Source organism: Cricetulus griseus (assembly GCF_003668045.3).
Source record: "Cricetulus griseus strain 17A/GY chromosome 1 unlocalized genomic scaffold, alternate assembly CriGri-PICRH-1.0 chr1_1, whole genome shotgun sequence".
NCBI classification, from domain to species: domain Eukaryota; kingdom Metazoa; phylum Chordata; class Mammalia; order Rodentia; family Cricetidae; genus Cricetulus; species Cricetulus griseus.
In genome coordinates this window covers 105,612,618-105,756,452 of record NW_023276807.1, presented here as the reverse complement: position 1 = coordinate 105,756,452, position 143,835 = coordinate 105,612,618, and the positions used below count along the sequence as shown (strand labels likewise).

Below are 143,835 nucleotides of genomic sequence, written 5' to 3'. Positions count from 1 at the left end.
GCAAAGGGGGGAGGGGTGGATAGTTAGACCATCAGGCATTCATTAGTGGGGGTGGGAGGAATAGTTAGACCAGCAGGCATTAGCAAAGGTCTAGTGTTTTCTATTCATGTGTAGCTGGATGGAAGCTGACCCCTGGTACCTCCCACCCCCATCCCACCTCCACTGTTTTTTTGTTTGTTTGTTTGTTTGTTTGTTTTTTGTTTTATTTAATTCTTTTTGGTTTCTCAAGACAGGGTTTCCTGTATGTTTGTTTGTTTTTCAAGACAGGGTTTCTCTGTGTAGCTTTGTACACTAGGCTGGCCTCAAACTCACAGAGATCCACCTGCCTCTGCCTCCCAAATTCTGGGATTAAAGGTGTGCACCACCACTGGCCAGCTCACGACAAGGTTTCTCTGTGTAATATCCCTGGCTGTCCTGGAACTCACTTTGTAGACCAGGCTGGCCTCAAACTCAGAGATTCGCCTGCCTCTGCCTCATGAGTGCTGGTATTAAAGATGTGAGACACCACTGATCAGCTGACTCCTGTCACTTTTAAAAATGAACCAGAAGCTGGGCGTTGGTGGCACACGCCTTTAATCCCAGCACTCAGGAAGCAGAGGCAGGTGGATCTCTGTGAGTTCGAGACCAGACTGGTCTACAAAGCTAGTCCCAGGACAGCCTCCAAAGCCACAGAGAAACCCTGTCTCAAAAAAAAACAAAAAACAAAACAAAACAAAAATGAGCCAGAAGATATTATTTCTAAGAGATGCACACTTGCAATCCCAGAACTGGGAAGGTGGGATTAAAGATTAGCAGATTCCTTTGGCTCCATGGTCAGCCAGCTTAGTTTACTCAGTGATCTCCATGCCAATGAGAGATCTTGTTTTTGTTTGTTTGTTTGTTTTGTTTTTTTGTTTTTGTTTTTTTAAATGGTGCCAGGTGGTGGTGGCACAAGCCTTTAATCCCAGCACTCAGGAGGTAGAGGCAGAAAGGTCTCTATGAGTTCAAGGCCAGCCTGGTGTACAGAACGAGTGCCAAGCTCCAAAACTACACAGAGAAACCCTGTCTCAAAAAACAAAAACAAAAAGAGGGGTGAGGGACTAGAGCAATGGTTCAGTAGTTAAGAGCACACACTGCCCTTGCAGAGGACTGGGGTTCAGATCCCAGAACCTAAAAGTTTGTTCACAACCATCTGTAATGCTAGTTCCAGGGTATCCAACACTCTCTTCTGACCTCTGCAGACACACATGTGGTACACATACATACAGACAGACAAAACATTCATACCCATAAAATAAATACATCTTTTTTAAAAATCTGATGACATCTGTCACACACACACACACACACACACACACACACACACACACACACACCACATGCAAACAAAAATAAATAGGGGCCAGTAAGACAACTTAGCAAGTAAAAACCCCTGCTCCCACACCTGATAACATATGCTCAATCTTCAGGACCCATAGGGGCAGGACTGTGAGAATGTGTATCTATGGGGGCATGGCTGAGTAGGAATATGTACATGTCCATGGGGCACAAGATTGAGGGCCACAGGTTGAGGGGGTCTTGCTGAACATCAAGGCAAGGGTCAGGGACACCAAGTTGAGTCTAGTTGGTGAGGTTTTATAAAGATGGCAATCAGGCTGGGCTATCACTCAGTTAGTAGAGCACTTGGCTAGCATGTCCTCTGGATTTGACCTCCAGTACCACTACAGACAAGGACAACCTGGGCTAAAAATGGAGGGAGAAAGAGGAGAGAAGAAGGCAACTTACTGACTTGTACAGGGTTCTAAGTTGCCCACAGGTGGACTCTGGTTAATTGGAAAGAGGCATCCATACCCAGCAGAAGCCATCCTTCATTTCCCTATCAGTGTTAAACACTCAGTTTCCAGAGACCTCCTTGTTGCATGACTTTAATATGAGACTGTCAGTGTACTAGGTTTGGAAAAGGCAGCTCTGATGACATGACATGTGTGTGTGTGTGCCCAAGCGCTTATGTACATGCTATGTAAGCACCCTACAGCTGAGCTATGCCCAAACTTTCTTATAATTTTAATTTTGAAGACAGGCTGGCCTTAAATTTGTATTCCAACTGCTTCTGCCTTCCAAACAGCTGTGAATACAGGTCTGTACCACCAGGCCATCTGATTAAGTGTTCTTACACAATGTGGCCCTGAATGCAAACTTTGTGGTCATATTTATTGCTGAGGGCTTTTTTTTTTTTCCCTTGGGGGGGTGTGGTGTTTTGTTTTGTTCTGTTTTTGTTCATTTGCTTGGTGGTTTGTGTGTGTGTGTGTGTGTGTGTGTGTGTGTGTGCGTGTGTTGTGGGGTATTCACCAAACAAGACTGCTAGGACATGGGTCTAAGCCAATAGAAAGTCTTTATTAGCCGGCCTCTGACTACGCTGAGTGCTCAGAATCCCAGTGTAGCCTTGAGCCTTTCTCAGGGTTGGTGTTTTGTTTTGTTTTTCAGCACTAAAAGTATCTCCTGGGTTGACATACTTCAATTAACAAGAACAATTAGCCAGAAGCAGAACTATAGAAGCCAAAAGCAAGGTTAGTACATTTAGAGACTTTCTTTGCATTTTGGCAGGTGGTATGTCTATGTGATGAGTTTTACAGACTGAATGGCACTTCCATCATGGAGTCAGTTGTGTTAAAGCCTGGAGGCCTACTTATATATGTGAGTTACACTTATATATGTGAGTGTGCATAGGGTGTTTCCTCAAATGTTCACTTGTTATCCACATTACTGAATGAAAACAAGAAATGAAAAAGGAAGGACATGACTGCCCCTAGGTATGGTAGAGGTGAAGGCTTATTATAGATATGAGGGAGAGCATAGCCAGAGGCAGGGACATCTGAGAGAGTCCAGAGTGCACATGACCCATGAGAGGAGAGGTGGGAAGGGAGACGTGACAGCCAGGAGACTAGGATACCAAAAGGCCAGGTATAGAGTAAAAAGAATTGGGGAGGGTAAGAAAGGATTGGCATAGCCCAAATGGCTGGATTATATAGGGAAGATCCACAGGAGAGGGGCAGCCCAGCCCCTGGGCTGGAGAATTCAGGGTAGGGAGCAGGGTATGCCAGCCAGAAGGACCCTGTAACAGGCAGGGACTGAGGAATGCAGGGAGAACCTGGTGGTCACGTGTGCTTTGATATGTTAAATAGGCACCCCAGTTAGCCTATTTACCCCTATTGTCCTGGGTTTGAGCCTAATACTCTATGTGTGTAGTGCATGATGCCAAATATGAGTGTAGGGCTGCATGTGCTCAGATGCACACATGTGGGAGCCAAAGGAGGCCACCCAGTGTCTTCCACTCTTTCTTGACACCTTATTTATTTTGAGACAGGGTCTTCACCTGAACCTAAAAGCTCACTGTTTGACTAGACCAGTTTAGCCAGCGAGCTCCCATGATCTGCTTGTTTCTGCCCTGTGGGTGTGGGTGGGTGGGGGGGCACGTGGGATTACAGGCACAGTGACTACATGCATAATGGGTCCTAGGGATTTGAACTCATGTTCCCTTGCTTCGTAGCAAGTATTCTTGCGCACTAATCCATCTCCCTAGCCTTTTTACCTTATTATCCAAGACAGGGTCTCTCCCTGAACCTGGAACTTATCTATCTGGCTATGCTGGCCAGCCAGTGAGCCCTAGGGATCATCTTGTCTTCTCCCAGGAGTGGGGTTATAAGTATGTGCTGCTGCACCTGGTGTTGAAATTTATTTAAAACACCTTGAAGAGAAGTCACACCATACAACTAGGCTCACATAGGAGGTTTATTTGAAGAGGAGAGAGAAGGGGCGGGGTGGGGGGCAGGTCCCTGGGGACAAGAGGGAGGGAGGCAGGTAAGGAGGGAGAGAGAGGGGGGTGGGGGGAGGGAGAGGGAGAGAGAGGATGTGGACAAGGCCCACCTTTTAAAAGGGAACATAGTGAATGAGCTCTTAGTGGCTGCAGCTGAGGACATACCCTGTAAGGACCCCAAAGGCAGGCCAGTACAGATGCCTGAATCCTAACACCTGGCTTTTTATATGTGTGCTGGGTGTATAATCTGATGACATGACTGCCCCATGGTATGGCTAAGGAGAAGGTATGAGAGAGAGAGAACAGCCAGAGGCATCTGGAAGAGTTCAGAGCAGAGGGAGAAAGAAGTAGACTGAAAATGGCCAGAAGACTGGACATGGCCAGGGCTATCTGTGAGAGAAGGAAGAATAACAGGGATAGAGAAAACACAGTGAGAGAAGCAGGAGCAGAGCATAGAGAAGGAACATAGGAGAATGAGGTGCTGTGGGGAGGAAAGTCCCTGAGCTGGGGGAAGTTTAGGGTAGAAGAGGAGCTGAGAATGGCTGGGTGCTAGCATGGGCTTTGAAATATTTAACAAGTACTTGTAATATTGGAGGAGCCTGGAGGCCAGCATGTCCTTTGACATACTGATATGCACCACAGGTAGTCCTATGTCCCTTCTGCTAGAGGTAAAGGAAAGATCCCTTTTGGCAGATGGGAACCAGTTTCACAAGCTTCTGAGGAATGCTGGCTTTTAACCAATCTCCAGAAATCCTATAGTCCAGGTTGAGCTAATTTCTAGATGTCTGGACTGCCCTTTGGAGTTTCCTTTGGACTTAACACTAGGGATCTGAACTCAGGGCCTCATGTTTGCATAAGAAGCACTTTGTCAGCTGAACTGCCTCCCCAGACCCCATTTCACTGTTTTTAAATTCTGAAAACCCAACTTTGTGCTTTGATCTTTATTATTATTTTTATTATTTACATTTATTTATTGCAAGTGTGTGAAGCAGGTGTTAAAGTGCCATGGCATCCGTGGTGAGGTCAGAGGACAACTTTCAGTAGTCAGTTTTTGCCTTGCACCATGTAGGTTCCAAGGATTTCTCCCAGATCAGCAGGCAACTCCACCAGCTGCACTGTCTCACCAGCCCCTGATGTATTTTTTTCAAAGCTGCTTGCTGGAATTTGAGAACAGACTTCTGTGGGCAAGAAGACAGAACTTGTTATGGATGGAGACGTAACTAGAGAAGACTGAGAGGGTCTGGGAAAGTCTTAGATGTTAAGAGGGGTGGGCAGGAATTGGGAGATTCTGGGAGATGGCATTTTCAAAGGTCGAAAGCAGCATTTTTGTTTTGTTTTGCTCTGTTTTCCACAAATAAAATTTTCTTAGCATGATAAGTGGCACACACATGTGACCGGGTAACTACCTGGTGAGTTACCTGAGGTGGAGAGGTGTAGAAGTTAGGTAAAAGACAGATGGGGAGCTGGGACTGGGAGAAAGGAGTTGAAAATTACTGATCAAGCCTGGTCCTGTTTGAACAGCTAAGCAAGCTATTGTAAAACCTCAGCTCCAGCTTTCACAATAGGCCTTGATTTAAAAAGAAAAAAAAAAAATGTCTTAACCTTAGGACAGCCAGGAGCTCAATCCAGGACCTGAGCAGTCTCCAGGGAGTCACAAATGAGATAAGCAAGAAAACTGAAGCTGTGTCAGTGGTCATTATGCCTCCCAATGGTCAGAATGTCCCTTTGTGGTTAATCGTCCTTGAGGCTACAGACCCGTTGTTCCCTCTGAATCAGAAGTAAAGGCTCTGGGGCATTTTCCCACACAGACACTAGCCAGGAACTGCAACCTCAGATGAACTCAGCTTCATTGTAATATCATTTATTGTGTGTTTTTTTTTCCCCCTCTCTCCTTTGTGAGCTTTGCTAGAGAATTATGGGGAAAAAATACCCTAAAAGGAAAATACTTCTGGTCCACTATGATTTGTGAGGGACAAAAAGATCACCTTACATCATGAATATGCCATCTACCTAAAAAATATTTATAAAAACTTCTTTAAAATTCAAAATGCAGAACCCATTGGGCTGCTAGCCCACCTGGGAGAGCCCACTCCAGTCTCTTTGGAATGCTTGGCTTGCTTTGATAGATAAAGGGCCTGTGTCTCTCAATGGAATTCTTTCCTTTGAGTGGACAAGAACCACAAGGGGCCCACACAATAGGTACATGTACTGCTGACTTTAGGCTAAACTTCCCTGATGGAGCACAGGGGCTCTGGTGGGCTGGGGAAGGAAGGGTGGAGCTAGGTTCAGTGGGGATGGTGGGGATGACATTTTCCAGGCTAAGGTTTCAGCACCGGCTTTACCAGGATTGAGGACAGAGAGCACTGATGTGTTCTGATGATGTTCTTTTTCTTGAGGAACTAATGGCAAGCTGCTTTTGGAATCTCCACACAAATGATCAAAGCCATTGCCAGGAAAGTGAGGCACATAATTTTTCCCCCAAAACAATAGGTCTCCTTGTTTGTGATCTTTGTTGACTGGTTTAGGAGGTAGTTATGGGCCTGGAGTAGGAAGGAGCATTGATTGCTTGAGTGCAGAGGGGGAAACACAGATCTCAGAGTGTGACAGCCCTCCTGAAAACGTTTGGCATCTGAAAATCATTCAGTCATGTGCTGTGACCAGAGAACTCCAAGGGAGAGAAAGTTTCTCCAGAGAGTTCTCCCAGGTGATCCAGTGGGTTGATGGGTCTGTTAAGCCCATGATTACAGTGCAGAGGTCTTTAAGCCCATGGTCATGGTGCAGATCTACAGATAAAGAAAAGATACTTAGTCAGGGAACAGATGCTTGTATAGCTGGATGGACACTTGGAAGGTGCTTGGCCATAGACAGGTTGGGCTGGAGGTGTAGCTCAGTTGTGTGGCATGCTTACCTTCTGTGTGTGGAGCCCTGGGTTTGATCCCCAGAAACACATAAAATGGGTGTGAAGGTGTACACCTGTAACCCCATCACTTGGGAGGTGGGAACAAGAGTTCAGGGTTGTCCTCTGCCAGTTTAGGAACTTCAAGGCCAGCCTAGGCTATATAAGATATGAGTCCCAGTCTCAAAACAAACAACTCCTGGGTGAAGGAAGAAGAAAAAGATTGTGCCAGTGAGTACAGCAAAGAACTCGAGGGGCTCTGAGGGAGGAAGGGAAGGGAACAGAGGCTGCAGTTTATGTAGAATGGTCAGGTGACGTGTCTAATGCAGTGAAGGTAGATGTGTGGAGAACATGTCAAGGTAAAAAAGTGTTCCAGGCAGGTGGGCCAACCTGAGTTAGCATGAGACCTAGGTCAGTATGGGATATCAAGGTCATAGGGGGCAGTCTCTGGAAGGTGAGTGACCTAGACAGCAGATGGGGACACTCTGAGGAGCCTTAGCTGGACAGAGTAAGAAGGGCGCAGGGAGAGCTATGATGCACAGCAGAGGTCACAGACTGTCCAAGGAAGGTGTTGCTGAGACCCCAGGGACCTAGGAGGCCTGAGCACATGTTTAGAGTGGCCCTCTTATCCCTTATACAGGGCCACTTTAGAAAATGAAAAGTGGCCTTGTGAGTAATTCCTATGGGACTGACTTCTAGGGAGCAAAGCTGTGGAAACCCTGTGTCTTTTCAGTATTTGGGGATGGCACTTAGGGGGAGCAATGGGGGAAAGTTTCAGACTAGCTGACTCAGCTCTAGGATAGAGCAGGAGCCCAGGAGACAGTGAAGGACAGGCCAAAGTCCAGATGGTCTGAGAAGCTAGACAATGAGTTAGATAAATAATCACACTGAGTGATAAAGAAGGTGTGTGGAAGGCAAGGATAGGTGATGATGGGAAAAGTTCTCCAATGACTTGGCAGAAATCTGAATGTCAACTTATGGACCTCTGTTCCTCTCGTTGACTTCTTATACTCTGGGATACACCTGGAAGTACAGTAGCATCCCTGGAGCCAAGTGATGTATTGGTGTGTTTGTTCTTGATGGATTTATCTGCATATTTGATAGAAAAAATAATTTCTAGTTTTTAAAATGAGTACCAAGGGCCAAGGAAGTCTTGCCCAGTGGGGGATGCAGCTGGCTCTGCCCAACCTCTAGGGAAGTGCCATCAGAAGCTAAAGTGCAGCCGAGGCCTGGACAGATTTAAGTCCAGTTTCTGGGTTCTGAGTTTAGGGCCTGCCACTCTGCATTTCTGGCTGGACAAGGTCTCAAACCTCTGAAGTAAAGGATGATCTGAAAACCTTCAGGAAGCCAGCAGTAGTGTCTCAGGCCTTTAATCCCAGCACTTGGGAGGCACAGGCAGGCAGATCTTAGTGAGTTTTGAGGCCAGCCTGGCCTACAAAGTGTGTTTCAGGACAGCCAGGCCTGTTACACAGAGAAACCCTGTCTTGAAAAAAAAGAAAAGAAAGGCAGGCAGAAAGGACAGAAGAGAGAGGGGGGAGAGGGAGAGGGAGAGAGAGAGGAAGGAAGCAAGAAAGAGCCTTCAGGAATTAGAGTGAGGAGCAGACATGGAGGACCAAGAACTCAGCAGCACTTGTATTGGTGGAGGTGGGCGTGGTGGGTGATGATGAGAGGTTATTGCTGTGAGTGGTTGGTCGGAGGTGAGCAGACCTCTGACCTGCCTGCCTCTGCTGCCCTATAACCATAATATGGACAGAACAACTTAAAGGAGGAAGAATGCATTCTGACTGAGAGGTGATAGGGCTTCATGCCATCTTGTGGGGAGGGGCAGTGATCTGAATAGAATAGCCCCCATAAGCTCAGATGTTTGAATGCTTGTTCACAGTCCGTGGAAGTGTTTGGGAAGAGTTAGGAAGTCTGGTCTTTTTGGGAGGAGGTGTGTCACTGGGGATGGGCTCTGAGGCTTCAAAAGCCCACACCATCCCCAGTAAGCTTTTTCTCTCTGCATCATGGCTGTGGCTCAGATGTGTGCTCTCAGCTACAACTCCAGTGCTGTGACTGCCTGCCTGCTGCCATGAGCCTTGCTGTGATGGTCTTGGAGACTCTAACCCTCTGCAACGGTGAGCTTTCTTTTACAAATTGCTTTGGTCATGGTGTTTTGTCATGGCAACAGAAAACTAACTAAGACAAGGGTAGTGGCCATGTTTGTGTTAAGGGGAAGTGTGCGATAAAGTTTGTGACATTAAGAGTGAAGCTGCCTTTTCTGTTGCTCCAGTGTGAATTCCTCCCTCGGCTTCTTTCTGGTGGTGTTGATCTCGGTACAGTTAAGGGCGTTGGTGGCACACACCTTTAATCCCAGCACTCGGGAGGCAGAGGCAGGCGGATCTCTGTGAGTTCGAGACCAGCCTGGTCTACAAGAGCTAGTTCCAGGGCATCCTCCAAAGCCACAGAGAAACTCTGTCTCAAAAAAAAAAAAAAAAAAAAAAAAAAAAAGAAGAAGAACCCTTCTCAGTAGCTTTCCTCTCCTTTGCACACCTCTCTTGGCCAACACTGTGTTCTACTGAATGTTTTTTTATCTTTCTCTGTACTCTTGCTCACATTTCCCACTGTGAACCTGGCTGAACGCAGCCACCCACCAACCACCATGTCAGGGCCTGGATGCTGAGCTGTTTAGAAATTTCCTCTGCCAAATTAGATACTCTGTTACTTTTGAATTCAGGGCACAGACTAAATATAGACTGATTCCATGGTGGAAGGTCACATGAGCGATCTCTTGTCCACTTCCAAACAGACTACTTTTTCCCATGGAAAACCTCATGAACGTTCCTCTCTGAATTTCTGTTGGCCTTCTGCTCTTCCACACTCCCAGCCCAGAAAGGTCCACTGAGCTCTTCTGACAGCATCCAAAGGCTTCTATAGCTTCAAACTCTTCCAGATTTCCTAAGAATCATGTGGTCAGGCTTATTCAAAGCAATGACACTACCCTTGGAACCAATTTTCTGCTTTTGCATCTATCTGTGTGGCAATAAAACATGGTAGAAATAACATGAGGAAGGAAAAATTTTCTTTCTCGACACAGGGCTTCTCTGTGTAACCTTGACTGTCCTGGAACTTGATCTGTGGACCAGGCTGGCCTTAAACTCAGAGATTCCCCCTACCTCTGCCTCCCAAGTGCTGGGATTAAAGACATATGCCATCACTGCCCAACTTAAGAATTTATTTTTTTATAAATTTTATTTTGAAAAGCCTTACAAATAAACATGTATTTTGGCTCACCGTTTCATAGGGCCTTAGTCCATCATGGCAGGGTTTGTGATAGCAGAGTATGTGTCAGAAAGGAAACAGGGAGGTCAGGCTACAGCCTTCAAGGCCTGCCACTAGCAACTCACCTCTACCAGCTAGATCTCACCTCCTAAAGACTCCATAGCCTTTCAAAACAGCACCACCCACTGAGGAGCAAACTGAGGAATGAGCATTCAAAACATCAGCCCACTGGGGCTAGAGAGGTAGCTAAGCAGCTAAGAACATGGGCTGCTCTTCCAGAGGACCGGGGTCTGATTTCCAGCACCCACATGGAGATTTACAACTGTCTGTAATTCCAGTCCTAGGGGATCTGGTGCCTTCTTCTGCATTCTGCAGGCACCAGGCACACATGTGGTTATCAAGACCATACCCAGTCCTGTGCCAGGCCTAAGCCTCCCTCTGAATCCCACAAAGTTCTAAGTGGCCTAGCTTTCTTTGGATCAGTGGACTCGAGCCTTCCCTCCTTTCTCAGAAGCCACAGCCAGAAGTACAGCCGTAAGAATCTTCAGTTCTACATATCCCTCCAAGACATTCTAGTCAAGGCTCATGTGCCCCTTCCCACTCCCTACTTTCTCTTGACACGGAGTTCTGTACTCTGAGGACCAAGGTGTCCCCAGCCCTGCTTGGGATCCCCGGACACAGCCTCGTGTCTCTTCATGCGGACCAGGATTGTCCCACTAACCTTTCCATTGACCCCCAATCCTTTTCCTGGCATGATCTTTAAAAACAAAACTATTCATTTATTCATATGTGTTTATTTACATGTGTGACTATATCAGTATGTGTGCATGTGTGAGCACACACAGACGGTAGAAGAAAGCGTAGGGTGTCTGACTGTATCACTCTTCATCTATTTGAGCCAATGTGTCTCCATGAGCCTGGGACTTATATTTTCTGGGCCAAACTAGAATTCAGCAAGCACCAGTGTTTCTCCTGCCTCAGCCTTCCTCAGAGCTGGGGTTACAGGCATGTACAGGACACCCAGCTTGTTATATAGATGCTGAGATCTCAACTCTGGTTCTCATCATTGCACAAGGACTCTTAATGGCTAAGTTCTCTCTCCAGCCCCTCCTTTCCAATCTTGTGTACCCAGGTTCTTTGTGGGATAATAGTGGGCTCGTGAATCATGTCCTATGTGCCCTTTCTATAGAGTACTGCTAGGAAAGTGTTCCAAAAAAGCTGGAGCAGGCCCTCAAATAGGCTGTCTGCCTGCCTACTTGGCCCCAGGCAGCCCTCTGTGGACAATTGATAGCTCACTGTCAGCCCCAAGCTCCATGCTGGCAGATACAGTTGACAACCTAAGGAAGATCTCACTGTTGAGGCAGCTCACTGCTTTGCATCTTAGGCTGAGTCTGTCATGTTTTGCTTCTTCCTGCCCAAATGCAGTCTTGTTGGCAGCTGCACCCCTCCTCCTAACCCAATGCTCAGAACCTGGGCAGTGGTCTTCTCAAGATGGGCAGTGTTGTCACTCTCTGTATGCTGAGATGAATAGAGGCATAACCACTCCTCTTCTCTCTTTACCAAGACAGTGGTCCATGAGAAGGGATTGTGTTCTTGTCTTGGGATGCTGCCAGCCCACCTCCTTAGACATTTCATACTTAGTCAAAGAACGGAGCGCTGAATACATGCTGGCTGCCAGCCAGTCAGAGGGAGGGCAGCAGCCCTGGGCTTCTCTTTCCACAGTCTGCCTCTGGCCCTGGCGTAGGTGGGAGGAGGTAAAGGGCAGATTAAATTACAGCCCTGGCTTCTGCATCTGTGGGCTGAGCCACCATAGGAGAGGACCTGACCTTCGGGAATCGCCACATGTTTTAGTTAGGGTTTGTATTGCTGTGATTGAACACCACAGTCAAAAGCAGCTTAGGAAGAAAAGCATTTATTTCACCTTACAACCCTCAGGTCACAGTCTATCACTGAGGGAAGTCAGGGCAGGAACTGAAGCAGAGGCTATGGAAGAACAATTCTGACTGGCTTTCTCCCTGTGGCTTGGTCAGCCTGCGTTCTTATAGATCACAGAACCATCTGTCTAAGGATGGCACATCCACAGTGGCCTAGGCCCTCCCATATCAATCACTAATTAAGAAGATGCCCCACAGGCCAATCTTACTGAGGCTTTTTTTTTTTTTAACCTTTTGGTCAGTTGTGGTTCTCTCTTCTTAGATAACTCTAGCTTGTGTCAAGCTGACATAAACCTAGCTAGCACACTTCCATTGTATCCATAACATGGATACAGCCTGTCCCTACCTGTGTCTCCAGGCTGGTGGGAGAACTGCTGTTAAGAAACACCTTTCCTGTAAGGAACTGGATAGCAGATGTTTAATGGGCTGTGTCCCAGCTTTGCAGCCTGGGAAGTAGATTCCTGCAGCTCCCCTCATTTGAAGGAGTGGAGAAGAAAACACACAGGCATTCTAGCCCTCTGGTGCTCTCTCTCTCTCTCTCTCTCTCTCTCTCTCTCTCTCTCTCTCTCTCTCTCTGTGTGTGTGTGTGTGTGTGTGTGTGTGTGTGTGTGTGTGTGAAACCACATCTGCACTAACAGAGCAGAAGTCTCCACCTAGCCAACATTCCCACCATCGGGAAGATGAGAAACAGGGCACACATCAAGGCAACCTGTGGCTCGACATGGCAGGAACGGTAGTATAATGGACACAACAGCAGTGGCTTTTAAACATTTACTCCTGCCGGGCGTTGGTTGTGCATGCCTTAATCCCAGCACTCGGGAGGCAGAGGCAGGCGGATCTCTGTGAGTTCGAGGCCAGCCTGGTCTCCAGAGCTAGTGCCAGAATAGGCTCCAAAGCTACACAGAGAAACCCTGTCTCAAAAAACAAACAAACAAAAAAAAAACAACAACAAAAAATTTACTCCAATGGGTCTGAACAACTCATCACACTCTATGGAGAGCTCTATGAGATGGAAAGAAAGGCCTCTTTCAGTGGCCTGGGTGCTCCCAAACCATTGCTCTCAAAACAACATCTTAGCTCTAGAGTGCTTGAGGGTCATACATACAGGATAGGAATGAGGAGAGAGAGAAGTAAGCTATTGGACATGTGAGGTATTTATGCCCTGTCTGGGAGTGAGTGGAGATCTTTTAGGATCTCGGTGCTTCCTCTTTTCATTTCTTTCATGGCTTGAATTTTTCAGTAGATGTCTTTAAGCATTGAAGTGGGGAAGAGGTATCTAGGGCAATAACCATGTATTACAGTTGCGGACAAAACATTTCTCAGTGACCAATGTGTCTACTTGCAGAGCTCACCAGGATCTGACCCAAAGGCTGAGACAACGAAGACAGAGATGCTGACCTCTCCCCACCCCAGTCACAGTAGATGGCTGTGGCTGAGTAAAGAGTCAGTGCTAAAGGCAGAAGCAGAAGAAACATAGGCAACAGTTGCCTTTACACTAGAGGAGTGCCATCTGTTGAAGAGCTGGCGGGCGAGGCCTCACTGTGCTGTCTAGCTGCAAGACTGTCAAATTTAGTGACCTTTGCTCCAACTAAGAACCAATGAAGCTGGAAGGCTGATTAGGGGCTTTCCTCTGTACAGAGGCCACATTCCTTCTCATCTAACTGCAGAGAGTTCCTCTAGCCTGTCTAGGCAGCAGAGTGACCAGGATGCTGGCCTTTCATTCTGCCCCAATTGCCCAAGGCTCCAGGAAAAATGGTATTGAAAATCTCCACAACCCATACCCCTGTCCTGTGAACCCTCCAAGCCCTGCTCCCCAGCTTCCCCATGTGCTTCTGAGAGTCACCAAGATGTCGAGCATGGCAGGGGCTACTGAGTACAAATGGGGTTGAGATGTAAGCTGCTCATCTGGATCACAAAGGCTGTCCTGCCCTTCACCATTCCTTCTCAGACACTTCTCAAGTTGACCTTCTAAATGCTGCCACCTTCTGACACCTTCTGGGGAGGTCCTGTTATGATTAATTGGTGACTCCAAGGGGCCACATGGCACAGTGTGGCCCCCTCAGGGGCAGGCTGCAGAAAGGATCACAATCATGCCTTCCATAGTTGACCAAATGGGGAGGGGCACAGCTATTTACCATCCCACCTTGTGTTGGTGTGAGGCCAGCCTTATAAAGGTCCAGGGACCTCCATCTAGAGCATTTACCTTTGGCTATACCAGTCCTGAGAGCAAGGCAGACCCACACCACCACCATGACAGACCTGGAAACAGCCATCGGCCCAATCATCAAAGTCATCAACAGGTATGAGGTCAATGACAACAACAATTGGAGAATGAAGAAGGGGAAGCTGAAGATGCTGATGGAGAAGGAGCTCCCAGATCTCCTGAAGGTAAGGCCAGGCAGTCAGTAAGATGAGAGCCTGGGAGGCAGAAAGAACAAAGGCCAGACCCATTATCTGTGATCCACAGTGACAGAGGAGGAGGAAGCAGACTCTGAGAGGTGTAAGCACAGTTGAGGAATGGCCCCATAACTCCCACTGAATCCAGAGGGCATGCTCAGAGGGAGCCTTGGAACATACAGAAGAGCCCCAAGGCATTTGTGAGTTTTTCCCTGTAAGGACAGGACTCTAGCATAAGACAGAGAGTGGGATGTAGCTGGAGTTTCTTTCCAGCCTGGTTCTGCAGCAAATTAGCCCCAAATAAACACATAAAAACTTATATTAATTTGTAAACTATTGGCCAATGGCTAGGGCTTCTTACTGGCTAGCTCTCTCTTAATCATTAACTCTTAATTACTAGTGTATGTATTTCTACATGGCCTTATCTTACCAGAGAACACCTGGCACATCCTATCTTCCAGGCCTCTACATGGAGTCTCTTCCTGGCTTCTCTTCCCACACCTCTCCCAGAATTCTCCTCATCTGGTAGCCTTCCTATTCTTCCTGCCTGGCTATGGGCTAATCAGTGTTTTATTCATCAACCAATAAGAGAAACCTACACACAGAAGAACATCCCCCATCAGTAGGAACCAGGATAATCCCTGAGGTCGTCTGCCTGACCCTCAGAGCTATTTTTCTCCAGGACTTCAGCCTTCTAAAATGTTCCTCCTTCCATCCCAGGTCCCCTTGTGGCCTGGTATTAGTGGAACCAACACCAATAAGGACTAGTGAGGCCTGTACCTGGCTGCTCCAGCCCCCCACCCCCACCTCCCACACTTCACCCCTGCCGGCAGCAGCCTCCCTTGAGCTCAATGCTCAGGCAGGACCCCAGAGTCAGGAGCCTCCCAAGAGGCCAGGAACCAGCCTGCTTTTGCTGTGGGTGGCCCATGGTGATCTAAGCAGTCTCCCTCCCTCCATCCTCCCCTTAGTCTCTTTGATCTTCTCTATCCCCATTTCTCTTTTTTCACCCCCTTATTCTCCACCACTCTGCCCTCCTGCCATCAGATCCACATGGATGCTGGCAACTGAAGATGAAAGTTAGAATGTTCATCCCCAAGTGTCACTCAGAGTCACCCAGCACCCCACAACATTGTGTGTAAATAGGAATACAGTGAGGACATATTTTTACAATAAAATCCAGCTGTTTTTACTAGAAATGTGTTTGTAAATGACAGAAAAATACAGACTTGTGGAGAAAAGAAATGAGACATCTTGAATACAGACTTTTTTCTTTTCTTTCCCTCAAACAAACATGGTTGTTAGCAAAATTCTGATTAATATGAAAGTTGCTATTGTTTGGGGGTTAACATAATGGTGTGGATTCTCTATTCTGGGGCTTTCTGAGGACAGCCAACCCATTGCTGACTTGTGCATGGGGCATGGGATGTTCTGGGGATTATCAAAGTTTGGGAAATTAATATTCAGTTTGTGTGTGTGTGTGTGTGTGTGTGTGTGTGTGTGTGTGTGTGTGTGGCATACAGCACAAGTGTACACGTGTGTATGCACATCCCCCATCACATAGGTGTACATGCTTTTGGAGGTCAGAGGTCAACCTTAGACATACTTCCTCAGGAGCTGCCACCTTGAGTGTTTTTATGGTTATTTTTATTTTTTTGACAATGTCATACACGTATTTTTGTTTGTTTGTTTTTTGAGACACGGTCTCTGTGCAGCTTTGGAGCCTGTCCTGGAACTTACTCTGTAGACCAGGCTGGCCTTGAACTTACAGAGATCTGCCTGTCTCTGCCTCCTGAATGCTGGAATTAAAGGCGTGCACCATCAACGCCGGCCATCACACATGTAGTTTGGTCATTTTCACACCCCCATTACCCTCCCTTATTCATCTCTCCCTCCCACTGAGCCCTCTTCCAACAATTCCTGCTTCCATGTCTTTTCTGATTTGTGTGTGTGACCCCGTGAGTTTAATTAGGATTGTTTGCACAATCGCTGGGAGGTTATTTACCGGAAATGGGCAACTTGCCAGTGGCTACATAGCTGAAGAACTAGTGTCCCTGCTCCCAGCACTGTTGACTGCCAGGAGTTCCTCAGACAAAGGTGGACCTCATGAGCCTCTCTCCTCTCCATGGTGGAATGCAGATGGACCCCATCTTGTGCAGGTGTTATACAAGTGACCACAGCCCCTACAAGTTTGTAAATGTAACAGCCACATCAGCTTTTAACAGCACCCCTTCCCATCCTCCAGCTCTTAAACCCCCTCATTTCTGTGATAGTCACTGAACTTTCAAAGAAGGGAGTGGTATAAATGTTCCATTAGGGCTCGGCACACAACAGTCACTTACCCTCAGCATTTTGGCCAATTATGTGTCTCTGCATTGACCTTTGCCATTGCAGGCAGAAGCTTCTCTGCTCAAGGCTAAGGCTCAAGGCTCAACACTCCTTAGCCTGATTGTTGGCTTCTCAAGACACCCTTCCTCTTCCCTCCCTCCCTCCCTTCCTTCCTTCCTTCCTTCCTTCCTTCCTTCCTTCCTTCCTTCCTTCCTTCCGTCCTTCCTTCCTTTGACAAGGTCATTGACCTGGAACTCACCAATTAAGCTAGACTGGCTAGCCAGCAAGCCCCAAGGATTCATTTGTCTCCACCTGCCTGGTGCTGGGATTACAAGCACATACCACCCATTTCAGCATTTTTATGTGGGTTCTGGGGATCAAACCCGGATCCTACAGCAAGCACTTTATGAACTGAGCCACCAGGTACAGGGATTCTGATGTGTGTGGGGTGTCTAGGTGGCTGGGTGTGTCCCACTATCTTTGATTGTCAAATTTGCAGCATCCCCTTACTTAACCATTCTGACCTGCTATAATTAACACCTACTTCCATGCACACAGCCTCAGCTTAGCGGGTGGTCTGAACTCACACTTTCTAAAACAGCCACAGGAATGTAAAATGTTTCAGTCTTCAGCTGAGTTACTAACCCCCAGCCCCCACCCCTGCCATGCTGATGCTCAGATTTGCCCTCTCTCTGTGAAGATGGTGCATTAGTCCTAACTGTCATGTGAGCAGGCTTTCAGAAACTGTACCAGACTTGCCCTCTCCAAAAAAAAAAAAAAAAAAAAAAGACCTGGGAGTGCTGGAGCAGAGAAGAGTGGAGTCTCTATGCAGGTCCCTTGGACTCTCTGGGCCTATTAGTCTTCATCACTAACAAACACAGGGAGGCAGAACCCTTGCCTTATAATCATGAGGCCTGCAGGCTCCCGTTAAGCAGATAACCCAGTCAAAAGCACAGGAGGGGCTGGGGAGAGGACTCAGTTGGTAAAGAGCTTGCCATCCAGGCATGTGATCTTAATTGAGATCCCTGGCACCTACATAAAAGCTAGGTATGAGAGCCTGGGAGATGGATTAGCAGTTAATGTTAGTTGATGTCCTGCCATGCCACCCAGAGCATCTCACAGCCTGTATATACCTGTGTATCTTTGTGTGGACAAAGCATGACTGGCTCCACAGCTGGACTGGCATGTGGTCCACTCATGGGTGCCTTTTCCCTTCCCTTCTGACACTGGGGCTGGAGCTGTCTGAGGCCCATTGCATCCCTGTTGCTGACTCTGGCCCCTCTCTCCTCTAGACTGGGAGTGGTGCAGAAGGTCTGAACAAAGTACTTAAGGAAATAGACACCAACAGAGATGCCCTGGTGGACTTCAGTGAGTTCATTATGGCTGTGCTCATCTCTGCCTGTCACTGTCACTTCTTGAGAGAGGAAGCCAAGTGATTCAGGAGGGTGCTGAATGCTGCCTGAGAGGATAGATTCCTCACAGAGTCCCCAGGAGGACCTTGGCAGTGGGATCATCAGCTTCCAGAAAGCTCTTGCTGGGCTGATCTTTAACCAGTGTCCCTCTGGTTAAAATGCTTATGAAATGCTAATAGGCCCAGGGAACCCAGACATTTCCTTTAAACCCTGAAGTCTTTGCCCAACAAAGAGACATCTCACTGGGAGGACCCAGCTGGGCAAACCTGTAGACATCTGTATCATAGTCACATTCTGCTGGACATATGGTCCTGGCTCTGCAGAGTTATTACCATGGCTAAGTATTGGTGCACTGGCCCCATGGTCCCTTGAGATGTTTGTCACTGATGTTTCTCATAGTAATAGTTTTTAAGAAAGGCCTGACACACCCAGTGGCAGACTGAGAAGCTATGCATTACAAGTGGGGATGAGAACTACCAATGAACCACTATCCCCACTCGTGTCAGTGTCATGACATTGTCTTTAGGATGCAAAGAGTGACCCAGGTGAAGTCATGGAGAAGTCACTGGTGACTTTGTCTGGTTTCAGGATTTTTCCCATCCTCTGGATACCCAGCATATAACACCTAAGTGTTCTGAAGGAATTCTGAACTTCAAGAGGGCGTGATGTGTGGGCTACCCCTTTACGGAGGAGATGCAGACATATCTGTAATAGGGATAATCTTGGGTTGGGTGCACACATCTCAAGATGCATGGGAGGTGATGTTAACATGACAGGCTGGCAGCCGGGCGTTGGTGGCGCACGCCTTTAATCCCAGCACTCAGCCAGCCTGGTCTCCAGAGCAAGTGCCAGGATAGGCTCCAAGCTACACAGAGAAACCCTGTCTCGAAAAACCAAAAAAAAAAAAAAAAAAAAAAACATGACAGGCTGGAACATAAAGGATGCATCACAGCTGAGACTGTTTTCTCTTTTTTCTTGCTGCTTAACAAGTCAGTCACCATGCTCCGGGTGACAGTCTCTCAGCTTGTTAGTTTTGGAGGGAGGTGAAGCCTAAGAAGCTGCTGCAAGCATCAGAGCCCCCACTGTCTAGCCTTACTGAGATCTGAGGTGTGGACACCTCACCTGGGTCCCCCAGACTCTTCTCTCACCCTAGATAAGGGCTTCAGCAATTGATGCAGGCCATGTGAAGTGTTTTGTAGCAAACTTCGGGATACCTCAAGCTGTGCAGCTCTGAACTCAGCTCTCAGAGAAGTCTTTTGGAACTAGGTCACTGAGGGTGGACTTCTATGCTTTCCAACCAAGACCTAGTGGGGTATAGCATGGAAACTTCAGTGTGCCACCTCTGTAAGCATCCTTTTATGGCAGGACTTTCTTATTGGACTTCCTTTGGACCACCAGCCACCAAATAATGACACGAAGACTTATTATTAATTATGAATGCTTGGCTTTAGCTTAGGCTTGTTCCCAATTAGCTCTTATAGCTTACATTAACCCATTCTTATTACTCTACATTCTACCGTGTGGTTCTTTACCTCTCCCCCATTCTATATGTCAGACTCCTTTGTCTGGCTGATGAATTCCTGCCTCTCTTCTTCCCAGAGTTCCTCTTTCTCCGAAGAAGTCCCACCTATTCTCTCCTGCCTTGCTATTGGCCATTCAGCTCTTTATCAAACCAATCAGGTGCCTTAGGCAGGTGAGGTAAAGCATAGACACATTTTCACACAGTATGATCAAATATCCCCCAACATCTTTCTCCAACTTCTCTAATTGGGCCTGGTAACTCCTACCCTCTCCTCTTCCTCTTTTTCTTAAGACAGTCATATATACATCTGGCTGGCCTCAAACTCATTATGTATCTTAGGACAACCTTGAACTTCTGATCCTCTGGCCTCCATGTCAAGGGCTGAGATTACAGGTGTGCTTTACTTAATGTGATACTGAGGATGGAACGTCAGGCCAGCACTCAACTGAACCATATCCCTTGCCCTTGTGTCAATCTTTCTGTTTCCACCACAGGATGGATTCTGACCGATGCCCTACTTTGGGGGTGTTTTTCTAGAGATAAGGCTCTCATGACTTCATGGTTGCCCTAGCAATTCTCGACTCACTGTGACTCCTCTTCTGCTCTGACAGTGGACATTGTGTCTGGTTTCCCCTGCTCTAAGAGACCTGTGGCTCTCCACCACCTTACTATAAAGCCTGCTGGGATGCAGACACACACTGTGCCTCCAGGGTGAGGACCACAACCTCCTCTTTGGAGTTCACACCTTCCTGAGTGTGAAGTAAGAGCCACATTTAAAGAGCACACGACCCCCCTCCAATACAGCATTAATATATTCACGAGATCATGCCTGATTGATTACCTTCCACCATCTTCACTCTATGCTAGGTGTCATAGTTTGAATGAGAATGACCCTCATAGGCTCATAGATTTCGATGCTTTGTACTCAGTTGTGGAACTGCTTGGGAAGGATTAGAAGATGTGGCCTTGTTGGAGGAAGTAAATCACCAGGGGGCTGGGTTTCAAAACCCCACACTATTCCCAGTGGCTGTCTGTCTCTCTCCATCTCCTATTTTTGTATGTAAGCTCTCAGCTACTGCTCCAGCATGTTGCCTTGTCTTCCCTGCCATGATGGACTCTATCCTTCTTGAACTGAAGATGGAAATAAGCCCTTTGTTCCTTAAGTTGTTTTTGTCAGGGTCAGGGTCAGGGTATTTTTATCACAACAACAACACAACAAAGTAACTGAAACAAAAATAAAAGAAACAGACTCCCCAGAGGCAGGCGGATCTCTGTGAGTTCGAGACCAGCCTGGTCTACAAGAGCTAGTTCCAGGACAGCCTCCAAAGCCACAGAGAAACCCTGTCTCAAAAAACCAAAAAAAAAAAAAAAAAAAAAAAAAAAAAGAAAGAAAGAAAGAAAAGAAATAGACTCCCATGGTAAGAGCAAAGGCTTCACAATATGGTTACTCTTTTCTCCTCTGTGGTATTAAGCACTGTGGGGCACTTGTGTCTTCACATATTGCTGTTGATGTAAACTAGTGATCTCCCATTTTAGTCAGTGGGCTGTAGTTTGTTACTATTATTTTGTTGTCTTTGCTTTTTGATGATCAAATTGTTACTGAACTAACAAGCAAGAGGTCACTTAAGCTGTATGCTCTTGGTCCATGCCCAACATTCTTTGACGTACTCTCCTTGTTCTACTCCTAGAGCAGGTCATTTCTCTAAGCAGCCCTGAGTTCCTTTAGTGGAAAGTGGTATCTAAAAGCCAAGGTCTTATGGGTAGGTATGCTTCTAGTTCTTCTCAATGGACAGAACTAAGGGACATTGTAGCTATATACGTAGGATTCTATGCACACCCAGAATTCTATATCCATTACATATATTGAATTCCAAAAAATTACCATTGAGACCTCCATCCTAAACAATGTCACAGAGTTCATTCTATATGATCATGTCCCTTTGCCCTTTACCCTGCTCAGACTCTGGACCCCCTAAAGTCTTTCCCTGAAAACACATCTTCTTCATCTCCCAAGTGGTGATTTGTAAGGCTTCCCTCTTCAGTTACTACTCTCATCTTCCTGGTTCAAGCAGTACCATGATGTTGACCCATGTGTGGACACTGTCCATGCGTTACTAGGTTTGACACCTAGAATATCTCTGAGAACTGGCTTCCCTCTCAACCTGAGCTGATTTCCCAGGGAGGATTTCCATTCTATACCATAAACTCTCTCCACTGAATACACTATTTACACTGGGGACACTCTCCCCATCCTGCTCATAGGGACTCTGAGACATGTAGGGATTGCTCTCTACTCCACTTGGACTCTGGACCCTGATCTGGATACCAAGCCCCACAGCTTCTCATCAGGATACCTTAGACTAATTACCGTGTATGAAAAGGGAGTATAGCTAGTCTGCCTTTTTCATGGAATTTATATTTGAAGATTGTCTTAGTTTGCTTCCTGTTGTTTTGATAAAATAAAATGACAAAGCAACTCCAGGGAAAAAAAGGTTTATTTGGCTCAACAGTTACAGGTACAGTCCATCATGAAGTCTAAGTGGTAGGAGTGGGAAGCAGAGCCATATCAAATCCAGTCAAGAGCAGAGACCAGTGAATTAATGCATGTTTGCATATACACAGCTCAATTTCTCTGTTCTCATACATTCCAGGATTCCCTGCCTAGGGAATGGTACTTCCAACAGGTGGCAAATCTTCCTACCTCAACTAATGTAATTAAGACAATCCCTCATAGGCCAACTTGATCTAAACAATCCTGAGACTCTCTTCCCTGGTGATTCAAGTTTACGTCAAGCTGACACCACTTATTGAAGTGTGAGCCTTCAGGGTGCTGGAGAGATGGTTCAGCATTTAAGAGAGCTCTTTTAGAAGTCCTGAGTTCATTTCCCAGCAACCACATGGTACCTCACAACCATCTATAGTGGGATCTGATGCCCTTTTCTGGCATGAAGGCGCACATGCAGATAGAGTAGAGTACTCACACATAAAATAAATAAATTTAAAAAAATAAAGCAGAACCAACTGGGACATTTTGTCTTTTTGAGTGTTTTGTCTATTTAGCTGGTGTTACTTCACTTACTTAACTGTATAAAGAGGTCTTCTTGGTTCTAATGCCATGAGAAAATAAAAGCATCTAACATAGAATGATTTTTTTGAGACAGGGTCTCATTATGTAGCACTTAATGTCCTGATTCTCTCTCTCTCTCTCTCTCTCTCTCTCTCTCTCTCTCTCTCTCTCTCAAGTGCTACAATTAAAGATGCATGCCACCATGACCAGAAGACAAAAGGAATTTCTTAAGACCAGCAGGGGAATGAAAGTCCAGTTTACTCAAGATGATCTGCTAACAGGATTGTGGTAACATTGAAAGCTGAGAGCCTGTTAGATAGTTAAATGCTAGAAGCTTGAGGCAGCTGAAAACAAGGTGATGAATCCAAGGTACAGGCAGACTCCACACACCTTGGTGACAGACTGAAGCGGGGAGGTGCTGAGGAGGGGAATTGTCAAGAACAAAATGTTTGCATTGGTTGCTTACAATTAAATTTAATTTTCAAAAGCTGGGCACAGTGGCACATATGTGTGACATTGCTGCTGTAGACAAGCAGGCCTCTGGAGCTTGCTGGCCATCCAGTCTAGCCAATCAGTAAACCATGGATTCAGGAAGAGACTGTGTCTCAAAAAGTAAGGTGAAGCTGGTTGGATAGTTTAGATAGCAAATGCACCTGCTACACAGAGCCTGATGACCTAAGTTGCATCCCCAGGACACACATGGCAGACAGAGAGAACTAATTGGGTATGTTGTCCTCAGACCTCTACACTTGTGCCTTGACACATAAAAGCTCACACAAATAAATATGCAATTAAATCTTAAAATATAAGATGGAGAATGATAGAGGAACATACCTAATGCGAATCTCTGTCCTCCACACACCTGTTCATAGGCACACATACTTACATGCAAGTACACACATATGCTACACACACACACACACACTCAGACACACATTTACTTTTCATGCCCTATTGCCATTTGATTGTCCTGAGTATTTAGCACCAACCATTTGTCAGCCACATGCTGGTCTATGTTCTTGGAATTCAGCAGTGAACAACGTCCCTCTCCAGAGGCCGATAATCTACAGAGAGAAGCAAGATGATTTTTAAATTGCATTTTAAGTATTAGTAAGAAAAATAGAGAGAGTAAGGGAGGCTGGCAGTGCTGCTGGATCACAGTGGAATGGGAAGATGTGGGAAGATTTAAAACCTGGAGTGATGAGTTAGTGTTTCCAGAAGAAACAGAACTTAGTGGTCAGGCCAGTCGTTGCCAGCCAGTGCAGATGAAGGCAGTGGAATCTGCTGGGTCTTTTGGAAGACAGCGTAAGATCTCAGATTTCAGAGAAAGGGGAGTTTTGGAATGACAGGACAGACTAATGGCTTCCAAAGCTGCTGACAAAGCCAAACCAGTGGCAAGGTGACTTGGCAGTTGCTTAGATTCTACAGATACATGATCATTTATGAAATGAAGATGAGCCAAGTGAGAAATACACACGAAACCATGCATGTCTCTAAATTCCATTTCATCAAGCAAGGACTATAACAGTCTCACTATAATGTTCTGCCCAGGAGCCCAAGGAGAAGAATGACTCAGAAGGGACTGGAGAGATGGCTCAGTGGTTAAGGGTGCTTGCTGTTCTTCCAGAGGACCCACATCGGGTGGCTTAGAGCCTTCTGTGGTTCCAGCTCCAGGGGATTCATTATCCTTTTCTGACATCCATGGGGACCTGTTCACATGTAACAAACACACAGATACACACATAAAAAATTTCAGGCTAGTCAGTGGTGGTACACGCCTTTAATCCCAGCACTTGGGAGACAGAGGCAAGCAGATTTCTGAGTTTGAGGCCTGGCTGGCCTACAGAGCAGGACCCAGGACAGGTTCCAAAGCTACACTGAGAAACCCTCTCTTGATAAATAAATAAATAAATAAATAAATAGTAAAAGAATGATTCAGAAGGCTTAAGCTCTCAAAACAATGTTATGATGAATCCTGGGGTACTGAAAAAATTAAAAAAGTGACTTATGTGTGAACGGTTATTCATCTATACCAATTATCAGCTAACCCAGGGAGGTAGGCATGTCTTTCTATAGCATGCATATGTGTGCATGTCTGTTTATGTTCTCAGCTTTCTTTTTTTGACGATTTATTTCAGGTCTGGAAAGATGGCTTGGTGGTTACAAGCACTTGTTCTTGCAGAGGACCCAGCTTTGACTTCCAGAACCTACATGGTAGCCCACAACTGTCTGTAACTCTAGTTCCAGGGGATCCAATGCCCTCTTCTGAGCTCTGCAGTCACTAGGCATAACATGGTACACAGACAACATGCAGACAAAACAGCCATACATAGAAAAAATGTTTTTAAGATTTGTTTTTTGTTGTTGTTATTTTGTTTTTTCGAGACAGGGTTTCCCTTTGGAGCCTATCCTGGCACTTGCTCTGGAGACCAGGCTGTCCTCGAACTCACAGAGATCCACCTGCCTCTGCCTCCTGAGTGCTAGGATTAAAGGCATGTGCCACTAACGCCTGGTCCTTAAGATTTGTTTTTATTGTCTATGTATGGGTATTTTGCCTAAAAGTGTGTCTATGAGCAATATGTGTGCCTGGTGCTATTGGAAGCCCGAAGAGGGCATAAGATCCCTTGGAACTGAAATTATAGGCAATTATAAGCTATATGATGTGGGTATGAGAAATTGAACCCAGATCTTCTGCAAGAGCAACAAGTGCTCTTAACCACAGAGTTGCCTCTACAGTCCCTGTGTAGTCAGTTTTTAAAAGTGTGGATAGTGCATATGCTGGGTAGTCAGTCTTAGTCAACTTGACACACAAACTAGAGTTATCTGAAAGGAGGAAACCTCAACTGAGAAAATGTCTCTATAAGATCTGTCTGTAAGGTATTTTCTTAACTAGTGATTGATGCGTGGATGGCCCAGCCCACTGTGGGTGGTGCCATCCCTGGGCAGGTGGTCCTGTGTTCTATAAGAAAGCAAGCTGAGATGGGTGGTGGTGGCACACATTTTTAATCCCAGCACTCGGGAGGCAGAGGCAGGCAGAGCTCTGTGAGTTCCAGGCCAGCCTGATCTACATAGTGAGTTCCAGGACAGGCTTCAAAGCTGCAGAGAAACCCTATCTTGAAAGCCAACCAAACCAAACCAAACAAAACAAAAAAGCGGCACCCCTCCATGGCCCCTGTATCATCTCTTGTCTTCAGGTTCCTGCCCTCTTTGAGTTCCTGTCCTGACTTACTTTGATGATGAATAGTGATATGACAGTGTAAGCTGAATAAACCCTTTTCTCCCCAACTTGCTTTTTGGTCGTGGTGTTTTGTTGCAGCAATAGTAACCCTAACTAAGACAGTTCCCTGTCTTACATTCTTCCACTAACCCCTAAACTGAAGTTGAATAAGCTTTGGGAACTATAGGCATGATCACCACTTCCCAGATAATCAGAAATTGTCAATAATCTCAGCAGTACCTGTCCACTGAAGAACACAAAGCCAGGAACACGAGGCCAGGGAGCAAGGCAGAGATCATGAGGCGGGGAACAGCCACATTGTGTGATTTCATTTTGCACATAAACCCTAAAGGTGTGTCCATGTTTGTTGTAAGCATATATTTTCTCTTATAAAATTGTATTGTTGTTTTTGTTATTGTTGTCTTGGCTTTTTTTTGTTTGTTTTTTTGAGACAGGGTTTCTCTGTGTAGTTTTGGAGCCTATCCTGGCACTCGCTCTGGAGACCAGGCTGGCCTTGAACTCACAGAGATCCACCTGCCTCTGCCTCCCAAGTAAAATTGTGTTTATCAGCAGGCAGTAGTGGTGCATGCCTTTAATCCCAACTCTCAGGAGGCAGAGACAAGCACTCTGTGAGTTTGAGGCCAGCCTGGTCCACAAAGTGAGCTCCAGGACAGCCACGTAGTTACACAGAGAGATCTTGACTTGAGGAAAGAAAGAAAACAAGAAAGGAAGGAAGGAAGGATGGAAGGAAGGAAGGAAAGAAGGAAGGAAGGAAGGAAGGAGAGGATATATATAATAAAGTATTTATGTTAAATGAATTGTATTTATCAGTTCTAGAAACCAAAGCCTGCTTGTTTGGCTATGACTGTGAGCAAAACTCTAGAGTGAAGAGACCTCACTGAAGTTCAGGCCTTTGACAATGAATGAATTCCTTAATGAAGACCTTCATTTCCGTGTCTCCCAGAATGCCTCTCCCTCTGTAAATTGCAACCCTAGCCATCTCCCAGACTGAACTAGGGGTTTTCACTCAGACTGTTGCTTCCTACCCTTCTGATGCCTTCACTGTTTCCCCTTTCAGGGTCTGTACTTAACATTCAAGGTCCAGCAACATCACTGTTGCTCTGAAAAGCATCCTGATGCCCCTGTGCAGCTGTGACTCCCTCATCTGGCTCTTGAGATACACCATATCATTCCTAGTTTTCATTTCTCTCCACACCTCTGGTCAATCCATGTCTTGCCTTTACTAGTGCATTAACAGGACATGCACCACACCATATCAGACAGTGTCACCGTCAAAAGGCAAGGGTTTGGGTTAGTGGAAGGCCTGAAGCTTGTTCTGCCACCCTGTTGCCATGGCTCCAGAAACTATTGTCCCCCACAGTACTTACTGGGAGCCTTGCAAGCTACACAAAGTTCATTCTGCTTGACATTGAGGACTCAAGGGAGAACATCACTTTTTTAATGATTCACTTATGACTTGTTTATTAACAACCACAGGGACTTCGGTTCTTTGAACAAAAAGTCCATTATTATTTTTTAAAAAAAATATTATTATGTTCTATGTGTTACGCGTGTGTGCCAGTGAGTGTATTCCACTTGTACAGGAGCCCATAAAGGCCAGAAGACAGCATCTAGTGCCCTAGAGCTGGAGTTATAGGCAGTTGTGAGCTGCCTGATATGGGTGATGGGAACCAAGCTCAGGTCCTTGGAGAAAACAGCCTGTGCTTTTAACCACTAAGCCACCTCTCCATTTCCATCATTTATATATTTTCAACTAAATAAACAAAAGACAAAAAACAAAAACACCATTTTAAAAAGTAGAAACAAAACCCAGCTTCCTAGATGAACACTCAGTTAGTGTTTGGTTTTGACCTTGAATACCTGTCAGAGCTGCTGCCTGGGCCCTGATAATGTTTCCCATTTTCTTCAGAATCTCTGTCCATCATCTCTGATGCTCTTCTCTGAAGCCCCTGTAATAGTGAGTGCTTTATGACTGTCATGTGCAGTTCTTGCTTTCTATTCAAGCCTCATTATCATATGGTATCAGACAGATTTTTAAAAATTAACCTGAGGTTACACAACACACATCAGACAATGTGCCACAACATAGCTCTTTTGTCTCACAGAGGAGCTGAAGTTCCAAAGCACAGACAAAGCCATCCCATTTTCTGAATTTTCCAGTTTGTTTAAAGGAATCTTATCCACATGGTCTTCACCAGCTACCGTCCAGTCTAGTCATGCCTAGAACTATACCAACACCAGTAGATTTTGACCACAATTCACAGACTGCAAGGTGCCAGAAAAGGATCAGGTTACACAGATAACAACAAAATACAGCCATGTTTCACTCTTCAAAACACAGCAGAGTGATGAATATGTCTGCTGTAAAACAACTTCCTCTAATGAAAGATATCTTTGAAACCCAAATGTATTGAGGATCCACATTTGATTCAAAGTCACCATGCAGACATCATAAGTAACAGTTGCAAAACCACACAGCAGAACATAATGCTAGTTCCAATAGGATGGTCACCCAAAGTATACCTGCCTAAGCATAGCATGTTGGAAAACTGAAAGAAAACCTAGACCACTCAGCAAAACAGAGGAGAGTGTGAATGTAGGAAAGAGAAACAAGCAAGCATAAAGGCAGAGAGAAGCTCTTATTAATGCTTTCCAGATGTTTCTAGAAGGCAAGTATGTCAGAAGACCCTGGACTAAGAAAGTAGCATTCCCAGAAGTGGTTAAATTTCCCTTTTTTAATCTCTGGATTTGAAAGGCTGACTATTCATGGTGTGCATGACAAGTTCCTCCCAGCTGTGGTTTAGGTTCACAGGGAGGGAATTGGGTCACCTGCTACAGATGGACTGACATGGTGAAGAACTGAAAAAGCTTGTAGCTTTCTCTATTTTGTTACTCAAAGTTGTTTTTGTTTTTCTCTAATTCCCAATTCCCAGTGAGGAAAGAGGTCATGTAAACTGTACCCAGGAAGAGTATGTGTTGAACACCTGTTTCCATCACCTTGTCTTTTGCGCTATGCGTGTGAGTGCCTGCCTGTGTATGAGTGAGTCAACAGTAAATAGCCCAAGTCTTTCTCAATTGCTGCCCATTTTCTCACCTGCTACCTTAGGACTGTCTTCAGATGACAGTGTTGAAGGATAAGACCATAAGTTTCCTAGAAATCTACCAGGCTGCATGGAAATGCCATCTTGGATGTTTCTAAGAATTTTAGGGACTTTACTCCTATCTTGTGTTTTTCCCTGGCAACACCTTGATGGAATCCATGCCTTGGAGCTATTATTTCTTTTGTAAAAGGCTGAGATGAACACATCATTAGGATGACTTTGTGCTCCACCTTCCTTGCTTTTGCTTACAGTTTATTTTACTATTATTGGTAAAGGAAAAGAAGCAGGCAGGAACCTTGCATGGGTGCTGGTGGGTCCTATACAATGAATGGATACGGGAGCCTATGTAAGAAAGCTGTGAACTATGGGTGGGGCAGAGTGCATAATGTTCTTCCCACAAGATGGCCTTCTAGGAAGAATTACATCAACTATAATAAGTGAATACATTGGAAAGAAAGGACATGAACGGAATGCCCTGATAATGTCCACATTATCTATGTGGGAAAGGAAAATACCTGGGAGGAATATTCTTAGTTCTTTTTACAAGACCAAAGATGATAATGACACCAGCATGTTTCCTTGCTGTGTACTTGTACTTGCTTAAGCTAATTATAAATGTCACCTCATGTTTTGCTTGCTGTAGTATTAAAAATGAGAAGGGCTTTGCACTACTCTTGAGCTCAAATGCCTGGAGTCTCCTGACTCCTCAAGCAGGTCTTTGGAATATCATACCATCTGCAGAGACTTAGCCTCGATGGCTGCAGGGCAGGTGGACAGACAGAGGTAATCTGGCTATGAGGATACACAAGAAGGTCCCGTGGACATTTTTTAGATCTATTTAATTGTATTCCTCTTACACTATCACCTATCAATTTACCATTATCTACCTACCAATCATTTATTGGTTTGTTGGTTCATTTGTTTGTTCAAGACAGGGTCTCACTATTCTGCCCTGGCTGGCCTGAAACTGGCCAGACTGGCCTTGAACTCAGAGTTCTGGGATTAAAGGCACATGACACGACTGGCCTAATCTATTTATTATCTATCTGTCATCTACCTATAGTCTACCTATCATCTAACCGCCATCCTTTTTGAATTATAAACACGTGGGAAAAGAACCAGCACACATGAACGAGCAGGCAAGGCACAAGGAAGTTGGTTGGGCGGGGTCAGGAGATTAGCGGGCTGGTAAGAGCATGACGCATTCAAGCAGCGCCGGAAGCAGAGAACGCGGGGCCGTGACGTGCCGCTTAGCGCCGGAAGCGGCTGAGCGGGCCATGGAGGACGGACCCGCGGGCGGAAACCTCCCCCGAGAGGCCTCGACTGAGGAGGCTGAGCCGCTGGGTGCTACGTGGAGCGGGGACAGCGGCCACGTATCGCAGAGCCAAAGCAGCGCGTCAGGGCCGTGGGAGGATGATGGCTCTGAGGACGCGCCGGGCCGCGACCTGCCGCTGCTGCGCCGCGCTGCCTTGGGTTACGCCTCCAGCCTGCTGCCGGCCACGGGGCCACGGCCCGAGGTGGAGGCTCTGGACGCCAGCCTGGAAGACCTGCTGGCCAGGGTGGATGAGTTCGTGGGCATGCTGGACATGATTCGCGGAGACTCGTCCCACGTGGTGAGCGAGGGCGTGCCGCGGATTCACGCCAAAGCCGCGGAGATGAGACGCATCTACGGCAGGATCGACAAGCTCGAGGCGTTCGTGAGGATGATCGGCTGCAGCGTGGCCAGGATGGAGGAGCAGGTCACCAAGGCCGAGGCCGAGCTGGGGACCTTCCCTCGAGCCTTCCGGAGGCTGTTGCACACCATCAGCGTCCCCGCTCTCTTCAGGTCCGCACCTTCCGGGCCCCAGCGTTCCGCCTACGAGCCGCCGGTCCTGTTCCGGACCGAGGACCACTTCCCTGGCTGCGATGACAGACAGCAGCTCTGATCCCGCACCTTTACCGCAGGAGGACTCCAGTAAGACTCTTGTTCCGAATGTTAAGAGATCCTGCTAAACTGGTGTATATGATGTCGGAATGTGAACTGTTAAAAGTTTATTTTCTGCAAACGACTTGACATCGTCAATATTCGATGTCGAGAGTGTAGATCCCTGTGTCTTCCAGTTTTGATCCGAAAGTTGTTTGATGGGGGGGCTGGGGAAGCCAACTGATTAATTTATCTGTGCAATATGGCAGAGCTGTTATTTTTATGGTCTTTATTACAGTTAACAGTGTTACCTTGTTAAGATTTATATATTTATATGATCAAAAGTGACCAAGAAATTAAAGCTGTATTCTTAAATCCTAACAGTGAAGTGATTCAGTTTTCTGTAGCCTTCTAGGATAGATGGTAGATTATTTAGTATCATATTCAACTTTACAGATTGTAGGCCAAAGGAAATAAGATAGTTTCTCAAGACAGCCAAACTGGGTGTTTGTTGCAGCAAGTTTTGAAGTTGTATTTGATAATATGATTCAAAGGCTTAGCTTATCACAGCAAGCATATTAATGTATGGTTATCAGTGTTCAATTGATAGCACATCAATTAAAATGTTAAATTTCATTGAAGGAGATTTCCTTCTGAAAATTATTTAACATATTTCTTGTTTTGTTTGCAAATAAGCCTGTCGTTCATGTTATTAGTAGTGGAGTAAGGAAAGGCAGTTTCCTTCTTCAAAAGCTGGTGTGAAAAAACCAGCCTTGCTACTGTTTTCACTGCTCTGCTTTCTCCCTGGGTCCCATGGGAGTAGGAGGAGGGATTTGTTCTTTCACTTTGGGGATACAGAATGCTTGAAGGTCTCTTACCAACAAACTACTATTCCCTAAGTTGGTTCTCTCAGGTAGTACCCTCAAGTAAGCCCTTAGCTGGGTGTATTGCTGTCAGCGAGGGTAAGTAAAATCAGTAATGGAGTCAGGTGTGATGGCACACATTGCAATCCCAGCACTCGGGACTCAGGTAGGAAGCGCACAGGTACCAGAATAGCCTGGACTATATAGTAAGTTTCAAGTCATCTTAGATAGCCAAGAAGACCATGTATCAGAAAATAAATGACTTTTAATCCCAGAACTCGGGCAGAGGCAGGCAGATCGCTATTAGTCTGAGGCCAGCCTGATCTACATAGAGAGTTCAAGAACAGCCAGGGCTACATAAAGAGAACCTGTCTCAGAAAACAAATAAACTTGATAATGTAATCTCATTTTTGGCTTTTCGTGGACCTTCTGTGTTGTATGGTGACATTTATTCATTTGGCTTGTGGTTCAAATCAAAGAACATGTAAGTTTAGGAACTGTAGGTCAAACCAGTGGCCTACATTTACTGTTCAGAATCTAGTGGGTGCTATTACACATATATTTCTACTACAGTCACTGAATGTGAAAATAGAGTTCCAGGCCAACCCGTGCTAAAGAATAGCACCCTGTCTCAAAAACACCAAGAAAAGATTGCTTCCATAGGGGCTATGTCGATGGCTCTGCAGCATGGTCAGTTCCCCCACCCACTTCATTTTTGTGAGAGCTCACAATTCCTGAAGCCCCAGCTCCACAGGATCTAATGCCCTCCTCCAGCCTCTGAGGTCACCTGAAATCAAATGCACAAACCCACACTCAGGCACAGAATTACAGAGGATTGCAAATAAATCTGTTTTTAAAGACTGTTTATCCGAGGAAGTGATGGCACATGCCTTTAATCCTAGTGGGAAGCAGTTCAAGGCCAGCCTAATTCACAAAGCAAATTCCACAACAGCAAGGGCTGTGCAGAAAAACCCTGTCTTGAGAAATAACAAAAGATTGTTTATATATTTCTAGGGGAAAAAATGAATTTTAAACATTCTTCAAGATAGCATAGTAAATAGAACAAAGTATGAAAATATTTAAAATATGAAATTTAGTATCTATACAATAAACTCTTAAATTCCAGAATGCACAAATTAAGTGTTCTATAAAGTAATGCATCGATTATGTTACTTATATATTCACTTAGAAAACCATAAGCTAGGCTGAGAAAAAAGTTATAAGCTCTAGGGAAAGAGACTCGACGTTTTAAAGCTCATCATAAAGTCTTCAGATAGTACATGCAGAAGTCCTGGTTCCATGCAGAAGTCTTGGTTCCAATGATAACATGCATACTTCCTGTGAACCTTATTTCTAATGCATGCAGGTGCCTGGAATTCCAGTTAGTGGGTGCTTCTGGGGTTTCTAATAGAGACCTGTGACCCTCGTACTTAGTGTGAGGAGTTTCTGGCTTGCATGGTACAGGATATTAGATGAAGGTCATTTGCCTGTGCCTCAGAAATGGAGGTTGCAGCCAAATGTGACTAATACCTGTAATCCCAGCAAAAACAAAAGGAATATAGGTGCTCCCATACTGCTTGGCAGTGCTGCCTTCAGGCCTCTTGGCTCCCTCTTCCAACTATCTGACACTCCAGGAACCGCTGGATCTGAAAACTGTTTCTTCTACTTCTTCCCAAGTTAGTAACATGTAGAAAAGCCTTTGTAGCCCATTTATTAAATATAGGCCAGGTGCCGGGCATTGGTGGTGTAGGCCTTTAATCCCAGCACTCGGGAGGCAGAGGCAGGTGGATCTCTGTGAGTTCAAGGCCAGCCTGGTCTCCAGAGCGAGTGCCAGGATAGGCTCCAAAGCTACACAGAGAAACCCTGTCTCAAAAAAAACAATAAATAAATAAATAAATAAATAAATAAATAAATAAATAAAGGCCAGGGGCTGGAGAGATGCTCGGTGATTAAGAGCATTGGCTGCTGTTCCAGAGGACACCAGTTCAATTCCCAGCAACCATGTGGAGGCTCACAACTGTCTGTAACTCCAGTTTGGAGGGCATCAGGCCTGCACATGGTAAGCAGACATACTCATGCACATAAAATAAAACATAAGTAAGACTTACAGCTCTTTTCAGCAGCTGGGGTCTGGAGCACACCCACTTAGTATAAATGGACAGGACTAGCACAGCTTGGGATGGGCAAACTACAAGTCACCCTTGGATCAGTCTACTTTGCTTGCAAAAGCATAACTGCTAAGATTACTGGATATATATATATATATATATATATATATATATATATATATATATATATATTTCAACACTAAGGGGCCAGCAATTCTGCCCAAAAGGCCAGTTGGGCAAGGTTTTAAAATCATAGGCATATGGTCCCATGGCTACTCACCTGCTCTTATAGAGCAGAAATAGCTGGAAACCATGTGTAAACCACTGTGCGTGGCGGTATGCCAATAAAACAGTTGTTCCTGAGACATAAGAGATACAAAATGGCTGAGGAGATGCCTGTGGGCAATGTGCTGGCTATGCAGGCATGATGACCTCAGTCTACCTCTCCAGCTGGGCATAAAATATGGCCATGGTGTTGTGCATCTGTAACTCCAGCACTGAGAGTCAGAGACAAGTAGATCCCAGGAGATCTCTGGCCAGCCATTCTAGGTAAACAGCTCTAGGGTCAGTGAGAAACACACACACACACACACACACACACACACACACACACACACACACACACAGACACACACAGTGGGAGTTAAAACTGCACAATAGGAAAATTCTAATAATGGGAAGGTACAGGGTCAGTTCCTAAGGATGTTTTCCTTGCTGTTCAAGGTGAACAAGATGAAAGAGGGGTCAGGATGTCTGGCGGGGACTGCAGGTCTTATGAGACCTAGTCACAAAAAAATTGGAGTCCCACTATGGGGTTCTACCTGACTAGTGACTGACTTTCTGAACTTGGTTACAGCACTATCTTCTGAGTTCTGTTCTGAAAGAGGTCTGCTGTTAACAGAGAAAGCAGGGGCATCAAGTTGTCACTGGATTGCCTCCAGTGCACCCCATAGCCCACAGGCATCACGAGCAGCTCAGTAGCCCTGGGTGGTCTCTGGCTTCTTTTTCCTTGCTCTCCATATTGTACACACAAGCTGGGGTGAGGGGGGTTAAAAGCTGAGTCTGGCCGGGAGATGGCTCTGTTTATAAAGCGCTTGCTCTGTATGCACTAGCACCTGAGTTTGAAAAGCCAGGCATGGTGTTGTGCACTTGTAATCCCAAAACCAGGAGACAGAGGCAGGAGGATCCCTGGAACTGGCTTGTTAGCCAGCCTAGCCAAATGGGTGAGCTATGAGAAACTCCATGGCAAAAGAAACAAAAACAAAGTGCACAGTGTCTCGAGAAATGACACGCAAAGCTGTCTTCTGTCCTTTCCATGCATAGTCACACACATGCACACATATGCACACACACACACACACACACACACACACACACACACCCCAACCACACCCCCACAAAACTCTGAGACAGATACAGTGACCTTTACCCAATGCTCTTGTTAGTTCATGTGGGCACTAGAATAAAACCAGAAATCTGTTGTAAGCTGCCGGTTCCCATAGGACCCAACCCCAACCCCACAACCCCACAACAACCTTCTTACATCCTGTTGGGGAACGGCCCAGAGTGCCCTGTATATCAGTGGCTGTGGCATTCACCTGTGCCTCACCACCTGCAGGCATGACCACGTGGATACCCACTCAATGGGTCCTGCTTAGCTTGCCTGGATTCTCAGCAGTAGCAAGGTGCTAGGAACATTTAGATGTCTGTCAAATGACTGACAGTCAGCCTGGCTCAGTGAGTGAGCTACACCATAGCTAGGTACGGTATCAAAACAGAAAAGCAAATAAAGTTATGTTTGCCACACAAGGGCCAAGAACACACAGAGAAAATATGTAATTCCTGACCCAAGAACACAAGAACAAGGCAGACAGGTAGCAGAGACTGTGTGCCAGTTTAGTACAAACCATGCTCCAAGACTACACTGGTTAAACACAGCACATGTATTTCTAGGGGAACCATGTGGGCTTTGTTCCTAACACCACCAGGCATAACAGCAGGACATGTGTAGAATTCACGTTTTCTAAGACCTTAAACGTGCTAAGAGGCTGTAAAGTCAAGAACATTTTCAAAGTGGCCTAAACCATTAATCCATCAATGGAGAGTGAAAGCATTCCTTTTAGGCTTTTCCTCGATAAAAGAGGGAGGACATCCTTCTGGTGAAAGCCGGCTGGGGAAAGCGAGAAAAAAAAAAAAAAAAAAAAAAAAAAAAAAAAAGTGGTTATATAAATAAGACATTTACTCAAGACCATCTGGCTGCAGGACAGATCCTTCCCACCAGAGGGCGCAATAGGCGCAGGAAGACGCGAAAAGAGCGAATCTAGCCACAGCCTTAAGGAATTCAAAGTTCACACTGTCCAATATTCGGAGACGGACTCAGACCCAAAACTCGGACCTCCATGATAGACGCACAGAGTACAAATACAAAATGAACCAAAGCCAAGGCGCAATGTCTGTTCCACTTCCTGTAGTGGGGTATGAGGAGAAGGCTGCGTGCTAATATTTGGGAATAACCGTCTGGTGGGCACCATGATCGCCACGCCGCTCACCCTGTGCTATCTTCGTAGCTCTGACCTCCCCCGAAGAGAAGCGTGGCCATTTATTTACTTATTTATTGTCTTCTGGTTAAAGGAAGGGCTTGAACTTTGTCCCCTTTGTCCATTCTGAGCCAGTGGCACTTGGGGTTGAGCCCATTAAAGCAAGCACTATCGATGTACTGGGAATGAACAGAGGGGGCAGTAGGGACCAGGAGGCAGCTGACAGGGAGGTCGAGCCGGTGCCTGGCACCTGCAAGACTCTTGGTCCCTATTATGTGTTCTGGCCTCGGCTTTGGAGGCATCTCCTTCCAATCTTTTTTGTGTTCTTGGGTTATAGCCATGTCTTGCCAGCCTGATGTGTGTACATGCCTTAGAGGAGCTCTTACCCTCTTAACCCTCCTATATCAGCCCAGTTCCCCTATTCTTCCTCTCTGCCACACTGTACCAGTCAGAGCTCCCCAGAGAGGCCTAGCCAAGAAGACATACACATAGCTTTATAGGAAGAGATTCTTGGAGAATTGGCTCTTGTGGTTGCAGGGGCTGAGAAGGCCCCAGCAGGCCATCTGTAGGCTGTGGGTGGCTTTGCCCAAGTCCAATGCACCAGGGCAGCAGAAGGTGGGTGAGCACAGAGAGTCTGTCTCTATTCTGAATGGGGCATAGAGCCCAGGGAAGGGGGCATCTTATCTGGCAGGAGCAGAGTGCCCAGTGTTGGTCTAGGATAGTCCAGGATGGACAGGGCCATTGGCAAGTGGTGTTGCCTGTGCTGAGCTTAAAACAAGGGCCAGAAGACATCCAGAATATGACAGGAGGCAGAGCTCAAGAAGCAGCACATTGAAAGGCCCTGAGGTGTCCACAAGAGTAACATGCTGCCTCACCATCAGGTTTTGTTTACTTATTTTTGTTTTTCTTCTCCTCCTCCTTCCCACCCCTGGGTCTCCTGTAACCCAGGTTGGCAGCAAAACCTTCCTCTGTAGGCAAGAATGACCAGATCCTCTACGTCCTTGGTGTGCCCTGGAATTACAGGCATGTACCACCATGTCAGCTTCTATCAGGTGTTTTTGGTTTCTGTTTTGTTTTGAGACATGGTTTCTCTGTGTAACCCTGGTTGTCCTGAAACTCACTGTGTAGACCAGGCTGGAACTCACTGAGATGTGCCTGCCTCTACCTCCCAAGTGCTAGTATTAAAGGCATTCTCTCTCTCTCTCTCTTTCTCTCTCTCTCTCTCTCTCTCTCTCTCTCTCTCTCTCTCTCTCTCTCTCTCTCTCTCTCTCTCTCTCTCTCCAGTGAAGACAGGAGGACTCAGGCACTGAGACTGAAATAGTTTCCACATAGGGGACTCAGCATCCCAGTCATTTATCATGCCTGGTGTAAGGACTCAGGCATTATGCTGGCCTGCCCCTGTCAGAATGCACTCAGGCAGTACCCTGGTCAGCCCAGGTTCCATGACTACTAGTCTGCATGCAGGTGCAAAGGACCCTTTAAAAGAGAGACACACTTCAGCTCTTTTTCCAGCTCCTCTCTTTCCCGCTGTTCCCCTGGGGCAGACAGGACTTTTCCCTCTTCTCTTCTATCCTCTCTCTATCTCTCCATCTCTATGTCTCTTTACAGAGGATCAAAGACAGAGAAGGGGAGGAGAGGGGAGAAGGATACAGGGAGAGGGAGAGATCAGAAAGTCTTCCTATTCCAGGTAAGAGACATGTATGTGCCCCCTTGTGTAGAGACACATTCCTGAGCATGAAGAAAAGAAGAAGAGGAAAAGGAGCCCCGCCCAGGTCGGGGTGGATGCAAAGCACCTGTGTTCAGGTCCCTCAGCCTGTCCTGTCTGTAAAGTCTGTCTTGTGGGGATTTTGACCAGGAGAACCAGGTGAGGAGTCACGGAGCTTATCTGAGCTGCAGGGTCCCTGCCCCTCACTAGCACCAATGGCAGCTGTTACCCCGAACTACCAATTTGTCATGAGCCTCAGCAGAGCCTGCCTGGTCCCTTAGAAGCCCTGGCCTTGAGCTCAGGACATGCTACCTGTGGCCACGAGGGGGCGGTGTGGCGTAGCATTGCCCTGCAAAGTGTCTTAAGCCGATTATTCCGTTCCCTGGACCTCAGTTTCCTCCTCTGGAGATAGTGATGGAGAATCCATGAGTTCAATGGACCTATGAGCGTCTCCTGAGGTCCTGGCGAGCCCCACCCTGTGCCGGGATCAGAGATCATTTACGTGGATGGCTAAAATTGGGTCAGTGTTCATGACCAGCCATTGCAGTCCCGTCACTCCATTCCTTGGAGATGCGCCTCTAGAGGGCTATATGCTGAGAGAAAGCTCCAACCAGCTCCCAGGAAGGGCTGTGGGGAGAGGCCAGAGGAGGAGCTGAGTCCCCTGATGGACAGCCTGGTCCCTGCAATGAGGACTGAACAAGGCCTAGCTTCTCCAGCCCCGGCAGTGTAGTCCCACCCAATTCCAGAGCCCCAGAATCTTCATAAACAGCTGTTTGGCCATACAAGCTTGAGTGATGTTCTCCATAGCCAATGTGATAAGAGTACTGACATACACCACACCCACACCACACCCACATTACAGCATGAACCAGACCTGGGCTCAAGCAGGTCTAAGCTCCATGGCCCATCTGCCATTTGCCAGCCATGAAACTGGTCACGTGTCTGCTGTTCTTTGACCACCAGTTCATCTCTGTAGGAGGGGCTCCCTCAGCCACCTCCAGGACTTATAGAGGAGCTGTCCTCTTCATGGCCAGGGCACTGAGCCTAAATGGCTGTTTTCATTGGCCACTGGTTTCTTTTGTCTGTATCCTGGAGTGGGAGGCAGAGGCAAGAAACCTGGGAGCTGCATCCCCTAGCAACCAGTCTACCTGTAAACTTTGTTTGCCACCAGTGTACTCCGGGACCACCAGGGCCAGAAGCCTGTCAAAGGCTTCAGATAGATGGCAGGTATGCTCACTCTCTGTTCATGCCAAGCTGGGCCTCCCTTCATAAAGACCTGGTTCTTGTTGGCTGCTCTCCTGGCTCCAGAGCCAAGCTCAGTGATCTATTCTAAGCAGTCTGCTGTCCCTGGGCACACTCAGGCCTTCTGTTTGCCCACGGCCAGCCTGTGAAACTCTCATAATGTAGCCTTGTTCTCCTCACCACACAGCGGCTGGCTGCTCAGAGACTGCCCAAGGAGGAGGCTGTGCCAGCTACACTGAGCTGGTTTCCAGGAAGACACAAACACTGTGTGTGGCCAGAGATGGAGACACCTCTCTGTTGGCAATCCCTTCAAACTAGGGTCAATTTGTTATGGGCAAAAGGCATTCTCAATAAGCAGACAAAGCAGGCTTTCCACTGAGCTCCAACACACCAAAGCTATAGGGCCTTTGCATAGACCATCTGGCCCTTATGGGACAACCTCATCCTTCTTCAAGACTAAGCTAAAGTTGCCCTGTTTCCTGCTGGATGGGCATATGCAGCTGAAGCCTTTCTCTGTCATCTTGCCCTGTTGGTTTTCCCTGTGTGTATTTTCTGTCTTATCTCTAAACTTTCAAGGGGGCCCAACCTGAGGTCCAAGGGTTGTTTGCATCCCAGGAGAGCTACAACACAGCCCAACATATTTGCAAATCACAACATTAAATTTCAGTGCTGAAAGGTTGGTAACCCCTGCAGAGTAGGCCTCAGAGAAGAAGAACCTACCTTGATCATGCCCACTTCCCAGGACCCAGCAGTGCCAGGCTCAGAGGAAACCCTGGTCAAGATTGGCTAGTAGGCCGGGCATTGGTGGCACACACCTTTAATCCCAGCACTCGGGAGGCAGAGGCAGGTGGATCTCTGTGAGTTCGAGGCCAGCCTGGTCTCCAGAGCGAGTGCCAGGATAGGCTTCAAAGCTACACAGAGAAACCTTGTCTGGAAAAACCAAAAAAAAAAAAAAAAAAAAAAAAAGACTGGATAGTTAGAAGAACAAACTAGTTACCTGATCAGAAGTCAGTTTGTAAGTTCACCAAGCAACAGTTCAATGACCAACCACTTAATTGATGAGACCAGAGACACAGGCAGGAGAGGGACTGGGTCATGGACCAGCAGGATTCCTTGTCTATTATGGATCTTAAACCATCTAATGAGGTCAGAGGTAGGCAGATTCCTGGAGCTGACACTAGCACTAGGCCTGGTACACAACACTGCACCATGGGTGTGGTCTGAGTGACCATGTTCAAGGTGGTACACAGGACCTCAGAATGTCTGCACCTACAGCTCCTTAGGCCTAGAACTCTGCCAGTACTCATGCAAGGGACCTGCCTCAACAGAAGCATCCCCTTCTAGGGTGGATAGCCCCACTTACCTTTACTACTCTCCCTCTCTTCTCTGTCCAGTTCCTGCCCTGCCTTTCTCCATACAAAGGACTTGGGCTAGACCAGGCCTGTCCTGGCTTGCCCATCCTCTGTCCCTAGTATTCAGTAAAAGTAGCTCATGGTACCCACTTAGTGACTGTGGGTACTTAGTGACAATTTATTGTGTAGTAAACAACCCTCGTAAGTTCATTCTTAGGCTGGGTGGGTCAGAACCCTATGTACCAAATGTTTAGCCAGTAAGATTGGTTTTGTCATTCGGTTTAGTGTTGGCAATCAAACTCGGATCCTCTGCATATCAGCAAAGTGCTCCCCTGAAAGAGAGGCAAGAGTATAGAAAGAGCTGTACCCCAGGAACTGTACCCCAGGAACTTCTGGGTACAGAGATGGCTCTGAAGCCTAAAAGCCTGCCATCAGTTATAGTGAGGGTTGAGGGAACTGAGCAACGAGTAAGTATTGAGTGATGAGCTGGGGCAGAGAAGGGAGCATGGGAGTGCCTGATCCCTGAATAGAGTGGCCAGATGGGGAGGAATCCACACTGGAGCCCCAGGCAAGGAACTGTGACTCTGTATGTAGGGGCATTGAACAGACTAGAGACTCAGGCATGCAGAGCTGGCCACAGATGTACAGGAGTCTGGAATTGTTCTGCAGAGCCAATAACCAGTGTCAGCAGTGAAGACCAGGCATACATGCTTCATTTCACTCAAAGGGCTCATTTCCCAGAGGCGGGGCCATGAGAGCTGAGAAATTCAGGGCCAGGAAGGAGATTCCCATCCCTAGGGGAATGTAAGCCAAGCTGTGGAGGGAGATGAGGGGCTTGCTGGGAGAAGAAGCCTGCCAAATCCTTTCTGACCCAGAGAATCTGCAGATGTCTGTGACAGAAAACTGCCTTGTTCAGGTCCAGAGTGTGTTTAGTTGGGAGCTTGACTACAAATATATGCAATGGCAAGTGTTTTTACTGCAATAGGGAATTCTTAGAAATTACACTTTCAGAAAGTTATCCTACTGGTCAGCACCCCAGTACCCAGCTGATGTCATTTCCATGTCAGTAACAGTGGAAGGTTAGAAACTTCCTGCATGTTCATTATACAGGTGTGGTCTCTTCCCTGATAGCCTCTAAAAAATGCACGCGTGCGAGCGGGCGCGCACGCACACACACACAAACACACACACACAGTTTCCAGCTGAAGGAATTAAAGCCTAAAGGTAACTTTTGTCAGGTGCTCTCTTGTTTTCTGTTTTCCATTCTGTCTGCAATAAATAATTAGAATTTTTAATGTGAGAATTTTTAAAGATAATGAATGCCAAGATGATAAAAAGCAAACCCCTCCCTTGCCAAGCTCTGAGAGTGATTTTAAAGGCAAAGCTGCACCACGGCAGCCCATCAGAACTTCCGGCATCTGGCTACAGTTGCACCACCTCAATCCAGCTTGTTTGGGAAAGAAAATCATTTTCTCCAGGGCCAGGCTGACACCACCAGTCCTGCCCTCCAAGATGACTTCTGTAGTTGGCTCAGAATGAAGGCTCCACCCTTATCTGGGTTCCCAAGCTGTCCCCACTGTGCCCTTCCCATACTCCACTTCTTTCTGCTGCTACAGAGAGCGGATTCTCTGGTGGGAAGAATCACCTTTGAATTTGGCTTCCAAAACAAGCAATCCCTCTCCGGGTTGCAGGAGGGGACAGACCCAGCAACCTATTTGAAATTGCTCAAGACTGTGAACTGTTCTTTCTTTCAACTGTGAACAGGTGCTTTCCTGTTCTTCTTTTGGGCAAGCATGGGGCCTGAGTCTCCAAGCCAAGCTGGTATCAAAGCTACCTGATGTCATGACAATTCATCTCCCATGGCAGTAGAGGGCTTCCTAGTTACTACTGGAAATGTGCAAGGCCAGGGGACATGACTCATAGTAGAAATTAGAGTCCATCTGGGATGGGTGGACACCATGGTCCCCATCATCCGGGTAGAAAACAGTGCTATGCAGGATTCTCAAAGTGACTACTACAGATTATGCTAATCTTATTCTGCATCCCCAGACTCTCTCACTCCTACCCATTTAATGAGAAGGGTATAGAATTTTGCAGAAACACTTTAGTATGGGGCAGGCAGGGTGTTTGCTGGAGCAAGAAGAAGGGTACCCAGGATTCTCCAGTGACAGTATGAATCTATGAATCTCAGTGGGATATGTCTATGGATGGATGGATGGATGGATGGATGGATGGATGGATGGATGGATGGATGGATGGAAAGATAGAAGCTCAGCTATGGTGGGGAAAGCACCAGACTTCAGAACATCCCAGAATAATAGCCCACCTGTTTCAGTCCTGGTAGTTGGAGAAAGAGCAGGGGACAGAAGTCCCCAAATCACTGTCCTATGGAACAGTGCTGGACCACTGAGAGGGCTCACTCAGGCACTAGCATTAGTGCACACATATCTACTGAACACACACACACACCCAGCTTCCATCTGGCTGAGGTGCAGACTCTGAGCTCTTGTCTTGAGGTAGGTCACAGTGCCCTGAGCTTGATAGGCACAAGCAGGACTTTTTCTTTCTTTTTTGCTGCCTCCTGAGTCTGGGATTAAAGGCTTATGCTACCACTGCCCAGCAAAATTTTATCTATTTGCCTATTTAATATGTATTAATGTTTTGCCTGGATGTACATTTGTGCACCATGTGCATGCCTCATGCCTGAGGAGGCCAGAAGAGGGCATCAGATCCCCTGGGACTGGGATTACAAACAGTTCTGAGATGCCCTTCTCTTTCCTGCCTATAACTGACAATCCATTAAGTCAAACACTCGTTTTGTTTTGTTTTGTTTTGTTTCGTTTTTGCCACTTTCCCACTGCCCCAGTGCAGGCTCCATTTCCAGATGCAGGTGACATTAGTGAGTCACCTTAGTGGTGCCATGGGCCTCATTCCCCGAGCTCAGGCCCTCTGGCTGGTGCCTCCCCCTTTATCTTTCCCTGCACAGAGCCACCTCAGAGGATGAGGAGCTAAAAGGGGAAGTACTGAAGATGGGCCTAAAGAGCACTGGCTGTGAGCTCCTGAAAACACCTGGCAGGAAATGCCAGTGCACTTGCCTCTGCCCATCACCACTGTCACAACTGAACAAGGACAAAACTCATCAGTTCATGACAATACTGAATGAAGGGGGCTGAGGCTTCTACCTGGAGCAGAATATCCTAACTGAGCTGTCACTCTCTATGTAGAGCCCTGGCTTTTCCAGTCTTCCCTAAACTCTGAGGAAGCCCCCAGGCACTGTGAGGTCTGAGGAGTGATTTAATTCTGTCAGCTATGAAGGTTCTCTTCAGAGTGGGTGGCACGCATCTGGGCATCTTTCCTGGCGCTGCCCTGTGAGGCATCTTGCTATTTGTCCTCCTCCCCAGGTTGTCAAGGAATCAATAGTCAGTCTGAAACATGAGCTAAAACTGAGCATCATGCCAGGGACAATGGGGACCACAACATAGCACAGAGGCTGAGGCACCCAAGGACCCAGAAGCCCTGCATGAGAAAACCCCTCTGGGAGGTTTGGCCTTCCTCAGAAAAAGGACATGGGTGACTGAAGGGACAGCTGCCTGCTGATGCCTGGGTGATGGAATGAAGAGAGGGTGGGAGAGATCAGCTCTGGCACTCAGTCTATGAGGCCTCTTCAGGGAGAATCTGCCATGCTGAAGATCTAGAAGGTTCCAGGGCCACACTTGTACTTCAGATCTGGACTGATAACACCCTGAGGGGCCAGAGTGCTAGGCATAGCTGCCTATGTACTGTCTCTGTGCTTGCTTCCCCAGCTAATCATGTCCTTGTCATGCTAACCTTGTCATGTGTGCGGACAGCTGAGCCAAAGAGCTCAGTCCCTCACATTAGTGTACCCTGTTGTGTGTGGAGGGTGCTCAATACTATGTCAGCAGTACTGTGTGTTCATGAAGGTGTACACGAGTGGGAAGGTAGGTTGTGGAGCAGAGCTGTGTATGTTTACCTGTGAGTGAGAGGGCATTACAGGTGGGCTTCCAATGGGAGCAGTGAGGGGACACAAAGGAGTTTTTCCAGCTGTCTGCCTTCTCTCAACCTCCCACCCTTTGCCCAGGCATCTGACTTGGGCAGGGCTGGCTGGACCCAGACCTCTGGGTGTTCAGGCCAAGCTGTTTTGTAAGGCGCTTTATCCAGGCGCACCCCTTCCTGTCACCTGCTCCCAGCCCCTCTTAAGCTTCTCATCTCTTTCTGTCCCTGTCCCTGCTTCGGTGTCCCTCACTGCCTCCATCTCTCCCCCATCTCTGTTTCTCATACACCTCCCTTTCAGGAAGTGCTGGCTGTAGCTCTGTCAGGCCTTCCTGGCAGACACAGACTCTCTGTCCTCACCCCTGCTGGAGGAGGGAGGGCTCTGGGAGCTTCTCCCTTGTTGGTGACATAGCACCCTGTCACTTCCTTTTACACAGCTTTAATGAGTCCATTCAGGCAGATGGAACTGCAGTAGGGTGTGGGGACAGACATAATAATTAGAGAGGGTGCCAGTAGCCAGCATGGCTGGCACCATAGTGCCCAGGCATAAATGAAAAGGGAGCCTCGTCATAAGCCCTGAGGTGTGTCACTTCTGAGTCCCAGGGTAACGCCTGAGCAGATGTGGTCTCAGTATTAGCTAAGGCTGCCACTCTCAGGTTCCTGGTAGCCAAGGTCACATGGCACAGCAAGTCTTTGTGATGATGGCCCTGCCCTCAGGCTGTTCAAGCTGGGGAGAGGCAGGTACCTTGAGCCACCAGGCCCAGAAGTCAAGGGGGCTGTCCACCAGTGGGACATCAAACTTCCCCATATTCTTCCTTACTGGAGTTTGTCATTTGCCACAGTGAGAGCAACCTGGAGTCTGGCAGGATAATGTGGATCTCTTCATTTTGTCTCATGCATTCACCTATTTACCTCAGCCACAGCACTCACAGGCACCATGACACTTGCTGTGCTGGCCCCTGGTGTGGGGTGGGACAGAAAAAAAATAAGAATGTAGGAAGTGGTGCAAGGGGCAGAAGCAAGCCAGAGAGTCCTCCAAGGCCCAGCCAAAGCTGCCTCCTTAGGACAGCTCTGTCTGAAGCCCTGGTCCTGAGCCCCGACCCTCATGTTTACCTTTCTTCCCATCTTGGTGGCACTCACTCAATGAGCTTGTCACCAACCTCCACTGGCATGTGTCTCCCGAGGCCACACATCCAGCCAGTATGAACAGCAAGATACCTCCTAAGCAGTGGAGTTCATGCACTGGGGTAGAGCTGTAGGAAGAGCCTCAAGTCTGACTTTAGCCAGTGGCTGTAGGGAGATCAGCCAAGACAGGGTGGCCTCAGGAGACCAGGGAGTGGCCTGATCTTGGTGTCTGAAGATGCTGCTAAGAAAACCTTATGTGGTCCTAATCCCTTTTAGGGTGGTTCTTTCCCCAGGCCTGGTTATCTTAGGCCCCGAAGACTCCCCAGCTCAAAAAATTTACACGTGGAGAAACTGAGGTTCAACAAAGGGTTTTTCGAAGATTCTCAGCTACTAGAAGCAGAACTAAGAATGCAAATCTCTGGCTCCTCCTCCTGAATCTAGCAGTCACCCTCCATCAACCCTGATGATAGATCAGTAATAGGGATGGCAGCAGACCTTCCCAGGCTGAATTGTTGAAATGCACATTCTCCATTCAGCTTCCAGGGACTCAGTGAGGCAGAAGTTCCTGTCAAGTGGGAAACTGAACCTCAGAGCCAATCTACCTCACACTGAGGGAATGAGGCCTGGCCTGCTTCTTGGTGGGGCTTTGTCAGGGCAGTTGAGCAGGGACAGGGCTGCCACCCACCATAGATGCTGTAGTTCTGGGACTGGCCTACAAACATGTTGGGTGGCCTGGTCCTCAGGGCAGAATGACATCTCCAAGAAGTACAGGGTGCAGCCCAGCCAGCCTGCTCCCACCACCCTGCTGGAGACACCAAGGAGGTCTCTAGTGTCATCCTGCCAGGGTCTGCCCTCTCTGACCTGTTTTTCTGGCAGCTGTGGCTCAGGGTGGGTCAGTTCAGTCCTGAGTGTCTTGCCAAAAGCCGAGGTAGCTGTGGGGTCAGGTGCAGCATCCTTTGCTCCCACCCCTCCCCAAGGCCTTTGCTCCTTCTGGTGCTTCACTGTAAGGAGGCTTTCTCTCATACACCTGTCACCCTCTGATGAGTGACATCTCTGCAACTAGCCCTGCAGCTCCCCAGACAGACAGTCCTCTGCTGTGCCACCTTGTATTTCCATGAAGGGTTTAATTGTCCATTTCCCTTCTCTAACAATACAACTACCCAGAGAGTATCAGTCCTGTCCAGGAGTTCAACTTCCACCTTTTGCCCAGTGTTGCAAGTGACTGCCCTCTGAGCCAAGCAACGGCCATTTTGGGGCGTTAAACTGCACCACCACACCACAAAAGGTCATCTTAGCTTTTTGACATGTCAACCCCCACATTGAGGGGCAGGGTAAGGCTGAGGTTCTCACCTGAGTATCCAGCTGTTTGCTTTCTACCACTGGGCATTGTGGCCTTGGGGTGGGTGGGTAGAGCATATAAAGGCCAGGGATGACTAGAGTGAGGGCTTCATTTACATGGTTATGAGAAAGCCCCCAGCTGTCTAGAATAATGCTTTTCAGGTGCAGCAGGTTGTGGGAGGAGTGCCCACACCCCTGTAAGTAACCCCACCTAGGCTCTGTAAGGAAGTCCAATACATTCATTAGTTCCCTGGGGTGAACTTTGGCAGAATTGTGCCTTAGTTTTTGTTGGGACCTTAGGAGGAGGGTGGTAGATGTGGCTTTATGCTTCCCCAGGGAAGAAATTTGAGCAACAGGGAATCACTTTCAATAAGCGTGGGTGGTAGCAGGCCCTATAACTCAGGATGTTTGCAAGACAGAGGGATTAGGTCCAATCAAGGTGTCCCACAGCCACTCCTAAACTGAGGAGGATAACAAACTGCCACCAGCCACCCCAGAAGCCACAGCCTCTGCCAAGATGGGCTCAGCAGAGACCCAAGAAGCCCTTGTTTTACCTTTCCAGTAGATGTCAGGTGGGCTATGGAGGGGTATGGTTCACTTTCTCCTCTTAGTACTCATGCCAGGAAGGAGGATATGGGTACAGAGGGGTCAGGAAACTTGCCCAAGATCACACCGAGAGTACATAACAGACCCAGGTTAGAACACTGGCCATCTGGTGCCATAGCCAACTCACTGTGCACAGATGGCTGCTTCACAAGGAGCCCTCTGCACGTCCTTGAGGATTCACTCCCACTGGGAAGCAGAACCAGAACGTGGAGGGCTAGCATGGGGGACTGCTAGCTGTCAGCTGACCTGACTGATCAGGTCAGGCCTCCCATGAGCTGCATGCCCTTAGCAGCAGTAACCATTCTGAGTGTTTTCTCATGCTATATGACTGACCCCTTATAACTGAGGAAATCAGGCAAGAGAGGAAAAGTGGGCAATCCCTGCTTCCTAAGGAGGTGGTGAGGACCACCCCAAACGAGGGCATAGAAGCACCTACCACGCTGTAGCCAGGGCCAGCACCCTGTGCCTGCTGCTGTCTCCTGTGACTGCTCCCCTGCACATGGCTGTTTGTGCCTGTGAGAATGTGAGGTTGACAGAGCTCAGGGTAGAAGGCAGAACAGAAGCAAAGAGTTGGGGGAGCAGGTGGACGGCACCAGGAGAGTTGTGGATCTAGGCTGCAATGCACCTCCACAGGGGCCTGCTGGAGGTCTCAGATTGGAGGCTCTGATTTGACTTTATCCGTAGACTCTGTGTTGGCTCTAGGTCAGGCATGGTTTACTTTCTTTTCTAGGCTCAGAGGGTTTCTGGGGTGGGGTGGGGCAGGGTGGGGCGGGGTGGCAAAAGGCTGTGTCAAAAAGGTCCTAAGGTGAAATACTATTTCAGTAGAGTTTCAGTGTGAGTGCCTGGGTTCTCACCTGCCAGCTGAACCCAAGGTAAAGAGCTAGGAAGTTAGACTTCCTGTGTGAATGTACAAAAGGTTCTTGTTCACCTTAGGAGTGCAAGTAGAAGATATGGTACATGCCTCTAATCCCAGCACTGGAGGGGCAGAGGCAGGGGGATTGCAGCAAATTTGAGGCCAGCTTTGTCTACATAGAGTTGTAGGCTAGCTAGGGCTACACAGTGAGACCCTATCTCAAAAACCAAAAAGAACAACCAAAGAAGAATAAAAGTGGAAAAGCTAAAACTATACCAAACTTATACTGTAGTCTTCCTGTTTGTTGGCCCAAGAAGCCCTGCCACCTCGGTAGTGGGCAGCCCTCTGGGTGGTTTAGCCACACGAACTGGTTAAAATCTAGCTTTCCACGGAATTCACCGTCAGCATTTTTCATTTCAATTCTGACTCTAGAGTTACGTTTTCTGTTTCCGATTGGTCATTGTAAAAACAAGTCAGTGACTGAAAGTGAAGCAGAGAAAGCCCTAGGAAAAGGAAAGTGAAAGTCTTCACTGTACCCAGCCCAGGGTGAAGTGTGCACACATCCAGACAAGGCGTAAACCAGGGGCGTGTGTGACATGAATCAGGCCCACCCAGGCTGGCCTGGCCTCAAGTCCTCCTCTATAGATAACTCCTCGGCTGCCTGTTTCCTGTCTCTGGAACTGATCATGTGACCCACCCCAGCTACTGGAGGGACTAAGAACCGACAAAAAAGCACTAGATAAGGACTTCATGTTGTAAGCCTCAGGTGGCTGAATTGGAGAGACTTTTACCAGAGGGCAATGAGAAAGGTCATGGGTCAGCACTGTTCCCACAACAGGAGTGGATGAAAAAGACAGAGGACACCCACTGAGTGGGGTCTAGGGCAGCCATGGAAGGAAGCAATGCACAGGCATCTGCTACAAACCTGGTGGCCTTCAAAACAGGTTCCGTGAGAAATGCCAGCTACCAGAGGCTGAATACTGCACTGTGTGACTCCTGCAGGAAGGCAGCAGGGATGGGGCACTCAGCAGTTGCTTGGGAAGGGACAAGGGGAGGATCAGGGACAGACATGTGGTAGGCATGGAGCTCTAGATGGGGTGGGGGCTTAGTTGTAGAGTACTTGCCAGGCATGTCTGGTTTCCATCCCCAGCACTTGAGAAATAAAAACAAATAAATAGAAGTGAGGTTACCTTTGGAGAGAGGGACGTGTTTTAGAACTACACAGAGATGACAATCACACAATGTTGTAGGTGGATACATGCCACAGAACTGACACTTTAAATCTGTGGTGTGAATTTCACCTCAATTTTAGCAACAACAACAAATGGGGCTAGTATTGAACTCACAGTGATCTTCCAGTCTTTAACTCTTGAGTGCTAGGATTACACATGTGCCCTACCATGCTCTGCTTAATTTCAATCTATAAAAAAAGAAAAGAAAGATCAAGTGACTTGCCACAGGCACAGCCTTCTGTCTGTCAGAGTGTGTGTGGCTCATCATGATGCCCCAACTCCCAAGCTGAGTCACCAAGTTAAAGATCACCAGGTCAAAGGTGCCTACATGACCACCCATATCACTACCTGTGTGGGCAGGGGCTGGCATTACAGTTCAGGATCGCTGCCAGAGAGTCCCAAGGTCAGAGGCTGGGTGGTTCTTTGGCCTGTATTTCCACATCTGCCTCCAGCTTGCCTGAGTTATGGTTAATGCTGCCTGCACACCTTCAGAAACCAGCACTAAGTAGTCCTTCATGCTCCAGAGTCCTGTAGGTGCCATCACAACACAGAATGGCCTTGGATGGCCACATAGCATCCAAAGCTATGTTGCTCCTCCTCGCCTTGGTTTCCACAGCTAAAAACACATGTAACAACCACAGGAAGGTGGAGAAGGACAAGGCACTGGAAGTGTGTGTCATGGAGCTTGGCATGTTGGGAAAAGGTACCAGGAACTATTGCTCCCACCTCCTCTCATCCTTGGCCACTCCCAGATACCGTCAAACATTACCTGGATTAGGGATATGTCTGAGGCCACAGCTCAGGGAATGAGCACCGTGTGTGACTACCCAGCAGGCAGCCACTATTATCACTTATTCCAACTCTTTTTGTATTTTTTTCCAACTCTTTTTATTTATTTTTTGATTTTTTGAGACAGGGTTTCTCTGTGTAGCTCTGGGTCTCCTGGGACTCTCTGTAGACCAGGCTGGTCTCAAACTCACAGATATTTGCCTGCCTCTGCCTCCTAAGTGCTTGGATTAAAGGCGTGCACCACCACTGCCCAGGTAAGATGTGTAGCAGAGGCTGGCCTCAAACTTGTGTTCCTTCCTCCAGCCTCAGCTTCCTTCAGCAAATCCTACCAGCATGTGCCACCACAACCGGCTACTGCAGCTCTTGATTGCTCATATGTGCTTCCATACTCTCAGATACTTCCAGGAGCTCACACTGAGAAGTTGTGAACAGCCAAGTCCTCCTGGGAATGGCAGTGAAAGGGTTTTCACTGGAAACTGTTCAGTTTTCTTGAGCATTTCCACCATGTACTGCTCTTATAACAAAATCTTAATTTAAAATCAATTAACCTCTGAAACAAAAACTCGAGTTTTTCTGAGTTCCCAGTGGAATCGACAAGAACTATGACTCTTGGTCTCCCCTCTTCCATGAACCCCACCACCACCCAGGTTCATGCTTCTCCCAGCTTAAGGACTCACACTTCTTTCCACTGTCTCCCTGTCCACTTCTCTCATAAAACTCAGAACTAGGAGAGCTACAGGGAAGGACCTGTCTGATTCATCCCAGATCGCCACTGATTGAAGGAACAAGGCTCAGTGAGGGTTAGCTAGCTAGCTTGCCTAAGATCACAGAGTAGGCGGTTTGGCTAGTCTCTGGGCTCTAATCATACCACACCCTGGACTTCTTTAGGACTACCCTCCCACTCTCCAAAAATGTTTCTAAAAGGCCTACCTGGATGCTGTCCAGATGGCCCTCAGTCATTGTACAGATGCTGTGTCACTTAGGAATGGGGAGGAAAGGTCCTTCTGGCCCCAAGTGGCAGCTGGAAACACCAGCTGGATGTGTAAAACGCCAGCCAACCAGAAAAACCACAAGACATGTGGTTTGCCCTCTTACGTCTCCTTATCTGTCACTTCAAAACTAAGATCTCAGTCTGCCGAACCCAGGGACAAATTCTCCCAATGCTAGAAGTGTCCTCCAGGCAAAATGCCATTGTCCCACAAGGCCCTGTGAGGCAGTTCTACAAACTGACCCCACAGATGAGAAAACTGAGGTTCAGAGAGAGGAAACACCTTACCTTAGATCTTAGGACTATCAGCATCAGAACAGGGTCTCAAGTCAGCCTTTTGGAGCCTGCAGCTGTGTGTACAGTAACATGGCTTTAAGTTTGCCAGCCTAGCTTTACAGTGGCTCTGAACTCCCAGGGCTTTGTGAGGATAAAGTATCTAAGTGTGCAAAAATACTTCAAAACTGTATCCTGCACCAATAGACACTTCAAATCTTGACATTTGTGGCTAATGATGCTCTCCCAGAAATGAATAAAGTGTCCCTCTTGGGTGACCTTACCAACACAATGCCATCTCCTCTCTGGAGCCTTCAGTACCCCTCTAAACACACAAAGTAGGCAGCAGGAATTGGAAAGAGGCTCCAATCTTTTTTGTTTGCTTTGTTTTTTTGTTTGTTTGTTTTTATAAACATATTATATTCTCATCAGTATTGGAGGCTCAATTCCCACAGGCTGAGAACTTTGGGTTATATGTTGTACTCGTGAGAAAATGCTCCTAGTGTCATAAGGCCTAAAAATAAGGGTGTGTGGGGTGTTATTCATTGGTACACAGTACACAGGGTACACTTAGCATTTGCAAGGTTCTGGATTTGGTCTACAGAACCAAAAGTCAACCATTCAAGCATAGATAATGAATCTAAAATAATCATGGTATCTTACTTACTGTTCTCTTGCTATGAAAAGACACAAGGCAACTTACAAAAGAAAGCATTAACTGGGGGCTTTCTTATAGTTTCAGAGAGTGAGTCCATGACCACAGTAGGGAGTGTGGTGGCAGCCGGCAGCCAGCAGGCATAATGCTGAAGCAGTGGCTAAGAATTTGAATCCTAATGCAGAGGTGGGGAGGAAGGGAGAGAGGGAAGGAGAGAGAGGGGGAGAGGAAGAGAGAGAGGGAGAGAGAGAAGGGAAAGAGAGGGAAAGAGGCTCCAAGCTTACCTTTGTGAACCCTGCTGACCCCAGGGGTGGCACCCAGTCTGTAACCTGTAGTCTGCTGAACTGCCTGCCAGCTTGCCTGATGGAAGGTCTGTGGCCAGCTGATGGTCACTCAGAGCCACAGAAACTTGGCCTGTCCGGAGCAGGCTGACCTCAGCCTCCTAGCTGCACTTAGCTGCTTGTTTTCTGTGAACATTCTGCCAGCAGCCAACCTCACCCATGTCCTAAAACCAGTAAGCTCATTTTTTGTTGTTGTTGTTTTTTTGAGACAGGGTTTCTCTATGTAGCTTTGGAGCCTATCCTGGCACTCATTCTGGAGACCAGGCTGGCCTCGAACTCACAGAGATCCGCCTACCTCTGCCTCCCGAGTGCTGGGATTAAAGGCGTGTGCCATCAACGCCCGGCTCAAATTTTAAATTTTGCTTCTAAAATGAGGGGACTTGGGGAGAAAGGCTCTTGATTTTCTCTGAAAAATGTGTCTTTAGTGTCCTGATGGCCTAATGACTTTGGCTCACACAGGCCCCCAAGCTTTTGAGGAGCAGATAGCCCCTCATAATTTATATCCCTCTGGCCGAGACCCTCACCACGTCTCTCTCAGACCACTGGACCAGCCTTCTGCCTGGTTCTCCCACTTCATCCTCTTCCTTCTCTATCTCCAAATCCTGACCTAAAGTTTGTCTGTTTAATATCACCAGGAATGCCACACAGCCTGAGGCTCAAGTCATCACCCAGGTGAGGCATTTTGATCCAGGATTTGGTGTTATCTGGCCCTGCCTGGGCCTCTAGCCTTATTTCCTGTTAGCTTTACTCCTGCTTCATACCACACACTGGCAGGCTCATGTTGGGTAGGTGAGGGACCCCAAGTACCCACTCTGCATCTGCCCATCCTTAGGGGCTGTTCGAATTAAATGAGATCTAGAATGCTGGCCAGAAGAGGTGTCCTGTGTGGTCAGTGTTTATGTCCTACCCTCCTGCCACCAGCCATAGTACCCACCCTTTCAGCCCCCACTCTAAAGCATTGTGAGCTGAGCTTGCAGAATGGAAAGACAGTTGACCACAGGGCAGGGTCCTGGGAGTAGATCAAGACAGGTTTGCAGCTGGTAATGACCTCATAAGAGTCCTTCCTGTCTCCAGACTTCAATGTTCCATTTGCAAAATGAGAAGCCAGTATTATTAATTAGTGCCCCATGTTCCTGGTATGTTCTCCTTCTATGTCCCTTCCCACAGAGTGCTAGCTCCTTGTTACTATGTAACAGTCTGAGGATGGGCTATGTACCCAACATGTAGCCTCTTCACACATTTTGACCGCTCTGAACAACCCTCAGAATAGAGAACCTGGCAAACTCCTCCGGCATACAGCTCTTAAAGGACACTGTTGTTAGCTTCTGAGGGGAGGTGACTCCTGGAAGGCTGAGGACAAAAGCAACTCTATCCTTATGCCTGGTAGCTGCTCATGACACACCTTGGAGAGGAACTGTATAAGAAGCTCACATGGATCCTCTTTTCTCACAGAAATGTGCTAGTGTCCAGAGGCTATGTGGAGGCCAAGCCTGGCATCCATGAAGAGGACGGCAGGAGCAGCCCCAGTGATGCTCAGGATCCAGTAGAACAGAAGGTCCAGAGTGGCTCAGAGGCTGAGTTAGGACTTGCCATCATGAATGGGCAAGGTTCAGCATTTGGAGGGTGGCGTTTGGGAAGGCATGTGGACACAGGGCCCCTAGCCACCAGCCCAGCCCTGGGACTTCTGCTTGTGTGATTCTCTTTTACATTTCTATGGAAATGTAATTTTGTTTTGTTTTGTTTTCCAGACAGGGTTTCGCTGTATTGCTTTGGAGGTTGTCCTGGAACTCACTCTGTAGACTAGGCTGGCCTCAAGCTCACAGAGATCCGCCTGTTCTGCCTCCCAAGTACTGGGATTAAAGGCGTGCACCACCACCTCCTGGTGGAAATGTAATTTTGTTTTGTTTTGTTTTTTTGTTTTTCAAGACAGGGTTTCTCTGTGTGGCTTTGGAGACTATCCTGGCACTTGCTCTGGAGACCAGGCTGGCCTTGAACACTCAGAGACCCACCTGCCTCTGCCTCCCAAGTGCTGGGATTAAAGGTGTGCACCACGAATGCCTGGCGGAAATGTAATTTTTTATATCAGATTATCCATGTGGATTCAGCAGTGTCTGGCTCCAAGGCAGCCCTCACTGAACTACAGATACTCACGTCACAGATTAACTGTGCCCTGTGGTCATTTTATTTCTGTGGCACTAGGGATCGAACCCAGGGCTTCCTGCATGGTAGGAAAGCACTCTTACCTACCTGTGGTGGTTTTTTGTTTTGTTTTTGTTGTTTTTTTTTTTGAGACAGGGTTTCTCTGTGGCTTTGGAGGCTGTCCTGGAACTAGCTTTTGTAGACCAGGCTGGTCTCAAACTCAGAGATCTGCCTGCCTCTGCCTCCTGAGTGCTGGAATAAAAGGCATACGCCACCACCACCTGGCCCTGTGGTGGTTTTAAATAATGTACCTAATGTCCTTGGTGCATCTTGCATTGAATCCAGTGTGGAACCCGTGCCTTTGGTGGTGGTGACTTACAATGCCAATACCAGAAGACAGAGGGGACCTGTCCTGTGAGCCCTGAACTAACTACACGGTTTCTGGATTCAGGCTGACCATTTGTCACCCCCAATCCATGCTGGAGGTGACATAGCAGGTGTGTGTGGGAGAGTGGGTTCAGAGATGACTAAATCATGACTTTCACCAGTGGCTTTAGCACTGTTGATAAAGGAGATCTCAGGCCTGAGGATGTGGCTCAGTCAGTAGATTGCTTGCCTATTATGTACAGAGTCCCAGGATCTATCCTCAGCACTGCAGACAACTGAGTATGGAGCTGACAAGATGGCTCAGCAGGTACAGGTGCTTGCCTCAAAGCCTGACAACCTAAGTTGAATCTCTTGAGCCCATGTTGTGGAAGGGAAGAATTGAATTCAAGTTTGTTTTCCTCTGTCCTTCACATACTCATGTACACACACACACACACACACACACAATTAATCAAAAAATAAAAACAAGCTGGGCGGTGGTGGTGCACGCCTTTAATCCCAGCACTCAGGAGGCAGAGGCAGGCGGATCTCTGTGAGTTCAAGACCAGCCTGGTCTACAAGAGCTAGTTCCAGGACAGCCTCCAAAGCCACAGGGAAACCCTGTCTCGAAAAACCAAAATAAATAAATAAATAAATAAATAAATAAATAAATAAATAAATAAAATAAAAACAAAACTAGGTGTGGTGGTTCATGCCTCTCTAATCCCAAGCACTAGGGAGACTGAGACAGGAGGATCAAGTGTTCAAGGTCATCCTCAACTGTTAGAGAATTGAAGCCAGCCTGGGATATATGGTATCTCATCTACAAACAAATAAATAAGATCACAGGGAGCTGCATGCTCCTTCCAGCCACTTAAGGACAGAAGGAGAAGGTGCCCTCTTTGCAGGTGACAGGGCTGCCAGCACCTTGATCTTGAACTTTCAGTGGCCATTTCCATGAGGAGTGGATGGATAACTGGGACAGAGCTCCAGACCCTGTAAAGCAAGCTTTGGCAGATGCTTCCCTCAGGACACTCCTGTGACAAGCTCTCACACAGAAAAGGTTTGGAGTCAGCCAATCTCCACCAACCCATCCTTGGGCTCCGACCTTCTCCAGCTGTCAGCTCCACCGGACTCTCCTTTCCTTCCCTGCTTGCATGCTCCCACCACTGGCCCCCAGCCCCTTCGTTCCCCTCGAAATTGCACAGTCCTCATTCAGACTCTGCATGCTTTCTCTCACAGCCCCTAGTTCAACACATGTGCCAAGAAGGGCAAATGATGAGCAAACTCTCCTGGGAACACTGTGCACCCAACTCACCTAGCGTTGCCTCAAACTGTCTGCCCGAGGGTCACAGGTGTTGAAGGTAGCACAACATGATAGTGATTTCAATTTCTCCAAGTGTGCTGAGAGCTGTGAAATAAAATTCCAAGTGAGAGGAACATGGGGTAGCCAGCTCCACACAGGGAAGAGGGTCAGTGTGCCGTGACGAGTTGGGATGTTGGGCTGAGTGAGGACAACCTGGAAACATGCACATGAGATGACACCTGGTACAGAAAAACTGTGCCCACAGCAAGCAGAGCCTGACCACAGGTACTCCTCATATGTACTTCTATTCTCGTACCATCTTACAATGAAAGCCATATGAATACATGAGTGAATGAATGAATAAAGAAGAAAAAAAGGCCAGCATGCAACCATGTATATGAAATTCAAAATAGGCGAAAGCGAATGGAATCTATGGAGACAGGATCAGAATGGCATTTCTTTGGAAGGGTTGAGGGGAAGGGATTCAAGGAATATTTCAGATGATGAGACTGTCCTATCTCTTGGTTGGAGGTGTCGTTATAAGTCTGACAAGCACATAAACTATGGGTTTTTTGTTTTGTTTTGTTATTTTGTTTTTCAAGACAGGGATTCTCTGTGTAGCTTTGGCACTGTCCTGGTACTCACTTTGTAGATCAGGCTGGTTTCAAACTCACAGAGATCCGCCTGCCTCAGCCTCCCAATGGTGGTATTTAAAGGCATGTGCCACCACTGCCTGACCTCTACCTTACTTTTTTTTTTTTTTTTTTGAGACAGGTTCTCTTGCTAAATCCAGAGCTCCCTGATCCAGCTAGACTGTCGGGCCAGAAAGCCCCATGGATCCTCTTGTGGCTTCCATCTCTCTGGGGCTAGGATCATAGGCACACACTGGTGTTCCTGGGATTATATGCACATTACTCACTTTATTGATTGAGCCATCTCCTTGGCCTCTGGCCAATCTCCAGAACACACTTGTGTATGTTGTCTGAAGTGCACACTACATTCTAGACCATTATGTGGAACTATGTTGCTTCTCTCTCTTGCCCAGCTCTTTTACCCCAGTGAACCTAGCTCAGAGTTCCTCTAGCATCTCTCAGGGTCCTCCCTGACTGCTTCCATGAGCAGGAGCAGGACCCTGTATAAGAATGCAGAGAACCATATTTTAAATGTCATTTACAATCTCTGAGTCCATGTGCAATTCTAAAAGTAGTAACGGAGCAGAGGGATGTGGAGTCACCATGAGGCTTCCTCCTGGTGCCAGCCAGGCTCCTTCTAGGAAGAGGGAAGTGTCTGTAAAGGAATCCACTTGCAGGACCATGGCTGGGTGTGCCATTCTGGGATCTGCAGGGTAGGCCAGCAAGCTGCAGACCCCAAGGCAGGATTCTTTTTTCCTTAGGCTAAGTCTCCTTGAGGAACTGTCTGTTTTGCTCCGTAGGCCTTCTACTGCTTGTAGGCCGTGAGGCCTACAAGGGCACTCTTCTTTGCTAATTATGTTTTGTTGTTGTTGTTGTTGTTGTTGTTGTTGTTGTTGTTGTTGTTTTAAGACAGGGTTTCTCTGTGGCTTTGGAGGCTGTCCTGGAACTAGCTCTTGTAGACCAGGTTGGTCTCAAACTCACAGAGATGCACCTGCCTCTGCCTCCTGAGGGCTGGGATTAAAGGCATGCACCACCAATGCCCAGCTTCTTTGCTAATTATGGATAGTGGCTACAAATGCAGCTGCAGAATACCACCAAGCAATGCCTGTAGTAGTGGCTGAGTAAGTAGGACTGTAGCCTGGCCAGGTTGACACATAGACTAGCCTGCTCCTCCCCAAAGGGGATCATTCCCTCTATCTTTGATGTCCCTGAAGAAGCAATTTCCCCAGGACACCATTTCCATTACCTTTTTGGAGGCCATCTAGGCTGCCCAATTGCCTTTGTCAGTCCAGGAATCTTTCAGGGCATACAAGTTGGGGTTTCATTCTTTCCTCATCTGGTTGGGGAGGAGTAGCTTATCCAGGCTCTAGAATTCCAGCCTGAGCACAGAGCCCAGCTGGGATACCTATCCCTGAGGGGTGTCCAGAGGGCTGTTTATTGTCCCAGAGCTGGAGGCCTGAAGGGATGCCATGGGGACCCAGAGGAACCTGCCAGCTGTTTGGAGCTGGAGCTGTCTTCCCCCCTTGCCCCCGCCACACAGGCAACTACACCACTTCCTCTCTTCCACTCTCACCTACTCTGCTCCAGGAGTCCCTATTCCTGCTTGCCTGTAGCTATCATCCATCCCTAGCCCCAAGGAAACCTGCTCTGCTCATTTTGAAAGAATGCAAGCAGTCAACTGGGGACAAATGTGAACACAGCTCAAGGTTCAGGCTATCCCACTCATGCCCACTCTCCTACATGATCCTGGGAACACTGCAGGCTTTAGTCTTCTCCTTGTACTTCTGTCCTTGAGGAAACCAGCCTTCCTTAAAAAGGTTGAGGACTGCAGACTTAGGTCATGGGTCCCCCAAGGATCTCAGTTTATATTTTAAAGGCACCTTGGCCAGGCCACCCCCACCTTCTAGATGCTTGGTCTGCCTCTAGGGACCCTTCCTCAGTTATGGAACTTTTGTCTTGGTTGCTTCTGGGGTTCTGGACTCCATATCTGGGAAGAAAAAAAAAGTCTTATGAAAGAGACTAGAGAGGACACGGAGCCTCTATTGTGCAGCTTAGATGTTACTTCCAGGGGGATGAGTGAAGTCACTTTCCTAAAAAAGGTGCTCTGTGAGAGAACCTGCACACACCCATAGGCATAGTGAGTTAGGGTTTAGCTGTGTCTCTCAGACCACCTGCTGAGTACCTGTTACTTCTGCTGGGCCTGATCCACAGTGACTTAGGTGGCAATAGCCTGGACTCAACTCCACACAGTCAGTGTACTCAGACACACCGGGAGGTCACCCAGAGTCCCAGTCTGGGAGGTTCCAGGTCCATATGAATGCTCTACTCTTCATTCAGAATTGAGTTTTTGTTTTGTTGTTTTCTAAACCAGATGTAAGACTACTAGTAACCATGGTTGGTGGAGTGGGAAACTCAGCACAGAGGTTGTTTTTGGAAGCACAGAAGCTGACACCTGTCCAGGGAGCCACAGCTGGGAGGGCCTGTACCTGTCCAGGGAGCAACAACTGGGGGATATATTTGACTCACAAAGATGAGCTTCTTTTCAGCTCTATGCCTTTAACTCCTTGGCACTAAACCTGGTGAAGCCCTCTTCTTTGTAATGAGAACCTTCTGATTGAAAGATTTTAGTTTGCTGAGAGAAAAAGTTTTGAAAGATTTTAGTTCACAGAGAGAAAAGGTTTCCCATAGGCCTTGGCCCATTACAAGGAAGTTGGCCCCAACCCTGGGCACATCCTATGGTTTAGACAGGGGCAATCACCATGACAACCCTCTTTGGGTCACACCTGGCTGGCCAACAGACAATCAAGGACTTTCCAGGGTATGTTCTGTGGTTTTTCCTTTATAGAAAAGCAGGTCACACCTGGGTGACCACTCTAACATGACATCATACTTTGTAATCAATCACTTTGTGCCCCTTGCCTGTATGCTGATCTTCGTTTTTTTCCTATATAAGGAGCTTACACCCCGTGCTGGGGTGTGCAGCTTCCCCGATATTGCCAACACCCGAATGTGCATTCGTTCAATAAACCCTCTTGCTTTTGCAGCTCTGGTTTCTGAGTCTCGGGGGCTCCTCGGGATCCTGAGGCCCTACGGGTCTGGGGGTCTTTCATGATGACCCGTCCTGGGAACTTGAACCTGGCCCTGAAGCTCAGTGCTGATGGGCATAATGACCCAACTAATGTGAAGCCCCATGGCTTCCGGAAGGTATCCCACATCCCTGTCAAGATTGGAACAGAGTGAGGTGAGAGACATGAACATCCACTAGAAAAGCCTATCTTCAAGTTCACCTCCCACACAAGCAACAGACTGCATAAACCGCTGAGGCTGCTGTTTGCCACCACTTGGTGAAGAACCTGGCCACCTTAACTGGTTGCAGAGCATTTGAAGTGCTGGTGATGCTCTATCACTATAGGAGAAATAAGTAGCTAGCTGTGCCAAGTGAGGAGATATTACAAGACCACCTCTAAGAACAAATGTATTCATAGTGTCTGATCTGAATGCCCACCCCCGCCCCGGGGGTCTTACTCTATAACTTGTCTGGAACTCATAATGATCTTCTAGCTTCAGCATCTTGAGCACTAGGATTACAAACACAAATCACCAAGCCTAGCTTCTCTCCCTTTTCTTTTTCTTTCTTTTCCTGTGGTGCCAAGGACTGAACACAGAGCCTTGTGAATGTGTCCCACTGAGCCACAGTCCAGCCCTGACACCACCCCCCTTTCCTATACTGCCTAACTCACTATGTCCATGACAGATTTGCAGATGAGGAGACTTCCACAGATGATAAGTGACAGAACATGTCTATGTGGCACCACAACCTTCTTCCTGTGAGTCGTGCCCCAGTCTCTTTGTAGAAGCATATCTGAACCCCCTTAAGAGAGATCTTAATTCCTGGGGAGACAGGCACTTGTCCCAAGATCATAACTAGAATTTGAATCTGCCCTGGGAAATTGAACATGAATGACATTCGCTGCTAAGCAAATCCTGGTTCCTTGCAAGGCAACCACCCAGAATAGCCACTGGGTCCTGGACAGGGGCATTAACCCTTGACAGTAGGTAGAGGTGCTTTCTGGGAGCTCTTCCTTCTCACAGGATATGGTCATGCCTGAGGGTGATTGAGCAGGACGGTCACTGTCCTAGGCATTTGCAGCCTCTCTGTGTGCTCCTTTCCCCTCTGGCCTTTGTAGCTTATACCCAGCCTGGAACAAATGGAGTTGTGTATCAATACAGCCCAGTCAGTGCCCATGAGCACATTCATTTCCAACAAAGTGGTGTTGATGACAATATCCCTGGGTTGGTCTCTCTTAGGACAGAGCACTGTTTTGGACACCCTCAGCCAGGATGACTTTCCAGGGTCAATGCTGTTTAAGTGTGTCCGGGGCAGTTTACACAGGGTGATGGGCAGAGAGTGGAGCCAGCCAGCTGGTGGTGGCCAGTTTCTCTTGGGAGCTACTGCTTCACACTGCTGTCTTCTTGGTGAAAGGACTTTTGCTTGGAAGTTCATTATTTTTCCAAACAACCCCAAAGGGCAGCTCCTGACCACTGCCCTTTTACAACGAGCAAACCGAGGACCAAAAGCTTAAGTTACTTGTCTTAGGTCACAGAGCTGGTGACCCATGGAGTTGGTTTTTGAACCCTGGGATTCTGGCTCCAAGGCAGGCCACCTCTACATTCTTGGGCTTCTGTTTCTTCATCTATAAAGTGGAAGATAAGGGTGCCTCCCTTTCCAGTTCCTGGGTGAGTTACGACATCTCTCACAAGCAAGCTCAGCTGCCAGTCCCTCTGAACATGGGGCACTCTGAGAGATGGACTGCATCTGCCTAGTGGAGGTTCCTTCTATCCTGTGCCTGGAGCCTCCAGGAGGAAGCCAGGCTCACGGGTAAGCTGGGGGCTGGGCCCACACATTCCTCCTTGTGCTTGTTCAAAGGATGATGGCCCTCACTGTGACAGCTCAGGGCAAGTGTGCTCAGCAGTGATTGTGGAGACTGGCTACCACACACTTCCTGGAATGAGGTCTTCCTAGGGGCCATAGGAATGGAGTCAAGTGGCTCCAAGCACAGGCTTTGGATTCCAAAACCAGGGAGGATTCCTAATTCTACGATCAACCAGCTATGTGAATTGAGCCAAGTTGCCTGGCCTTTCTGATCTTGTTTTTCTTATCAATAAAATGGGGGGGGGGGTTTCAGAAAATCGAGGACAGTTTTGTTTGGCTGCTGATTTTTGGAAAGGTCCTTGAATCCCCTAATTATGAATGACAATAGGGTGCCACATCAACACAGCCATCTCTAAACACATCTACTATGTGCAGAAGGTATATGAATACCTGCTATGTATAGCACAGCCCAGGTGTTCCATGGCAGTACTGTGTGTATAAATCTGTGTCTGCACCCATGCCTCACTAGAGGGACATTGGCTAACTTCAGAAAGAACAACCACCTAGGACCTAGTAGGCTCAGGCTGGGTCAGTGCTGAGCAGAGACCTTTTGCTATATTTTGAATTTTGCATCAGATGACTGTGACCCTGTTCTAGATCTAACCCTTATATTAAGATTAGCTTTTGGCCATGCGGTGGTGGCGCACGCCTTTAATCCCAGCACTCGGGAGGCAGAGACAGGCGGACCTCTGTGAGTTCAAGACCAGCCTGGTCTACAAGAGCTAGTTCCAGGACAGCCTCCTAAGCCACAGGGAAACCCTGTCTTGAAACCCCCCCCCCAAAAAAAAAAGATTAGCTTTTAACTAGGCAGTGGTGGTGGTGCTTAATCCCAACATTAGGGAGGCAGAGGCAGGCATGTCTCTGGTCAGCCTGGTCTACAAAGCTACACAGAGAAACCCTGTCTCAAAAAACAAACAACAAAACAAAACAAAGATTAGCCTTATTGGTTGTTGCAGAGGTGGCCAGTAAGAACATTTGCTAGGCAAACACGAAGGCCTGACTTCAGGTCCTCAGTTCCCCGTGTAAAAAGCCTGATACCATCTGGCTTGCTTGCAATCCCAGGTCTGTGGGAGGTGGAGACAAGAGGATCCCTAGGGCTTGCAAGTCCACTAGCTTAGCTCCAGGTTTGGTGACAATATTTGAAGGGAATAAGGCAAAGAGTGTTAGAGCAGGACACCTGACATCCTCCTGTGGCCTCCCTGTGCAGCCATCCCACCCCCACGTACATACATATACCACACTCATACACTGCATATATACTCTCACACACAAACAAGTAAATAAATAATATTAGCCTTAGCGATTTGTCATTTGACCTTTAACATGACCTGCCAGGGAGCTTGATCTCCATGCATTTGACAGAGAAAGGTGACATGACTTGTTTGTGATGACAGAGCAGAAAGCCCAAGTTGGGGCTTGGATCCTGAGTGGCTCCCTGATGACTCTGTTCCCTGGTGACTATACAGCTAAAAATCTCCCAGGCCTAGCCATGCTAGAGAGGAGGAGCCGCATGGCCACGCTCACTAGATTCAGGGAGGCGTGACCTTGTGTCCTGGATTTGCGTAGCAGGTTTCACAGGCTGCTAGGAGAACCTGCCCCCATGGGCCTCAGCTCTGCAGGGGGGAAGAAATAAAAATAGCCAGAGAGAGAGGCCAGCGGCTGGGCTGTGGACAGAGCGCATGCCTTTCGCATGACTCTCTTTGGCCTGCCCTGAGAGGTCCTGGGTGCCAGGCCCTAGACTGGGCCCCAGGAGGCAAAACCCAGTAGGCAGGGCCCCGCCTACAGGGAGAGGCAGAAGCTCCAGAACCGCAGAGAGATTTGTGTGAGACCTCTCACCCGCTCCCTCCTCCCAACGCGAAAGCTTCCAGAAGAGTCACGTTGGAGAAAACGGCAGTTAAGCAGAGGTGCTGGGGCCTTCCAGGAAGTGGCAAAGACTGAACAGAGTGACAAACGTGACCCTAGAGAGAAAAGCAAGCAGCTAGGGGCACATGGGGCCAGTGGGCAGGCTGCACAGTCCTGGCTGGGAGCCAAGAGCTTCACTATGGAACTCTATGTTCCACTATGGAACAGTGGGCAACCAAAGGAGGTTAAGGTGCAGGGGATGCGACATGATTTCATCATCCCCAAATCCAGTTATCTTAACCTCAACCTGATACCTCCCTTTTGCCACCTGAGTTCCTGGGAGTGGGGAGTAGAGGGTGTCACCATTCTGGTAACTTGAATGCCACACACACACACACACACACACACACACACACACACACACACACACACACACACACGTTCAGTGGTCGGCTTCTGAGGGCCTCAAGCTAAGATACCTTATCTTGGGCTCAGAAGGTCTCTGCAGTTCAGTGAAGGAGTCAGCAAGACAAGCAATGGAATGAGCTACTTACGACAATGCAGAGTGGGGTCTCTGTAACTATAAGAAACAAAGCCGGCCATCATCTTGCAGATGAGGTAGTGCAGGGCAGATGGGATGCTGGGAAGGAGGCTGAAAATCTTTTTTTTTGGCCCCGGGATTGGCCTTTGTTTGCTCCGGAATGAGCAAATAATTGTGAGTAGTGAATGAGAGAACATCAGGTGAATCCCAATCACCAAGAGCGTGCAAGATGTGTGTAGCAGGAATCTAGGCTTTAGTTCTAGAATGGTAATGACTGTGTTTCTGAGAAATTTTGTCACTATATAACCAAAATGGAAGAACTTTTCAAATGGCAAGCATTTCTGATTCTTATTTCACAGAGATGCAGAGAAGGAGGGCAGAAGATGTCCATACAACTCCTTCCTCTTGGATGTGGTCAGAATCTCCTCAGGGGGCTCTTGTGACAGTTTACATGTGGAAATTTGAAAAAGGAAGCTGGGAGAGGGAGGGATCCTCAATGACCTTCAAGCCTTCAAATATCTGTCCAGTTGCCTAACATTTTCCCCTGGAGAGTTAATGCTCTGAAATTATTTAGGAGATGAATGTCCAGTCAGTATGACTGCTCCTGGCTGACACTGGAGGAGTAGAGGGCTTTATGGTTTCAACTATTGCTGATTTTCAGGCATTGGAAGGTGACCAATGAGACTGTGACTGGTGGAGTTAGATTGTCACTGGATTACCTGAATGTCAATGGACTACTGTAAATGAGAGCAGATAAAATTAACACAGTAATTGAGTATGTGAGGTTACTACTATAACCTAGGTCACTACTAGGTTATAACAGATTAAACATATTTTTACTATGAAGATCGGGTTTAGAGCTGTTCAATGGGATAGTGATGTTTAGTGGAGTTGTTAGACCTCATGGACCAAAGGAGATAAGAGCAGAATTATCAGAAATATGTGAGTAGTGAGTGGTGTGTTAGGAAAAACATGAGACTCCTTTAGCTTGATTATAGCTTGGGTGGCTATGACTACTCCACCTGGCATGTCAGTGGCCCATTTGGAGGCCGGGAAAGCCTCTTCCATTATTATTTGCTTTATATTATTATCAATTGTTTTAACTTTGGTTTATACTTTTCTGTCACTTCCCCTCGACCAACAGGGCCAGTTGAGGGTCTGGTCCTCAGGGCCACTGGGGCTTGAACAAAGTCTCTGGCCCCTTGAGCCTTCCAGTTACCAGTTGTTTCATCTGTGTAAGTGTTTGTCAAGGGCCCTGCTTAGCCATGGCTTTGTTGGAAACACTGAGGAAAACTTCCCCACGGCATTGGTTTTCCTCTGTGGTAAGGTCCATGTGGTGAGGGTCTCTCCATGGTCTTCCTGAAAAAGATGGCAGATAGCTCATCAGGACTAACCTGCGACCTAACTGACTTTGGGAGGTAAGTGGCAAAATATTGTCCCTTTTAATCCCTCTGTCTACTTTAATATAGGCCTCTGAATACAGTTGTTGGAAACCCAGAAAGTTAGCTACACTTGTCTGGTACTTTAAACTATCATGGAATGTAGAAATAAAGCTTAGATCATGAATAATCTTAAATAAATTTTGAATAGAATACATTTTTGTTTTGGGGATTTTGTTTATTTGTTTGTTTGGTTACTGTTTTGTTTTGTTTTTGTTTTTGGAGACAGGATTTCTCTGTGTAGCCCTGCCTATCCTGGAACTCATTCTGCAGACCAGGCTGGCCTTGAATTTATAGAGATCCACCTGCCTCTGCCTCCTAAGTGCTGAGATTAAAGGCATGAGCCACCATACCTGGCTACATTTTTTTTTTTTTTTTGAGTCAGTGCTTGTATTAGTAAGAACAAATCAAGTACTTAAGAGAACTATTAGGTTAAATAGAGTTGTGACTGAACTTTGACCTTAGAAGAGCCATTGTGATTTGTTTAGGTGTTCTAGCTTTCTTTTCCATTCTAGAAAAGCATCCGGCTTTTAAGAAAAGCATCTTAAGACAATATCTTACCCCACAGAAAGCACAGTGTCCAGTGTCCCTTCCTGAATCCGATGTGATAAATGAATGGACCTCATTACGTGACAATAGAGACACTCAGGAAAGTGTAAGTGTAGAACGAGGCAGCTGGGGTCGAGGAAGCTTGGATCGGCATGATTGAGTAGTGCCCACTGGGGAGAAAGTGTTTGCTTGGTAAGTGGGTGGGAGGGCAGGAAAACAGCCTCAGTGTACATCTGGAAATGGGTGAACTCAGAGAAGCACAGTGAACAGTGCATGGGGTCCAGAAGAACCCAGAAGCTTCTCAGGGTGAAGGAAGGAAGAGGAGAGGTTCCGGTAAGGTCAGAAAGATGGGGAAGGACACCAGAAATAAGGTAAAGAGCCCAGCAAAGAGGAGACGCTGCTGTCAGAACCTCAGCAGTAGGGCTAAAGCTCAGAGAGGCTACCAGAGTCCCCACAGTGAGACTAAATCTTCGGGGTGGGGGTGGGGTAGAACCTCAATGGAATGTGAGGTTAGTGAGGAAAGAAGAGAGATCCTTGGCTGTAAACAGATGGATAAAGGATAAATAAAAGAGTTAATGAGAGAACAGGTACCAGGGGAGGGTGTTTCTATAATGCTTAATTCTTGCCTTCAGAGGAGGCCATAGGAAAGGCATCAGAGAGTGAGTATAGATTTTAAGAGGGCTATAGTAGATTTCTTTAATCTTATTTATTTGTATTTTTATGTGCATTGGTGTTTTGCCTGGATGTATGTGTCATGTGTGAGGATGTCAGTTCTTGGAGTTACAGATAGTTGTGAACTGTCATGTGGGTGCTGGGAATTGAACTCTGGTCCTCTAGGAGAACAGGCAGTTCTCTTAACCACTGAGCCATCTCTCCAGACCCTAGTAGATTTCTTTAAAGTAAATCCCTTCTAATAGTTTTTGAGATTTGGCCACAAAATGTTGTCATAAACATGGAAGGGTAATAAATGGGCTATTTACAAATGTTAACATAGCCCAGGACAATTTTGGCTTTGGACCTGTAACATTTTAACTCTCTATGCTCATCATTGAAGTTTTGGTGACATAAGTATAGTTTGTTGATGGTTTAACATAACTGTAGCCTAGAAATGGTATGTTTGCAATGAACACAATAAAATATTTCTGTTTTAAAGAAGCAAAGACAGAAGATGAAGGAGACAGGTGTTCTAACTTAAAAGGGTTTAAATATAGCCGGCCCCAAAATGGTTTAATTAAGGTAGGGCATCTGGGTAAGCAAACATTTATTTATTTATTCCAGAAAGATCTAAAATCGTTTTTTACTTGTGGTCTTAGAATCAAGATTAGTGATGATTGTCACTGAGGAACAACCTGGAAAAAGTTAAGTATCTTGTAAACATAGCAGGATTTACAAAGTATAAAGTACAGTCCTTTCCCATTAGGCTGGAGGAAGTCACAATTTATTAGTAGCAATAAAAAAATGTAACTAAGGATCAGCAATTCTCGGAGCCCCCAGTGTTCTCCCCAAAACAGCAAGTTGGGTGAACGGCTGAGAATTCAGGACTTGGCTTGATCTAAGGAGGAACTGCAGATAGAGATGGGGTGGGCTTCCTCCCCACCCCACAGAAGTTCAGGTCTGGCCCAGGAGTCCACTGTGGAAGGGAATGGCCACTGCAGAGTTGGGTAGGCTTGGTGGTGGTGGGCGGTGGTTGTGGGTAAGTGTATAGCAATGGGAAGCAGGAAGAAATGGGGAGATTTGGCAAAAATTCTTTTAAGGGGGAGGGGTGTTGGTGGACACAAGAATATAAGCCAGCACATATACCAGACTGGGAGAATAAGTTGGAGCAAACAGAGCACATATCTGAGACATCTGATTAGAGCAGGGAATTTGGATTAGGCATGGTGAGGTTTTCTGATGAGAACAGCAATGGCTGATTCCTAGGCTGACAGCCCTGGAGGAGGCCTGGCACCGCACATAAAGATGACTGAGCAATATGTGCCCCCCCCCCCATGCTCTGCTGGGAGAAACACAGAATTTTGCCAAAGAAAGAGAACCTTGGTGTTCCCTGGAGAAGCTGGCACTGATCGGGGCAGGGAGGTGGGTTAGGAAGCAGGCTTTACTAGGGAGGAAAGCTATGCTGGGGTGGCTTCAGGAAAGAGGCACAGATCTTCAGGAACAGGCTTTGGAAAGCAACATATAGGTGACAGAGAGCAGGCAGTTGTGTGGTGAGAGAAAGAACGTGATCAGGGCAAATTAGGAGGACCAGGTCTAGGAAACTGATAGAGAAAGAGGACCTAAGAGGAAGAGTGGGTGAGCAGAAGGATGGAAGCAGCTTCAGATAAAGTCTGGAATGCAGGGAACTTTGGACCATATTCCATTGTGTAAATGCAAGGTCCTTTTAAATCTGGTCAGTGGTAGCCATGATGTGTACTGTTGCCAGGTCAGCTGCAATGGTAAGATTTTTGAGGAGACATGGCCAAAAAGTCTCTAGGTAGTTAGAGGATTGCTGATCCATGGCTATAAGGAGGGGTGAGAAAGGAAATTCTTCCAGGCAGAAAATAGGCCTAAAGGAAGAGGTGTCCCCTAACCAATCATTTGGCTCAGCCAGACCTTCCAGAGAATAGAGATGTCTACCTTCAAGGAAAACCACAGTTCTATCTAGGAGAATTTCTCCAGCCAGAACTGGGGTTTCTGAGAAGTCTCCCTGAAAAATTTCAGAAAGAAAGAGTTTCCAAAAAGAAAAGGAAATCTCAAAACTCACACATGACCAGTACAACTGGTGGGGATATATGGATTGCAATAGAAAGATTGTCCTTGTTGAGTTGCTCAAAGAGATGGGTGGGTCCAAGAATCAGAGGAGGAAATGAGGGGTGAGAGGAAAAAGAAGCAGAGGGCCCTTGTCAGAGAGCCTACATACCAACTCCCAGTACAGACCACCAAATGGTAGTTCAGTGACTTCTATTGCAGACTTCTATTTGTGGATTGGGGGTGACCTACAAAGGGAGTGTGGTGTTTTGAATGAGAACAACCCCTCCACCATAGGCTCATATATTTGAATACTTGGTCCCCAGTTGGTGAAACTGTTTGGGAAGGATTAGATGGTGTTGCTTTGTTGAAGGAGATGTGTCACTAAGGGTGGGCTTTGGGATTTCAAAAGCCCACACCATATCCAGTTCATCTTCTGCCCACTACTTGTGCATAAGGATGCAAGCCCTCAGTTTCTGCTTTAGTGCCATGGTTGCCCACCTGCTGCCATGATCCTTGATGTGATGGTTGTCAAGGATCATCATGTCTCTGAAACTGTAAGCAAGCCCCCCACAACTGCTTCCTTGTATAAGTTGCCTTGGTCATGGTGTTTTTGTCATGGCAATAATAAAGTAACTAAAAGTAATTCTGTAGGAATCAGAATGTGAGCCCACCATCTCCTTACAAATAAGGTAGGTGTAGGGCAGAAAGGGGTACAGGATAGGAGGTTGAAAAACTTCCTCTTTCAGCTTGAGGTTGGCCTTTGCTCCAAGTGAACAAAGAATGGTGATTAGTCAGGTAATGGGTAAGCATCTCCTATGGCCAGCCATCATCAAGAGTCTGCAGGGGGTGTATGACAGGAATCTAGACTTTAGTTCTGGAATGCTAATTGCTGTGGTTTCAAATACCTGTCAGTATTTAATGCAAATAGAAGAAGCAACCAGTCTTCACAGACAAGGGTAGGTTCCAATCCTGCCTCTGTTGCTTTCTTGCTTTGTGCCTTTGAGAAAATTTCTGTTCTCTTCCAGAGTCTGTTTCCTCATCTTATAAGAAGTGCAGGGCCCTAGGGATCCCTAAGCAGGTCAGAGAGTTGTTGGAGGTAAATTCCTTTGCACACAGTAGGTACTCAGGAAACAGATTGTCACATCACACAGTGAGCTGTTGTTAGCTCTTGCTTTTATGCCTTCCCCAAGTACAGAAAACCCAGGCTTTGCTGTCCCCTGAGCTGTCAGTCTTCGTAGGGACAAAAGAAGCTTGTTTTGTTTCAGGGATGCAAAGTACCAGCTGATTGCTTTCTCCAAGCCTGGCCTTCTCCAGGCAGCCTCACTCCTAGTAACATTAGCGCTGTCTAGGAAACTGAAATTTGGAAGAGGGCTTTTCTGAGCACCTCAAAATGAGAGGAAAGCACAGGCTCTGTGCCAGCTCAAGGGACAGTGAGGCCAGAAGGTTTCCAGGCAGAATCCAATGGTCCCTGGGATGCTGTTAATTAAGCCATCATGGGTGTGGCCATGGAAACTATATGCAGTTTCTTTCTCAAAGTCAGGCCACCATGTGTCATTGCCAGTCTTTTTTTTCCATTTGACTTTGGAAATGAATGAGATAATAGATGTTGGTGGTTTTGGTCTTAAATTGAGTGGATTTCCTTTGAATAATTTTTGGTTTTCTTCTTCTTTTTTTTTTTTTGTTTTGTTTTGTTTTTGGTTTTTCAAGACAGGATTTCTCTGTGGCTTTGGAGAATGTCCTGGAACTAGCTCTTGTAGACGACTAGGCTGGTCTCGAACTCACAGAGATTTACCTGCCTCTGCCTCCTGAGTGCTGGGATTAAAGGTGTGCGCCACCACTGCCTGGCCTCTTGAGCATGCTTTTAAAAATACTTTTTTATCACATTTTTTGTACTTGTTGGGGGCCCATAGCACAGTTGGAAAGTGGATGTCAGAGGACAAGTTGCAGGAGTCAGTTCTCTTTCCACAATAGGAGTCCAAAGGATCAAACTCAGATTTTCAGATTTGGCAGTGGTGCCTTTACCTGCTGAGCCATGCTGAGAGCTCCAGAGTGTATTCTTTTTATCGTGTCTTCAAAAGAGATGTGAAGTAGAGCCTTCGTATAATTATTTTCTGGTTTGCTTTTGTTAGGGCAACTAAGGAACACCCTCTCCTTAGGGGCTGGGCACTGTTTAGTTACTAAGGGGAACAACAGAAACTCAGTACCTTCTTCATTTTCTCCCCTGGGAATGTAGGATGGCTCTATGTGGTGGCCCATTTCTCACCACTGGGCATACTTGGGACAAGCCTGTGGCACAAGCTCCATGGTGTGGACCTTGAGAATGGTCTCTGTGATTTCATGAAGCCCTGCGGTGAAGCCCTGTGGAGAGGGGCCTAAGTGAAGAGAGAGGCTCTGTGGAGGAGAAAGGCTTTGTGTGGGGAGAAGCCTTGTGAATGGGAGAAACCTTTAGAGGGAGATGCTCTAAGGATGGGAGAAATCCTGAACAAGATAGAAGTCCTGTGAAGGGAGATTCCTTGTGAAAGGAAAAAGCACTGTGAAGGGAACAGGTGCTCCTGAGGAGAAAGGCTCTATATAGGAAGAGGTCCTGTGGAAGGGGAAACATTTGTCTGGATGAGAGAAATCTTGTAGAAAATAAACCCCCAGTGGAGGGGAGAGGCCCTATGGAAGGGAAAGGCCCATGGAGAGGGAGAGGTTTTGTGGATGGGAGAAGCTGTGGAGGGGAGAAGCTCTGTGGAAGGGAGGGGCCCTGTGGGAGGGAGAGGGCCTGTAGAGCAGAGCGGAGTTTTATGGAGGGGAGAGGGCCTGTGCAGAGGATAGGGCCTGTGAAGGAGAGAGGCCCTATGTGGGCAGAGGCCCTGTTTGGGGACAGGCCCTGTGTGGGGAGAGGCCCTGTAGAGGAGGGAGGTGCAATGGAGGAAGAAGCTCTCTGGATGGGAGCCTTCCTGTTGAGAGAAGCTCCACAGAGGCAAGAGACCGAGGGAAAAAACCCTATGGAGGGGAGAAGCCCCATTATGTGAACTAAACAGTGTTAAACAGTTGGACTTTGAGCCCTTTGTCCAGATCTACCACTTCCTGGTTATACAACCTTGGCCAAGGTCACTCTTGCCACTGAAACCAAGGACCATAGTGGCACTCCAGGGTCTTTTGCACTAGGTACTATAACTTCTTGCAGTGTGCAGCAGATGGGCTGGCACAGGCTGAGTGTTCAGTACATGCTGATGTTGTCACTTGAGGCCCTGTGGCTGGTGAAGCATACAGCAGGCAAAGTAATTCTTTAAATGCAGGAGACATAAAAGCTGCTTTGCAAATAAGGAATGAGGCTAAGAAGAGAAGAATCACTTATCTTTATTCCCAAATAGCCCAAAGTGGAAATCTACCGAGAGCCCACAGACAGCTGAATGGATAAATGAAATGCGAACCACGGGTTAATTCCATCGAGATATTAATTCAGCTTGGAAAAAGGGGGAGAATCTGAAACACTTACATGGATGAACTGCAAGGCTATCAGGCTATGTGAAACAAGCTCTTCCAAAGAGACTGTCCCTGCCCATCCTCTGCTGGATTACGGGACTGTCATCTCCTGGAGACACCATAGGTAAAGGAGAAGAAATGAGTTGCAAACAAAAAGGAATTCAGCAAATGTTTGCTGAGGCTCTACCATATACTCAACCCTGCCTTGGGGCCACATTCCTATTTGGGAGGGTAAGAGGCAGACAACTGAATGGTCAGGAACAGATTAGAGAAAGGAAGAGACAGGCAACGTGGTGGAGAAAGGTGGGAGTGAACATGGAACAAGCTCCTGGCAGGTGAGAAGGCACTGGACCAGGAACCCTGAGCTGCATCCCAGGCCCATTCTGAGCAGAGGTGCAGGAGTTAAATTCTCCCGACGCAGCCTGGGAGTGACAGTGGATGGCCACTGAGAAAATATAAAATTTATATTTAATTCTGTGTCTTGTGGGAATCAGTGAGAGCTTTGAGAATCCCTTCCTAGAGCAGTGCTACAATATCCTAACCAGCTCCCTGCAGCCTCCCCCTCCACAGGGCTCTGTCAGTTCTACACCACCACACTAGAACCCAGGATTTCAGCATATAAAGTACCAGTGTTAGCTATATCCAAACCACATCAGTGGTCTGGCATATGTAGAGCTCCTTTCAAGGCTAGGAATCCTGAGGGGATCATGAGGCTGTTGATGCCTTTGTGAGTTGGTGGCAAAGGTCAGTTAGGGGAGGCAGAGTGGTTGGTATCCTTGTCATTGAGGTCTTTCAGTGTTTGCTCAGGGAATCTGAAGGGTCAGTCACCCCATCTAACTCCCCTGAGAAATGTAATCAACTGCTTTTGACTAAGGGCTTGCTCTGGGTTGCCCTTGTGCCAGATGGTCTACCTGGGAGGAGGAGGAAGAATCTTGTCTTCTTACCTCATGTCACTTCTTCCTGGAAGAGACTACTTCCTAAACTGTCATCAGTGTGAAATAATTATGGTGTGTAAACATAAATATGTTCATTTTAATAAACATCAATTACATGCACTTCCCCTATTAAAGACCAGAGCATTATTAGCTGTTAGTGTCAATTCTTTGCAGTTCAAGCAGGGCTGTAAACCTGTGGCACTCCCTGAGTAACTACTACCCTCCTTGTCTCCCCCAGGATCTGGCACCATGAATGTGTCTAAGTTATCTTTCAAGCCTATAGAGAAAAGATGGCACAGTGTAGGAATCTTCAGGTATACTCTTGTCCAGACCACATGTGGTGCCACAGTGTCTATTACAGACTGTAGGGAAGTGTTACCCAGGGCTCACCTATAATATCATTCCTAGTCTCTCACCACTCTCAATGGTACTCTTGGTGTTCTCTGGACATGCATGGATATTTAAACTGGAAAGATCACTGGAAGGGAGAGAGCATGACTGAAACTTAGGACTTTGCAGATGCTAGGTATGCAGGCTACTGTTACAACTCTAGCTTTTGTTTTTGAGATAGAGTCTCATCTAGTCCAATTAGCCTCAAGGATAGAGCCGAGGATGGCCTTAAACTTATCCTCCTGCTTCTACCTTCTGAGTACCACTGTACCCTGTTTGCTTGGTGCTAGGGAATAGACCAGAGCTTTGTTCATGCTACAAATCACTCTACCCATCTACTGACAATCTGTTTTCTTTTCTTTTCTGAAAAGGATCTCACTCTATAGCTAAGGCTAGCCTGGGACTCTCTGTGTAACGTAGGTTGGCTTCAAACTTACATCAGTTCTTCTGCCTCAGTCTCCTAAGTGCTGAGATTACAGGTATGAGCCATTCACTATATGTGGCTTCCAGACCATTTAAAGTTTTGATTTATTTGTTATTATTATTATTATTATTATTAATTACTATTTTGAGATAGGGTCTTGCTATGTAGCCAAGGCTGGCCTCAAACTTATTGCAATCCTCTTGTCTCTGCCTCTTAAATACTAGGATTACAAGTGTGAGCCAACATGCCTGGTGTTTATTTTTATTTTCAGATATGTGTGAGATACTGTCAGAGTAGCCTTGAACTCTCAGTCCTCTTGCCTTAGCCTACCAAGTAGCTAGAATTAAAGTGCAACCCCCATGCCTGGCTTAAACACCTTAAAAAGGCTTTGGGGATGATAGGTAAAGTTGCAATGAGACAATATACATAGAAATTCTTTTTTTATCTTTATTTTAGCTGGGTGGTGGTGGTGGTGCATACCTTTAATCCCATCACTTAGGAGGCAGAGTCAGGCAGATCTCAGAGTTCAAGGCCAGCCTAGTCTACAGAGTGAGTTCTAGGACAGCCAGGGCTACACAGAGAGACCCTGTCTTGAAAAAGCAAGAAAAAAACCCCTTTACTTTGTGTAAGTCTGTATGTGACTGAGTGTATTTGATATGTATGTGAGTGTAGGTGAGTGCATTCCACAGCCTAAAGTGGAGGTCAGAGGACAATTTTGTGGAGTAGGTTCTCTCTTTTCACCAATCCGTGGGTTCCTAGGATGAAACTTAAGCTGTTAAGCTTGCATGGCAAGTGCCTCAATTCAATAGAACCATCTTTTCTTCTTAAAATATTTATTTATTTATTAATGTGTACACATGCTTGAATAAGTTTCTATGTACCACCTGCAAAGAACTGGAGTTACAGATGGTTGTGAGCAGCTTGCTATGGGTGTTGAGAACTGAGTTCATTCCTCTGCAAAAGCTGTAAGTTCTCTCAACCACTGAGCCATCTTTCCATCAGCCCCCATTGAGCCCTTTTGTTGGCCTTCTTAGCACAGACCCTGTACAGTGTATACAGCAAGTGCTCAATGCAAGCATCCACCACTAGCAATCTGGAGACTGACTGACCTCCTAGAGGGTGATTTTGGCTTGAAGCTCCAGTTATTGGTGTACTTTCTGTTCTAGATGTGTAGCAGTCTTAGTTTGAAGATAAGAAACTAAGGCTTGTGACTACTTGAGGTTTGACAGCTGCAGCCAGACATGGCTCTTGGCATTATATAAATGACTTCCCAAGCCTAAGACATTGTTAGGGACGAAGAGTGGGTCACTAAAGGGAATGATCTCATCTCTCTTCTTCAGAGATTCTGGGAGCAGACCAGGGAGGAGGCGGAAATCCTGAAAGGGACATAGCTGGCATCTCTCAGCAAAGGCCACCCAGAGGCTAGTTCCTTTTCCTATGGCACAGCTCTTCAGGCAGCTGGGGTCTCATTCCCAAATCATGCCTTTGCTTAAAGGACATCTTCACACTGAGTTGTGACCTAGGGTCAAGACCATCCTCAGTGTGATCTAAACTCAGAGTAAGCACAACCGAAGCTGGTAAATAGAAAGAGGAATTATCCACAGTGAACTTAGACACACATTTTCCATCAGCATTCCTAGCATATTCTGGACTTGTGCCTCGGCGCCGAAGTCCTGGCTTATCTGTGCTCTGTACCTGGATAGATATTAATTACCCCTCATCAAAATCACCTGGACTCCTCCAGCTGTGTCCGATTGCTTTCAGTTTCTCTGTGCACTATGCCCTGACTCAGGACCTTGTCCTTGCTTTTCCTCAAATCTGATATATTTACTCCCCACAGCCTGTCGTCCCTTCCTGACTGGAAAGAGTTGACTCTCTTCCTCCCTCCCTCCTTTTTTTTTTCTTTTTGTGTATGTAAATGTGCACATATGTGTATGCGTGGGTAAGCCTAAGGTGATTGATGGATGTAATTCCTTAGGAGTCACGGGGTTTGGGGGAGGGGTGTCAAAATCAGGTTCTCCTGTATGACAAAAATGCTCTGTCTCCTCAGCTACAGGAAGAAATGATCTTTCTTCTTCCAGCCTGAATCAAATGTCCTGCCCTAAAGAAGCTTTTTGCTGACACCATTGCTAAATAGATTCCCCATTTGTTTTTTTTTTTTCTAATGGCGCTTCCCACGTTTGGTAACATTGTAACTTAACTTTGAACAGTCCTCTGCAGCTAAGACTAAGGGTCCCATGAACACATTGTTGCTGTGTTTATCAATTACCCCCTAAGGATCTAGTGTTGAGCGTGCCACACTATTGAATAGAGGGATGTTAGGTTTGGTGCTTAACTTAGTTTCCCAGTCCTGGCACATACCAACTGAACTGTTAGTTATCTAAGCTTCTGTTTCCTAACCTGAAAAACAAAGATGGTGGTAGTCCCCCCTTTCCTGGGAGAACTGAATGAGATGGGATTCAGCAATGTGAAATGCCAGACACACCATGGGTGTCATGGGTAGAACTGTCTCTTCAGACAGATGCATAGAAGCCTCACTGCTAGGACCTCTGAGTGAACCCCCATTTGGAAAGTTTGTCTTTACAGATTCCATTAGTGAGGATGAGGACAGTCCTCAAAGGGTTTGCCTCTGGGTCACTGGGTGCTGGGTTTGTAGCAGGACTGGTAGGAAGGAGTTAGTGTTGAGGTAAGGGAGTCACATATTGGCACCTTGTGATTGGAAGAAAGAAACAGGTTGCAATGGTGACATCCTGACTTTTATATAGCACCACCCCAGGACCCTGGAAAGAAGGAGCCACTAACTTGTCTAGTTCCAGGCTTGGAGGGATCCAGGTCCAGCTCAGCTCTGGTGCTGGGACCTGCTTCTCTACATAGTATTCTCCCTGCCTTGCTGAGCTTGGGGACAGCAGAAGCTGTTCTGCAGAGAGGAGGTGGTCACTCTGGCCCTGCAGAAGCAGCCTCCTCCTCTGTAGAGGCCTGGCTGCTGTGGTAGATTGCAGGTTCTGGAGCTGCTTTCATCAGCCCTGGAGTCATGAGGGATGAACGTGGCAGTGGAGTAGGAATGGACAGGGGAAGAGGAAGCATCAAAGGCAAGGTAGGATCATAGCTCTAGGAGTCTGGGGGCTGATGCTGGTGTTTGGCTCACTGTGAACAGGGTACTGTTTTGAACCCTGTATGAGGATCATTTCCTTCAACAGCAAACCTTGATGCCTGATACTATCATTGTGAACATCTTAAAGACGCGAATGGTAGGAGCTTCTCTGTGGCAGTGAGCTTAGAGAAGTGGGGTCTGGCATCTACCCAGGAGCCCAGTTCTATGCTTCACCTTCACATTAGCCTACCTCTGTGATGGATAGTTGTTGACTTCACTGCTTAACTCTATTGGATGGATTGGAGGGGCAGGTACCAAATAGTCCTTGGAAGAAGTTTGGGAGGACAATGAGGACAACTTAGTGTCTTCAGAGCATGGCATACCTTGGCTTGGTTTGGCTCCAGTACAAGTGCAGGACAAAACTATGACTCCTCTGTCCTTTTGTGAATGTCTTAGTTAGGGTTTGTATCGCTGTGAAGAGACTCCATGACTCTTAGAAAGGAAGACATTTAATTGGGGCTGTTTTACAATTTCAGAGGTTTAGTCCATTATCATTATGGCAGGGCATGGTGGTGTGTAGGTGGACCACAGGCAGCAGAAAGAAAAACTGTGACCACACTGGGTGTAGCTTGAGCATATATGAGACCTCAAAGCCTATCTCCACAATGACACATGTATTCCAACATACCAATACTGTCACTTCCTATGGGCCAAGCATTCAAACACATGAGTCTATGGGCACCATACCTATTCAAACCATCACAATATACTAGGGAATCAAAGGCCCAGAAAACTAAGCAGTTATAATCACGAGGTTACATCAGAGGTGAGGCCTTGACTGAGGACCTGGAATAGGGTTTGCACCATTTGGAGGAATGCAGGGCTAGCGAGAAGGGAGATGCTAGGAAGGGAGTGGTCTTGGGAGGTTGAAAGAGAAGACTCCAATCAGATATGGTGATACAGTCATGTACTTCCAACTACCTAGGAGGTTAATGCAGGAGAATTCCAAGTTTAAGGCCTGCCTAGGCTATAGACGAGTACAAAGCCAGTCTTGGCAATTTTGTATGACTCTGTCTGAAAATAAAAGAAAATTCAAGATATATGTCAGTGGTGGAACGCTTGCCTAGCATACATGATGGATTAGGGTCAATGCCCAGTACCTGTAACAAATAAATAGGGAGAGAAAAGGGAAGAGATCTGAGGACCACTGGACTTGTGGTATCTGAGCTGAGTTGAATGGTTAGGGATGCTCTATATGAGGGTGCTCTGTCAGAGGCAGACCATGGAAACACATGTGGGCATATCACTTAGGATAGGTTTTCATGAAATGGCATAAATTGTATAACAGGGACAGGGCTGGGATGTTACCCAGTAGCTGCTTACTCACTGTGAGACACAACAAAAGCTACAAACCTCTTTGGAGCCTCAGCCTGTAGCTGCAAAGGGTGGAGAACCCCTTTGGTGGCAAAGGTAGAGTACAGGATGGTGTGTGTAATAATGTGGGTACCATTAGTATTTGTTATGGGGGAGTATTGGTTGTGTTGAATACAATCCCCTTAATCAGTGTTGCTTCACTTAAAAATTCATTTAGAAAGTTTTACAGACAAAGATTTAAAAAAAAAAAAAGGGCAGGGTGGGCTTTGGAAATCTTCCTCCCTGAGTGCCTTGTTATATAAATGGGGAAGCTGAGGCTCAGTCAGTGAGATTAGGTATAGAAGATCCTAGATCCTAGGAGGCTTGGCCCTGCCTTTAACTCACCAGAGTGCTATTGAATGTCACAAATCACCTTCAATTCCAGCCTGCTCTCCAAGCATATATGTGACAAACTGCCTTAGCAGGTGCCCTCTAGGATCCTATTAGAGCCAAGAATATCTGAGTCAAATGGTGAGGGGCTGTCATCTTCACCCATCATTGATATGTGCAAGGGCCAGGTACAATGGTAGGTGCCTCTTGAACCTCCGTCTCTGTCTCTCTCCTATGATAGTGGTTTTTTTTTTTTTTTCAAAACATGGTGAATGAAGAGGCTCTGCCACTGTCTCCTTACTGTCTTTTCCTCTGCCACTTTGTTTCAGCCTGAGGCCTCTGGCCTCCTTTTTGTTCCCTGGGGACCACAGCCATGGCACCAGCTGCAGTTATCCTGAGTTTACCTCTGCTGATCTGTACCAGAAACTTTAAGGAAGACGGTGTGCAGAGCGGCAAAGGAAGAACATACAAGGCCAGGTTGCAGAAATGAACCCCATAGACAATGCACTGCTCTCCTTGAAAAAGGGTCTTGATGGGAAAACAAATGCACAGATAAGATATTCTCAAGTATTGATAAGAATGGGGAGCCAAGAAACAACACAAGATTGGGAAGGTAGACTGCTATAAACTGGGCATCAGGGAAAGTATATCTGGATAGTTGACACACCTGGCCCTGGAACAAGGAGGAGCCAGCTAGGCAAAGATCTAGAGGGCCTGTGCAAAGCATCAGCAAGTGCAAAGGTCCTGAGGCTGGAGTCCATATGCCTTCTGGGGCTTTTGACCAACACAATCTGAATCACCAGGGTTGTTTCCTTAAGGAAACCACTTTCAGTCCTTTGTGAACTTCCTCACTGCCTCCTAATCCTCCTCATCCAAGTTAATTTCTAATCACTACGAATTCTTTCTTTTAGGAAATTCTTCCAAAAACTTTAGGAAGTTCTAGTAATCCATGGGTTATGAAAAACTGGCCTGTGATTCAGTAACAAAAACAAAGTTAGGGGGTTGGGGAGACAGCACAGTCGGTAAAAGCATCTGCATGTAAGTATGAGAAGTTAAGTTTGGGTCCCCAGTACCCACATTTAAAAAACCAGTGTGATCAGGGGTATATGCCTTTTTCTTTTGTTTTTGTTTTCTATTTACTTTGAGACAGGGTCTTACTATGTGGCTTTAGGTGTCTGGAATCCACTATATAGAACACACTGGCCTTGAACTCAGATATCTGCCTGCCTCTGCCTCCTGAGTGCTGGGATTGAAGACATGTGCCACCACACCTGGCCTAAGGAGTGCACACCTTTAATCATAGCACAGGGAAGTGAGAACAGGAGGAGCCCTGGAGTTGGCTGGACAGCCAGTCTAGCTGAACCAATGAGCTCCAGGTTCAACAGGAGGCCATGTCTCAAAGTAAAAAGAAAAAAAGGACAGAGGGCCTCTAAGAGATGCTCAGCGGGCAAAAGAGCTTGCTGCCAAGCCTGAGGACCTAAGTTTGATCTGAGGAATTAATACGGCAGAAGAAGAGAAACTGGCTCGTGTGGGTTGTCCTCTGACACTACACTCAGGCCGAGTATGTGTATACATACCAATAAAAAAATCTAAAAATATAAGTGGAGAGTGATTAAAAATAACTGTTGTTACCCTCTGGCCTCTACATGTGCTTGTCCACAAACACCCCAGGAACACATACACACAGAAAATAGTCAATAAATGGTATAGCTACAAAGTGGCTGTGTTTTTTTTTTCTTTCAGATATTTGAGGTACATTGTTACTATTTTGAAACTTCTGCACTACCAATATGCCATTACATAAGGTACAGAAGACTAGGTGACAGTAATATTAGGAATGAACCAAAACATGTGCAAGTTCTCCATATTTTGGGAAATGTTTCACTGGTCTGTGCAACCCTGGGTCCTGGGGTCCTAAAGATCCTAACGCTATTTATCCTCACCTTTGCTCCCAGGTGGCCCTGGATTTTCCACTCTCTCCCCATGTTATTCAAGTTCAGCTGGCTGCCCAACCACGAGCAAGGCCTAGAACAGGTACCAAAAGATAGGTATTAAATAGACTATGGTTTGTGGCTCACGTGAGAGGCACTCCTGAGACCCTCCCCCCCCAAAAGGGGAGCAAGCTGATGAAGGGGAAGAACTGGGCAAAGGGAAAGACCCCCACTCCCACCCCATTATCAGAGCCAAGGGTCTGGGCTCAAAACCTACCTCCATCTGGAGGCACCATCCACTCACTGCCAGCCTGTTCTGAGCCTTACTTCTTTCCAGTGAAATGGCCAGTAAGGCTTCCCCCTGGGGTTCTTTTTGTTTGTTTGTTTGTTTTTTGAGACAGGGTTTCTCTGTGGCTTTGGAGGCTGTCCTGGAGCTAGCTCTTGTAGACCAGGCTGGTCTCGAACTCACAGAGATCCATCTGCTTCTGCCTCCCGAGTGCTGGGATTAAAGTCGTGCTCTACCAACGCCCGGCTCCCCTGGGGTTCTTAGGGAGAGTGAAAAGGTGTTTGCAGAAAACAGCGTGGATTCTACATTCTACAGAAGGACAGTTTTAGGTTCCTGTCCCTGGCTTACATACCAGTTCAGTCTACCTTAGCGGAAAAGTACTTCCAATTCTCTGCTCCTCCCACAAGCTGTGAACTGAATATGAGAACTTCAGGTTTCAGGCTCTGAACCCAAGAGCAGGGCCTGATGCCTAGGGGTGCTGTCAGTGAGTTCAATGAACACATTACTGCACAGGTCACTGCCCTTCTAGACCTGCTCTTGCCTTTGTACAGCATCACATCCCAGGCTTTCCTTCCTGGTACCTCTGACATCTATATCTGCTTTTCTAGAAGAGCCTAGGAGTCACATTTAGGGAAGGTGAGTAGGAGGGAAGAGACTTTGACTAAAAGGTTAGTGCGCATTTTTGGCTCCCACTTCCGAATCTTCCAGAAGGTCTTTTATTTTTTGCCTACTTAATAATAACATAAAAAAGCCATGTCACTTTTTTTTTGTTGTTTAAATTGAAGTCTTTATGTTAAGCCGCCCACTCCAGCCATCCCAGGACGTGGTGAGGAGGGGGCGCGGACAGGTGAAGCGCGCGGAGAGGGGAAAGCGGGGGTGGGGTGCATGTACATGGGGACTCTCTGTTAAGCTTGGTCTGAGTACACCAGAGGCTCTTTACCAGGCTCTCAGGACCTGGTAAATCTTCAAAGTCTCAGATCCCTAGGACGGCCTCGTGCCCTCTGCACCTCCTGCTCCTCCACCCACGGCATGAGGGCGGTGCCCCGGCGCGCTGATGTAATCCCGGCGCCTGGGCGGAAGGATATGGAACGCCGCACTGGCTGGCTGGGCGCTGAGGCCGTTGCCAGGTAACTCAGCGGAGCCGCTGCCGCGCGCTGCCTCCCGCCCTCCGCCGCTTGGCGCTGGGGCCGCCGCCGCCGCCGCCGCCGCCGCCGCCGCCCGCCGCCGCCGCCGCTGCCGCCGCTTTACGTAAGGCGCAGGCCAGGGCCACCGGCGCTCGGCAGCCGCCTGCAGCCCTCGGAGCACAAGGAGAGGCTCCCGCCCGGCAGCCTTGGCAGGTAGGCGGGGGCCGGGAGCGGGGCCGTGGCGGGTGATTAGCTCGGGAGACGCCGGGCCCGAGGACCCCGCGGGCGGCGTGCGATGAGTGCGCACAATGGGCCGCGACGGGCTGAGGCGGCCCGGCCTGAGAGACAGCGGCCGAGCCTCGCCCGGCGCCCTCAGCTTTGTCCTTCGGCGGTCAGGGGCGGGCGCGGCGCGGTGAGTGGCGGGCGCGCGGGCCTATGGCGCGGGGTCGGCGAAGGTGACGGCCGAGGGCAGAAATGACAGTCCCCCGAAGTCGCCGGCCTGAGCGCGCCGCCGCCCGGACCCTTGCGGCCCGGTTTCCGGCCGGCGTCCCCGCAGCTCCTGGCGTCTCCCGCCGGCCCAGAATCAGGCTGGCTGAAGCGCTCTGCGCAGAGGCCAGGGGCAGGATGAGCTCTGGGGAGCAGATCCCTGAACCTGGCAGCCCCTCCCTTCAGTGTTTGCCCTTCTGTAGACAAACCTTAAAGATTTAACCAAGAAAAAGTGGGATGGAGATAAGCTGGGGAGGGGGACATGGCGACTCCGGAGTCTTTTACTAAATGGAGTTCTTGGTTCTCATCACCTGCATCGCAGACTTTGCCTTGGTGCCCAAGTAACTGACAATGCATTTTGCATTTCTGAGTCTTGGCTTGCTACAGAAACGGTGTGAGGAGGATTTCCGAGGAGCTGGGGACGAGCAGTTTAGATAACAGGTGATGCCATAGAAAAGACTATGCAATTAAAACCCCACACAGGATTTCTGATATCAGTATAGGACCGGTTGCATGACACTTCGTCGGTTTTAGAGACTTCAGATTTAAAGGGAGAAGAAAATATCTGTCACTCTGCATTCTGAAGGTCAAATATTCGCCCGCAGATATTTTGGGCTGAACCATTCTAACTAGGTCTCAGGATCTTTATGACAAAAAGCATTCTGGACCTGTGCTTTTGAAATACCCATGGAGGCTCCTTGCAATTAATACTTATTGTCTTGGATTCAATTGCTGTTCTTGCCAAATAATGTACTTTAAAAATTTATTCTTTCACAAGTTCATGCTTATATAAAATGTACTTTTATCATATTTCCACATTATCTTCTTATCCAAATAATTAATTATAGCCATGTATGTATTCGTGTGCGTGTATATGGTAATGTGTTTGGGTGTGTACGTGAGGAGGCCAGTGATCAACATCAGATGTCTTAAGTTGCTCTACACCTTATATTTTGAGATAGGGTCTCACTAGGTATACCAGGCTGGCCAAGAACTCTCTAGAGATCTGCCTGTCTCTGCCTTGGATATGCTGGGATTAAAGTCATGTGTCACCAACCTTCAGCTCCACAGACAGGGTCTCTCACTGAACCTTGAGCTTAACAGTCGGGCTGGATATGCTGGCTAGTAAACTTCAAAGATTCTCCCATCTGGGCCTCCCCAGTGCTGGAATTACAAGGCATGCATGTAGCACCCGGGACCTGAACTTGGGCCTTGAGCTTGTGTGGCAAGCACTTTCCTGGCTGAGCCAGTCACAAATTTTTAATCATTTGAAAAGTAGTCAGGGCTGGGGGTGTAGGCCAAGTGAAGCTCAGGATTAAATTCTCAGAACCTAAAATAGGGCTTCTATTTGAGTGTAACAAGTTTTCATGAGTCTGTTTTCACTTAAGAAAGTGCCACCTTAGACAGTGAAATATCAAGAGGAGAGTTTTGCCCTTATTGAGTGTTAGGAGATTCTTTGACCATAACGGTACAGATTTTTAACATGGCAACATAAGGCAAATATGTTTAAAGGATGATCAGTTTATTTGATACACAAATTACGAACATTTAGGAATCCCAAAATGTGTTTTAGCTTGTTCCCAGTGGTCATGTATCTTCTCTCTGTGCCTTACTTTATCCCAGGACTCTTTAAAAGCGGTGGACTTATTATTCCTTATTTGTGTGGAAATGTACTGAGCCTGAGTATTGCCCATATTTTTGTGTCATTTGACTTGGAGCAGTTAATGGCCTCTGAGCCAGTTTTGTCATCTGTGAAATGGGAAGAATGGTGATACCTGTCTTGCAAGATGGATAAGCAGAGAGGAATGATGTGAAGTAATTCCATCCACATTCAGGCTCTCAAATTGGCTGGGTTTGTGCTGATATTTCTGAGTCCTCAAATTCCCCTCCTGGCTCGAAGCTGTCACTTGTCTTCAGGCCACTATTGCTTCCTCTTTACTTTGCATAACTTCCAGGATTCTCTTTCTCAAACACATGTCAGCCTCTGGTCCTGAAAGCTTCTAAGTGCCTGTGATTTGGGGCTCAGAATGTAGTTGCACATACCAACATAGTGTTGGAGGCCTCTTGCAGTTCAGCCCTTCTCATCCTGTATTGGCCACTTTCACATTATCTTGCTAAGACTACTGCTGCTCTGGACATGCCAAACAGTTTCAGACTTTCTTGATTGATTGATATATACTTTCTTCTGATCTGAGTGCCCCCTAATTTACACTTTCTCTAGTTTTTAAAAGTTCTTATAAGATAACTGTATCCTCTCTGGAGCCTTTGGAAGTCCTTCAGAATTAATTCCTCCTTACTGTAGGCTTTGTCTTCTATTTTTTTTTTCCATTATTGTCCTTGTGTGTGCATATGCTTCCCTTGGGGGCCAGAAGACATTAAACTTTAGCTATGATGCTCCTGCTATTGTTTTATTCCTAACTTCTTTCTGGGGGCTTTAAACATAGGGAAATGCTTGCTAAATAAAAGTCTGCCAATTTTGAGCATATTAATATTATAAGTAATTTGGGGCCTCTGGTAGTGGATCAGTATTTATCCCTAGTAAACGAATGGACTTTGGGAGCCCACTCTACATAGAGGGATACTCTCTCGGCCAAGATACATGGGGGAGGGCCTAGGCCCTGTTCCAAATGATATGACAGTCTTTGAAGATCCCCCATGGAAGGCCTCACCCTCCCTGGGGAGCAAAAAGGGGATGGGATAGGGGGTTGGTGGCTGGCAGGGGAGGAGGGGAGAGAGAGGGAACTGGGATTGACATGTAAAACAAGTTTGTTTCTAATTTAAATAAAAAATTCTAAAAAATATAAGTAATTTTAATAAAACATTAACACCAATTAAAGTGTTAGAAATGCAGTTTTACCATGTTGAGGGTAGTTACTATTTAAAAGATTTCTGTGCAGTTGTTTTTGGCTTCTCACATAATTATGTCCTGAGTGAAGCTGTTACTCTGCCATCTGTTTCTGAACTGTCAAGAGTTTGCAAAGCGACTATATTCTGCCCCATGTCATGGGTAGGGGAATCAGAGTCCAAGCTGAAAACACTCCCTTGTATAAAGGGTAACTCCTCTGTTGGTCGATGGCATGCTTTTTCTTAAAATTTTTTTTGGACTTAATATAAAATATTATTTCGACAGGCAGTGGTGGTACACGCCTTTAATCCCAGCACTTGGGAGGCAGAGGCAGGCTTTCTCTGAGTTCAAGACCAGTCTGGTTTACAAGGGCTAGTTCCAGGACAGCCTCCAAAGCCACAGAGAAACCCTTCTTGAAAAACAAAAACAAAAACAAAAACAAAACAAAACAAAAAAAAACCCAAAAAACAAAAAACCATTATTGCTTTCTAGAAGACTTACTCATTTACAAGATGAGAGTTACATTCTGGTCCCTCTCTTGCTTCCTGGGTCACCATGGAATCTCTTTTTTTGGAGGGGGTGGTTTGAGGCAGGGTTTTTCTGTGGCTTTGGAGGCTGTCCTGGAACTAGCTTTTGTAGACCAGGCTGGTCTTGAACTCAAAGATCCACCTACCTCTGCCTCCCGAGTGTTGGAATTAAAGGCATGCACCACCACCACCCAGCACCATGGAATCTCTTGACCCTCAGTTTTTCTGTGAAACAAATCTCATTTCATGTCTTTTGCTTTGTAGTGAGCTGGGCTCTTGGGATTTAACTCAGGTTTCTAGACTTGCTTGACAAATGCCTTTATCCACTGAGCCATCTTGCTGGTCCTAGGGGCTTCTTTTTTGATGACCAGCTTTTTTTTTTAAAAGAAAGATGTGTGTGTGTGTGTGTGTGTGTGTGTGTGTGTGTGTGTGTGTGTGTGTGTGTGTGTAGATATGCGTCCTTTGGAGGCCAGCTGAGGGTGTTAGATTTCTCTGGTGCCAGGCAGTTGTGATCTGCCTGACTTGGGAGCTGGAAACTGAACTCCAGTCCTATCAAAGAGCAGTAAATATTTTTTACTGCTGAATCTCTTCAGCTCCAGGTACTAGATTTTTGCCAGCTCTGCATTTATACTTCTGTTGTTTCTGTTCCCCTCCTTTTTCTTTTTTCTTTTCTTTTCTTTTCTTTTTTTTTTTGTGCTTAGGATCAAACAGAGAGCATCATGCATTCTGGACAGATATTCTTCCAACAAAGTTACACCCCCTTCTCTGCTATGCATTTTTTGTTTTGTTTTGGTTAGTTTTTTTTTTTTTTTTTGGTTTTTCGAGATAGGGTTTCTCTGTGGTTTTGGAGGCTGTCCTGGAACTAGCTCTTGTAGACCAGGCTGGTCTCAAACTCAACAGAGATCTGCCTGCCTCTGCCTCCCTTGGCTAAGAGGCAGTGTTGAAAGTGTTAAGAATGCACTCTAAAAGCATTGTCACCTGTGCTTATTCTCTCTCTCTCTCCCTCTCTCTCTCTCTCTATTTTTTTTTTTTTTTGGTTTTTTTTTTTTTTTTTTTTTTTTTTTTTTTTTTTTTTTTTCGAGACAGGGTTTTCTCTGTGTAGTTTTGGAGCCTATCCTGGCACTCGCTCTGGAGACCAGGCTGGCCTCGAACTCACAGAGATCCTACTGCCTCTGCCTCCCGAGTGCTGGGATTAAAGGCGTGTGCCACCAACACCCGGCATTTATTCTCTTAATTACATCTGAAACTGTCTTCTTGTTACCTCATAGGTTAGGCAGCTCCCAGAACACCTGGTATAAAAATCTCTGGGAGGAAAGCTCTGTTTTGGATCATTGTTTCTGAGCTTTCAGTCTTACCATGAAGGACATGGTGGCTGGAAGATCTCAACCTAGTGGAAGCCAGGAAACAGTGAAAGACAGAGATACCCCAAGGACCTGCCTCCAGTGACCTATTGCTATCTACTAAGTCTCACCTTCTAATGTTTTCAGCATCTTCAAAAATAGTACCCTCAGATGTTCAAATGAGTCCGAGGGGCACACTTCAGATCCATAACATTCCACCCCAGCCCCCAAAGGTTAATTATTGGGCCCCCCATAATGCAAAATGCATTTACTCTCTCAGAAGTCCCCAGTGTATTATATTTTAACATTGCTCTTAGTCCCAAGTCCAAAGTCTCTTTCTGAGACTTGAGGCAAACTCTCAGCTATGAGTCCCAGTAAAATAAAAAATGAAATTACATACATAAGGACACAGTGAATATTTCCATTCTAAAAAGCATAACAGACTAGCCAGTGAGGATTGTACCAAAGCCAGATCATAACCCAACAGGGCAAACTTTAAATCTTGTTGCTCTATGCCTGTCATCTGAAGTGTTTTGTGAGCTCCATTGGGCTTGGACAGCCCTGCCCCTTTGGCTTTGCTGTTTGCATGCAGCCCATATGACCACTCTTGGGTTGGCTCCACTCAATGCCGTCTTGGACTGTCATAGTGCAGGGACCCTAATCTTATCACACATTTCCTGATCTCTCTGGCTTTTCTTTGAAATCTGGGTGGAAGCCTCTATGGCCATTAAGTGTATTTTACTTGCCTGCTAACCCAGTGTCACTTAATAGTGCCAAGATTTGCTGCCAGCTGCAGTAGAAGTCAGGCTCTCATGGCTACAGCAGCATCAAGAGTACCTGGGTGGCTGAGCACAACAAAACAAATCCTGGGAAACACCTTTCCAGGTAGCCTTGTCCTTGTCCAGTCATGCTGTTCTTAAAGCTCTCTCTCGTGTCAAGGGGTAAGTATTCCAAATTAGTTTATGTTTTACTACCTTTGAACCTGTGATGTTGGGGTCTGGCCAGTTTCTGAGATGCCCTGAAGACACCTTTTGTCTTGATGCTAATCCTTGACTCTTTTATAATGGCCGTAATTTCTTCAGTAGTCACACTTTCTTTGGCTTCATCTTTACCTTTGCTGCTTTTTCTGAACAGGTTTCAAGCTTTTCAGTCTTTTTTGCTTTTTTCTTATAATTCTTAGGAGCTGTTAGCAAAACTCATCCACAGCTGGAATGCTCAGCTACCTTGGAATTTCTAATGGGTCACTTGTGAACTCAGCCTGTCACAAAGTTTGGAGTTTGGGGAAATGGATAAAATTTAGACATGTTTTTGTTATAATGCAACATGTACAGTCTCTAGTCCAATTTCCAGAAGTCTTTGCTTCTGAAACCTGTCTATATCATCTGTATTCCTAGTGGCTTCTGGTCTTCTGAGATCTCACCAGAATTGTCCATTAAGCTCTGCTAATAGCATTCTTAGCTTTGGCTTGCTTTTCTAAAGTCTTTCATATTCTTGCTATAAGACCGGGTCCAAAGGTTTCTGACCCACATCAGCAATAGTCAGCAATGACCTCACTTCTCTGTGACTGATTTTCTGGGTTAGACTTTCATCATCGTCAAAAAATATCTGATATGCACAATTTAAGTGGGAGAAAGGTTTGTGTTGGTTTCAGTCCTCTCATGGTGGAAGGACATTTGGTGGGGCAAAGTTACTCACCTCTTGACAGCCAGGAAGAGAGGGAGAGAAGGGGAGAGGAGATGGGTGTTGGATGAGAGATGGATAGATAAGGTATCCCTAAGATCTATCAGTGTCCCACTTCCTCCAGCTAACCCTTGCCTCCTATGATTTCTAGCATTTCCCAGTAAAGTGCCACTAACCTGTAGAAGACCAAGTGTTCAGCATGTGAGCCTGTGGGGAACATTTCAGATTCAAGCCACAGCACCTTATATCTTAGCAGGAAATTGCTGGCTGCCTCATGATTGTCCAGATTCTGTTTTTGTCCTTTCCACCCATCATGCTATTGAAATTTTGAAGACTTCACTGATATTCTTTGTACTTCTGTAACTTGATTTTCAGAATTAACTCTTTATTCTTCCACACTATGTTTGGCTGATACCTCAAGTATTTTTTTTTGCCCAATTTAATTATAATTTATTTTATGTGTGTGCTTGGGTTTGCATGCATCACATGTGTGCAGGTGCCTATGGAGGCCAAATCCCCTGGAACTGGAGATACAGGCAGTTGCAAGCTGCTAAGAGTGTGTGCTGGGAACTAAACCTGGGTCCTCTACAAGAGCAATAAGTGAACCATCTCTCTAGTCTAATCCTTCAAATTGTTTTGTTGTTGATGTTTACTTATGACATTTTAGGATTTTGTATTTTTGGTTTTTGTTTTGTTTTGCATGGAGGCATCTCCTGGATTCTTTTTTCTAGAGGGAAGAGAGGGGACTCTTATTTGATGATTCCTTCTAGTGTGCAGTATAATCTTTTTGCACAGTACTCATTCATTAGATGTTTGACTGAATTAACTCATAATCGCTTTGCAATCTAATTGGGTCAAAGTAGCATTTTGGGATAATTTTGTAACTCAGTGCAGGGCCCAACATATAGCAGATATGTCAGTAAGTGGCAGCTTTTGGATCATTTGAACAGGTGTAGAAAACACTAGAGTTTGGTGTCTTAGTTACTTTGGCATTGCTGTTACCATAGTACCTGATGGAAACAACTTCAATGATTTTAGGCTCATGATTTCATAGGATTTTAGTCCATTTGGGGACAGCGTGTGCAAACACTTCACTTCATGGTGGCAGGAGCATATGGTGAAGGCTGTTCATATCATGGCAGACAGCAAGCAGAAAGTGAGACAGGAAATGGGCAGGGATAACATAATCCCAGAGTCACTTCTCCCAGATGACCTTCTTCCTTCAGCTAGATCCACCTCCTGAAGTGTCCAGTCCTCAAGTTGCACTGTTGGTTAGGGACCAGACATTCAGAACATGAGCTAGAGGGGGATATTTCATATTCATATTCTTATATTTGGCTTTTGCTGTCTCAAATGCACAATGCATTTAATTCAAACTCAACTTCTTAACAGTTTTGACATTTTTCAAAAGTCTGGTACCAGGTGGTCAGTCCTGAGACCTTATACACACAGGTAACATTATATGGATTGGACAGGTTGTATTTATATATTTAGGAAAAAATGCACACATGCACACACACATACACATTTATACAATTAAAGAATTTGAGAGGCAACAAGGGAGTGCCTGGGAAGACTTGGAAAGGAGGGGTGGGGAGAGAAATGGTATGATTATACTGTAATTTCAAAAAATAAAAAAACTGTTATAAAAAAAGTCTGATGTCTCCAAAAGTGTCACAGTAGTCTCTTAATTGTTGGTCCTTCCTTCTGTGATGGTTAATTTTCATTGTCAACTTGACTAGATTTAGAATTACTTAGGAAAGAAATTGTCTGAGCATATCAGTGAGAGTGTTTTCACAGGAGTTTAACTGAGGAGGAAATACCCATTGTGTATGTGGGTGGTGCCATCCTACAGGTTGAGGTCTAGGGCTGGATAAAATGGAAGTAAGCTGAGCACTATTATTCATCTCTGTTTGCTGTCTGCAGACAACATGTGACTAGCCACATTATATACTGCAGCCATGCTTTCCCTGACATGAAATCCTCCTTTAAGATGCTTTTGTCAGCTGGGCGTTTGTGGCACACGCCTTTAATCCCAGCACTTGTGAGTTCGAGGCCAGCCTGGTCTCCAGAGAGAGTGCCAGGACAGGCTCCAAAGCTACACAGAGAAACCCTGTCTCGAAAAAACAACAACAACAACAAAAAAGATGCTTTTGTCAGATACTTTGTCACAACAATGAGAAAAGTACTTAACACCTTGTAAAGTCAAAAATGAAATAACATACTTTTGTGTACAATGACATAGTAAACATTACCATCCCTCCAGCTAGGTCCCCCCCACCTTGTTTTGTTTTTTTTGAGACAGGGTTTCTCTGTGACTTTGTTCTGGAACTAGCTCTTGTAGACCAGGTTGGTCTCGAACTCACAGAGATCCACTTGCCTCTGCCTCCCAAGTGCTGGGATTAAAAGCATGTGCCACCACCGCCCGGCTTATCTCATTTTTTGGATCATTGGAACCTGTGTATTGCTAATCTCTCAATCTGCTCCAAAGATTTGGGAGTGAGTATTGTCTCAGCAGATGAACTTGCTGTATTGCTAGTGTCTGTGCTACAAATAAAGGCATGGGGGCAGTGAATACAGAATGCTTGAGAATCTTGTGTGTGTGTGCATGTTTCTAGCCTGAGTAGTGAATGAATGAGTTCTAAGAATGTGGGATGTGTGTATTGGGAGAGGGGTTAGGGGGTATGGCCAAGTAAATATTTAACATGAGTCAGTTGGTTCTGTGGAATGCAAAACACATGAGAGTAAATGAGTAAAAAGAACCATGCCACAGTGTACATTCAGGTACTCTGTGTGTGTGTGTGTGTGTGTGTGTGTGTGTGTGTGTGTGTGTGTGTGTGTGTGTGTGTGTGTAGCCTTATGTAATTGGGACAAAAGTGTTTAAATGAGTAGGGAGGGATTTGTTTTTCGTTCACCCTGGAGTCTGTTACTAACTCAAAGCACTCTTGGAGTAATAGCCAATGCATCAGTATTTCAAAATTGAGTTTGACTACAGCTTTTTTGTTGGGGGTGGTAATGGGGTTCTTCATTTATAACCCCAAACTTGGGCTTTTCCTGCCTGACCTCCCAAGTTGCTGCAGTTGTAGATATGCCACCACACCTGTCTTTATGCTAGAACTCTCTGAAGGAATGTTAGGATAAGCTTAAAGTTGAAGTTCATTTTTTAAAGGATATTGCATGTGTATTAGCCAGTTTTTTCATTGCTTTAATGAAGTATCTGAGTTGTCTTGTTTGCAAAGAAAAGAGATATTTGGCTCACTGTTTTTAGAGGTTGAAGGGCTGATGGCTCCACCTTTCTGAGGTTTCTACTGCAGTGTAGTTTGCCATAATGTAGTTTTGGGTATTAGTAGCTGTTAGAAAGATTACTCTTTTTAAAAAAAAATAAAAAAATTGCTATTTTATTTGAGTGTGAATATATGTATCTGTTACACATGTGCTAGTGCCCAACCTGTGAGCTGGAATTACAGGTAGCTGTGAGCTGCCTGATGTTGGTACTGGGAACTAGACTGGAGTCCCCTGGAAGACCAGAAAGCTAAGTCATCTCTCCAGTCCATAAAGCTTAGTTTTCATTTCATTTTAATTTTTATGTAAATGATTGTTTTGCCTGCATATATGTAGGTTTAATACATTTTACAGTTCATAGCTGTAGAAGTTTTATACCTAGGCACTTTGACAAGCTACAGTTTCACATTGAAAAATTATATACATGCTATGACCTAATATTTTACATGATAAAATGTTTTTCAACTTTGACAGAGTAAGTTTTGTGGAGAAATATTCATATTCAGAAAATAAAGATAACTGGTCCCTATGGAACAATTTTCACAGTACAAGACTGGTCCAGTAGGTGTCCTGAAAGAAAAATTATGGAACCTTTGCTGTTGGACCAGGAACAGCCAAATGAGTTAATTTGACAGCTTTCAGTTAACTGCAACCCTGCTTTGTAACATTGGCCAATCAAAATTTTACCTTCATTTGCATGGCAAGAACTGCTTGACTGGTCACCCCATTTGGAAGAAGATAGCTCTCCAGTCCCTTACCTCTAGCGGGCAGGTTGGTGGTAGATCTGTCTGGCAGGTGTTCTGTTCTTGCCCCAGCTCCTGCACTGTCAGTGTACTAGACAGTTGTCCTTTTCTGTTCTGGCCTGAAGGGTGAATTCTTTCGCTTACATGCCAATTCTCTCCACAGGTTTCATCATGTTTTGTAGTAACAGACATTTCAAAACCTCCTTTTGTTTGTTTCTAGGTAAACTTGCTTAGAAAAAAAAAGTGTTGGTTTTGTTTGTTTGCTTTTGTTTTGTTTTTTTTCAAGACAGGGTTTCTTTGTAGCTTTGGAGCCTATCCTGGAACTTGCTCTGTAGACCAGGCTGACCTTGAACTCACAGAGATCCACCTGCCTCTAGTACTCTAGTGCTGCTGGGATTAAAGGCGTGTGCTACCACCGCCGAGCAAAAAATTGTTTTTGAGACAATATCTCACTGTGTAGCTCTGGCTGGCCTGGAACTCACTATGTAAACCAGGCTAACATTGAACTCACAAATATCTACCTGTCTCTGCTTCTCGAGTGCTGCTGGGATTAAAGGAGTGTGCTGCTATTCCCAGATTAGAATTTTTTTAAATGCATATTTTAGAGTGAAGTTTTTTTAAAGAATTCTCTTTTTTTTAGATTTTATTTATTTATTTATTTATTTATTTATTATGTATACAACATTCTGCTTCCATGTATATTTGCACACCAGAAGAGGGCACCAGATCTCATAACGGATGTTTGTGAGCCACCATGTGGTTGCTGGGAATTGAACTCAGGACCCCTGGAAGAGCAGTCAGTACTCTCAACCTCTGAGCCATCTCTCCAGCCGCTAGAGTGAAGTTTTAATCTTTCTCCTAATTCAAGTTTTAATTTTATAAATTTTATTTTTCAATAGTTTTCATCCATTTCATGTTTTTAATTAAAGACTATTATTATTATTTTGTGTGTATAATGTGTATATGTGTGGGTGCATGTGCCTTGGTGTGTGTGTGTGTGTGTGTGTGTGTGTGTGTGTGTGTGTGAGAGGACAGTTTTGTAGATTGATTCTCTCCTTTTATCTTTATGTGGTTTCCAGGATTGAATTTAGGTAGCCTGGCTTCAGCAAACACCTTTACTTGCTGAGCCATTTCACCTGCCCTAATTTCATTTTCATTAATTTTTTTTCCAACAAATTTTTTAGGATTCCATCCCACTGAACTTTGTTTTTGCCTTGGGATTTTGTTTGCCAGCTGTGATTTTCTGCATGGATGCAGTTGTCTATTTCAGTTGTATATACATTTCCCTTCCCTTTGGTCCACATCTCTTAAGGTTTTAATCTTGTAAACTGTTGAACACGAAGTTTGCCCTGCTAGGAAAAAGGATCATTTTTTTTTTTAAAAGGTATATAAACTGTAATTTTGTAGCCCCGCTGAAGTACTCGGCATGTAACACATCTAAGTGAACTGAACATCTAGACTAGTTATTGTAAAGTGAGAAGGTGCACGAGGTTTCTTCTGTACATACCTTTTTAAACCAGACAGTAGTAGACACCCATCAAAGCTTTCAGATCTGGGTGTGCTTGACAGTTGCAGGGGTGATAGAGAATTGGTCCAGATTGAATGGGAAACTCTTCCCTTTATTGACTCATCACAAATACGAGCTAGCTCTAGATTGTTCTGCTTTAATGGAAATCCAATCAGTACTTTGTAAAGCTTACTGCTTTCACCTACACTGGACTCTTATAAAAACTTGGTTCTTCCTTTTGTCTTCATCTTCATTTTTTCCTCCTCCTCTTCCTTTTCCAGGACTCATGCCTACTAGCACATGCTTTACTGATAAACTGCTGTCTTTTTTTTTTTTCTCCTTTTAACTACGATCTTTCTGCCAGACATGGTCACACTTGCCTTTAATCCCAGTGCTTGCAGAGTCAGGCAAATCTCTGTGAGTTTGAGGCCTGCCTGGTCTACATGGTGAGTTCCAGGCCAGTAGGCCTACCTCCATGGTGAAACCCAATCTCAAAACAAGACTAAAACAATCCTTTTATTATTTGACAATTTCATACATATATACAATGTATTTTGATTATATCCACCCCAACTCCGTTTTCTACCCTTCCCAGACACCTCCTAACACAGCCCATACCTCCTTCCCTTCATTTATTGATTTATTTATTTATTTTTGTAGCCCCACTGAACCAGTTAGTGCTACTTGTTGGGATGCTGACTGACTGTGATGGCTTGTTCTTATGCAGAAACTATAGCTACAGTGAGTTCATGAGTGCAGTGTCAGCACTTTTCATCCAGCTCTTAATTCTTTCCAGCCCCTCTTCCATGATATTCCCTGAGCCTTGAGGGAGGAGAAAATTGATATAGCTATCTCATCTAGGACTGAGCATTTCCATTTTATAAAGATATTTACCAAGTTAGTATCAGGTGGTAATCTAAGAATAGTCCTGTGGTATGAAAAGTATTTTAATTGTCAGTGGGGAGCCTGTGCTTCCTAGTGTAGATCATTAGTTTGTTTCGGCTACTTGGCTAGTAAAAATGGAGCTGCATAATCTTTATGCAGCTTTTCCTGTTGGCATAAAAAGAATGTGATCCCACATTAGTTTTTTTTTTTTTTGTTATATTATCTTGAAAACAAGCTTTTTTCATTTCCTACGACTTGACACATTTCTAGAATAGAGCAGAAAATTAGGTCTAGAGAACTGTCTGTTTGTATTTAGTCTCTTCAGATACATACAGGAAGCACGTTGACAGGATCAGCTTTTAGCCCTTCTTTGCTGTTTTCAGTGCTAGTTTTAGTTTGGGTTGTAGAGTTTGAGCACCAGGTGTGTTGGAGCATGTATATAGTGATACATTGTTTGTAATCTAGCAAATAAAGCTTGCCTAAAGATCAGAAAAGCCAAGCAGCCAACCTTAACTCTACCAAGGCTAAGGCCAAAGCAGGGGTGATCCTGTCCTCAGAGTGACTGTAAATTGCAATGCTTCCAACCAAACCTCAGACTGCTCTCTGAGACTGCCCGGAGCTCATATTCCTTATATTCCTCCCTAGTGCTAGGATTAAAGGCGTATTATCCCAAGTTCTGGGATCAAAGGCATAAGCTCTGTTTCTTTTTTAGACTGATTTGCTCTCCTGTAGCCGAGATTGGCCTTGAACTCACAGAGATTCATCTGCCTCTGTCTCCCAAGTGCTGGAATTAAAGGTGTGGCCACCACTGCCTGTCGTCTATGGCCAACTAGTAGCTTAGGTGTGTGGCTAACTAGTGGCTTAGTGTTAGAGTGTGTGTGTGTGTGTGTGTGTGTGTGTGTGTGTGTGTGTGTGTGTGACTGACTGACTGACTGACTGACTAGTGGCTCTGCATTCTGATCCTCAGGCAAGCTTTATTTGTTAGATTACAAACAATATTATTACAATACGTACTGCAGAAACATCCTATGAGATGGAAGAGAGTGGCTGCAGGATTGACTCACTGGGAAGTGGAAGTTGGCATACCCAAGCCTACTCTAGAAGAGTTTGGAAACTACTGAGGGGAAAAACCTTTTGGCTTTTGTCTTTGTGTTGCCAGTACTGTGCATAGGGCCTGGCAGTAGGTAGCCTGTGATACATATGGGGTGGTAAAAGGTGAGTTAGAATCGTGGGTGACAGTCTTAATACCCATACTGGTAAACTCACAGTGTAACCAGAGTTGTATTCACCACAACGCTGCTACATTGTTATCACCAAACCTCTCTTTTCACAGTTTATTCTCCTGTTTTTGGATTTAGGAAATCATTAGTTCAACACAGTTTTGATCACCTGCTAAGGCCTAAGCATTCTTCTAAGTGGGGCATGGGAATGTGTCACAGTTTCTACTGAAAACCTCACAACCTCATTTGTGATGAAACCTGTCCCAGGAGCCCAAAGTAGTCTGAAAGGATGTCATAGGCTCAGTGTGCTAAAGATGGTGATGGTGATTGCCTGTTTGCTGGCGGGGATGATGGCTTGGAGGAGTAATGGAGACAGGAGGCTAGACTCCTGCTGACGGTGACAGTAGCATTTTAACTGTACTCAACACTGTTTGAAACCTTTCTAAGAATAATTACCTTTTCTCTTTTATAAATCACTTTTCTTTGACAGTTTTAATTCATTTGTGCTACTAAAACTTCCCCTATTTAACTAGAGTGCTAATTTTAAAATAATTTATTTTTATTTTATGAGCATTGACTGATATATGTATGTATAAGTATATAGGATCTCCTGGAACTGAAGTTGCAGACAGTTGTGAGCTGCCATGTGGGTCCTAGGTCCTCTGGAAAACCAGCCAGTGCTCATAACTTCTGGCCATCTCTGTATCCCCCAGAGTGCTCATTTTTAACAATGTTAAATGTTTTCTACTAATATCCTGTTATTTTGCCTCTTGAAGTCATTGTGGCTGCTGACATCTGCTTCTGTTAAAGTGAGGCTAGGGGGCTTACTTGAACTGACTAACTGTGAGCAGCTCGTATCCAAGAAGCTCTGAAAGCTTCTTGGCACAGAACTTGATTTCTTCGGTCCCTGGATTAGTTGGGTTCTAGATGGTGACTATTTTGTTAACTGTGTCCTACGTGGATCATACCTGGTGACAGTGGCCTTGAGCATCCCTGCCAAAGCTAGATGAACATGTAGCATGAGGGAGTTGCAGCCCTTTTGAGTTAAGACATTAAAATTTAGGGGGTTGTGCCTCTGCAGCACTGTGAACCTATTTTAACTGAACTTTTTTTCTGGTTACTCTGGTCATCTGACTTCTATGTTGTCAATGAGCTTCATTTGTTCTTGCTTTCCTGTACAGTCTGACCTTGTCATTGAACCATCCACAAGTTCACTGAGCTGCAGTGTAATTTGACCTGTTGGAATTTAGTCCTGTGAAGCATGATTTCTACCTGATCTTCATGGGAGAAGGGGCGTGTAAACTGTTGAAAGGTAGTGAGTCTTTAGCTCAGCATTTGTAGGAATGAGTCAAGGCCAGTGTGCAGTAGAACTTCTGGGCGGTGTGAATGTCCCATATTATCACAGTATTCATCAGATGTATGTAGTATTTGGGGACTTGAAGTGTGGCTAGTGTGACAGAAGACTAACTTTTTTGTTGTTTTTTGACTTTCTCAACCCAGGCTGGCCTTAAACTCTAGGTTTTCCTGCCCAGCCTCCAAGACACTACAATTCTCATGTGCTACCATACTCAGAAACTGATTTTAACCTGGAGCTGTGTGGTGTATGATAGTGCTGCTGGGAAGGAGGCAAAGCATTTGAATGCTGTCTTTAACATGTGACACAATGAGATGCTAAGTTTTCAGCTTCTTAAATTGTGTGTTCTGTTTTAATAAACTCTTTTTTAAAAACTTATAAGAAAGTATGTATACCTTGTAAAGTAAAGGAGCAGATAGAGTCTGGTGCTAGTAGGCCTCTCCCAAAGCAAGTGTACTTGGCTCCACAGTAGCCAGCCAGGTTCTCATAACTGTCTCTTTGCCACTCTGTGAATGGCTACAGTGAACACAAGAAAGTCTAGGAACAATTCAGACGTTGTCTGTATTATCATGCCATAAAGATACTGTGGGCTGGGGAGGTGGCTCAGTTCATAAAGTGTTTGCTATGCAAGCAGGAGGACTTTTCAAGCCAGGGTTTCTCTGTGTAACAGCCCTAGCTGTCCTGGAACTTTCTTTGTAAACCAGGCTGGTCGTGAACTCACAGAGATCCACCTGCCTCTACCTCCCAAGTGCTGGGATTAAAGGTGTGCACTATGTGCCACCATGCCCAGCAAGATAAAAATTTTATTGCATGTTTATTTGTGTGTGTGTACGAACATATATGCATGTGTTCCACAGTATGCGTGTGGAGGTCAGAGACAACTTGCAGGAGTCAATTCTCTTCATTTACCATGTGAATTTCAGGAATGAAATTTAGGTCTCCTGGCTTGGATAGCAAGTGCCTTTACCTGCTTAGCCATCTCGATGGCCCCTAAAGATATTTAATGAAGCAGATGTAGCTGGCATTTGTGACTGTCTTTGTCTCTTTAAGTGGATCCACATTTTGTGCTGAAATAATTTTACTTCTGCTTAAAGGACTTTTCATATTTCCTGTAGGGCAGGTTTGACGGGAATAAGTTCTTTTAGTTTTCATATGTCTGAAAAAGTCATTTCATTTTGGCTTTGAAAGATAGCTTTGTAAGTATGGAGTACTAGGTTGATAGGGTGCTTTGGTGTTGACCCATTACCTGATCACTTACACTGTTTCCAACCAGAACAGGATGCTAGCCCTACCTTTGGACAATTAATGTTTCTATTTTACTCTAGCTGCTTTGGGATTTTTCTGTTTGTTACAGGTTTGAGTTACTTTATTGTGATGAGCCATTTTCCTCATGTTTCATGCACTTGGTGTTGCTTGAATGTCTTGCTTGTTTATTTCCTATTAATTTTGAAATTAATTATTCAGATACATGTAAGTTTTTGGTCTATTTAAGTGAATTTATTTTTCCTCTCATTTTCTTCTCCTATTTTGAATAGTTGTCAGACGTTGTAAATTTATTTTCTTAGGTTCTAGTGTTTTTGAATTCCTATAAATATCCTTGGGCTTTGTTCTGAAACCATAGTAAAGTTAACTGAAAATAGTTTGGTTCTTTGGGGTCTTGTAAGATTTGTTCTGGGACAGTCATGGTTGCTGGAGCCAGGTTAGGAGGTGGAGGCTGGAGAATCAGTTCAAGGCCAGGCTGTCCTGATCTACATGGGATCCTGTTTCAAGACATCCCCACCACCCACCCAAAAAGAAGCTGCAAAAGATTTTTTAGGCAGGACCAGGCCAGTATTTAGACAATGGCTAATTATTCTCAAATACAAAGACCAGACTTGCTGAGTTGTGTGTTTCCTGGCCTGGCTGGAGGTACAGCTTGCTGCTGTTGAGGATCAGGTACTGAGTCATCCTTCACAGGGATTCATCCTGTGCTGTGGGGCCTCTGTGACCACCAGAGCTGACAGAGTAACTTATCTGTGTGAGGCAAGAAGGAAATACCATTCAGCACAACTCATTAACCAGTGTTCGTTCAAACATCTAGAGTCTGACACCGGACAATTTATTGCAGTGTATTTCTGGTGTAACATAATCCCATATACACAAGGAAGCATAATTACTTCAAAACTCTTCTCAAAGTACTATCAATTCTTCCATGAAGATAGGTTCTAGAGATAGGCTGTATGTGTTATCTTAAGGGCTCGGGGGAGGATCTGACGTGGTCTCAGTCATATAGATAGCGTAGAGGTCATTTAGACCATTAGCCACCTCTGGTCCTGGTTGTGGGAGCTTGAGGAATTCAGGTATGTCATGGGCCTACAGATAGCATAAGAGTTACTGAGATGGACGTGTGTGTGTGTGTGTGTGTGTGTGTGTGTGTGTGTGTGTGTGTGTGTGTGTGTGTAAGGACCCTTTGTCCCAGGGGTCATATTATCAGTTATTACTATTCATAATGGTAGCAAAATTATAGTTATGAAGTAGTAGCTCAATAATTCTTTGGTTGGGGCTTGCTACAATATGGGGGTTACAGCTTTCAGAAAGTTGAGAACCACTAACCTAGTCTATTAGCCACCTCCATTCCCATCTTCTGGGCAGCAAACAGGTTATACATTTTTTCCTTTGTAAAGACAACCTGTGTATTTAACATTCCTGGTTTCTGTAATGCTTTTCTTGAGCACAAGAATCTTTGTGCTCCCAGTGCTGGCCTAGGTTAGTTCCTTACTTATGCACACCCATGGATACTCTGCTAAATACTCCAGGACAGCGCATTGCAAGTTTCTGATATTTCTTTGTGCAGACCTTTCTCTAACTCCCTGTGAGTTCAAGCTACCTGGATTCTCTAACTCTCCCTCAAATATTTCAAGTTCCTTCAGCCTTGTCTGGTTTTCACTAAGTAACTTGTCAACTTGCTTCAAATGGGTTAGGACTGGACGTGTTTACTGATGATCTGTCTGTTATCTAGCCTGGGAACCAATTTAGTAAATGATTTATGGAAAATGTTTTAATTTTGAGAGACAGCTGAAAAATATCAGCTGATGAAAAGTGTAGGTAAAATCTTGATAAAGACAGTGTATTAGTGAGGACATTTGAAAGTAACAAAATACTTAGTAACACATATTAATCTAATGTCTTAGTTATACAATGAATTTATAATTGTTTTCTGTATATTTGTGTAAATTTTATTGACACTTGGGAAACTCAGGCATACATCATTTTAAGGAATGTCTACCTTTCACCAAAGATGCTGCTCTGAGTCATGCTTGGTGGCTGAAGTTCACGAACATACTAGGCTGATCAGGGTTGCTTCCCCTGTTTTCATTTCCTAGCAAGATACATAGCTAGACCCTGCATTAAAAAAAACAAACCCACTGGGTGGTGGTGGTGCATGCCTTTAATCCTAGTACTCAGGAGGCAGAGGCAAGTGGATCTCTGTGAGTTTGAGGCCAGCCTGGTCTACAGAACAAGTTCCAGCATAGCCAAAGCTACACAGAGAAACCCTGTTTTGAAAAACAACAAAAACTCAAACCTAAAAGATTAACAAATAAACATATTATTGGACATATTGAAACTTTGTATAGGGGAATGGTATTAAAAAAAGGATGTCACTGAAGTGGAAGTCCAATGAGGAAAGGCCACAGCAGGTCTGACAGTGTAGCCTGTGTTGGTAAGGTCTGCTTTGCCTCCAGTTGTATGAATCCCTGATCACCATCCTCAGATTTTAGTCATGCTTGCTAAATACATGATAATGACCTGTGAATTTAAATTTAAAGATTTATTTATTTATTTTTGAGACAGGGTTTCTCTGTGTAGCTTTGGAGCCTATCCTGGCACTCCCTCTGGAGACCAGGCTGGCCTCAAACTCACAGAGATCCGCCTGCCTCTGCCTCCTGAGTGCTGGGATTAAAGGCTTGCAACACCAACACCCGGCCTTAAAGATTGTTTTTTAACCAACATTTTGATGACACTATTTAACTGTTGTTTCCATTGTATTTAAATGCAAACTAGTGTTTTTCTGTAAACATTTTACCATTCCAGTCTCTTGAGATAGGAAATGATCATTAGTGTCATTGGGCATGGGTAGAGATCATCCTTGTTCTCATTCCAGATGATAACAAGCTTTTAAATTTACAGTGTCTCTCAGTTTAAAATGCCAAATACTCCACAGAGAAAACATTGTTCCAAGTTAGCTGGTACATCTTAAAAGGAGGAGTACCTTCCTTTTAAAAATCATCCTCACTGGGTTGTGGTGGCTCACACCTGTAATCCCAGCACTTGGGAGGCAGAGGCCAGGTGATCTAGAGAGTAGATTCCCAAGACAGCCAGGGTTACACAAAGAAACCCTGTCTAGAAAAACCTAAATAAATGAATAATAAATACATAAAGATAACAGTCACCTTACACTTTGTCTCTACAATAAATAAATAATAAATGCATAAAGATAAGTCATCTCACAACTTTGTGTCTACATGTGACTCATTGCTTGCTTTCTTTTTCATTTCTGTAGGTTCTGCCCGAGACTGACATTTGGCCTCAATGTGAAATGAAAGTTGAAAGTTGCATCTCCATTTGTGTTGCTATCATGGTGTTGATTCACTGGTCATGCCTGAAGAGGGAAATTGTGTTATAGAGAGCTGACTGCTGCGCGGTCACTGCCTGTCCTCCATGTCCAGCTCCTCTCCTTTCTGCTGGAGTGAAATCCTCTCCGGATACCAACAGAACATCCGCTATAGAAAATGCTTTGCGTTTTAAGGATGTCAGCAACCTAAGTTCATGTGCCCTGTCTCTACAGTTGTTGTGGATGGTTTACCATCTGAAAGCACCTCAAGTTCTTATCCAGGCCCTGTGTCTGTTTCTGACATGTCTCTGCTTCATGCATTGGGTCCAGTGCAAACCTGGCTGGGACAAGAGCTCGAGAAATGTGGCATTGATGCCATGATTTATTCGCGGTATATCCTCAGTCTTCTGCTGCATGACAGCTATGACTATGACCTTCAGGAACAGGTATTGATGTGTGTTAAGTCTTTGTGACATTTGATGGCTGTGTCTGTGTCTAGTTACATTCTATTTTTGTAATGAAAATACCTCAATAGAAGTTTAAGAGAGAAAATTTATATGGCTCAGAAATCCAGATTATGGTTCCTAAGGACAGGGTAGTCACAGTTACAGGAGCTGGAGAGAACTGCTCTCATTATATCCATTCAAAAGCATAGTGAATGAATGCGTGTATGCTAGTGCTCCGCTTGCCCTCTCCATTCTGTGCAGTCCAGGATACTCTCCTCAGGGAATGATGCCACCCATAATAAAGATGGGTCTTCCTACGTCAAGTCAAACAAGACAATCCCCCACACATTCTCAGAGGTGCCTTAATCTAGACAGTCCCACACAGGTGTTCCTTTAGGGTTGCCTCTTAGGTATCAAGTACTCACTTGGTATTTGTATATTCTTTTATTTATTTGTGATGTGGAGGGGCACATGTGCCACATCATTTTTGTGGAGATCAGATAACAACTTGTAGGAGTTGATTCCCTTCTTACCTTGTAGGTTCCAGGCATTGAACTCTAGTTGTCAGGTTTCACAGCAGGCACCTTTACCTGCTAAGATATATCATTAACCCTGTATGTGTACATTCTTAAGGATTTAAATTTTTTTTATTTTATGCTTATGTGGATATGTGTGGACCATGTGTGTGCCTGGTGCCTATGAATATCAAAAACTTGGATCCCAGTTGTAAGTCACCATGTGGGTACTGGGAACTGAACCTGGATTCTTGCCAAAAGGAGCAAGTGCTATTAACTGCTGGGCCATCTCTCCAGGTCCATAGGTGTACATTCTTAAGGCTTCAAGTATTCCAACTCAGAAATAATCATTGTGTAGTATGAGGAATTTGTGAAAATTTCTGTCAGTAACAAGATTGTAGTAGAATCACTGTCTGGTCCAGTTGTTAATCTCATAGACCTTGTTGCTTACATTCTGACACGGACTTTGTGTCTCATCTGTACTGGGAATACAATGATGACTTGCCGTCTTTTCATACCACTGCCTTGAATGTTGGTTTCTAGTGTTAGGAAAGTTAGTTACATGTCTATTTTATTTTCTTCTGTTCCTAGGTAAATACTGTATTTGTCTGGAAGAATGATATTAATCACAGTGCACAAGACAAATCACTACCCTTAAAAGTCCTGTCAAGCTTATAGCTTTACCAGATGTCATTGTATGTCACTTTAAAGTCTGTCATCACATTTTATTTATGTGGATGTTGAGTTTAAAGTCAGAAACCAATCAAATGTTGATTCTCAAAAAAACAAAACAAAACAAAACAAAAAAACAAAAAACAATCCAGCCTTACTTTCCAAGAACTGCTGCTAGTTTCCTCCAGAGACATGTCTTCCCAGGTGCAAGAGAGGGCCCTAGGTAATCCTGTATACAAACTTTACATACAATCTTGTAGTTTTAAAAAAATTATTAGTTCAAAGAAAGTGGTATTTTGTGAGTAACTTTGTTTTAAATTGTTATTAACATTGATAGCAGAAACAAACATTTATTGACAAGAATCTTCCAAACCCACAAAAGAAAACAAAACCCTTAAGAGTCCAGTAAATAATGCAGAGGCTTTCTCTGAGGCTCCTAATATTTTCATACATCACTTGCCCAGAGCTCGTTTTGGCTGGTGTTGGCATCCTTGGGTTGGATACATCTGTACTTTTCTGGCTTCTAGGTTGCTTGCTGCCCTGGCTAGGAACAAATAAAGTTTTGTCTTGTGTTTTTTGTTTGTTTATTTTTATCTTTTGTTTGACTTTGATATCCCAGGCTAGCCTTGAATCTGAACTGATATCCCTGCCTCAGTCATTCAAGTGTTGGGAACACATATACTAACATATCTAGCTCAAATAAGGTTCTGAAGGGATTGAAAACCTCTTAATCAGTGGGCTGTGGTGGCGCACACCTTCAATCCTAGCACTTGGGAGGCAGAGACAGGCTGATCTCTGTGAGTTCAAGGCTAGCCTGGTCTACAAAGCAAGTTCCAGGACAGCCAGAACTATTAACACAGAGAAACCCTGTCTTGAAAAAGCAAACCACTCCCCGCACCAAAGAAAAAAAGAAAGAAAGCACATAGTTAACAGACGTGTTATTTTGGGGTCAGCCTTTTAATTTATCGACATCTTTCTAGAAAATGTAAAATAGACTCTTGAGAGGCAAGATGTTCTCTCTACAAACATGGAAGAATGGTTTTTCTAGAAATGAGGACGTTTTTCATAGCTACTTCAGTTCACAGGGAATGGGTTGTTTTCAGTAAGACTTTAACTTCTCATTTTTAGAGTTGTTTATTAGAGTCTCAATCTGGAAGATTTAATCAACAGCAATATATTTCCCAAGGCGAGGTATTTATGTACCAAGTGCTGTGGGATGTAGAGGGTAACGTGTAGATGTAGTCAAAGGAGAGTGTATATGCACATGACTGACACACTTGGTCAAGTGTTCTCTGGTTTCTTATTCATTGCAACAAGTTGGGGTCCTGGGTCAGAGAAATAGTAAGTCTCAACCCAAATTTGGTCCTCCTCCCAGGTTCTGGCTTACTGCTTATAGACAAAACAGATAAAAACTGGAGAAAGCACACTATGGAGTTATAAGGAGTTATAAACTACTATTGGTGGGGGCATTGTGTGTGTATGTGCATGTTCAAAAATGTGTGAGTACCAACAGAGGCCTGTGACATCAGATTATCTTCCCCAACTACTCTCCACTTTATTTATTGTAACAGGGCTATTGAACCTGGCTTATGCCAATTCCAGCTCATCTCACGAGCTTGCCTCTGGGATTCTATGTCTCTGCCTCCCAAGTGCTAAGATTATGGTTGGCTGCCATGCCTGGCCAACTTTTTACATAGGTTGTAGGAATCCAAACTCTGGTCTTTACACTTGTACAGTAAGTGCTTTATCCATTGAGCATCTCCCCAGTCACCAAAAACACATTTCCATTTAGCACTGGTAAGGCAGAGGATACCTTGGCTTATGGTGGGGAAGGTCAAATAAAAAATGATTCTTGTTTTATATTAAATTTATTTTCATTATGTTTTATTTATGTGTATATGGGCACATTTGTGCAGGTGCTCTTGGAGACATTTTAGATTCCCCTGAGCTAGAGATACAGGTGGTTTGTGAGCCATAGGTGATGGGAACCAAACTGGGATCCTCGTCAAGGTCAGCCAGTGCTCTTAACCCCTATCCTGCAATTGTCAACCCCCTGTGAAGGTGGCAGAAAAAATGTGTGTTTAAAATTAAAACTACCCATGGGGCTAGAGAGATGGCTCAGTGGTTAAGAGCACTCACTGCTCGTCTAGAGGACCCAGGTTCAATTCCCAGCACTCACATGGCATCTCACAACTGTAACTCCAGTTCCAGGAGATCTGACACCTTCAAACCAATGCACATAAAATACATATAAATAAATTGTTTTTAAAAGTCAGAACTACCCATTAGGTGTATAATTACTTTGTAGGAGCATGTAGTATTAATGGAAAATGTTAAAATAGGAGAAATGTATATGAGGAATGTGCAAGTCAGAGCAGCATCCGTACTCATGCTGATGGCTTGAGCTTGGATCCATATTCTGCCCAGGACACTAGAAGAACTTATTTTTCTTTTTGAGACATGTTCTTATGTAGTCTAGGCTGTCCTTGAGCTCACTCAAGGATGACCTTGATCTTCTGGTTCTCCTGCCTCTACAAGTGCTAAGATTAAGTTGTGCACCACCATGCCCAATTCGTGTTATGCCGTAAGAGTTGACTGGTTGACACTGAATAAGATCAAGTATGTTTTTCCAAAGTCCTAATCTGGAAGGCAGAACACAATTATCAAGTACCAAAAGCAGATGAGGCAGAAGAGCTCCCCAGGCAACCATCTATTTATTAGCACCTGCTTTTCTAGACACACTGGTGAGGTGACATAAGGTTAGGGCTTTGATTGACTGCCTCATTCTGTCTTCTTTCAAAAAGGAGATTGGGAACCGGAGGAAGAAAAAGAACATGGTATTCTAAAATACAGCTGGTGTCACTGCTGTCTGCTGCTAAGCACCCACCCATGCCTCCCACATCTTCTTGTTAACAGACTCCTGAGGAACAGAAGCCTAGTGAGTCTGAATGAGACTGTGTTCCCCTTCTCCCCAGCGCACACACTACCACCCACTTCAGGCCCTAGGTGGCTGAAAGCAAAGTAGCAGGACTTGTCTTCAAGGATCTGCTCAAGAGAGCCCTGAGACCAGTCAGAAATGAGCACTGCATGGTTCTGCGTGGTGTGTGAGAACATCATGATGCCCAGTGTCACCACCCTCTACCCCTACAAGGAGCTAGGTCAAAACCAAGTTTAAAGGAGGAGGCAGCCAAAAAAGCAGAGGAGAAGCCCAGTGACATCGAAGCTTGGAATCAGCCAGGTGACTTCCCCTCAAGCCAGTTTGGCATGAACTCAGCAGCGGGGAACATTTATATTCATTATAAAATAGATTCTTTTTTAAAAAATTTATTTATTGTGAATACAGGGTCTGCCTGCATGTATCCCTGCAGGCCAGAAGAGGGCACCAGATCTCATTACAGATGGTTGTGAGCCACCATGTGGTTGCTGGGAATTGAACTCGGGACCTCTGGAAGAGCAGGCAGGGGTCTTAACTGATGAGCCATCTCCCAAGCCCCTAAAATAGATCTTTTTATACTATACTGTTTTAAGAATCTGATGATTAGTTCAGTGATTTTAGTAAAATGTGGGCTAATAACGAAACAAAAATACGGAGAGGGAGAACTCTTGAAATAAGTGGAAAGAATAGAACGTAAAATGTATATGTGATGTGCTATATTTTTATGTAGCTTTTGTTACAGGTTTTATGTTTCCCAGAGAGTTGAACCTAAAGAGGGTAAATAGCTCTGTCTTATAATGCAGTGAAATTTTTAACTGATGTTTGAGTGATAAATCATACTAAACTGCTTCACGCGTTTCTACAGCATACCAATGTATTAATAGGCAGCAAAGAAGACAAGATTTGGTTTTGTAAATAACCTTCAAAGTAAACTTAGGCTTTCTGATTAATGCCAGAATTTGGCAGTATCTGTGTGAGGACATTAATGGTATCATTAAAATGGCAGTACTCCCCAAACTGATCTGGAGACTCACCAGTTATCATCAGAACCCTACCACCTTTTTATTGCAGAGGTTGACATGCTGATCCTGAAGTTTATATGAGAAACTCATGGGATATACAGTAGCCCAAATTTCTTGGAAACAACTAACAAAAATATAGCATCTTTAGAGAACTTACTTCCCAATTTCAGATTTTCCTACAAGACTGTGAAATGACAGTTTAGTTCTGACTTATGACTAGGAGTTTAAGTCAGTGAACTGAAACCAAGAGTTCAGAAATGAACCCTTCCATCTGTGGTCAGGTGGTTTCCAACAATGTGGAAAGAACAGTCTTTCAGTGCATGGTCCTGGGCCCCTAGGTACCAGACAGAGAATGAAGCTCTGCTCATTTCAGCAGCATATACAATAAAAATGGAGCAATGCAGAAAAGATTAGCATGACCCCTTGACAGGGATGGCATGCAGATTCACAAAGCATTCTGTGGTTTGTTTGTTTGTTTTTAAGATTTATTATGTATAGAGTGTTCTGCCTGCATGTATGCCTACAGGCCAAAAGAGGGCACCAGATCTCATTACAGATGGCTGTGAGCCACCATGTGGTTTTACTGGGAATTGAACTCAGAACCTCTAGAAAAGCAGCCACTGCTCTTATCCGCTGAGCCATCTCTCCAGCCCGCATTCTGTGTTTTTTATTATACTAAAATAAAGAATGAAGCTTAGCTTCTGCCTTCTACCATATTGAAAAGTTAACTCACAATGGACCAGACACTTGAGTATAAGGGCTAAAAACTTGGGTAGGCAGTGAGTGGTTGCTTAGATATGAGGCAAAAGCATAAGAATCCAGAGGCTATATAAATTAGTAAGACCTTACTACAAGTAAACCTTTGGGACTTCAGATAACACCATCATGGAGGTGAAGAGGCAAGTCATATTCTCAAAAATGCACAGGCAGTTGGATTGGGAGCTCTTATAGCTCAGCACCGAGAAAGACCCTATGCTACATCTGTCACGGTTTGGAGATGACATTCAGTCCACAGGAAGGGGCTTAGCATCAGTTGTTATTAGAGGGTGGGTACAGCAAAGAACACAAGACAGTTAAAGATGCTGGTAAAGTGCTGATGTTATTATATAGCAGCTGCTTTGGAAAATAGTTTAGTAGTTCTTCAGATATTAAACACAGTTCAAATGTGGGCCAATACATACATACATACATACATACACACACCTGTCTTCTATCTATACCAAGAACATTGAAAATTGGTGTCTAGGCCAAGACTTATATTTGAGTGTCCATAGCAGTGTGGAAATAGCTCAAACATCTATCTGTGGATGAATGGATAAACAAAATACACTCTACATATTAATATTTACATTAGTAACTATTAATATTAATTTGCTCATAAACATGGATGAAACACTGATCCATGTTATTACAGTATGGATGAGTGTCGGAAGACTAAGCTCAAAGAGTAGGCATCGTATAACTCCTTAGTTAGTATCTACACAGGCAGGGCTATGTATGAATGGAAAGTGCTCACAGGCAGAGTTTCTTTTTAGGTTGAAAGAAGTATTTAAAGTTAAATAGTGATGCCTGTTATGTAGCCTTGTGGATACACACACACACACACACACACACACACACACACACACACACACACCCCAAAAACCTAAATGATGTTAAAAGTAAAGGGTAGCATGTGCAGGCCCTAGGTTCTATATCTAGCACCAAAATTAAACAAAAGTTTTAAAATGTGTGAATTATGTCAGTATCAACACCTAACCTTAAAGGGTGGTGTGCATGGTGTGTGTGTACTTAGACTTATTATTTATTTGTGTGTGTATGTTTGGAGGCAGGCATGCCACAGTGCATGTGTGGAAACCAGAGAACAACTTGCATAGTTGGTTCTTCTTCTACATGTGGGTCCCACATACCTAACTCAGGCTGTGAGGTTCAGCAGCAAGTCTCTTTACCTGACGAACCATCTCTCTGGTGCTATTTTTGTTTCTGAGACATTCTTACTATATAGTCCAAGATGCCCTGAAGCTCATGATGCTCCTGCCTCAGTTTCCTAAGTACTGAGATTACAGATGCCTGGCTTCTAAGATGTCATATCTTATATATGTCTTGCCTGATTTGTGTCTTTCTGGAACAGTAAAAAACTCACTTTAGCAACTGAATATTTTTGATTAATTTGTTTTGTTTTCTTGCAGTGATCTTATTATTTTACCCAGGCTGGCCTGGAACTCCTGGATTCAAGTCATCTTTCTGCCTCAGTCTTTGAGTATCTGGGACCACAGCCCTTCATGACCATGCCTGGCTTGGCTTGTTGGTTTTTATGGGTAGAAATGCTGACTTTGAACTCTAGTCAGTCAAATACTACCCTCCTCCCAAAGAATTAGTCATCTTTGGCAGAGAGATGGAATCTAGGACCTCTGTGCTAGAGCCCTGCAGGTATGACCCCTGCCTACAAAGCCCATTCTCACTAGTATGGATATATTACACAGATTCGTTACTGAATTAGATTTAAAATTTTATCAGTAAAAATTTTAGAAATATTTTTCTACATTATTTCCTTAAATTAGCTATTCTTTTAACCTTCAACTATTTTTAGTCAGACTCTTCTTTTAAAAAATAAATTTATTTTATGTGCATTGATGTGAAGGTGTCAGATCCGCTGGAACTGGAGTTACAGACAGCTGTGAGCTGCCATATGATTGCTGGGAATTGAACTCAGATCTTCTGAAAGAATAGCCAGTGTCTTAACCACTGACCCATTTCTCCAGCCCCTTTACAGAGCATATTTTCTATGCTTTGTGAAGCCCACTGTTTCTTCTGCATAACTTGCCCCCTCAACTGGCCAGACTTCTAGTCAGTGTGTATAGAGCACACTAGTGACCATTTCTCCTTGGAAACCTTTCTCTCCCAGACCAAGAAGAGAACATGCCTCTTCAGCATTTCCTTAGTGATTGCCATCCCAGAATGCTTGGCTCACTTCTTCCTGCTAGACTGTACATCTCCAACAAGTGGAGATTATGCTGTGTTCTGTGTTGCAACCTAATGCCAAAGGGAAAACCATCTGGTAAGAGGATGGCTCTTTCTTCATGTACACACAAAGGCCTGCCAGACAGGAAGCCTAAGGATGTTGCCAGGTACCAGGTTCAAGTTGAGATCCACAGGCTGCCTCTTCTGTCAACTTCCAAGCTTTGAGTGTAAAGCTTTTTTTGACCTTTGAGTATGACTCATTAGACAGTATAAATGATAAAAATCTTGTTTTGTTTTTTGTGAATGTATTCATAGCATTTCTTAGATGTTTGAGAGAGAGAGACTAAAATAAGATCATATTGTAGTTAACTAGTATAGTACCACAGCATTCCATGCCAGTCCACTTCAAATTCCTTTAGTAGCTGTCCTGTCCCATGTCTGCATGAATCATGACTTATTTAGCCATGTTCTCCTATTTGACATTTAGGTTGTCTTTCCTTATTCGCCATTATTGACAACTATACAGTCAACATAGCTTTGCTAAAATCGTTTACATTAGTGATTATTTCCTCAGGAATTCCCAGAAAGACTCATTGGATCAAAAGTACATGCTTAAGATGTTTGACATATGCCGTCAAATTGTGCTTCAGAAAGACAGCATGTCCTTGTGAGTTTGCAGTTTGTGCAGACTGCTGAGTGCATGTCACCTCTGTTGAGCTGTAATAGATTTCAGGGTCCTGATGCTCATTAAGAGGAAAGCTAATCTCAGGCCATATAGAACTAAGCTCCATCTATAACTAAGCTCCATCTATTTCCAGTGATTTTCAAGTAGCTTTCCTGCATGCTTTTTTTTTTCTAATTTTTTTTTTTTGTATGTGTATGTGTGTGTTTACAGGTGTTTTCCTGCATGTATGTCTGTGTACCACATGCATGCCTGGTACTTACAGAGGCCAGAGGAATGTATTGGATCACCTGGAACTGGAGTTAACAGAAAGTTTGTGTGGGTTCTGGGAATCAAACCCAGGTCCTTCAGAAGAACAACCAGAGCTGTTAACTGATGAGTCATCTTTCCCACCTCATATTTATTTATTTTTTAAAATATAGTGTGACAAGGAGCTTGGAGCATTTTCTCTGTCTTGAAGAAGCTTTGAGTCGACATTGTTAGGACTCTGGCCTATGTTCTTGTTACAGAACACAATCTGTCTCCAGAAGATACCATGGATTAGAAGTGTTGGGTCTCAGATGTAGTTCAGCTAGGCAGTCAATAAATGGAAACACTGGTCATTCTCATTTGACTACCAGAATTGTTTCATTGGAAAATGGAAATAACATCATTCACCCAAAAAAAAAATGAGTTCTAAAAACATAGCAAATCACTATTACAGGTTGTGAGTATGAGAGGCACACGGGTCATCTGCTTCCACTCATATTTGGCAGTATAGAGAGTCATTTCTGGTTTGGAGCAAAGTGAAAATGGGGTTGGCAGTTAATAGTTTCCTTTTTGCTCTTAACATGGTTAGAATTTATAGTTGTGGTTCTTCTCCTTATATATCCCATGTCCTTCATTGGCTTTTCTCTATTTCCTGAGACCAGTACCCTTCTGAATAGTAACTTCATTCATTGAGTCATTATCTGCTCTGTCTAGTCTTTTTACATCTTGTCTTTCTACTCTTTTAGTCACTTTATCAAGTAAAAGGCTTTGCATGCAAAACAGACTAGCAAAGTGATGGAAAGTAATTCCATAAATTTCTGCTTTAGAGAAAGAGTTGAGTAAACTTGCATTGTGTTATTGTATAACCAAAGAGTTTGTAAAGTGGGTAATGACCAGATACAAAATTATTCAGGTCCTACTATGCCGTTGTAAGTACCTTTTAAAGGGACATGGGAAAACTAACTGAGGCATGCTCAGGTTTTCTTGTTTTTACTGAGTGGCAGGCAGAACAGTGACTGGAGTCCCCCTCTCACCTTCTTGCTTTTGAAATTGTCTTTAGATTTTTATATTGTCATATAAAAGTCAGGGGAAATAAACTGGCAATCTCTGTAAAATATCTGTTGGGTGTTCTTTAGACAGTAAGGTAGAGAAATAGGGATTTAACCATTTACCTGATAAGCTGTAAAAACCATACCATAATCTGAATACTCACTGAAAAGCAGAAACTAAAGGAGACATTTAGTGTATAGTACAGAGTTTATATTGGGTTTCAGTTACATTTCTGTTTATGCACAAGCCTGAGTTGCCTTGTTTGCCAGTTGGCATGTCTTACCACTGAAAGTAGTCAGGTTCTTGAGAAGATGAATAATCTTAGCAGACTCTGTGAGTGCCAGGTTCTAAGCTGTCCATCTTGAGTATTTGATAGGAAATGTACATGTAAGCAGTTGTGTGCGGGGCTCTTTAAACTTATTCTCCAGTCTTTTGTTTTGTTTTGTTTTGTTTTGTTTTCCTGAAACAGGGTTTCTCTGTGGCTTTGGAGGCTGTCCTGGAAACTACCTCTTGTAGACCAGGCTGGTCTCGAACTCACAGAGATCCACCTGCCTCTGCCTCCTGAGTGCTGGGATTAAAGGTGTGCACCACCAATGCCTGGCTGATTCTCCAGTCTTAGTCATCTAACCTGGTATTATCTCATTGCAGGAGAATGACATCTTGGGCTGGGAGAAAGGAGCTTATAAGAAATGGGGAAGGAGTAAGAAGAAGTCTTCAGATCTAACACTAGAGGAGATGAAAAAGCAGGCTGCTGTCCAGTGTCTGCGCTCTGCTTCTGATGAAGTAAGTTTGTTTTCTTACTTAAGTAGTCACCTACTCTTATGATGAAATCTCTGAAATTTTAACTGCTTGAAATGGTTTTGTGATGAGATGGTACAGTTTTTAAACACCTTTACAATGAAAGGTTGAATTGAGACGGTTCCAACCTCTAGACTTCATTCCTGAACCAAGAGGTCCTGTGGTCTAATGCTGTCATAGCCAGTTTGCTTCATCTGTGATCTGTGGAGTTTACTCATCTGGCTGTATCTGTTGCAAGTTAGTCCTTGTCTTCCTCTTGCTTCGTGTTAGTCCTTGTCTCAGTCCATACTGTCCTCTCATCCCCACCTCCCACTGTGTTCTCAGCCAATTCATAATTCACAAACCTGCTTTCCTGGCTGGGTGGCCTCCATACTTGTGCATCACCCTATGTCACAACCTCAACCCTAGATTTCCATTGTTAATTTGACTATGCTCTTTGAGCAAAGGGTGGTCTGTCTGTCTTTATTTTATTTTATTACCTTGGAGTGCCTATCAGGCTGAATTTTGAATATAGATGCTATTGAATTTCTCTAGAAATAATAGCATTTTCATTGTTAAGAATCCCTCCTGTCTCAAATTATGACAGACTTTGAAGATCCCCTATGGAAGGCCTCTCCCTCCCTGGGGAGCAGAAAGGAGATGGGATAAGGGGGGCAGGGGAGGAGGGGAGGGAGAAGGAACTGGGATTGACATGTAAAACAAGCTTGTTTCTAATTTAAAAACAAAACAAAACAAAAACCTCCTGTTGTGGTAATTCTCTTCCTAGGTCTTTTTCTCTCTCTCATGCACCACATCTACTGGGGATAGGAATTTAAAAGCTGCAGCTTATGTGGATAGTGCTAGTTACTTCTCTCTTGTAATCGGGGTACTGGCAGAAGCAACTTTAGGAAGGAAGTATTTGCTTTGGTTTAGGGTTTTGGGGATTACAATCCATCATGGTGGCAAAGGCATGGTGTTGGGTAGATTGTCTGGTGCCAGGAGAACTTGAGGCTTAGTTTGTTAGTATTTGGAGGATCAGGATGCAGAGAGCTAGAGCAGAGAGGTTTGACCAGGCTAGAAACCTTCAAAGGCTTTCTCCTAGGCACCTTGTTCCAGAAGCTCCATAACTTTGTAAAATAGTATTGCTAGCTAGGGAATCATGTTCATACATATGAGCCCCTGAGGCACTTTCCAGATTCAGTACATAATGTATGACTCTCTATCATAGGTACCATTGCATTATTCCAAGCAAGAACATCATTCATCTAGTTTAACAAAAATAGGATGTCTCACTGAAGTTGTAGGCTGAAAGTGTAAAGGCCCCAAGAGGACCCTGAACTAGGAACTGTGAAAGCAAATAATGCTATTGTCTCCATTGACCTAAAGTTTTCCATTGTTTTTCTCAACACTTGGTGGGTCTTTCCTTTCTTTATGAATTCCAGCTCTCTGTATTAGCATAAATGTGTTAAAGAATGGCCCTTTCCAGCCCAAGCTCATCATGACTGTTGAAGTATCCAATGTTGGTCACTAGAAAAGGAATCCTATAGGTTGTGCATGTGTCCATCCTACTGTGATGAGGTGTGGTGACAGACAGCAGAGGAAGAGGGTGTGATTAGACAGCCACAGAAGAGGATTAATAAGGTGAATGGAGCTTGTAAAGGAATCGTTGAGCTTTCCAAAAGTGGGAAGTACCTGTCTGGATGCTTTCTTCACGTAGTGAGAAGTGAGACCACAATCACTAAGTCCAGGAACTAAGAACACTCATAGCTGCAGTGCTGTCCCAGCCAATCCTGTTTGGAGCACCTGGCCTTTTCTCCCTAGGTGCACAGATGGATATATAGATGGGCTTTCTAGAGTCTTTGGCTTAAGAAACTCTGAAGGATTAGAGGGTTTGGAAAAGAGGATGATTCGATATGACTTAAATGATGATTACAGCTTATGGCTTCTGCATAGAGACTGGATGGTGATGAGGCTGGTTAACTGGAGTTGAGTGCAGACAGGGGGAAAGCAGTGAAGAACCTGTGTGGAGGCTGGGGATCATGGGTTGGAGAGCATTCTTACTACAGTGAGACTGTCTGAGAAAGCAAAACAAAGCAGCAGCTGTTGCAGTGACCCTGTGGCAGATGGGAAGAGCTAGTCAGACTCTATTGAATGCAAAGTTGCATATAGGGTAGGGAAAAGGCAAACAGTTCAGGGAGGTGACAAAGATCTGAGGTCTGAGCACCTTCAAGAGTGAGTTTCCTATATCCAGAGAAAGGAATCCCATCTGGGTGGGTGGGGGATGAAAATCTACTGGAGTGTAAGGCACCTTCCTGAGAGGTATAGGTGACTGCATGTCCAGGTTTGGTTGGCTGAGTGGCTTGTGGGCCTCAGAAGCCTCAAATAGTAAAATGTTTCATGTGGCTTATGTAGCCTGGAGCTTCTCTCTCCAGAAAAGATGCAAAATTGAAGTTTCTTCGGAAATTTCTGATCTTTCAAATGTTTAAAAGTGAGGACCTGAGAAAGGAAACAAGTAGAAGAGGCTTTTCTAAAAACCTCAAGTTCAGTGAGGAGGAAACATAAAAATAGGCCTGTATGGAGTTACATTGTGGGGACCACACTCCCAGAGTTTGATTCTCTTGCCTCATCTCCCTTCCCCATGCTTGCTTTTATGCTTAGGATTACTTTGCATGTTCTTCAATCTCATATAAATAGCACCATTCTGAATTTGTTTTGCGACTTACTTTTCTTTCTTTCTTTCTTTTTTTTTTTTTTTCTTTCCCCGAGACAGGGTTTCTCTGTGGCTTTGGAGGCTGTCCTGGAACTAGCTCTTATAGACCAGGCTGGTCTCAAACTCATAGAGATCCGCCTGCCTCCCGATTGCTGGGATTAAAGGTGTGCGCCACCACTGCCCAGCTGCCACTTTCTTTTAAATGTTTAAAATTTTGTGTTTATAGTCACTTTGTTCTTTTCATTCTTGAATAATTATTAGTAATTTTCACCTTTGGGATATTCTACTACTAATGTATCTTCCAACCTTTCCATTGTGTTTCCCTCCTCCTGTATACTTTGTCTCTATGTATGTATTCTCTCTCTTTCTCTGTATATATGCTCTCTCTCTCTAGATAGTATCCCACTATGTACCTAGCTCTGGCTGTCTTGGAACTCACAGAGCTCCACCTGTTTCTGCCTCCTAATTGCTGGGATAAAGGTGTTTTCCACTAAGCCTAGAGGCTCTTATATGTTCTTTTTTTTTTTTTTAGATTTATTTAATCATGCATACAGTGCGTGCCAGAAAAGGGCACCAGATCACATTACAGATGGTTGTGAGCCCACCATGTGGTTGCTGGGAATTGAACTCAGAACCTCTGGAAGAACAGTCAGTGCTCTTAACCCCTGAGAACAGTCAGTGCTCTTAACCCCTGAGCCATAGCTCCAGCTCTGCTCTTACATGTTGTTCTTTGCGGTACCTTTTCCACCCTACATGCTGAGGCATTGGGTCAGTAGATTGAAGTCTTACACTCTGGACTTGGCCAGAAGGAAATGTAAACTTTTCTGTACAATAATTTTCATGCACATTAGTGACCTTCCCCAGTAACACTTCATAGATGACAATGTCTGCTCCAGCCAGGCATGGTGGTAATCAGAGCATTTGGGGAGCTGGAGCAGGAAGCTGGTGAGTCTAAGGGTCAGCTGAACTACAGAGTAAGATCTGCCTCAGATTATTTAAGTAAGTTTTGCAAATCAAAATATAGTTTTGGAAAATCTATTCCAAGTCCTGCTTTGAAAATTTGACCTTTCTTATTAAAGGGACAGTGCAATATTAATGAAAGTATACAAAAATCTTAGCCCAGAACCTCCCAAGCTTCTGGCCTGAATCATCAGAGTTTAGTTTTTACTGAAGTCACATGGATATCTGAAGAGAAAAGAAATGGCCTAGTAACAATGGGATATTTTCCTATCTGTTGAAAACAAAATCTGCCTATGTTTACAAGATGACATAAGGAAATAGGAATGTTAGAGAACTTAATTCAAGTTAAAATCTTTTCTTCAGTCTGTTGACAGCATCATAGAACAATTAATATCTCATCTGTCCTCATACCTTGAAGGTTATTTAGTGAGTTCTTGTGCCTTTGGGCAAGTCCAGCCTACAACCCAACACAATCATAGATTACTTTGATTTTTGTATAGGTATTGTTACCCAAAGCACTCAGTTCTCAAGGGTGAACTTTGTAGATAGCTGTCTTGTCGAAATGATAAATGGCTCACATCATTTCCCTACTGAAAACTGAAGCAAAACTGAGTTGCTTTTTTGTAAGCTGTGATTGTGGTTTTTGTTGTTTGTTTTGCTTTTTGGTTGGGGTTTATGTTTGTTTCATTTTTTAGAAAGGATTTCATTGTGTAGAACAGGCCACCCTCAAACTGGGCATCCTCCTATGTCATCCTCCTGGTAGATGGTATTACAAACATGTGTCACCGTGCTTGACTGATGGTGTTATTTTGTCATCACTTATAGCAGATGTTGGTAACCTCTTTTTTGAGGGGGTAGGGAAAATAGTGCTGGACTGGAACCTAGGGCCCACATATACTAGGCAGGTACTATATCAGTAACCTGTGTGCTGCCCCTTTCCTCTTTGTCTGACTTCTCTTTACCACCTCAGCAGGATGCAGTCCATATCCTAGACCTCTGCTCTCCCTGCCTGTGGCATGTGTCCATCCAGTGGGTGCTTCTCTCCTAATCTGTACCATTTCTAAAGAGCAGATGATGTAAGAACTGGAGACACTCTGGAGCGCCTCTTGTGTTCAAAGATGGGAACTGTTATCCTTACTGTGGCCTTAGAGCAAACAGCCTTTTGGTTTGGGAATTTAAAAATCTTTTACTATTTCTTGGCCCTGAAAGCAAGAGTTTATGAACACCAGCTCTGTGTTCTTAGTCTTCTCAATTGGTGCTCCTTTGCTTCCTAGCTTACCACTGACAGTTCTAAATTTTATAAAGGTTTTTAAAACCTTCAGACATTAAAGTATGAAGCTGATCCTTCTACTGTCACCAGTAGTCATTCTTTTGATACCTTACCTGAGCTTCTTTCCATTCCCTTTCCAGCCTCTGCTGTAGAAATTACACATTCTAATACATAGAACTAAAAGAGACCCTGTGCAGCATGGAACTGAAACCATTGTATTTGATTTCAGAGTTCTCTGGGAAATTCTGCTGGTCTTGTTTGTGGTTCCATGCAGCTGCAATGGGGTAGCAATGATTCCTGTCTTCACAGGGCTAGTGCTTTAGCAGGCATGGTCTGTGGAGCCAGGAGTTGGCATTCTAAAATCGCATTTGACCCCATTACTAATGTGTTTTCATTTGGGGGCGGGGTGCTAAGCAGCAAGTGCTGAACAACATGCTTTACTTGTGGTACTTGTGGAGTGAGGGGATGCCCTCCAGCACTGATGTTCTAGAGAGACTGAATGAAGACAGTTTGGACTGTGAGTTATTGGGCTCCATTGAGAGAAAACACCCAGGAGGATGATCCAGCAGCAGAAAAACAGAGCAAATAAGAGACAAGGCACTCTTGTAGATTCTAACCATGGCAGTAAATATGAAACAAACTTAATGGAAGGTTTAGAGTACAGTGTGGCACTAGGAAGAACAGAGGAATGAAGAGGTTGTGGGACCAGTATAGGAAGTCCAACAATCAGCCTCTGTAGGTGGTCTTCCAACTGTAGAAACTGAGGCTGAGATAGGCCAGTGGCTTATATGGTATCTTGTAGTTTACTGTAGCTTTAGACCCACATCTCTTGGAGTTAGTTCACTGCTCCATGTTCAAATGGAAGTTAAAGATATACTTTCATGCTAGTTGTTCACCAGTAGGGTTACCAGTCTCACACTTGGGGACTATCCAGTTCAGTGAGTTCTCCATGAAAGAGTAGCTTAAGATGCTTACAACAGCTACGAAGCCGTTAGTATGGAGAAGGCAGACCACAAGGAGATTAAACCAGTCACCTCTTCCTGACTGATATGGCTTCAAATTGAGAAGCACAGGAAGCTTACAGAGAATGGAAGATGTCTGAGAATGCTGTGGGGGTGAGAAGCAAGGAACAAAGGAAAACCTCCCAGAAGCAGCAATACAGCAGCTGTACACTTGACCAGCCTCAGTTTACATCAGAGTAACAGATCTGACCTTGTCATGCAGCCACCAGCAGAGGAGGACAGAGGTACAGGCCAAGCCAAGGAGTCTGTGGAGAACAGCCTACAGGGTACTTTGCTAGAGGCAGCCTTGCGGTTGGACAGGATGGCCTGACACTGGCAGTGCCCCAGTAGCTTCTCAGATCTGGCTCCAAATTCAGATTGTCAGACACTGAAGGCAGTTTTGAAGAAGAGTATGCAAAATTTAGAAATGAGGGGCTGGAGAGATGGCTCAGCAGTTAAGAGCAGTGACTGTTCTTCCAGAGGTCCTGAGTTCAATTCCCAGCAACCACATGGTGGCCCACAACCATCTGTAATGAGATCTGGTGCCCTCTTGTGGCCTGTAGGCAAAACATGCAGACAGAACACTGTATACATATAAATAAATAAATCTTAAATAAATTAATAAATCTTAAAAAATTTAAATAAAAAAATTAGAAATGATATGTTAAGTAACCTGGGTGATAAAGACTCTGACAAGTGCATCACCTGTGTGCTTAACTAGGTGAGTATTGAGAGAGAACTGGAGGTATTCTTGGGTTTAGAGAGCTAGAGCAAAAGCATATCCCTGAATTCCCATGTGTGTGTGGAAGGGTAGGAATTCAGAGCCAGGTGTGGAGACCCCAAGTCTATCCCACTTAACTTTGTTCGCAGAAAAGTAAGAGATACTGCCATGTGACTAACTTCTAGGAGGACAGGTCCTTATTCTTCATGTGACCTGCCTGGCATGCGGGCTGCCTGTACCACTTGCTTACTGGGTGAGGGTTCATTATTGTCCATTGAGTGCCCAGCCATGCTCTAGGAGCTGCCTTCTAAACACCTCTGGAAACAGGACCATCCTGCATATTGATCTCCATTGTGCATTTTAGAGTGTACTTGCTCCCCAGAGCACTTCCCACAAGTTTTGGGCATTGGTGGATGAGTATGGTTACAGTGAGGGCAGACGAGGCAGAGTACCACAGCAGAGCCACAGCATCTTTTCTCCACGGGTGCTCCTGTGGGATTTCTAGCACACAGGTACACCCTAACCTTTGTTCCTTCTTAAGATGCTTTAAGCTAAGTATTTTCCAACACTTCTGTGGATATGATAGACTACTAAAATATAAATATTAAAATTTTAATAGCATATATCATAGGTAGAAATGGAATTGAAATTTTTCAGTAACACTTCTAAATAAACTCTTTAGAATACTTGCCAGCATATAATGATATGGTTGCAGCTTTTGATGCCTTTATGCTATTCATTTTACTATTAGGATATTATATGGCCTAATCATTATTAAAAATACTAACTAGAGTGAGTTTAGTCTCTAGTACTGTAAAAAAAAAATGTGTGGTAGTGGTATGTTTCTTTGTGTGTATGAATGTACACATGTAGGATAGCAAAGTAGCTAAGAAAACAGAAACCTGGTCAGTAAAGCTTGATATACATATAAAGTAAGGAGTAAGGCACTGTTTCTTATGCTGTTTGTATTTGAAAACATAGGTATTTTACATATGAGTATATACACATATACAAGAGTATATATGTATGTATATACACACACACATACATACATACACTATGAATGGATGATAGTTATATGTATATTGCTTTCATGTGTAACTAGTTGTATGTGTAGTTTATACTAACTACAAGATAGCATGTGTACCTTGCTCACAGGTTGTCATGGCAATTCTTCAGGGGTGGGAAATGCTAGCCTATTTTAGAGGTTGAAAGGAATTGGGTAAGTAGTCCCCAGAGGTTCCATATTCTGCACTGGAGATCGCCCCAGGTTTGCAAGCAGTGACATAGACTTGTTGTACAAGACAGTATGCAGCGTGTCAGCTGACACCCGTGTTAGTTTCAGGATCCTGGAGAATGGACTATAATTGCCGGCCTCATTACCCCTTGACCATTATGGTAAGCAGACCTCAATGGTGGAGTTATGCAGTCTATTACTTTTGACAGTATTGTCTGCCTGCTTTTCAAAGCTGTAAGTAAGAGGCAGCTGTCCTCTGGCCTGTTTTTTCCTTTCCCTCTTAAAGACTGGGAAATTCTGTACATAGACAGTAACTGGGGATATTTACAGTTTACTTTCCTAATTGTAATCTGTTTCTTGTAGCTAAAACTGTGTAAGGGGGGCTTTTTTTTCTTTAGAACATCTGTCATACTTTGCTGAGTCATTTTGAGTTCAGCGAATGGGTGAAGTTTATTTTTAGCTCCTGGAGGCGAAGAGCAGAGGCACAGAGGCTCAGGCAACTCTTGTGTGTGCAGCTGTCCAGCTGTGTGCTTTCAAGGAGACAAGATTCCAACCCAGACAAAGCTTGTCCCTGAGTAAATCCAAAGGTTTTAAGACACACACTCATTTTTCTGTCCATTGTGCAGATTTTTCTTTGAGAGAGAGAGAGAGAGAGAGAGAGAGAGAGAGAGAGAGAGAGAGAGAGAATTTGAAATAAGGGAAAGATCATGTGGCGTGACTGTTTCTAGTGCACATTTTTCTTTGGAGCTTGACTAATCCTCAGCTCCAGATCCTTTTGTGCCCTCTCTGTGTACACATGCCTGTGGAACTTGTGGGAGTCCATTCTCTCCTTGCACTCTGTCAGGTATTGAACTGAGGTTGTCAGACTTGGTGGCTTTTACATCAGCTGAACCATCTCACTGTCCCTCTTGCATGTCTTTGTAGAAGTATAGTTGTGCCTGTCTCCTAAAATAACTTAGAGCTTCCATGTGTGCTTTGTGCTTGACTTGTGCGAGTTCAATTTAAAAAGAGAAGAAGAAGACGGGGAAGGAAAGAGGAGGAGCACTTACTGTGTTTTCTTTTCTTTCTTTCTTTTTTTTTTTTTTTTTGGTTTCTCTGTGGCTTTGGAGGCTGTCCTGGAGCTAGCTCTTGTAGACCAGGCTGGTCTCAAACTCACAGAGATATGCCTGCCTCTGCCTCCCAAGTGCTAGGATTAAAGGTGTGCGCCACCAACGCCCGGCTTTGCTGTGTTTTCTTTGGACTGTGATCTCCTAGAAGACTAAGGAGGTTTTGTAATTTTTTTGTTAAGTTTTTGTACAAAAGCATGATTACAAAGAGCCTTGGTGCTGTTCTGTGGGTGACTGACTTTTGTCAGATGATGAGCACTTAGACCTATCTACCTTAAGGAGCAAGACAGATGTTATTCTGGGAGCTGCATTCATATTGCCACATTGTATCAGGAAGTCCCACTTAATGTCCTTCATTAGTAAGATGCTTACACTAAGTTGGCTTTCCACATAGACTGTTTTTGGACTCTGGGATTCACTTAAGAATTGATACTGTATTCCTTTTGGAACGTGGAAGACTTGTGGTCCTTGGTAATAATATAACATGCCTGTCTTGTCTGCACCTGGTGGTAAGCTAATTGTCTTTTGTCTCACACAGAGCTCCGGAATTGAGACTTTAGTAGAGGAACTCTGCTGCAGACTGAAAGACCTACAGAGTGAGCAAGGTGAGCATGCTGGGGTAGCCACCACAGCCCTGCAGGGTACTTCTCAGTGTTGAGTGTGTCACCAGGCTGGTATTTATCATCACCCTCAGCTCTGCAAGAGGTTTCAGTGAGGTCCTTAGTGGCCACATGGGAAAACCCTGCTCCCAAAGGAGGGTTGTAATCAACTGATGCCCTCTTGGACATGAAACTCTGTCTTCATTGAGTGCTTTGGGTAGGTCAACTTGCCAGGCTCATTCAATCTCTTGGGTTCCTAAGTGCTCTGAAGGACCTCAGGAAGAGGCTGCATTTAGACTAAGGAACCTTGTTCCTGTCCTTGTCAAGGTTACTGTGCAGCACACATTCTTGAAGCCTTATGCTATGGGCACAGCTTGTTTTTAATTTAGGTAATATCTTGGACCAAGCTAAGTGGATAGCCTTTGTTTCTGTTGGCCCTGAAGCACGACTTGTGCTTACTTACATGTTAAGTCACAGATCTAACTGTAGTGAGGAGTTTTCTTTACAGATTAGTATTAATCAAAATGAGTCAATACAAAGGCCATGACTCAGAATTTTGTGAGAAAATACTTTTGGAATATGAGCAGATGTTCACACCTTCTGGTCTAATTAATAATACAGAGGGAATGTCAGGCTCTCAGTTAAGAGCCTCCATTGTGGCTTTGGTGATGAGATAAAGGACTCTCATTCAGCCTGCAGCCTAGTGATTATGTGGGTTGGCCAGAGGGTGCCTTCTGTACACTCAGTACATCAGTGTTTGTTGAAGAAGCACACTAGCACAGGCTTCTCTCTCTAAGCCATAAAATCTGTATCATAGCTGATTAAAATTACTTTTAATTTTAATGAGAAATGTTTTAAAGCATAGTGTTTTTAACTGGATATATAATATTTTTTTCTGAATTTTTGTTTTATAACAGAAGAGAAGATTCACAAAAAGTTAGAGGGGTCTCCCTCTCCAGAGGCAGAATTGTCCCCTACAGCAAAGGATCAAGTGGAAATGTATGTAAGACTATACTCGGTATGAACTATGCATTGTTAAAACCAAACTCGTTATTGCTGCATAGCTTCCATCTCTGTCATCTGGATTATTTCTTCATTTAGAAAACGCACTGAGCACTTATTTGCTTGGTACTGAGAGTGCAAAAGTAAGTAAGGTGGTCCAGTTTTATACTGTATATTCAGTCAGTGTTTATTAAGTGGAGGAAACAGGGACTGCTGCTTTTTACTGAAGCCACTTGTAGCAGCACCTTTTAAACTGACATATAGTCTTTGAGATAGCTGTAAGAAATCATGATTATTCTTGTACACAGACTAGAAAACTGGGTTTCCACTATCTCCCACACAGGACCTAACCAGACTTGTTTCCTATTATCTTTAGTTCTTCTGTTGAAAGTGATTAACATTAAAATAATCTGTATTATAAATATACTTCCTTGCTGTGCATTTTATTTTAATCTTCTAAATCTCTAATAAAGAAAAAAATTGCATTTGTTTGGTTGTATTGTGTTACATTCTCAGTAGAGATCAAGAACAGTATAAAAAACTATAAAACAGTAGTACATTAATCAGTTTAATATCAATTACATGTTGAAGTGATAATATTCTAATAAGTTATTAGAATTAATTTTACCGGTTTCTACATAGACTTCTAGTGTGACTGCTAGAATGTTGACAATTATGTTTGGGGTTAGAGAGATGATTTAGCAGTTAAGAGCACTTGCTCTCTTCCAGAGGATCTGAGTTCAGTTCGCAGCACCCATGTCAGGTGGCTCACAACCACTTGTCACGCCAGCTCTAGGAGATCCAATGTTTTCTTCTGGCCTCCTTGGGTAATCCTGCACACATGTGGCATACATTCACCACCCCCTCACATACATATAAATAAAAAATCATTTTTAAAAATAAAATTATATAAAAAGCTTGTAATAATTTGTACTGTACAGCTTTAAAACAGACAGTCACATTCAGCACCTGTGTAAACATGGCCTTTGGCACTTAGTTATCTCTGGAAGAGCAGTGCATCCAGGAGCCAGCATAGCTTTAGACATCCTTTGGGGATCCATTCTGCTCTTAAGTCTTCAAAAGCTGCCAGTTTTTCTAGCAAGTCAAAATTATTTCCTCCTTTTACATGGTCTTCTAAGCATGTCCAGGGGGTTCCAGTCCAATCAGGCTTCCATCCTAAAACACAGCATGTGTGTATTGTCAGGTCATATACCTCACATGGCTCACTAAACCCAACTTTGATCCCTATCTCTGATTGCACCAGTGTCTTCATTCATGAGCACTTGACTGTGACAATCCCTACTATTCCTGAGAGACTTTTTAAATGCCATGTTCCATTCTGTTGCCCCAGTAATATAGCAGGAGTGAGGACATGGAATAGGTTGTGTTTTGACCCATTTCTTGGTTTTTGTTTTGGGGCGGGGAGGGTTTCAAGGCAGGGTTTCTCTGTGGCTTTGGAGGCTGTCCTGGAACTAGCTCTTGTAGACCAATTCTGGTCTCCAACTCACAGAGATCTGCCTGCCTCTGCCTCCCGAGTGCTGGGATTAAAAGCATGTGCCACCACCTCCCGGCTTTGACTCATTTCTTGTAGTAATCCTTTAGTACTGCTTATGAGGCGGATGGATACTCTTCTTACTCCTATTTTGAATCACAGAGAGATTTTGTAATACGCCTAAAGGTGCATAGAAAGTAAGCAGTAGAGCCAGTTTCAGTCTCGGGGGATGTGGCTACAGAGCTTCTATTCTTGAGTCATTTGCTAAGCAGCTTTCAGCATCACTTATTTCTTTTCTTTTCTTCTCTCTCTTTTTTTTTTCAAGACAGGGTTTCTCTGTGTAGCTTTGGAGCCTATCCTGGCACTCGCTCTGGAGACCAGGCTGGCCTCGAACTCACAGAGATCCGCCTGCCTCTGCCTCCCAATTGCTGGGATTAAAGACATGTGCCACCAATGCCCCACCCAGCATCACTTATTTCTAATATTCACAACTTTGTGGGGTTAGTTATATGCTCACTATTTTAGAGAGAGGAAATAGACTAAAATATCAAATTGTGAGCTTAACATCACAAGCATTGTAAGTGACCAAGATGAGATTCAAGTTCAGACATTTCCTATTAGCACAGTACATTCTTCCTATTACATTGCTTTTGTCATTTATTCCTAGTTAAAATTGACGACGAGTCCATTGTCTTATATATTTTCATAATATTTGCATAGTGTCTTTCAAGTCTTAGTAGTGCTAAAGTGATTGATTTGTGAGACTGACTTTAATGCATAGCACAGTTTCCTGCTTCATAATTGTTTTAAAATTAATGGTTTGTTGATGTTGTGAATGCTAACACTAGTGAGCCGAAGTGCTGCCTCTCAGGTTGGCATTGCTGTCTTTGTGTAGCAAAGTGTAAAAAGTGGCTTGCTTTTGAGTTTTCCTCTGTTTTGCAGGTACTATGAAGCATTCCCACCGCTTTCTGAGAAACCGGTTTGCCTGCAAGAGATCATGACTGTGTGGAACAAATCCAAACCCTGTTCTCACTCTAGCTCCTCTTCATCATCCACAGCCCCACCAGCAAGCACAGATACATCTTCTCCAAAGGACTGTAATAGTGAGAGTGAAGCCATCAGAGAAAGAAGCACTGCAGCCTCCATCCCCATACATGAGAAAGCCCAGAGCAGGAGCAGACATGAGAAGGAGAACAAGTTGAGCAATGGCACCATCGAAGAAAAGCCTGCCTTGTACAAAAAGCAGATCCGACACAAACCCGAAGGGAAGATTCGCCCTCGCTCATGGTCATCTGGTTCTAGTGAAGCAGGCTCAAGTTCAAGTGGTAATCAGGGAGAATTAAAAGCATCCATGAAGTATGTTAAAGTCAGACACAAGGCACGAGAAATTCGAAACAAAAAAGGGCGGAATGGGCAAAGCAGGCTGTCACTTAAACATTGTGAGAAGGCAGAGAGAAGTGTCCATGCAGGTAGCAGCAGCAGCAGCAGTAGCAGTGGGTCCATCAGGCAGCTGTGCAAGCGGGGTAAAAGACCAGCAAAGGAGACAGGGAGGAGTGACCCCGGTAACACTGCCGTGAAAGACCTATATGTGGAGAGCAGAAACAACAAAGAATACAAGGAAGAGCCACTGTGGTACACGGAACCCATTGCTGAATATTTTGTCCCTTTGAGTAGAAAAAGCAAACTAGAAACCACATACCGAAACAGGGAAGATACAAGTGCTCTGACAGCAGAGGCAGTGGAAGACTTGTCTGAATCTGTGCATGGTTTGTGTATCAGCAACAGTAATATCCATAGAACATACCTCGCAGCAGGTACTTTTATTGATGGTCATTTTGTAGAAATGCCTGCAGTTATAAATGAGGATATTGACCTCGCTGGGACCTCATTATGTTCTCTACCAGAGGATAATAAATACCTGGATGATATTCATCTATCAGAACTAACACACTTCTATGAAGTGGATATTGATCAATCCATGTTGGATCCTGGTGCCTCAGAAACAATGCAAGGAGAAAGTCGGATTTTGAATATGATTCGACAAAAAAGCAAGGAGAATACAGATTTTGAGGCAGAATGTTGCATAGTGTTAGATGGTATGGAGTTGCAAGGGGAACGTGCAATATGGACAGATTCTACCAGCTCAGTGGGTGCTGAGGGCTTCTTTCTGCAAGACCTTGGCAATCTGGCTCAATTTTGGGAGTGTTGTTCATCTAGTTCTGGTGATGCTGATGGAGAGAGTTTTGGAGGAGACTCTCCAGTTAGACTTTCTCCTATCTTGGATAGCACGATACTTAGTTCACACGTGCTTGCTGGCAATCAAGAGCCCTTTTCCAATATTAATGAAGGATCTGGTATAAACTCTTGTTTTTCAGTATTTGAAGTGCAATGCAGTAATTCTGTTTTACCATTTTCTTTTGAAACACTTAACTTGGGAAGTGAACCTACAGATTCTAGTGCTAATATTCTGGGGAAAACACAGTCTAGATTGCTAATATGGACCAAAAATAGTGCCTTTGAAGAAAACGAACACTGTTCTAATCTTTCAACAAGAACTTGTAGCCCATGGTCCCATTCAGAAGAAGCACGCTCAGACAACGAGACACTAAACATTCAGTTTGAAGAATCAACACAGTTTACTGCGGAAGATATTAATTATGTAGTTCCCAGAGTCTCGTCAGATTATGTAGATGAAGAACTTCTAGATTTTTTGCAGGATGAAGCTTGCCAGCAAAACAGTAGAACTTTAGGAGAAATTCCTACTTTAGTTTTCAAAAAAAGATCTAAGCTAGAATCTGTGTGTGGTATTCAGCTAGAACAAAAGGCAGAAAACAAGAACTTTGAAACTACACAGGCATGTAGTGAAAGCAGTCCACATGGAGATGGCTACAGCTCAGGGGTTATTAAAGACATTTGGACAAAGATGGCAGATAGGAATTCTGTGGCTGCAGTAGAAACAGAAAGAACTGGGGAGGAGTTATTTTCCACAGATGTAAATAACTACTGCTGCTGTTTGGACACTGATGCTAAGATAGAAGCCCTTCAGGAGCCTAGTAGGGCTGTGCAGAGATCAGAGTATCATCTCTGGGAGGGACAGAAGGAGAACTTGGAAAAAAGAGCATTTATCTCTAGTGAACTGTCCAAGGTGGATGGTGGAGATTACACCACACCCTCTAAACCTTGGGATGTGGCCCAAGATAAAGAGAACACATTCATTCTTGGAGGAGTTTATGGAGAACTCAAAACGTTCAACAGCGATGGGGAGTGGGCAGTTGTACCACCTGGTCACACAAAAGGGAGTTTGTTACAATGTGCAGCCTCTGATGTAGTGACAATAGCTGGTACAGATGTCTTTATGACCCCTGGAAACAGCTTTGCTCCTGGTCACAGGCAGCTCTGGAAGCCCTTTGTGTCATTTGAACAGAATGATATGCCGAAGAGTGGGGAAAATGGATTAAACAAGGGATTTTCTTTTATCTTCCATGAAGACTTGCTAGGAGCCTGCAGTAACTTTCAAGTTGAAGATCCTGGGCTTGAATATTCATTCTCTTCCTTTGACCTAAGCAATCCATTCTCACAAGTTCTCCACGTAGAGTGTTCATTTGAACCAGAAGGGATTGCATCTTTCAGCCCCAGTTTTAAACCGAAATCAATCCTTTGCTCTGATTCAGACAGTGAAGTTTTTCACCCCAGAATATGTGGTGTTGACAGGACACAGTACAGGGCTATACGAATCTCTCCTCGGACTCACTTTCGCCCAATTTCTGCATCTGAACTATCCCCTGGAGGAGGAAGTGAGTCAGAGTTTGAATCTGAGAGAGATGAAGCAAATATTCCCATTCCTTCTCAAATTGATGTATTTGAAGACCCGCAAGCAGATCTCAAACCTTTAGAAGAAGATGCAGAGAAGGAAGGCCACTACTATGGGAAATTAGAGCTTGAGTCTGGGAAATTCCTGCCCAGGTTAAAAAAGTCTGGAATGGAAAAGAGTGCTCAGACATCACTGGATTCCCAGGAGGAGGCAACAGGGATTCTGCCAGTGGGAAAACAAAATCAGTGTTTGGAATGTAACTTTAATGAATCTCTGGAAATAAATTTAGAAAGCTCAGCAGTAAACTGTAAAATAATGGCACAATGTGAAGAGGAAATCAATGATTTTTGCAGTTGCAAAGCAGGTTGTCAGTTCCCTGCTTGTGAAGATAATCCAGTGTCTTCAGGACAACTGGAAGAGGTATGTGTCAGTATTGAATAAGGGATTTGGTCAAATATTAATGAAGAGTAGCCTTATCAGACAAGAAAAATGGGGCTGAATTACTGGGATATTAAATATTTTAGAACTTACAATTCTTAGTTTACATTTAAGGACTTAAATGGATTTGCTATTTATAGATCTGAAGTACATAATTGACTCTGCATGGAAAAGGCATAATAATTCACAGGATGTAAAGTTCTTATGTAATATGTGTGGATTGTGGGTAAAACATAAGGCCTGTGTGTAAGTGTTCTAGCTTTCAGAGTTGGGGAGCCAGAATGCAGCTCTGAGTAAAGAATGTTGGTTAGCTGTGTATTCCATGTAAAATACCTTACATTAGACACTGTTCTCTAAAGTGTGTTGTGGTTCATGTATGAATGAACCAATGATCCAAGTGAAGTGACGTATGTTTTCCAGTGCTCCGCAAGCAGGGGCTCTGGAGCAGGGAGTTTCATGTGGAACTGTTGGGTGAGGTTAGTGTTAGCAATTTTGTTAATGTAGTCATCACACCCCTTGAGTATATTTCTAGGAAGTACCTTTAAATTAAATTGACTACACCAGAACTGACATAACAGTAAGCTGTTCCATGGAAAAGCAGAGCACTGCCGATTTATTTAATGATTAGTTGGCATAGCAGTGCCTGGCTTTTTTCCAGAATCAGGTTGTTAAGCAGAGTTGGAGGCAGTCACAAGTCATAGCCACCTGATATGGATGGATATGTGTTGTCCTTCCTCTCATTTGTCCTGTTCACTGGCTCCTGCCCATCCCTGAGGCCTTCACATCTGCTTCCTTCACCAATACCTCCCTGAATCCTGTTCAGTCCTCAATCTCACCTCATATCAGAATTCATTTCTCCCTTTTCTTAATTTATCTGTATCCTCTGTTTCTTTTTTATTGCATTTTCTGTCTTGTGAGTTCCTCAACTTTTTTTTTTTTTTCCTCCAATACTTGACTGTTGGCTTCTATGGCTGGGCACTGTACTGACTTGTTTAAGCCAGAGTGCCTAGGTGTGCAGCTGCTTACCTTTGGGTGGTTGCAGAAGCCTCAGGGGAAACTTGAGAATTGCTGCTCTAGTCAACCTGCTTCTTGGTCTGTAGAAGGCCAAGTTTAATCCTCTTGAATCCCTGAAATCTGAATTGCTAAGGAAAAACCAGTGATGTTAGCCTTTATGTGTTGTTGTGTTGCCCCCCTTTTTCCTCCTTAAATGTTCCTTTATGTACTTTGTATTTCACCTGGTTCCAGATTGGGAAGAAAGAAAATGAGGAAAGAAGCAAGATCCCACCTACTACTACCATATTCCTTCGCTTTCTAGTATGTTGATGTATTTCCATGTTCTCAGAATTCTGGGTTTTGTTTCTTTCTTTCTTTTTCTTTTTCTTTCTTTCTTTTTTTTTTTTTTTTTTGAGAGGCTTTATCTTGCAGCAGATGTGTGGGGGACATCTTGAGAGTGTGGATGCTGTCATGCTGTCAGCATCACTGCAGATTGGAGCTCATTTCATAGGCTGACTTGAACAGATGAGAGTGCTTGAAGGGACAGTTTGGGATCAGGCTGAGACTAGGACCTTTGTCTGTCTACCCCATCATAATCACCAGGTCAGTTCTGAAGAGTTCCTAAGAGATGCCTTTGCCTAAGCAGAGCCAGTCTCAGGAAGGCATGGACACACTACTTAAAAGTTGCTAAGATTTCTTCTGTTTCAGTTTAAGAGGATGAAAACATAGGGTTTCCATTAGAATTAGCATTTAGGACCATGGAAAGAATATGATTTAATTAAAATTTAAGTCAAACTGGCAGACATGGTTTGGATACCTTTAAGTGACTGTCACTAAGGGAAGGAAGAGCCCTAATGAGTACGGTGCCATCCTTGTCTGTGAGATGCTCAGTCTAGGCAAGAAACCCAGTTTGAAAATCACATATCTTAACTGAAATGGGCTGTTTATATAAAGTTAAAGGAGGGCATGCACACAGTGAAAGGGGCTCTTAACCACTGGCCCTTGTTAGTGCTAGTTGTGGTAAACTCCACCAAGAGTATTTTCCACATGGTATGTTTTCCTTTTAACTGAAATGGCCTTTATTGTAACTACTCTTATGTGTAACCGCTCTTCTTATGTACTGTTCCACTGTGTGGTTTCACCACAGTTTACTTAACTGGTTTCTTATCTTTGGGACATCTGTGCCAGTGCAGTTGTGGGTGATGTAGTTGGTGGAGCAGTGGAAATGAGGCCTGGAGGCTGTGGGAACTTCACCAGCATCCTCCCAGGTTATGGACACTGCAGGTGTTTTGAACACACCTGGATGTGTAGTTGCAGAGCCTGGGAAGCAGGCTGGCCATGTGAGCAGAAGGTCAGATAGAGAAATTGGGCTGCAGAGGTATGTTCCATGAGTACTGAAAACAGCTCATCCCGTTGTAATGGAAGGCAAAAACTATCACAGAGGGAAATTGCACCTCATGTGTCTCTTGCACAGAAATATGGCATGGGTGTCCTCCTGAACTCTGATGCCTGCTTAATGTGAAGAACTTTGAACATAGAAGAGAAGCCAGATTCTTAGTCCCTATCTTCAAGGACTTTCCAGTCCTTCAGGAGATGAGCTCATTTTGTCCCAGCAATATTACACTGTGAAGGTCCATGAGTCTGGAGTTTGGAGAGGTAGCAGGGTCATCCTGGCTTGTGGCACGCATCCTTCCTGTACCAACTTTGTTAGTATTGTCTTACTAGACGTCCACAGAAGACTTATTTACCCACCTGGTAGCTAGGAATGTTTATGTTTCAAAAAGAGACTCACCCTGTCCCACACTGGGTCAGGCAGCGCTCTCCTGGCTCTACGCCTCCAGAAGCAGAGAATAGAGCAGGCCCTGCTAGTCTCCCATGGGGTTCTCTTGTTTATACTATGCCTCTCTAAAAAGAGGTCCACAGAAAGCTTTCTTTGCCATTTGTGACCCAGTGATAAAGAATGACCAGTGGGAAAGGGGTACTGGACCCTAAGGAAAGGAAACCCCAACACCTTTCTTTTCAGCAGAAATAGACTATATAGTGGAAGTGTGAACTATGGAGTCTTTATCTCTTCTCTTGATTGACAGCTTCTGAAGAACTGAGAGTTGCTAAGAACATCTATGGTCAGTCTTTCTGGGTGAAGTTTGTACCTTCCCTCCCTTTCCATTGTCCCATTCATTCATGGAGCATGTATGAAGTGTCCTCTACCCAGAACTGTTGCAGACACTGGAATCATTAGCCAAGAGCCTGTGTGGATTTTCCTTGCAGGCTTGGGTGCTAACAGCAAACGTGGTAGGTTAATGCTGTGTGAGGATGTAAGCAACACTTGAAGGAAGATGGAGGACTGGACTGGTGGATTGGGAGTGCTGGAAGCAGCTTGCTATGTTAAGAAAGAAGCCAGGCAGGCTTTCTCTCAGAGCTGCCTTTTGAGTATGCACTTGGAGGTAGGCAGATGCAGCTCCTATGGGTGGTACTGCTCTGTTGTGCCCTTTTCCAGTGTCATCTGTTCTTCTGTTGTTTCCCATTCCCGACCCTCATCCCAGGCTGGCTTTGAATTCATTCTGTGTAACTAGGAGATTACTTTGGGTTTGTGATCCTCCTGCTTCTCTCTCTCTGTATTCTTTGCATTCGTTGAGTTAAAACATTAAACAGGCCTCATAGGAGAGAATCTTGGTAGTGTTAGCTGTGCTCCCCAAAAGCTGGGAATAATTGGGTGGAAAGGTGTCATGAAATGGTGCATGCTTGTTGAATATAGATGGCTGCTGCAGCATAAAAGAGAACAAGTGAATCTTGGCCATAGGAATTGGCACCCAAATGGAGGATTCAGAAAAGACTCCTCAAATAATGGCAGACACTGGCAAGAGCCACAACAGGGTGAAGAGAGGACTTGATGTGCTCTGGAATCAGAGACTAAGCCTGGGAGCCAGTTTCTGCTCTGCCTAGAGGTGCAGAGATGACTAAGAAAACAGTCTTGTCCTTAAGCTTCCAGTGCCCTCAAATCTGACTATATCTTTGTGTGTACCCCAGTTCCTTGGTGGTGTCTTGCCCTGTCAAACCTGTTTGCCTCACCAGGCCTGACCTTGACTAACTCTGTGTTTCTTCCATTTCACAAGAGAAGTAGAAGATAATTAACCTCACAGACAGGAACTCAGATAGCAACCTGTTGTTTCTTCTCTCTTCAGTAGTGCAGTGGGATGATAGAGATAATTCTGCCACTCTCCCTTGCTGCCCTAAACAGCATCAAGTTTATCTCCCAGAATATAGACGGCCTTCATGTGCTGCAAATTGGTAACAGGTGCTGGTACCCACTTTTACTGTGGCTCTTGTATACCACTGGCTTCATTTGCATTTAGCTCAGCCTTGTCAAGCCCTTCAGCAGTACTCATTTGTATTAGAATAAACCACAGGGGGAATAAGAAAAGTTACTTGACTACTCTGGGCAGACGGTATAATTTTCCTTAGTTCCTAATTTAGAACTATTTCTGAAAAGTTATATTAAATGAAAATAAATTTTAAAATGTATTTTCCATTTCACCATGTAATTTTAAAAAACTTACTAGATAAAGCAATTTTAGACCCATAAAATAATTTACAGTTCAAAGCACAACAAAATGCCTAAAACAGTTCATGTTTTGAACTTGAATACATGATGTCTTAAGATTGTACACAGTTCACAGGTATTCTGGTGTGAGCACAGCATGGAGACTTGGGAAAATACAAAGATGGAGAGCTTTTCCCTGGGGAGCTGGTGGCAGGCCTCTCAGGCCCAGTGAAGAAGGGAGCCACCACCAGCATACCACCAGGGTACATCTATCTACAAGAGGGATTCTGAGGTTCATGACCACTCCAAGGACTTGTTGGTCACCAGTGACAGCTGCTGGTAGCCAATCTTTACTGCCCAGGAGGGAAAGCAGGGTCCGAGCAGCCTTAAACAGTCCACTTGGGAATGATGGAACCCTTTTCTCCACAGCACCTCAGGCTCAGGCTTTGTCACCTGTTGCACTTCAGTAGTCTAGAACAATTTCCCATTTGTTGTTTTAGGTCTTATAAGAGGTATTTGTCAAGATTTTTGTTCTGCTTGGATTTGAAGTACTTCTTAAGAAGCCTTCCTTTATAATTGTGAGCATATGGGCCTTTTCCCTTTGTAACTCACCAACCTAAAATTGCTAGATTCATAGTCCTGCAGTAATGCTTAATTTTTCTGACTGTCCTGAAGGGTTATAAACATGCTCTGTGTTTGGCTTCATCTAAACAGTTTCCTGTACTGAACACTGATGTGCAAGAAGTGACAAGAGATCAAGAAAAGCAGAGCTGGTGGGAAAAAGCCTTGTACTCTCCTCTTTTTCCCTCATCAGAGTGTGAAGGTAAGGAGACTGTGTCATCAGTGTGTTCAAATTTCTAATTCACCAAGAGCAACAGGTTCTTTGGCTGTGGATATAGTCCAGGAAACACCAAAGAAGTTCTATGGCCAGCACTTTTACACCCTGAGGACACAGAGATGAATCCAAACTGAACCTGCTCTTAAATCTAGCCATAGGCTGGTGAAGGGTTTGGAAGTTCATTAGAAGCATACATGGTTTGAACCTTTGATGAGATTCATATGGCCACCATGACCATAGAGAAGGAAGTCCTCAGGCGATTTTTGTGCAAAGAAGGCTTCAGAGTGTGAGACAGATTGAAAGGCCAGGGTCTCATTGGGCTCTGCTAGTTTGGAGCCGAGCCAGAGTCTGATAAGAAGGAGCATAGAGGTATTGGAACCTGGCTGCTGCCTTGAGCTTGCTGTGCGTTCAGGGCTGGCCATGGAGGACTATAGTTTGAAGGGTGTTCAGGTCAGATATGTGCTGGAAGACTTGTAGCAACACCACAGATGAAATTGTAGCTGGGGAGTTAGGTAATGGGAATAGGATGGAGAGATTTTGTAGTGGTTACACCTGCCTTGAGACCAAAGCATGAACAACAGGAGGGAGTTAGGGGAGGCTCTAGAGCAATGGTTCTCAACCTATGGGTTGTGACCCCACTGGAGTCACATATCAGATGTTTACAATCCATAACAGCAGCAAAATTACAGTTATGGAGTAGCAACGAAATAATTTTATGGTTGAGGGTCACCACAACATGAGGAGCTCTACTGAAGGAGAGGTCACAACATTAGGAAGGTTGAGAACACTACTCTAGAGATAAGGGTGGTGAGGACAGCTCTAGTCTGGCAAGGAAAATGTGAGGGCCATAGGAATGTAGACCCAGTCTCCTGAGGGACCAGTCTGTGAGCTAGGTGAGTTTAAGATGCAGGTGCAGCTAATAGTACAAGTCAGAAATCCCCAGAGCTGTGCCCCAGAAGCCCCTCCCTGTAAAGAGCAAGGAGAGGAAGAGGAATATCACTGTGTAACAAAGAAACTACTTCCTTTGAGGATGATTTTAAACACACTGAGTTCATACTTTTTCAGCTTGGTTCATTCTGTCCATTAGTAAGAACCCAGTTTCAACTCATTTCTGTTGGCTGGTGCCAGTGAATGCTGTATGTAATTCTTTTGTGTATGTATGTAAATGATACATAAAGAAGCTTGGTGGAGAAAGAATGGTGGCCAGTCTTTTGAATGACAGCTGTGAGTTTGATTCCCATGATACTTCCTTGCAGTGACAGTATGAAGTATTCTTTCTGTTCAAATGCCCAGGGTCTGTAGCCTCACATGGAAGTTATACAAGAAGACAGCTAGCTACTCACCTTTTAAAAGGACCAGGCATTCCTGAAGGACCTAGTATCAGAAATGGTTAGTAATGAACCCGTTCTGTTCTGGATACTGGCTAACTAGAACTCTGAGCATCCTTGGGGAGAAAGGAAGCCATCCCTGTTGGGATGATTATTAGGAATAAAGATGCCTCTTCATCAGGCAAAGGGCCTATAACTGTAACCCACACACAATGATTACTCAATAAACAGTAGCTGTCACTATGAGCATTACAAGAAACATGGGATGAGTTGAGCATGGTTCTTTGCCAACATTCTGCATGAAGGTGTTGATAGAGATGGACATGCTTCTATCCAGTAGTATTCCTGAGTCAGAAAAGAGCCACCTACCCTGCCACAGTCCCTCTTCTGGGCCCAGTGTGTGAATGTATATAGAATAAATGGGATAAAATGAGGGTCCCTCCATCATAGTGCAGCAGCTTCTCAGAACCCATGTTCTGGGTTAGTGGCTATCAAAGACATTGTTGTACCTGTCCACTTCTACCATAGCATCTCCTTTAAGAGGATGGTGTTGCTTCTGTTTTATAGAGGTGGGGCATGTAACTTTGAGAGTCGTGTCATAAATAAAGAGCAGAACCTGGCATCTACTCTGACTTTTGTCACTCAAAGCCAGGGTTATTCAAGTAATGCTCAGGGCTGGTAGGTTATGGAGAATACTCAAATGGCAAGAAAAGTCTGCACTTGGTGCCCAGGAGTGTAACACTAATTAAGGCTGGCCTTGTCCTCTGTAGCTCTGGGCCCACAGTAGCCATAACATCCCATTGCCACCTATGGTGTAACCCAATGATCATGGATGCTAAGGGATCATTGTTCCTGAGATCTTGTCAGAGCCAGGTCCAAACTAGCCTGGTTGGAGTCTCCATCCTACTCTGTAACTCCATCACAGTTGACTTCTTCATGGGGTTGGTGGACAAGAGGCTAGGCTAGACTAAGACTAGGTTCAGCAGCACAGGGTCTGTGCTCAGGAATCACCTGGAAGCTTCTCAGAAGGACTGATGGTTAGTCTCCTGGGGCCTAGGTTTCTCCAAGTTCCCCAGGTGGCTGAGTAGTATACATCATGGGTGAAGCAAGTTGGACCTGTTGGTGGATTGGATTCCTCTAACTTGGTCTGTATTGCCTTCATATCCTGTGGGCCTTGGCCAATTGGACCATGAGCCTCCTTTCCCCAGTGCATAAGTGTTACAGACTGTGGTGAGTGTGATGTTGAGCTATAACAGACCAGCTCTTTATGCTTTGCTTTCTCATTGGGCTGCCCCTGTCTGGAACCTTTGTTCCTGTTCCATGAGCATATCTGTGGTACATCATCTGTCTCCCTTCTCTTGACATTCATTCTTGAGAGTGCAGGCCTCACTAGTCTTTTTCCCTGTGTTCCCAGGACCATCACATCATAGGTCTGTGAATATATTTGTTGAATTGTTTTGCAGTAAAGAATGTTTTGCAGTAGAATATGCTTATGCTAGATGGTTTTTATTATTATTCTGGCTGAAAGTTTTCAGTTGGCATCGTGTTTTTTTGTATACTCCTGCTTGATTGTGCTTTCGGTGACAACTTCAACCTCCAGAGGGTGGGGAGGCCTAGCTTCTCAGTGAGGTTAAACAAGGATGTGTGTTTCATAACTGTCTTAATTGAATTTCCCCCTTTCCCTCTTTTCCCTTCTCCATTCAAAATGATTAAGAATGTTATACAAATGCCAAGGGAGAGAATGGTATAGAAGAATATCCAGATGCTAAAGAGACACCCAGTCGTGAAGAGCGTCTGTTAGATTTTAATAGGGTAAGTGGACTGTCCTCCTCCCTACCACTCTAGTCACAAACTTGGAAGTCCTGTGACCCACCCTGGCCCTCATTCCCCAGATCCTTGGGTGTTGCCTTTCTCTTCTTGGCCCTTAGTTTGGGTCTGCCTCAACCCCACTCCTCACCTCTGACCATTTGCCCGACCTTCATGAAGAGCCCCTAATGTCCCTCCAGCTTTCCCTATGCTGATGGTACAGGGGGGCGGGGGTTTAATGATGTGCTAAGCATGTTGCTCCTTGTTCAGTCCTGGGGCAGCATCTTCCTTCTTCCCGTGTGCTTTTCCAACCTGTGTGGAACAGACCTTGCCCTTCCTGTGCTCTTGTGCACTCTCTGGGTGGAGCCCCACTGCTCCACAAGCCTGTGAGCACCATGAAGGTACAGTCAAGACCTTGACCTACTTTTTGCTCAGTCTCAGGCCTTCTGCTGTTAGGCAGGTTAACCAGTGAATCAAAGAAAACTATTTTTCTCCTCATAGTTGTCAGTGTTAGCTCAAGCTCTGTAAGAATTCTCCAAAGCACCTGCTGATCTATCAGGTTGTTAATGTTTCCCAGCTCACATGGAAGGCCTCCCCATAGTCTTCCACCCTCAGGAATGGCTACCTCACCACCTGTCTCTCCATTTGTCTCTTCCTCTCACCTCTACACACAGTGTGTCTACAGCCTGTTAATGCACCTCACCTTCACTTTCCATTCACCTCTCTCCTCCACACCATCCTTTCCACATGGTTCAGACCACTACCGCTCCTCAACAACAGCCACAGCCTTTCTTGTCCTTGCTTCTGCTTGTCCTTGGTTATCACCTCCATTCAGCAAGACAACCACTTCACAACAACCCTGTGCACTAAGTATTCTTGGCATACCCATTTGCACAGTGGAAAATGAAGGCATCTGGAGATGGAACCAGACATGGGCTACCTACCTCTACAGTCTAGCTGCAGGATCCATGCTCCTACTCTGTGCAGTTGGAAGAAATCTAGACTCCTTCATGCCTGGAAGCCTTATTTGTTTTGCTCTCACATGGCTTTTCTGTGCTTCTGCCTCTGGCTTAAATGCAGGGACTGTGATGGGGTGGTGCTGGAGGTGGATGTTGTGATGGGCTGAGAAGTGTTGCTAGTTGCTGTAACTGGTGAAAGGGTTACCATTGGCATTTGGTATCCTAGGGTCCCCAGATGCCAGCCTTCCTGTGAACACAACAAAGAGATCTCTACACCATGCTAGGTAGTGCTAACACTGCAGTGCAGAATACCAGCCTTTGCTCAGGAGTGCCACCTTCTGGAGCACTCTGCTCCTGTCCAGAGTGCCCCTTACCAGTTATCTACAATCTGAAGCTATGTCCTTTGGTTTTCTTGTCTGCTGGAACTGTGAGCCCCGTGGGCATGACCATGTCTCTTTCCAGGGTAGCCTATGTAAAGCCTCACGGGCAATCCTGAATCAGGTACTCAAAGACTTGTTGAGACTTAAGGAGTCCCTTTGTCCTACCCTAATATGGCCACAGTATTCCTGTGACTCGACATGCAGAATTAGAATTGACCCTTCAAGGACAAGGGAGAAGAGGATTTCTCTAAAACAGTGTTACTTTACATCTTCGTTACTCTCCATAGGACACATCAGTGATTGCTACTTCATCTGTCTATAAATAGAATCAGCCCTTGGGGCGGAAGGGGTGTGTGTACATCTGATTTTTGGTGTATTGAAAATTGTTTCTTGAATTGTAGGTGTCTTCTGTTTATGAAGCAAGATGTACAGGAGAGAGAGGTTCTGAGGCAAAACCAAATGGCCTCCACAGGAAGATGTGTTCCAGCGCCAGCTCTGACACGGGTGACACAGGCTCCGAAGCCGGCGGAGAGTGGGTGGGCCCCAACACAGAGGAGCTCTTCTCCCGAACACATCTCTGACCCTGCAGAGTAGTACCAGTCATTGAAAATGCTGTGATGGGAAATTGCCTTCTGTGAGGCTGTTAGTCTAAATCAGCAACTTAGGTTTCTTCTTCAATTAACTGATCCGCATCAGTGATTACCTTTCTCTTCTTGCTTATTTTAGCGTTGAGGACGGCTGTCCTGTTGAAGATTTGTTTCCAAGCTGTTAAGTTCTTGCTCTCTGAAGTAGACTAGACTGTGCTGTCCAGTGAGGAATGGGTGTGCATGTGCTTGTCCTAGCGCGTCCCGCTTCTGCATCGCAGCTGCAGGCCTTCCTCTGGCGGCAGTGTCGCCATCACCTTGTCAGCACTGTGGCTACAACCGCCACCGTCCAGAGACTCTAGCTCTGTTCTCTGAGCCAGGAGATCAGTCCTCCCCTGCAGTGGGTCAGGGCCTTGCTGAAGGAGGAGGGAAGCATGGTGACTCATCTGCAGGCTCATTCAGAAGATCTCATGGACATTGCTGTAGGAACACAAGGGTGTGCTTTAGAGACTTACAGAATACTGTGCTCTCTCTTAGGATTCCCCTAAAGTACCATGGAAGATACTGTGGCTTGTGACTTTCTTGCTAGCTGAAGAAGCCAAGGATTTGAGGCATGGGGTGGATGGGGTAAGTTCAGTGGATGCAGTGGGGTTCTCTGAGCTGCCTCTCCAGCACATAGTTGAGTACCTTACCTGCAAATTATTTTCTGGTGACTACATTGAACTGAAGTCTCCAAATGAACTTAAAAACATTTGACATGCAGTGAGGCCACCTCATCACCCCAAAGAAATCTTTGGCTGCTGCAGCTAGCTGCTCTTGTGGCTGTGATGTAGTATAGCTTGTATCTCATTTTGTGTTTGAGAGAATGTTCTGGGCAAGTTCTGCTTGTGGTGGGCTGGGGTGGGTAGAGGAATTTCCCACATACCTGTGTGATTGCTGTTCTGATTATCGCCTCATGTGACTTGGTGAAGCAGGCAGAAGGCACACCTCTCAAAGATGCAGCTAAGGGCACTCATCACCTCTTTGAGCTCTCTCTTGCAGCACTGCCACAGACACTAAGAGGGCCAATTGTGCAAAGCCTAAACATCCAAAATTATTTTTCTCTTTTAACCAACTTGTTTTTAAAAACACCTCGTCTGTGACATGAGTTGAGCATGTCCAGAATATCAGGAATGGCTGAGAGGTCTGAAGTAGCCAAGCTGGCCTCACCAGTAAGTGGGGCATTACTGGCCACATGTGTGGCTGTCCCTGAGGCCTTGCTGGTAGTACTTGAGTTTGTTGCCTGTTTCTCAGGAACACAGGAAATGCCATGGAGGCTGTGCAGTCACCGCACTTCTGTGCATCCTCACCATGGGGAGCCTGGCTTGCTGGCTGGGGGCATCTTGCCACCTTAGGGTTTGTTTTCATACAGCACATCTTCTGACACTTTATAGTGACTTGTGTGTGCGTGTGTGCATGTGGAAGGTTTCATGTTGCTCTTATTTATTTACAGACATCAGATAAGTTTTATGTATTTCTTTCTTCTGGAGCTTCCTAAAATTTGATTAACATCTGCACTGAAATATAGCCTATCATCAAAGGTAAAAAGAATTGAAAGTTGTAAATTCCCAAAATCAATGCAGTCATAATTACCCTAGAAATTGTTGCTCTGACCAAATGGATTTCATACCGTGAACTTGGATGACCTGGACAGCCAATGTTTGTCAGGAAAGGGCTCCAGGTAGCAAAGACACCTACCTCCTCAGCTGTGGGGAGAGGCCCCCCACAGGGGATGCGGTGGTCATAAAAGGCAAAGGGATAAATAGATTCTGTATTTGGTTTCTTTTTGTAGTTAAATGGCTGAAGCTCAGAGGCTTTGGCGCAGAATTGAAGTGTGGTTTTTAATTTCGTGAATGGATGATCACAAAAAAAGCATTAAAAAAAAAGTTGGCAAACGCTGAAACGCACTGTGGTATGAAGCGCGTTGCATATCCGTAGCACTGAAGTATCAGCTCCATTCCTGGGCTGAGATTTTTTTCCGTGGTTGTATTGTTCTGATTTCACGTACACCAGAGTAACTGATTTTTTTTGTTTTGTTTTGTTTTGTTTTCTTGTGGAGTTAACACCAAATAAAAAAATTCAAAAATGTTTGTTGTTTTTGTTTATCATAACAATTTTTTTAAGTGAAGAAGCAGCCTCTTCTTAACTGAGAAGAACAAGAGAAAGTCAGAAACCCTTCTTCTGAGGGCAGTTATCCTCCTAGAGCAACTCACCAGAGCTGGGAAAGAAAGCAGGTAGGGGCCTGCTGGGCAGCCAGCTGGCCCACCACCCCAACATGTGGGGGTGGCCCTTTCACTCCCTGTTAGACAAGTCTTCCTCATTGTGTTTTATTCTGAGAGGAAAAAAATAGTCTTCACATGTTAATGTGAATGGTGTTCATTGTGCACAGAAGTCAGCAGGATGGCTCTATGGGAAAAGGTGTTTACTGTGTAAACCTCATCAGAATCCACTGGAAGGTGGAAAGAGAGAATGATCCTACAAAATTGTCCTCTGACATTTGAATGTGTGCCATGTA

General features: G+C 45.0%; 2 protein-coding genes and 1 non-coding gene across 8 annotated transcripts; all 3 read left to right on the top strand.

Moving 5' to 3' along the window:
- Positions 1–30,179: 30,179 nt before the first annotated feature.
- Positions 30,180–31,512, top strand: Bloc1s4 (biogenesis of lysosomal organelles complex 1 subunit 4). The gene has a single exon (XM_027387083.2). The coding sequence runs from the start codon at positions 30,224–30,226 to the stop codon at positions 30,869–30,871; it is 648 nt and encodes a 215-aa protein (XP_027242884.1). The 5' UTR covers positions 30,180–30,223; the 3' UTR covers positions 30,872–31,512.
- A 51,284-nt stretch (positions 31,513–82,796) lies between these two features.
- Kiaa0232 (KIAA0232 ortholog) lies at positions 82,797–143,408 on the top strand. 6 transcript variants are annotated; one of them, XM_027387084.2, is made up of 11 exons: positions 82,797–82,949; positions 103,146–103,642; positions 114,377–114,511; positions 124,049–124,115; positions 125,027–125,108; positions 127,546–130,834; positions 132,098–132,166; positions 136,101–136,209; positions 137,518–137,613; positions 139,267–139,364; positions 141,099–143,408. In XM_027387084.2, the coding sequence occupies exons 2-11, from the start codon at positions 103,412–103,414 to the stop codon at positions 141,276–141,278; spliced, it is 4,356 nt and encodes a 1,451-aa protein (XP_027242885.1). In that variant the 5' UTR covers positions 82,797–82,949; positions 103,146–103,411; the 3' UTR covers positions 141,279–143,408. The 6 variants fall into 6 exon arrangements, with proteins under 6 accessions (XP_027242885.1, XP_027242886.1, XP_027242887.1 ...); XM_027387085.2 differs by lacking the exon at positions 132,098–132,166; XM_027387086.2 differs by lacking the exon at positions 137,518–137,613.
- LOC113830902 lies at positions 109,147–109,253 on the top strand. Its single transcript, XR_003479517.1, has one exon. It is a non-coding gene; the product is annotated as a U6 spliceosomal RNA (small nuclear RNA).
- Positions 143,409–143,835: the final 427 nt, after the last annotated feature.

What these genes read in the sequence shown, in the direction of transcription:
- Bloc1s4 (XM_027387083.2), top strand. Translation starts at nt 30,224, where the DNA reads ATGGAGGACGGACCCGCGGGCGGAAACCTCCCCCGAGAGGCCTCGACT.
- Kiaa0232 (XM_027387084.2), top strand. Translation starts at nt 103,412, where the DNA reads ATGTGCCCTGTCTCTACAGTTGTTGTGGATGGTTTACCATCTGAAAGC. An exon ending in CTTCAGGACAACTGGAAGAG is followed by an intron (nt 130,835 to 132,097) that starts GTATGTGTCAGT and finishes ACCTGGTTCCAG; the next exon opens with ATTGGGAAGAAAGAAAATGA. An exon ending in GTCTGTTAGATTTTAATAGG is followed by an intron (nt 139,365 to 141,098) that starts GTAAGTGGACTG and finishes CTTGAATTGTAG; the next exon opens with GTGTCTTCTGTTTATGAAGC.